The sequence below is a fragment of the Amphibalanus amphitrite genome, unplaced genomic scaffold (genome assembly GCF_019059575.1).
Source record: "Amphibalanus amphitrite isolate SeventyFive unplaced genomic scaffold, NRLGWU_Aamphi_draft 000010F_arrow, whole genome shotgun sequence".
NCBI classification, from domain to species: Eukaryota; Metazoa; Arthropoda; class Thecostraca; order Balanomorpha; family Balanidae; genus Amphibalanus; species Amphibalanus amphitrite.
The window spans coordinates 562,238-706,416 of NW_024881506.1; the positions used below are offsets into that span (position 1 = coordinate 562,238).

At 49.7% G+C, this 144,179-nt stretch overlaps 3 protein-coding genes across 3 annotated transcripts; 2 read left to right on the forward strand and 1 right to left on the reverse strand.

Annotated features, from left to right (window-relative positions):
* Window positions 1-1,198: 1,198 nt before the first annotated feature.
* LOC122381170 (trypsin-1-like) lies at window positions 1,199-22,108 on the forward strand. Its single transcript, XM_043365037.1, has 6 exons — window positions 1,199-1,226; window positions 5,576-5,821; window positions 9,213-9,395; window positions 10,131-10,307; window positions 20,740-20,904; window positions 21,688-22,108. The coding sequence occupies exons 2-6, from the start codon at window positions 5,819-5,821 to the stop codon at window positions 21,865-21,867; spliced, it is 708 nt and encodes a 235-aa protein (XP_043220972.1). The 5' UTR covers window positions 1,199-1,226; window positions 5,576-5,818; the 3' UTR covers window positions 21,868-22,108.
* Window positions 22,109-42,525: 20,417 nt separating this feature from the next.
* LOC122381179 (cell surface glycoprotein 1-like) lies at window positions 42,526-53,036 on the forward strand. The gene is made up of 4 exons (XM_043365050.1): window positions 42,526-42,823; window positions 46,001-46,129; window positions 49,999-50,149; window positions 52,070-53,036. Exons 1-4 carry the CDS (start codon window positions 42,781-42,783, stop codon window positions 52,812-52,814), a joined length of 1,068 nt encoding a protein of 355 aa, XP_043220985.1. The 5' UTR covers window positions 42,526-42,780; the 3' UTR covers window positions 52,815-53,036.
* A 473-nt stretch (window positions 53,037-53,509) lies between these two features.
* Window positions 53,510-72,161, reverse strand: LOC122381183 (putative nuclease HARBI1). The gene is made up of 4 exons (XM_043365066.1): window positions 71,934-72,161; window positions 55,567-55,879; window positions 54,978-55,298; window positions 53,510-54,302 (listed from the first exon to the last, which is right to left on the reverse strand). Exons 2-4 carry the CDS (start codon window positions 55,875-55,877, stop codon window positions 53,681-53,683), a joined length of 1,254 nt encoding a protein of 417 aa, XP_043221001.1. The 5' UTR covers window positions 55,878-55,879; window positions 71,934-72,161; the 3' UTR covers window positions 53,510-53,680.
* Between the last annotated feature and the right edge of the window lie 72,018 nt (window positions 72,162-144,179).

Consider the following 144,179-nt stretch of genomic DNA (forward strand, 5'->3'; position numbering starts at 1 on the left):
CCGCAGCCCGGGGGGGGGGGGCGTTTTTCGCCCCCCTTGTCTAATTCCGTAAATAAGGGGGCTACGGAAACGAAAGCGATACTAAACGAAGGTTCCTTATGAGACGATTCTAAAGCACCTAAAACTTTTGACTTCCGATAAATTTTCAAGGTCAGAGGTTAAGGTCAAAGACAAAAACCGGCACAGGCGTAGTGATCTCATAGTAAGCGTTCTAGAGGACTGCAGAATGCCTAAAACCGGCAAAATTGGGTGTCCAACGAAAGAAGAGAATTTGAGAATTCCGAAAATGTGCTCAAAATGAAAGGTCAAGGTCAAGGTCATGCTCAAAATTGACTTCAACCTTTGCACTTTTTCGTACATCTTGCGTGCTAACTTCCAAGATGTTTTGAAATGTTTTTAGGCTTATCGGGTCCCTATTTGTGGTTCATCTTACGATACAAGGCTGCTCAAAGGTCAAGGTCAAAGAAGAGTATCCTTGTTAGAGGTTTCTATTTCACTTATTCAAGTTAGTACCCAATAATAAATAAGACAATTTTGCCATCCGGAGGCTCTAAATGAAGGCTTAGAGGAAAATAGATGTCAGTTTCGTGATCAACGGGTACGAATGCATCTTTGACGACCTTTCATGTGTCAAGGTCAACCAAAGGTCATTCGAGGTCACATGGGGTCAACATACAACTTTACCTTTTCAAAACAAAATATACATCATGCGACGCGGCTTGACAAAGCGAATGCGATGGTACGACTGCCGTAGCTCTTGGACCATCTTCGTCGAAGTTATTTGCGAAAAACTATAACCACAGATCGGGGTCGTTGACCTAACCTCTGTCCCATGGATGAGATAATAATGGATTGGTGTCTTCGCAGTTTTTGGCGACATTGAGCTCAGGCCTGCCATCTAGCGGGAGAATTGTCGTAAGTTAGGAGCAAGCCGAGTGAACGCCGCTGATTAGCATTGTGACACTCGGGAGTGTGTTGTAGTAGCAGGCTTGTTGTGCAATTTTTCAACAGGTTATGTCCTTATATGTCAGTGAAGGCGAAGAAATTAATAGATTTATGTGCAGGGTCAGTAATAAGATAAGCAGTTCCATGTTATTTCCTCATTAAATCGTGAAACAGGGAGTTATTGGAGACTTCGCTAGCACGTGTCGTTTTCGCTATTTTTCACATGAGTCTTTACTTGGCCTAAATCAAACAAATTGTCCGGATCAAAGAACAAAACGAACGTAAGTACTATCTATAAGTATAATGAAAAGTTAAACGGAATTGCTAACGTCATTGTCGCTCAATATGTAATTCAAAAGACGCTCTATGAAAAGGACCCAACCAGTGCTGCGTAGTCGATGAAATTTCAGTGACTTTGGCTCCAACTCCGATTCCGGTATTCAAATATCGACTCCGACTCCTCCGGGCAGAACTATCGGTTCACACAGACTCCGACTCTGGCTCCGGCTCTGCAGCGCTGGTAAGTCTGTGGAGTCGATGACTTTTCGGTGACCTTCGACTCATACTCAGACTACAGCTTTTAAAAATCAACCGACTCCGGGTCGTAAGAGAACCGCTGGCTCTGACTTCAATTCCGCAGCCCTGGCCCAAGATAGCCGCCTAAAACAACTTTGATGTGTGAACTTCTTCGTACATGGTCATGTTATTTTAAACAAGGAATGGAAAAGGGAGACGAAGCCTTCACAAACAGGGATCTCCTGTTGCGGATCAATCAGCTGCTGAAACAGAAAGGCATAAACACCACGCGGCACGCATCTCATTTCATCGTTTTCCTAATGACTCTGCACCAATGTAAGCACTGATCAATGCAGTGCGAGCATCGATGTGACATTTGTATACCAAGTTTGAGTGTTATCCGCCCAGCCGTTCTTGAGATATGGAAGCGGCAGTCGGCACCCCGCACGTGCGCACGTGCAGTAGCACCCCCATAGTGACACATGGACATGCATTGGCCACTGGGTGCCTAACTATTGAAGTTTTACTGTAATGGGCCCAGCCATTGCGGAGTTACTTTATGTGGAACAATTTCGACAGCCCTAAGTTGGCACGTGGCACGTGCCGTAACATTAACTAAGATGAAGAAAATCGGGCGAAATTCGGAGAAGAAGGAATAAGCCTACCAAATACTTGTATGACATATTGTCAAACTGCTGTACCCTTGTGAGTAAATGACCACATAAAAGGTACAAGCCGATCGGACTGGGCGTTTCAATACACACCGTCTTACGCATTTTATTTTCGTTATTACCTAAAGGCTGCTTGACGTTTTTGGCTTTCAAGCATTTAAGACATTTTTTGTCGTCTCAGGTCAAGTAAGATTACCTCCAACTCGTGGGAATATGCACTTCAAGCCAACTAACACACCACATCCACGTGTGCCATAATGCTGAGAGATGGCGTTCACTCGGCTTGCTCCTAACTTACGATAATTCTCTCGCTAGATGGCAGGCCTGATCCCAATGTCGCGGATCCCAATGTTAATTTCCACGAGACACCAATCCAGTGTTATATCATCCATGTCTGTCCTCAGGTCACCAAAACTATTTTTCTATTTTTCTCTAGGTCAAACGCTACAACCGTTGGTTGCTTCTGCTTACAAAAGTACAGATTAGAAGTGTACCGAACGTGAATGGGTAGCAAGCACTGCTGGGTGGTCCGTCTTACCCCTCGTTTTTCTTGTCGGTGATTTTGACATGCCACCCTCTAAGAGCAGCAACCACCTAGATTACTTTAAGTTGAAATTCAGTCCTTGCGCATATCAGAAAAGGAAGGATTGAGTAATCAGAAGACTATAAACAATATGAGCTATGAGAGCAGTGTAGCAAGATATGCGGCCTCAAACCTTAGCTGGTCCGTCTTACCCCACCTTCCCCTACTTGGTGGAGTACGACAAAATGATTGTTTGGGTCAGCGAGTCTTGTTTATCCAACCAAGGAGAGGCGCTACCCGAAGATGCTTCTGATGATGCTAATAAAGATGCTAAACCAAAACAAACCTAACCTGACCTAACCTAACCTACAACCTGCTACCTACAAACCTACGTATTTACAACCTACGAAGCTTCAACGGGCCAAGACAACTCCGGGTAGCCGGCTGCGAGCCCTCGATCTATCAATTCAAATCAAATCAGCTCATACGAACTAAACTCATTTTTCGTGTCCGTCGGCCCCCGTATTGCTACCGAGATCCGAAACCAAAACACAGGTACCTATACTTACGCACGGCTCCCACGCGTCGGCGCATGCGGTTTCCAGCCCAGGCCTATCTCACTCGGTGAGCTCGAATGCACGGTTTTCAGTATGCGGAACTCAGCCGCCTGCGGAGCGGACGGTGTGTGCATCCGCATGCTAAAAACCAGTTTCTTGGCTATTGGCAGCGTCATACAGCACATCATAAACACCTGCATCTCGAAATCTGACATCCCCGAGCAATGGAAGCATTCCACAGTCCATCCCATTTTCAAATCCGGAAACCCATCTGACCCCAGCAACTTTCGACCCATTTCTCTAGTACCAGTTATCATGAAAGTTGTTGAACGAGTCATCCAGCAGCAGCTACAACACTATCTCTCTCAAAATCACCTTTTGGCACCTAGTCAGCATGGCTTTCGACCCCAACACTCAACTGAAACAGCACTTTTGTCCAAGATTCCTTTACTACTCAGGTTGGTTCACTAGGGAAATAAAGGCGCCGTGGTGACGTAATCAGAGGAAATCCTTCACATTCAAATGAATGGGTCATTTGAGTTGCTGATTTTGGCTCGATATAGTCCTACTTTTTTAGTTTCAGTCCCATTTATCGTAATGAGGCGAATTCATTGTTACATTGGTACATCTTTTGATGACATATAAGCCTTGATTTTTTCTCCAGCTCGCCCGAAAGATGATGAAATTTGCATGCATGCCTATGGGTAAGGGAGATTCTGCCGCCGTGGTGACGTCACGGTAAAGGGATTCTGGAGCTCGTGAACGGGGGCTGCTTTTGTCCGTCACCGACCACATCCTAGCTGCCACGGACAGGGGAGACATATCTTTCCTATGCCTTATCGATCTCAGCAAATGTTTCGATGTCATAGATCATAAACTCCTTCTCGACAAACTCGCACTGTATGGCATCGAAACTCCTTGGTTTAAAGCATATCTAAAAGGTCACACACAAAGCGTTTCAATGACCGATGGACTCCAGCGCAGGGTTCTGTCACGACCACTCCCTAACACTATGGGCGTGTTTCAAGGCTCGGCCCTGGGTCCTCTTTTATTCACGATCTTCTCAAACGATTTGGCGCTTCACGCCGACGACGCATGCGTTTTCCAATATGCAGATGATACCCAGCTTCTAGTGAGTGGCCCAAAAAACAATGTAAGTGGCCTTATCTCGCGCATGGAGGCCTCACTAGAAGCACTGAACAAATGGTTCCACTCTAACGCCCTGAAGGTCAACGCGAGCAAAACGCAACTCATGATATTCGGCAGCCGTCAAAATCTAAAACACTTGCCCCCAGTCGTCGTATCGTTTCGTGACACGGAGCTGGAACCATGTGCGCAGGCAGAAAACCTCGGCGTGGTGTTTGACAGCTGTCTGACCTGGGAAGCCCATGTATCTGAGCTCAGCCGGAGGTGTATGGGTCTGCTCATCGGCCTCTCCCATGTGCGGCACTGTCTTCCCGATGGGGTCATCAAAACCATTGTCACATCTCTAGTTATCTCCCGAGTAAATTACTGCCTCTCAGTTTACGGAAATGGTACAAAAAAGAACCTGAATCGACTCCAAAAGATCTTGAACTTCGCTACTCGAGTTATTTTTGGCCGTCGCAAATTCGACCACGTCACTGACCTGCGCGAGAAACTCAACTGGATGCCGCCCGAATTTATGTACAAACTTCAAACCATGGCCACTGCACGTAAGGCGATACACTACGGCGAACCGGTAGCACTTGCCTCTATGTTTGCCAAAAACCGGGACTCCTCAACCAGGAATAGAAATACACGTCAGGATAACCTTCTCCAGCTCCAGCGTCCCAGACTAGAAACCGGTAAGCGGCGTTTCAGTTACCGTGCCGCCGAGCTCCTAAACGACCTACCTCCCGACCTCTCACAGCTGCCACCCTCTAAATTCGCACGCGCTGTCAAGTCTCTGTGGAAAAACGATAGACCTTCGTGATGGCCTGAATTAGGCACTCGTCTTGTATGTATATAAGTACCTACACGGTATGTTAGAAATCGTAGCTTATAGAGTCTTCCTGTGTGTGCGTGTATGTGTGTGTGTGTGTGTTGTTGTTCGACTGGTCTCTGTTCCTGCATGCTTATACCCGACTCAGACTCTGGGCAGTAATCGCCACGCCATGTGTGGATCGCCCATGATCGTAAATACAAATACAATTACGAGGCGGACGCCCCCTAATCACTTAACCACGTAACCAGCTGGCGGCGATGAGGTCTTAACCGCTTTGTAATGACACAGTGTTGTATTCGCCGGGTACCGCCTCTGCTTGGTTGGAAAACGGAATACCTACGGTTCGGGACACAGAGGCGATGACACTTGACACTATCGCTCTCTGGGTTGTCGACAGCCCTCAGAGGACGTGGGCCCCCAGCGACCGTCTGCGGGAGCCCTGACAGCGCGGCAGCCGCCGCCGGAGCCTCCATCCGACGCGTCGACAGCACAGACCCGGTTCTTCCCGTTCTTTGAGTTCCTGACACCGCGAGGCCGGTTCATCCCGGGCCTGGCCAAACACAGCGAGTGCTGCGGCAAAGAGAACGACGCCGTGAGAATCGTTGGCGGGACGGATGCCGCCGAAAACCAGTACCCATGGATGGTAGGTGACTGACGCTTCGGTGGTAAACGGAATCTCTCTCTCTCTCTCTCCTCTCTCTCCTCTCTCTCTCTCTCTCTCTCTCCTCTCCTCTCTCTCCTCTCTCTCTCTCTCTCTCTTCTCCTCCTCTCTCTCTCTCTCCTCTCTCTCTCTCTCCTCCCTCTCTCTCTCTCTCCTCTCTCTCTCTCTCCTCTCTTCTCCCCTCTCCTCCCTCTCCTCCCCTCTCTCTCTCCTCCTCCCTCTCTCCCCTCTCCTCTCTCTCTCCCTCCTCTCTCCTCTCTCCTCCTCTCTCTCTCTCCTCCCGTCTCCCCCTCTCTCTCTCCTCCTCTCTCTCTCCCCCGCTCCCTCTCCCTCTCTCTCTCCCTCTCTTCTCTCTCTCCTCTCTCTCTCACCTCTCTCTCCTCCTCTCTCTCCCATCTCTCTCTCTCCCTCCTCCTCTCTCCCTCTCTTCTCCTCTCTCCTCCTCTCTCCTCCCTCCTCTCCTCCCTCCCTCCTCTCCTCTCTCCTCACTCTCTCCTCTCTCTCTCTCTCTCTCCCTCCTCTCTCCTCTCCTCGTCCCTCTCCTTTCCCTCTCTCTCTCTCTCTCTCTCTCTCTCTCTCTCTCTCTCTCTCCTCTCTCTCTCTCTCTCTCTCTCTCTCCTCTCTCTCCTCTCTCTCTCTCTCTCTCTCTCTCTCTCTCTCCTCTCTCTCTCTCTCTCTCTCTCTCTCTCTCTCTCTCTCTCTCTCTCTTGGCTGACATTTTTTATATTTTATTTCTTTTGCATGTCCCCTTAGTTAACTCGCGCCCCACTGGAAGGGGGCATCAATAGCCCCCTTTCGTGTTTCCGCAATATCTTTTAACCCGCGAGTTGCTGGGGGGGGGGGGGCGTTAAACGCCCCCACTTTTTTCGCCGGGCCATAGCATAAAAAAACGGCGCGCCAAATTTTGGGTAGCTGTAGGGATTGGGTTGAAGTTTATTGTGACAAAGTTTCAAAAAAATCGGTCGGAAATTTTTTTGAGATATCGAGGTTTTAGTGACGTCATGATTTCTGAGTTTTTGACCAAAAACAGCATATGTTCAAAAAACATATAAAATCACAGAATAGACATACAGACATGCCGTAAACGCCATTAGACTGCCAATGCCATGAACAATCAAATGGTTATCTTCGATTATTGATTATCGTTCCACATTTTCCAAAATCTTGAAATGAATCTTGGCAATTTCTCGTGACTTCTTCACGACCATGATACATGCATTTCTTAAATTGAACTTTTTGAGCCAAACACGTACACATATGATAAAATGAATGTCACCATAGTGTTCTACGCCCCAAATTACTCATAAAACATGTGTCACGGGCTGCGAATATCAGTTTTGATTTTCGGGGATATGTGCCTACCCGGTTGACCTGACCTTGACCCTGACCTATGCTTGACTGACCCCAACATGGAGCTGACATTCTTGTAGGCCTTATATGATGGATTGTGCACCGTTTTGACAGAGTTTATGACGAGAGGCGCCCATTGCGAAGTCCTGAAGTCCATGCTACTGAAAGCCCGATTTCAGGTGTTTGACCTGACCCTGACCCGACCTGTGACCTCAAAATTCAACTTTGAAGTACTCATCTGAAGCGTCTCGTCGCGTTCTTTCGTTTGCCGCCTCGTGCGTTTCGCTGCGCCTATTGGTTCTCGAGTTATCGGCTGGGGGCGTTTAACGCCCCCCCCCCCCCCAGCAAACGGTGGGTGGCGAAATACTCCAGCAACTGCCGGGTAAAACCGCTGGACCCGGTACCGCCTGGACGTATCAACAGGAAACGTGCAGTACATTCGTCTGCATCGATTTGACACGTTGTGATCGAATGAAAGCTTCGTAGCTAGTAGCTACTATACGTCGGCCGGAAATGACGTCAGAGTGACGCCATGCTCGGCCGGTTCTGATGTTAAACATTTAACTGCGGGAATAGCTCTCAAAAGCTCAGTTGTTAAGCTAGATCCAATTTCTTTGCATGAGAGGACTCAGAATACACAGTGAGCGTACACCTGCTCTTAACGCCTGCTCCAATACACCTGCTCTTAAAGTTCCTATCTCGTATTTTCAAACTTTCGACACTGATGAAAATTATAAATATAAAACCCAAATTTTGTATTTTTAATGTTCCCCTCAAGTGAAAAACGGAATATATGTGATTAAACACATCCGATTATCTACTCAGTGAAGTTTTAGTTCTGTATCTTCTAAAACAGCTAAGATATGTATACGCTTTGAATTCAATAATATATATTATGAATGATATTTACTATTATAAAAACAAAAAAATCAAAGCCATTTTCGGGACGTGTTCGACACTGTACACAAAGATAAATGGCACCATCGCGTCCATGCGCTCAAACTGCATTTGATAACCACCTTTTTGGTGAAAAATCTCAACCTTCATATTTGACCTGAAAATTACCTGACCTCAGTTGTATTTAGGTGAAAATATGGCCTCAAATGACACAGATGGCACTGATTTCGAAATTTATGGCCTAAATGGACCATACCACATGTCACGTGACCGATGCATGGTATGAAATTTCCGTGAACCAGGATAACCTGGCCTTTACCTGAAAAACTAAAGTATAAGATTGGTACTCTCAGGATATCTAAAGCGTCTATTCAAGAGTGTGTAAACCTGACTTTTTAGCCGGCGGCCAAGCCCGAATCGTGAACAAGCTAAAACGTTGATAATTTTTACTTTGACCTAGCCTGACGCCATCGATGACCTAAAGGTCAATGAAACAAGGTATCGCACGTCAGCTTTTCCGGGTCAATAAGATGCCCTTTGAATTTTGACAATCACCCCCCCCCCAATCGATTTAGCCCCCTCCTCTCCCCATGTCATCAATGCTCAGCTCACCAGGTCACATGCGGTCGCCGGTCACATGTCACCTCACGAAACAGGAAACACACGCTCTTGCTACCACGACTGAACAATTGCTCGGGTCCCCAAAGGAAACAGTTCAATTTTAACATAGGGTTTTAAACTGAAATAGCAGTTTTGTAGCTTGAGCTGCAAGCACATATCAGGAGCTTTTACGCCCAACAATCACCCTGAGCAAAGATATTCCATTTCTCGTATTCCAAAAATACGACATATTTCAGGCTAGACGAAATAAATATCTACTAGACGTTAACAATGTCTTAATCGTCTAGACGTTTAACAAATCAGTTAAACGGCATCTGACAATTTTCTCTCCTTGCACGTGAAGCAATTGTTAACACTGTCTACGGTGCGGGTTAAAACTTAATATAATATTTTCTCCCATCGACTTACAATTTGTAACTCAATTGGAGAAAATGACATGGTAGGTATATGACGGTGGAGGGGTGCTGACTGCTGGCGCTGCTGAGCTCTCCCTGTCGTCCAACAGGCGGCGCTGTTCCTGGACGGAGACACCGCGCCCTTCTGCGGCGGCTCGCTGCTCAACAACAGATACGTGGTCACTGCGGCGCACTGCGTCTTCTCCCTCGGCCCCTCCGACGTCACAGTCGTATTCGGAAGACACGCGACGTCGTCGGATTCCGGCAACGACCTGCCCCGTGATATCAACATTGTGAGTCTGATAACGTGACAGCGGCGATTTCAGCGATCCAAACACCATCAGCCATGCAGCGATCACACATGTAGGTGAGCGCACTCAATGCATATAGTTTTTTTCCTGATAAAAACTAAGGTTACATGCATTAACCCGTCGCCCGGCAGGGTTTTCAGTATTCAGCATACTTCTATATGGAGATAATGAGGGCGGGGAGCGAGGGCCGAGGGTCGCAAATGGCCGTACCCAATTAACGCTTTTACTTATCTAGAAAAACAAGAGGAGGCCCGCGAAATCGCCGATAATGTGTGTTGTGCATTTTGCATCTCATGCCCTCCTCACACAATGGCCATCGGGTCACTTGGCGTGACTGCTATCGGGTCACTGACGTGACGCGATAGCCAAGTGACCTTCTGCAAGGGCTGACAACACAATTAGCTGATGTGCGGGAGAGATAGGTATGACGGGGTTTGTGAAGTCATGCTCAATTGGGCCTTTATCAGTGAACTATCCAAAAGGATATTTCAGTTATATGTGAAATATCCAAGGCTATAGAACTAATATCCTTTCATCGGCCTGTGTCCCATATATCTTGAAAACCCTAAAACAATGTAAGTTTGGCTAAGTATATTTTTTTAAAGGAGGAAAGGTTATGATTAAATAATTCCTTATGTTATACATCGGTAATGATCCTCCAAGAACCACTTCACTAGATTAATTCTCATCAGCATTGATTTTCGCATCTTTTTACAGATACGGATTCACCCGCAGTATAATGACAACACGCTAGAGTACGACATCGCGCTGTTGCGACTGACGGACGCGCTGGCCGTGCCCGCGATGGGCAACCTGATCGCGCCCATCTGCATGCCCCACCGGTCCCGCTACACCAACAAGGACGTCGTGGCCGTCGGATGGGGCGACACCTCGGTAAGAAGCGGCGCGCACAGGGCGGGAGCTGTCGCTGGTGGGCCCCGTGAAGATATTGAAAGGTCGCCCTGCACGTGGAAACTTGGAGCGCCCTGCCGCTGTCCACAGAGTTCCCGAGCTGGCACCCTACTGTGGCGGGGGACGTGCAGTTGAAAGTGGGTGTCAGGTCAAATCTTCCATTTTTGGAAGGATTTTCCATATATGGGTACGCATCTTCCTAAAATGGGTACGCTAATTACGTAATCGTAGCCAAATATAGAAAATGTTGCGCATATGTTGGGACTTACCTACCGTAGAATCACGTATAACCTTTTTTGTTACGTCTTGATTCCTTTAAAAATGAAGATGTTAGCGGCGTTTGAAATTTTGCCGTTTTTGAGGTGAAAATGGCGAACATGACGTCACTAAAACGTCATTTTCTCAAATATTTTCCGACGGATTTCGCTCAAATTTTCTGGAAATGTCTTTAATTGATGTATGATAAAGTACTGAAAGTTTGACGTCGCTGGCGTAACGCGTTTAGAAGTTATTGGCGAAAAACGGGAGGGGGGCAGATTCTGCCCCGGACGGGTACGTACCGCGCAGAGATCGAGAGCGGACTGACCGCCGCTCCGAGTCCCGATCCCAGGTCAGCTCGGCCGGCGCCTGGGGCGCTAAACGCCCGGCCCGGCCCTCCGATTGGCCGGCGCTACAGCGAGTACGGGGCGGCGGGGCGCCTGCCAACGCTACAAGGCAAGGCACAAGCACACAAGCAACACAGCCTCGTGATACGCAACGTAACAACAAACAACAATCGAGAACAACATGAACACTTTTCCTTCGATGGTACAGACCTAATCACGTCAGGACGGTCCCGGACGGGTCCAGACGGGAAGGGGAGGGGAGAACGCCGCCGCTGCCCGGCACTGACCGCTGCGCCAGAGCTGCCGGTTTTCCTCCGCAGGAGCCCACACTCCACATGCTTCCCACCAAAAAAGTTTTTTTTTCTCACACACGTGTCCACCGAGACGCGTCGAGCGTCGAGAGACGCACCACCCTACACCCGCAGCCATGCGGGGAAAGTGGCGGCTTCGCCACCTTCTCATATCCACTCGGGGAACGGGGGACCCCGTCGGTGAACCACCGCTCCACTCTCCAGATTCCCTGGGCTCGACGACCCATGCGGCGAGTCAGTCGGCGTCCCAGAGCGGCCACCTTCACCCGTTCGCCGTCGCTGAGAGTGAGCAGGGTCCGCTCCATCTTGTTGGCTGCGGTGTGGGACCACTCGGTCCTCAGAAGTTCACCCTGCGGTGTCGGAAGTGGGCCCAGGATGGTCACATCCTCCGCGCCCTGGTCCAGGAGCTGGGCAAGTATGCGCTGAGCAAATCGCACCACCGCTTCAAGGTCAGCCTGCGAGAATGATGCCGTCTGTGTGTATCGGCTATATAGTTCGTAGCCATTTTCCCATAAGATTGCCGTGCCGAGGCGGGCGCCGCTGGCTGTCGCCGCCACTTGCCAGGCCTGGATGTCGGACGTTAAGCTGTCCAGCAGGCTGGTCCACGTCGCGCCACCGCGCGCACGGTTCAGGATCCGGTCAGCCGGCGACCGAGGACGCAGTCCGGAGCGACGGGCGATAGAGTAACCTATCAGCAGGTGGAGTCGGGCTTCTCGGACGTGCACCGTCTCTGGCCCCAACTGCTGTGCCAGCCAGTCTCCGGCTTCGTCATCGATGAGTTCCATCACCTCCATTTTGACCTGTTAATGACACAAACGTAGGTAAATAGACATTCAATAAAACACGTCTGGGGTGGGTAATGCTTTAAGTCGGAGAACCTCCGCACTCAGTTAAAATCTGGGACCAAGAATTTGAAGACTGAGTTTCCCCACGTGCGAGATGAACTACCCCAGGTCGCCTAAACTGAGGTTCATAGAAGTGGACTGGGCGAACCACTCGACCAGCACGAGTGGTTTGATGCGGCTCAGTGCGGATGCTACTGTAGTCCGACTCTGACAACTGGAAACTAGTGGTAGCTGGAGATGGATCTGAAGAGTCTGATGATGCCTTCAGTCGGTGCAGTTTGGGTACGGGTCTTCGAGTTTGCCGACCTCGTAGGGATACGACCGCCGCACTTGGAGTTCCGTCTCGACCCTTGATAAGAGCCTGCACTCGGGCCAGCGGCTAACGGCCGCGGCTTCCTTCTCCCTGCACCAGCAGTCAGCACTACTTCACCAACTTGTGGAACGCGGATGGCCCGTCACCGTGGACTCGGTCCACCTTTGGATGAGGTGCTCGGCAACTCTCTTCCTGTTCCTCCACGCTCGATCCAGCGATGCGGTTGGATTAACCGATGGGGAAATGACTCCTTGCATGTGCGCGACGCCGGTGACGCCGAACAGGAAGTGAGCTGGGGTCAACAGCCCGTCAGTGATATCCTCCGTCAGAAGCCTCAGATTTAGATGCAAGGCGAGCTCATAGAAAAGTGTGACCAGTTCTTCGTGGGCCAGATGACACTGGTGCAGCGTGATCTTCATTGCGGCCCTCACACTTCCAACTAGTCTTTCCCAAAAGCCGCCCCACCGTGGTGAGGCTTCGGGAATGTAGCGCCATCTAACGCTGGTCGGCAACAGTCCCAGGATCTTGTGGAACGACTTTGCGTTGTCGCTCACTATGATGGACGGGGTGCCTCTTATCGCCAAGAAGCGTCTGAGAGCAGATTGCAGATCTTCTGTACTTTGGCTTGTTACGACTTCTATGTGGATGGCTCTTGTAGCGCAAGTGATCAGAAGACCCCATACTTTGCGTGCATCGTCAATGTGAAGAGGGCCGAAGTAATATATTCCGATGTTTTCGAAAGAACGGGATGGCTGTGTCCTGAACGCGGGAAGACCTTATTGCGTCTCAGTATAAGGCAGAGCTCTATACCGGCGACATCTGGTGCATGTCTGTACTATGCGTAGCGCAGATTTCCTTCGTACGAGATACTCTGCAGACAGGAGAGCGAGTGTACTGCGGACACCCTGATGGAAGCAGGGACTGTGGGCTTGGTCGATGATCAGAGAATGATGTGCCGTAGGTCCGGCAAGATGATCACCGGGAACTCACCCGTGCGAGGCGTAGCGCGAAGCAAGCCCTCCTCATCAACGTATGGTCGAAACTTTCTGATCGGTGAAGTGAAGGAGACGGGCTGCTGAGCTCGAATTTCCTCCAAATCCTTAGCGTACGTCTCTTCTTGAGCCAGCCTGATCCACAAAGGCAGAACTTTGCGTCGCTCTTCGGGTCTGAGTGGTCCGATCACTCGCTGCTCTTTTGGAAGGCGCAGGTTATCAATGAACCGCCGCACCCATGATGTCCTGTTGATGGCTTGCTTCAGCTTGGAACATTCCGTCAGAGGGAATGGTCCTCTTGTGTGAGATGTGCGAGTCGAGGCGACCCCCGCACTCACACAGCTCCGTGATGCACTTTTTCGTCCGCTTTGAGTACAGTGAGTACCCAACTCTTGGCCTGGAGAGAGTTGGTTTCCTTCAGTTCCTTCGCCGCAGCCTCTGACTCTTGGATCCTCTGATTTTGATTGTTGGCCCGGGTCAGATCCTGTGTCAGGAATGCTGGACATTTCAGCCACTCTGTTGTGGTTGTGAGGTTCTTGAGTGAGACACCTCTTGTTCCCAGATCTGCTGGGTTCTACTCCGTAGAGACGTGGTACCATTGCTCCGGTAGTGATCGCTTCAGGATGTCCGAGACGCGGTTCTGGACAAAAACTTTCAGGGCTTTGTTGCTCTTAATCCAGTAAAGCACGTCCATGGAGTGTCCAGTACGTGACGTGACTTGGGTTGACTTTAATTGTCTCCTTCACGAAGCACATCAGCTTCACTCCCACCAGCGCGGCCATCAACTCCAGTCGAGAGGGATAGTGAGGCCGGGTTTCAGAGGAGCCAGTCTGGCTTTTGCTATCACCAGCTGACACTCCCCACCGTGGACAGCGTACACAACGGCGCAGTAGGCCTTGCTGGACGCGTCGCAGAAGACGTGGAAGTCTGTGTCTTCACCAAGAGGGCTGATGGATCCCGGGATCTCAACTTCTTTGGTTGTTTAAGCTTCCTGCCACCATCTGTCGACTTGAGTTTTAATCTCGATTGGAAGATCGGAGTCCCGGGTCATGGATTCGGGTGAAAGCCAGGTCTTTTGGAAAAGTACTTTTCCCTTGATCAGCCAGGGACTCAGGACACCGATGGGATCGAATGGCTTGGCGATGACCGAGAGCAGCTGACTCTTTGTTTTGGGTGAAGAACAGGTGGGTATTGTAACCGCAAGGTTGTCCCTCTCGGTGCTCCACTTCATTCCCAGGATCTTGGAGTCTTCAGAAGGCTCTCCGGTCAGTCGCATCTTGTGCATCTTCATACTGGCTTCTCGGAAGATGTTTTGTACCACGTCCATCTGTGTGGAAGCCTCCTCAACTGACGCGAATCCGATCGCGATATCGTCCATGTACAGGCCGGCGGCCAGTTTTCTGCACAACTCTGAGTGAAGTTCTTCATACAGAGAAAGATGCATCTGGATCGACCGCAGAAGCATGTAGGGTGAACATGTCAGACCGAAGGGAACACGCTGGAACCGCAGAGTCTTGTTCTTCAAGATGAGCTGTAGGTATCGTCGGTCCTCCTCCTTCACTGCGATTTGGTGGAAGGCGGCTTGTATGTCGGCTTGACAGGCGATCGGGTACGTGTGGAAGTTGAGGAGCACCTCGACCAACCGGCTCAGGGGGTTTTCTCCAGGTTCCAAGTATTCATTAAGACTGACGCCATTTCCGTCCTCAGCTGATCCGTCGAACACGATCCGGAGCTTGTCGTGACGATACAGTCCTCGGTGAGGGAGGAAGAAGACGTTTCGTCGCTCCCTTGGTCTGGTGGTGAGTCTTCCACCACTCCGTCTAGCTGAAGCTTGATGATGTTGTCTTCGTACCTTTCCAGCTGTCCTTGGCTAAGCTTTCCCATCATCTTGTTGAATATGGTCGAGGAAGGCAGCAGGTTGCTGACGGGCCGCTTCTGGGATGACCACCAGAGCAGTCCCATTTCGTAGCGTTCTTTCAGCGAGTTCCACTCAGGTTCTGGACGGAGCTTCTGAGTCTCAAGTCCAGAGCGATACCAATGGAGTCGAGGTCCCACATCTGCTCCACTTGTCTACAGTGGTACACATGGCGAATGGGCTGTCCTGATGAAGTGCTCTTGCCGTGGATCACGTAGCCGAAGATTGTATCCGGTGCTCTCAGGGATTCGTCTAGAACAGGGGTCGGCAAATGGTGGGGCATGCCCCCTTTGGGGGTAATGGCGCCCTTCGGCAGGGGGTAATGAGGGCCTCTGAGAAAGCCTCATCTTTTTTTTTAGAATTAATGGCTCCCTTGATGGGACAAGCATCGCAACTGTTGTGCCCCAGGATTTAAAGATTAGTCGAGGTCAAACGCACAAGGCATGAACACAAGGCTGGCGCATGCCAATTTTCATGTATCTGCTCACCATTCCGTACAGTCGTGGAAAGTAACTGTCCTGTATACTAGCCGGCGCTCGTCTATTGGCGTTTTCACAGTCACTAACGCAAGGGAGAGGAGTCGTCCATTGCACCCTGACCTGAGCGTCTCGGTCTCTGAGCTGGAGTTTTGCAGAAAAATTGAGCGTGTTGCCCGTGAAGATAAGCAGCCGCTGCTACCCAATTTAAAGGTCGTTGGTCATTGGGTGACCTTCCATAGGTCAATGACAACTGCCGAGTTAATCGGGTCCTGCTGTAACTTCTTGAAGTGAGATTTTGTGGCCTGCCGTGGCCTCAAGAAAGATCTCACAAATCAACGGTTATTCGGGTTAAGGTCATGCCATTTTCAGGACAGATAAAAATGATCGGCTCGATGGTACAGTTTTTTTTCGTGATGATTTTAACGTGATCTATTCTCGAAAAATACCCGCTACCCCTATACGTATGGGGGTTAACCCGCGCCCCGCTGGGGCTCCTGGATTTCCGAGCCCTGCTGGAGATGGAGGTTGAACACCCCCTATTAACTTGGCTCCTGGGTCACTAGCGAAACGCCGTAGTCGGCGATCGAAAGAGCGTAAGAAATGGTGAAGACAAAACTATGGTCACCTTTTAGGTCAAATCAAAGGTCAGGTCACCAGAAGTCATCGAACGTAAAATTTCACCAATTTCCAGGTCAACCTTTGACAATTTTCGACAAACTGGCCTATAGCTCAGGAAAGGATAGAGCTACAGCGCTGCGGAAAAACGCATTCGATAGCTCTCTTAACGTTTTTTTCTTATGCCTGCCCTCAGATTCAACCGAAGATGGTTTAACTTTCACTCAATATACCCTGGGTTTAACCTGCAGGAGACAAAAACTGCCAAAATGTACGATGCTTGCTGATAGTTTTTCTTAAATAACTTTTCACTCAAAACTTGCAAGAGCTCACTTTTATCGGCATCGTGATCCTCCCGTCGAGAAGCATCGAAGGTTTTGTTGCATATCAGTCGATCCGTATCGTCGAGCTGACAACATCTAAGGCATTTTCATCGCTCTGGGATGCCTTTATCAAAAGTTATTAGCGAATAGCTGTTAGATACCATTCATGACCTGAAATGACCTCAGGGACATACAGTGGGGTTACGGGTGCAATTTTCCGGTTCAGCGGTCATGTTTACTTGTAAATAATAAGAGTGTCACAGTGTTAGGAATGACACTGGTCCAAAACAGGCGCCTTTCAATTTTCTACCATTGACTTTGCGCCCTCTCCCATTGATTATGGGAGAGGGCGTGAAATTGACGAACTTTGGTCACCGACATCAAATCTCCGAGATACAAATTTTGTACATGTTGTTACCTTTATCAATTCCTGAAAGTTTGAAAGAGATCTGTCACTCAATGCAGCTAAAGCAGGCGTTGCAGTCTTTACTGAGGTGAGGTCACTTGACGTGATCTGGTGACCTGACCTTGAGTGACTCTGGTCTGAAATATTCACAACATGTGCAGAAACGATGCATGATAAAATGTTCCAAAATGGTGGCGCTCCGTGCCAACGTTTTTGAGATATTTGCGAGAAACTGCAGGGGAGGGGCCTGCGGTTTCTCGCAGATATGATACTAAGGGCAAAGAGTCACGGAAAAGTATGGAATTTCAGTAATCTTGGTTGTATCACCAATGGGGTCTGGTAGGTGGGGGTAATGGCCTGCCTGGCGCCAAAAAAGGGGGCACGACCCCGGAGGACCTGCCGACCACTGGTCTAGAACGACGCAATTCCGCAGCACAACCTTATAGTACTGGTCTGTACCCATCAGAATGTCCACCTGGCCACCGCTGAAATCGTCGGCCAGCTCGATGTTTTCCTCCAAACCCTCTGGTCGCTCTGCCGGTGGTAGAGGTGCGCACAGGCGGTCGCAGCACCACAGCTCGAAGCTCCTCGCTTCACCTCCATGTCAATTTTGTAGGTCGACTGCGACGCCATCGTATGACGTGGCTCCTCCACTCGCTCCTGGAAGCCGACGCAAGCAAGGGTGTCGAAGCCGACGACTTCCAGTCTCATCTCTTCGGCGACGGTCTTCCTGGTGTAAGAAGCGTCGGACCCACCATCCAGAATGGCTCTCAGCATCTCAGGCCCGCCCACGTGGTCCTCTCCCCACCACCAGCGCAGTTTGAATGTAACACTGCGATGTAGTACGCTGAGCTGCGTAGCGCATGCTGAGATGAGCGTGCTGGCCGTGTCTGGAAGTGGAAGGTTCTGGCCGTTGGTTGTTGGAGACTGGTGGATGCGTGGTAACTGTTGGAGGTACCGGCGCGGGAGGTGGTACAGCAGGACTGTAGGGAACAGAGCTGGCGAGAGGAGCAAGTGAAGGCTCTGGTGCCGAGGCTTGGGAACGATGCAGTGAGGTTTGGTGTGGCCGGTGACAGTGTCTGCATGTACCACTCCGGCAGTCTCGAACGTGGTGTGGGCCGAGACACTGAAAACATGCTCCTGCACGTTTAACTGCCACCCATCTGTCGTCAACATGCATCTGCAGATACTGGTCGCATCTGTTGATTCGATGCTGCCCTTCCTTGCAGGTGGGGCAACTCCATCTTCACTTTGGGTTCGAGTTGACACGTTGTGTGTTGAAAACACTGGTTGTCGCCCTGTTGACTGGCTGGCTCGACTCTTCCCCTTCTTCTGGCACAACACCTGGACGGACTCTTCCTGGCATTCTACCTCTTGTAGGAGGAATCTGGGGAATGACTCGAACTCAGTGTTCTCGCCATCAGTGGTCCGCTCGCGTCTCGGTCGTGCCCACTGCAGTCTCCAGGAGGCTGGGATTTGCCTTTGAGGACCGGAAGCAGCACCTCTCCGATGTTGGTGCTATAGAAGGCTCTCAGTGACCGGACTCCTGCTGTCACCTCGTCGATCAACCTCCGCAGGGATTTGATGTTGTCTGCGTCGGTCACTCCAGGTAGGCTGAGCAACTTTGCTACCAGCGTGTCTTTTCGGACGTCGTCCTTGCCGAAGCGGTGTTGCATAATTCGTACTGCCTCTGGGTAGTTTTCAGCCGTCAGTGGCAGGCCCTGGATGGCCCGGGCTGCATCTCCATCGAGGTGTTGCTTCAGGTAAAAGTATTTCTGTACAGGCGAGTACGCCAAGTTCCTGTGCACAGATGCCTCCTATACCTCCCAAAATTCAGGCCAGGCGAGAACTTCGCCGTGGAATTTTGGGAGATTGAAGTCGATCTTGAAGGTCGCCTGGTGTTGAACGTTCGGCGTCACAGGCACTGCGGCTTGCTCCCGCAGGCCCAATAGGAGGCGTTTTCCCAGTCCGACAGCTCGGTGCAGGTCGGCAATGTGAGTGGATTCGGCGTCCTCTATGCCGGCATCCTTCAGCTGGGCTTCGAGAGTCCCCAGCAAAGTCAGGTGACTCGCCGATTTCGATGGCGTAGTCCAGCTCGTACCGGGCGGGGCTCTGGTTGTCCTCATGTACAGTCACCAGCACTTGCTACCCATCGCCCCCGGACGGCGGGGGAGACAGCTACCACCGCCCCTGCGAGACTAGCGCCGCCATGCGCCAAGGAGTGGAAGCACCACGTGACTGAGGCCACGTGAGGGAAGGGTCACGTGATGGAGGGGCGGAGTATAGCAGTCTTTGCACCCAACACTAACTGAAATGCGGCGTTGTGATTGGGCGCCTTAGCATGAATGAAACCCCGGCGTCAGAATCAGCTTTTCGCCTTATATGGAAAGTGAGCCTGTGCGTCCCACTGCTCTGTGTTGGTTTGAGAGCCACGGCACCATAGGAATTGTGAGCCCCTTTGAACGGGTCACCGCCCGAGGCGCTGAGGCGACGGCTGTGCCGAGCAAAGCCTAGCCTGGCTGGAGAGGTGGGTCAGGAGAATTGCGATCGAGCAGCCACTGGGACTTGGATTGGCATTTGGTATTATTATCTAACCGCGACAAACGATGTCAGCAGCCTCTACTCGTGTCATAGACAGACAACGTGGGCAGTGCCCAATCAAAAGCTACTAAACGAATCAGTTAACCCTCGCCCTGGCACGGCATTTTTCATAACATGGCCTGGCAGGGGGGAGGGGGGTTGATGCGATCCACCCCTCGCGATTGGCTCCTATGGCACCTAAAAACACCAAATTTGGTAGGTGGGTGAAATAGAACAACGGGTACACCAACGACGCGGAAAGCGCCCATTTTACCTGGACGAGTTACATGGTAGGTGATATATTTTTTGAATATGAAAAAAATAGAGTATTTCATTCTGACGAGTAAAGCCAAATTCATAAAGCAGTTACTTTTAAATTATATGTACCAGAAATAGCATACTAACCATAGTTTAAAACTTAGTATAAAGTTGGTTGAAATGCGTGTAGTTGATACTAAGATGGAAGGAATCAATGGAAGGCAGAAATGGGGCAGCTGTTTCATTCTTAAACTGTGTTCGCAAGCAGGATTTACGTGATGCTAGCGACATCTATGAATGTGATTTGGGACGCTGATTGGCTGATCGAGTCCGTGAGCAGTATCGCTAATTTACGCTAGTGCAGGGTTGAGGCAATGTGCGCATGCGCAGGAACTTGCGCTCTCGTGGAGAGGCTTTTGGTACCTCGGGCAGCACCCAATGCTTTTTGGACCTGTTACGGCCTCCGCATCGAAAAACGCCAGATAAAAAGGTTGTAGAGGAAGCTTGAGGCTACCTTTCCCCCACAATAATATTGGCTCTTCATTGTTAAGCTTACGTGTGGGGCTCGCCTGAAAAGGGTCGATTTAACATGGAAACCCTATGGGGTAGTAGTTTTTGAGCGCCCATTTGGCCTAATGATACCAACTGTTACTGGCTACCCCTGGGGGGGGGAGGGTCCCTTTAAATGAGCCTGTAGCGTATATCCCGGAGATCCCGCTGGCAGTCGCACCGCGCTCTTTCGGCTGACGGTGTTGTTGCCCTTGCCGAACAGGAGGGCTCCGAGGACGTGCCGGACGTGCTGCAGACGGTTACGGTGCACACCATTTCCAACCGGCGCTGCGCCCGACTGCTGGATCCGCTCGGACCCAACATACGCAAACACATGATCTGCGCCGGCGCCGAGGACCTCGGCGGCGGCGGCAGGGACACGTGCCAGGTGAGCGCCGCCCGCAGCGCAGCTCAGCCCGCCAGCACTCCTTATAACTGGTAATTAGTACTCTGGGGACCAAATAACATCAGGTTGCCGTGGCAACGGGGTGAACCTGACGTGAGAACCCATCTGATATCTCGTTTTTCGAAACTACCAGCACGGTTGTTAATGCATAGCCGGCGGGACGCCTTCTGGTTGACCTAACATGACGTACCTCGAATGCATCATCAATCATCACCTTTGATCGCAACTAATATAGAACTCGAAATCAGAATTCCGAAAACCCCTCAAGAAAGTTATTTGACAAAGTTCTTCAAAAAAGTTCTCCAAAAACTCTATTCACCATAAAAAGTTCAATTTCCCTACTTTTGTGTCATTGACGTGACCTGGGATGTCAACCAATGATCTGGATTAGTATATTAATTAAATTGGGTGTCATCGGCCTCCTCTCGTCACGGGCAGCACGCTCGTTTTTTTTTTCGCGAAGCTGTTTTAGTTCTATTCGCCACAAGTTTAAGATTTTGCCGACTTTTGGGTCATCGACCTGATGTGACTCAACTTTTCTTGACTTTGACTTGCTAGATTTTTATAAAGAAGTATTAATGCGTTTAGTGCTATGCTATGGCGAAGTTTGAAAATGCTGCGCCGCGTTTGAAATATTTGGTGATAGTTTCTTTATAAGATCACGAACACTCGTATAAAGTCAATTTTCTCAAACTGTTGGATGGCTTTGGGTGAAAGCTATTGAACGGCGCGCGATGACGTGCCGAGCGCGTTTTGTGCCTGCAGGGCGACTCGGGCGGACCGCTGAGCGTGCGCACCTGGTACCGGCCGAGCCGGCACTCGCTGATTGGAATCACCAGCTTCGGCATCGGCTGCGCGCGGCCCAACCGGCCGGGCGTCTACACCCGGGTCTACTCCTTCTCCGACTGGCTTATCGACAACATGCCGGACGCCTCGTACTGCTGACGGGCCCGCCAGCCGTGTGGAGGGGCCCGCCCGTCTTCAATGCGATCCTACCCAGTGCCCTCCATCAGGGTTGGTGGGCCCTCGGAAAGGGTGTCATCGTTGCGCTTGAAGAGCACGTACACCACTTACCGAGCGGCGATCTACCTACCTATAAAATATCACATTCCGAAGTGGCTGTTAGCTGCAAAGTTCAGACTCGATTGCCGTGGTACCTATGACTAAATAAAATCAACACTGTTGACGGCCTTGTTTGCACGTTTTTTTCCACACCCATCAAGCCAGCGGTGTCCGAGCTGACACCGGCCGGCAAAAAAAAAAAAAAACTACGGGGAGCCGTCGATTAGAGATGTCAATCAGATACCAACTTTTTGGTATACCGATACCAACTCGACCTGTTGAAAGATGGCCCTGGACATGTTTAACCCTCGCCGGACCTATTGGTTTTCTACATACGCGCCGGCCGAGGGGGGGGGGGGGTGGGAGTACGACCCTCCCCTCGCCGTTTCGCCTCTGATGGAGCTAGCGCGTCGCGGAAAAAACGAGCGTATGCGCCGTTACGAGACGCAGAGATTAGTACCCGATTTTAAGGTCATAGGTCAACCGGTGACCTCTGAGGTCAGGTCAAGTGCACCAAGGTACGGTTCAGTTTTTCGTGAATAACTTCGCAAAAAACGGCCGCAGAGCCACGATTTTAGCAGCATCGTGTTCGCCTCGCTCAGGCGCGTCAAATGATATACTTTCTGTTTGGGTCAGGTCAACTTAGGGTGTTGACCTCAGGTCACGGTCAGGTCAGCACCCCCAGGTCACGAAGTTGGTCGGAAGAGGTCATGTCGCATATCGTTCGATTCGGCAGGTCTTCCTGAGTCCATTGGTGGCTTTCCCGACTCGCTAGCTCAATTAGATCGGGAGTTATTGACGAAAAACTAATATGACCTTGATGACGTCATAAATGACGTCATACAAGGTCAACATTGCAGAAGTAACGCATCTAACCTTGCAAGGAGTGCATCAAATCACGATTCTGTGTGTTTGAGATAGTTGGAAATCGTTCCCGGCGCCAGAATAGCAGTTTTCATTTTTCCCCATTGGCTTATAATGGTGAGGTCACGAAAATGACCTGACCTCATATCACCTTTAGGAAAAATCCGAGATATACAAGTTGTGAGACTTATATTGGATACTAGATCCTGCAGGTTTCATTTCCCTATGACATCTCCTCTGGCAATGAGGGCGTTGCGAAGTTGCGACATCTGAAGACCGTGCAGAGGTTCACTCAGGACGTCATAGGTCAGTGACTTGACCTGACCAAAAAATCCGGTTGGTGTCAAAAGATCCGGCTTGAATCGAAGGTCAGGTATGCCAAGTTTCAGCTCTCTATCGCCAGCGTGTTCGGAGCTATCGCGAAAAACCCCTATGGGGGGCGGCACCCGCCCCACCTCGGCCGGCGAGGGTTAACCCGCGCCCCGCTGGGGGGGGGGGGGGCCTGCTCCCCCTCCCGTTTTTCGCCAATAACTTCTAAACACGCTACGCCAGCGACGTCAAACTTTCAGTACCTTATCATACATCAATTTGACACCTTCCCTGAAAATTAGAGCGAAATCCGTCGGAAAATTTTAAGAAAATGACGTTTTAGTGACGTCATGTTCGCTATTTTCGCCTCAAAAACGGCAAAATTTTAAACGCCGCTAATATCTTCATTTTCAAAGGAATCAAAACGTAACAAAAAAGGTTATAGGCGTGATTTTACTTTGTCTATCAAATGGCTATCTCGGTGTTTTGAAAATTTTGGATTTTGGGCCAAATTTTTCCCAAAAAAACTGACTTTTTGGGGAAATAGTTATCAAATCCAAAATTTTTAGTGTATCGAAAAAGCCGGAATATATGTCAGAGAAGTGGTCTATCTGCACCTACATACCAGTTTTCAAAAGAATCGGTTCAAAAATGTGGGAGTTATTTCAAATTTAAGACGTCACGAAACAAATTTTTTGAAAAAAATGTTGTTTTTTTGGAAGTTCTAGACCTCGTACAGAAACAAAAATAGCACCATTCCAAGGCTATAGAACTCCAGGTAAGGACACCAGCCGTTTGACCTTGAACGCCGCCGGCCGGCCGATGACGTCATTGGAGGCAAGCCGGCTCGGCGGACACAAGGCGAATGCATAACGGAGGGGCGTTGGAACGCTGCGGGAGCGGGGGAGATATTTTAATGTGGTTGCATACCACCATTGTTATGTTGATTGATCTACAGACTGCATTCTTTTAAACCTCGATGCATCCTAGGCCTGGATGGTGCGTACATTCGTAGAAAGATCACCCCGTCCGAACACATGTACTGGGCATATTACCATCAGAGGTAATGCCTGAACGTAGGCAAGCATAATTGGTCTGACATATTGTTAAGTAATATAAAATCTTAATGGAGATTATTGAGGATATGAATTATGATCTCTACATTACGGGAATTCACTAATTCGTATTCGTATTCGTTTATTAGGGCTTTTCCAACAGAGTGGCTATTACGGCCCAGTCAGTACATGTAAATATCACATTGCTAAAAAAAAAACTATGCTAAAAACACATAGGTACACACATATATAGGCACATGCAAAGACATGCAAAGAATAAAAGAGTATAAGTCAAATTTTGCGTCAATCAATGCTGCACTTTATAAAATGCTCCATCAGCTGTCGCCTTGAGGCGGTCGCCGTCACCTCCCGCGGCAAGCCGTTCCAAGCTGCGGCAGCTCGGTAGGGAAACTGCCGCCTGGCCACCGCCAGGCGGACTCGGGGCAACTCGATCACCGCCGGGCCCGCGGCGACGGCGCGCGTTGCCCTCTCGGAGACGGAAGCGCGTGAGGGAAACATAGCTCGCAACGACTCGGGGGCAGCGGCGGCGAACAGAGCACGGTGCACATTGAACGCATCACGACGCGCGATCATCTCCTGCACGCTGGGCCAGCCGAGCGCGGCGAGAGCAGGGGTCACGTGGTCATATTTGCCGTAAGGGCCGTAATTACTACGGCCCATAGGGGCACCGCCGGAGCTGTTGTTTTATCGGTCCCAGGCAACTCCAGGGAGTTGCAGTACCCGGCGGCCAAAGCGGCCACCTCGTCGACTCGCAGGTCCTGTGGGGTTCCGTGATGCTTCAGTGCTTCACCCACAGAAGCACGGGTATAGCAGTAGGATGTGGGGTTAGGTGTCTGTCCACCTCTGAAGCTCGGTATCGACCGTGACTTATTCGCAACTGGCGGATCCAGGAAGCGGTCTGGGACACTGCGGGGGCTTACCCCAAAAAGTTTCTCCGAATTAATTTTAAAAAAAACACGGATTTTGATTCCTTGCATACTGCTGTGCAGTGTGATTAACCAACATTTCCTCAGAAAAGTTGTGAAGTTTTCTTTTATCCTCGAAAAGCGATTTCGGTTTGCCCCAAATGCCTTGCCCTGGATCACCCAGTGGGTTGCCACACCCCGAGCTTAACTAAAAACGTCTTCAAACCCCACCAGAAACCGATGGTAAGGTGAATTTAAATCCAATAACTCATCTCTGTCTGCCCGCCTAAATATACTACACATGGTACGGCACCCGGCCCTGACGGAGCTTCGAGCCGATCGTGACATTTTCGGCTTTCCCCATCCCAAGCTCGATTAGAAACGTTCTCCTTCCCCACCCGATTGCTGATGTCAATTCAAATTCAATACCTCATCTCTGTCTGCCCGCCCATAACCCATTCATTGCACACCGTTCAGCGCCCGGCCCCGCCAGAAGTATCCTAGCGCGCTGAGCAGTTGCCTCCAGTCGCGTCATCGCGAGGCCCCGCGCGGCCCATAACTGAATACATTGCGCGAATAGCCGTGTCGCCCCCCTGCACCATTCGATTCGCCGTGAACAACTACATCAGATTGACACCTTTTTAGGCCTTAACAACCAGCTTCAAAAATTTGAGCTCATTTGACCTGACCTTAACTTGACCTTGACCTGAAATTCATCCAGAGGTGGTCTATATCACTTATTGAGTGTGCCTATTGAATTCTATGAATAAAATGACCCGTAAAACATGTGTCGCACATGCCCTTATCTATATTTTTTTTGGTGACCTGACCTGACCTGACCTTGACTTTGACCTTTGAATGATATTGTATGCAACGAATATTGTCTTGGTAGCCTAAGAACACGTTTTGGGCAATCAGTCTCAGTCTATTCTTCGGCAACTACGGTGCAAGGCCGATAATGTAGAAACTTGCATTTTGTACCCTTGACCTGACCTTGACCTGACCTCTGACCTACTTAAGCAAAAAATGGGCTCTTAAGATCCGCCTTCTTGAGAGCTTTCGATTGCCGTTTTCCCCGTCTTTCTAGAACCATCAGTTCGGAAGTTAGACAGGGGGGCAGAATCTGCCCCCCCCCCCCCAGCAGGGCGCGTATGGCTGAATAGCCCAGCGGGGCGCGGGTTAACAGAAGTTTTCGACTGGAGACGTGATTTGGTGGGCTTCAGCTTTATAGACCTCAGTTACCGATGGATTATTGACTTGGAGACTGGATGACTGTTGGCAATCAGCCTCATTGCCAGTTTTCTTGTGGATTGGCCCGTCTTTAGCACCGCGCTTTGCGATGACGATTTGCGCTACCCGGCTGTCGGAAGTATTCCTGCCGCGACCTAGCTTGTTCCCAGGCGTCTATCCGCTTCTGTCGCGTGACAACCACCGCCAAATCGTGCAGGAACTCATGCCCAGTGCTTCTGTGACCTGGCTGTGGGTCATGCCGCCGGCAACCATGCCGACTGCCCTGCTATGGGACAATTTGCTCTGCAGTTTTGCCATCCTGGACACCTGGTCCGCGCGCGCTGGGTACTGCCCCGGAAATGACCTCCGTATGTAAACCTCTTGACCGGTCAGGCTCATCAAAATTCAAAGGTCACCTGACTTGAACGTAGCAGATATGGTCTGGAAGCCAGTAGCGGCGAAATTATATTGATATTGCGCCGTAGAAGGCAAAATAAAGGTTGTGGGAGGGTGTGACATTAACCCGCGCCCGGCTGGGGGTCCTGGATTTCCACGCCCTGCTGGGGGGTGTTTGAACACCCCCCCCCCCTTGTAACTCGGCTCCTGGGCCACGTAGCGATACGCGGAAGGCGGCGTTCGAAAGAGCGTAAAAAAAGTGATGACGAAATCACTTCGGTCAATTTTTTGGTCAGGTCAAAGGTGAGGTCACCAGTGGTTATTGTAGGCAAAATTTCGCCGATTTCCAGGTCGAATGTCGAAAATGTCCAAGAAGCCAACGCATAACTCGGGAACCAATAGAGCTACAGCGCCGCGGAAAAGTGCATTCGATAGTCCTATTAACGCCCTTTCTAAATAATTCTCTCAGATTTGACCTAACGCCAACGGTTTTGCCTGCAGGGGGCAAAAACTGCAAAAATAGCCGATTTTTTCGGAAACAGTCTTTCTGCAATAACTTTTGACCCAAGCCTTGTACGAGCTTACTTTCACCGGCATCGTGTTCCTCTCGTCAAGACGCATCGAATGAATTATAACTTGACCTTGAAAGGTCAACTTGAAAATTTGACCTCAGGTCCAGGTCATGGCCTGGCCGGAAAGGGTCATGTTGCATATCAGTCGATCCGTATCGTCGAGCTGAACACATATAAGGCGTTTTCATCGCTCTAGCATGCCTTTATCAAAAGTTAATTGCGAAAAACTGTTAAATACCATTCGTGACCTAAGATGACCTCAGGGCACAAACAAGGGTCACGGACACCATTTTCATGTTCAGTGTGTCTAAACCACTTGTAATTCGGTGTTTGGGAGTCTTTATAATGTCTTTCGTCCAAAAGAGGCGCATTTCAATTTTCTCCCATTGACTTTTATAATGGGGAGGTCGCAAAATTGACCTGACCTTAGGTCATCGATATCAAAATTCTGAGATATACATTTTGTACATGCTATTACTCTTAGCAATCGCTGAAAGTCTCAAAGCGATTGGTCACTCGGTTTAGCTATGACAGACATTGAAACTTTTTATGAGGTGAGGTCACTTCAAGTGACCTGGTGACCTGACCTTAAATGACCTTGGTCTGAAATTTTCACAACATGTGTAGAATTGATGTATGATAAGGTGTACCAAAAACCACAAGGGGGGTGTTCAAACACCCCCCCCCCCTAGCAGGGCGCGGGTCAATGTTGGTACACCCTGTAAAATGTGTGGTCTCTGCAAGCTGTTGTCCCACTATGAGACCTTGGGACAGATCTTCAGCCATTGTTGGATATGGTCGCCCCTACAACTGGAGCTTTGGCTCCCTATCGAGGACCTGGGGCGGACAGTCCAGAGCTGCACCTCGTAGGTAATATAGGCTGGGGGGATCCGTGCTATCGTAAGTTATATCGGACGTGGCTGCGAAACTTCTCTCGGTACGAAACTTCTCTTGATCGGAAGAAAATCGGAGGGATGAAAAAGAAAGAGCGGCAAATCGGAGCTACGATGTACGTAAGTTGTTTCGCAGCGTTTAAATGCCAGTTTTACTACGATTTAAATGCCAAGCAGATCAGCTGACCTCGTAGTACCATGTCGATAAGGTCGAATTCCCCATACGTCTATAGTGTAAAAGTGACCCTTATTGCAAATAGGCTGTCAGGGACATCTCCTCCTCTGAAAATTTGGAGGGATCATGTGTCGGCATTCCCATGTTCGTTTCGGAGTCCATCTGTTCCATTTGGAGCCCGTCAGTTGGCGTCAAGAGTTGGCGCAGCGAGCGCCCCGAAGACTGCGTCTGCGCACGAGGCTTCGCGATGGAGGAGTATTTTGACGAAATCGCCCTCGCTGCAGAAGAAATAGAGGAACTTGTTGAGAAAGAGGAGGCCGCAGTGTGCCGACGACTTTAAACTGTACGCCAACGCCAAGACCAAGGCAATCAGGGGGCGCTCAGATGATCGGGAGGTTTCAATTGATCACTGGGACCCACCAGGTGACCAGGGAACCCTCTGATAACCAGGGGTCCTTCCAGTAACCAGGGACTCCTTCAATAACCAGGGGCCCCTCAGTAAACGTGGGCCACTCAGGTTACTGCAAGAGACAGGAGTCCCTTATAACCAGGGACCGGCAAGGTCTCTCAGGTCCGTTTTTGACAAAGCTGTTATTGACGTCATATGCGAGCCCTTTGCCACCAGCAGAGGGCCCTTTCAAGCCTTTTTAGGGCCGTTTAACGTCTTTTGAGTTTCCTTTGAGGCTAAGGGCCTCTTCAGCAGCCGAGGGGGTCTTTGAGGCCTTTTTGAGGGCCTCTTAACGTCAGCTGAGGACCGTTGGACGCCATCTGAGGACCGTTTGGTGCCTTCTGATGACCAGTAGATGTCAACTGAGGGCTCTCTGACACCAGCTGAGGGCACGCTGACACCAACTGGGGGCCTCCTGACACCAGCTAAGGGCGCTTTTATATTTGACACGAGCTCAGGGCCCTTTGACGCCCTTTGAGACCTTCTGAGGTCCGTTTGACGCCAGCAGAGGACCCTTTGGGGTCATATGAGGGCCCTTTGCTGCCTTCTAAGCGGCCTTTGAGGCTTTTTGAGGGCCGCTTGACGCCACCTGAGGACCGTTGCGGTTGGACTCCAGTTACGGACCGTTTGAGGCCTTCTGATGGCCATTTTGCGCCAACTGAGGGCCCTCTGACACTAGCTAGGGGCCCTCTGACACCAGATAAGGGCCCTTTAAGGCCTTCTGAAGTCCGGTTAACGCTAGCGGAGGGCCTTTTGAGGCCAAATGAGGGCCCTTTGAGACCTTATGAGGGCTCCTTGAGACTTTTGAGGGCCGCGTGACGGCATCTGAGGACCGTTGTACTCCAGCTGACGACCGTTTGAGGCCTTCAGATGGACTTTTGGCGCCAGATGAGGAGGGCTCACTGACACCAGCTGGGGGCCCTCTGACACAAGCTAAGGACTCTTTAAGGCCTTCGGAGGGTCGTTTGACGCGAGCTCAGGGCCCTCTGACGCAGGTTTAGGGCCCTTTGACGCCCTTTAAGGTCTTCTGAGGTAGGTTTAACGTTGGCTGAGACCCATTTGAACCCATCTGAGGGCCCTTTGAGGCCATCTTGTGGCCCTTCATTTGGCCATCTGAGGGCCCTTTGACACCAGATGAGGGCCATTTGACGCTAACCGAGGGCCCTTCGAGACCATCTGAGGACCCGGTGACCCCATCTGTGGGCCCTTTGAGGTCTTTTGAGGGCCATTGAAATTTCACCACAATACCCCTGGCTGCGCTACTGGGCATTTATGGACTCGTATGGGCCTGCTGGGGAACGAGATGGGCCCTCCCGGTCTTTTCAATCATTATTTCAGTTCATTTTACATGGTCTTCGGCGGTCTAAAGATTAGGGGCCCCAACTCGAATGGGGGGAGGCCCGTGTGCCCTCTCCTGTGTGCGGCCTTGCCGACACTACACCGCTTCCCCTCCCTCCGCCATAAACGCACCGCTGCACTGTTAGGCGCCGACAAATACGGACCGGCGCCGCAACCGGCTCCCCCGCGGCCTGCCTCGCGTTGACATAGCCCTTCCCGAACACCAGTGTAACCCCCACGCGGCCTAGGTATCGCCGCGCCCACCTGTCCGCGGCGCGGCCTCTGATGGCGTATCGGATCATTGATGGTGCGATACATGCTTTGGTCAGATTTTCGCAATTAACGCGAAAAATTGCCCAAAACACATTTTAAGTTTCAAAATTGAAAAAAGTGATTACAAAAATGACGTGAAAGTGACCGTTTTCAACGTGTAAATTTAAAACGCTCTAGCGCAGCCATTTTTGAAGAAATCGACTTCAAATTTTGCACACGTGTTCATCAACCATATTTGTTTAACATATATTTCGGTTTTGTGAAAATTTTGAAAATTTCTTATATTTTTCTCTTGAGAAAGAGGTAAAGCTTCGCTACGATCGGCCTTCCGATCGACCGAGAAAAGTTAATTCGTATCTTCACCATTTGCGATACAACTTGCGTATCTACTTAGCCTACGATGTGATGGATCCCTCCAATATCTGTTCCGATTCAACTTACGTTTGATCGCAACTGCGAGGTGCCTTGCGATCACATGGATCCCCCCAGCCATAGGCTGGGGGGATCCATGTGATCGCAAGGCACCTCGCAGTTGCGATCAAACGTAAGTTGAATCGGAACAGATATTGGAGGGATCCATCACATCGTAGGCTAAGTAGATACGCAAGTTGTATCGCAAATGGTGAAGATGCGAACTAACTTTACGAATCTTCTCGGTCGATCGGAAGGCCGATCGTAGTGAAGCTTTACCTCTTTCTCAAGAGAAAAATATGAGAAATTTTCAAAATTTTCACAAAACCGAAATATATGTTAAACAAATATGGTTGATGAACACGTGTGCAAAATTTGAAGTCGATTTCTTCCAAAATGGCTGCGCTAGAGCGTTTTAAATTTACACGTTGAAAACGGTCACTTTCACGTCATTTTTGTAATCACTTTTCAATTTTGAAATTTAAAAAGTGTTTTGGGCAATTTTTCGCGTTAATTGCGAAAATCTGACCAAAACATGTATCGCACCATCAATGATCCGATACGCCATCAGAGGCCGCGCCGCGGACAGGTGGGCGCGGCGATACCTAGGCCGCGTGGGGGTTACACTGGTGTTCGGGAAGGGCTATGTCAACGCGAGGCAGGCCGCGGGGGAGCCGGTTGCGGCGCCGGTCCGTATTTGTCGGCGCCTAACAGTGCAGCGGTGCGTTTATGGCGGAGGGAGGGGAAGCGGTGTAGTGTCGGCAAGGTCGCACACAGGAGAGGGCACACGCCCCCCCATTCGAGTTGGGGCCCCTAATCTTTAGACCGCCGAAGACCATGTAAAATGAACTGAAATAATGATTGAAAAGACCGGGAGGGCCCATCTCGTTCCCCAGCAGGCCCATACGAGTCCATAAATGCCCAGTAGCGCAGCCAGGGGTACTGTGGTGAAATTTCAATGGCCCTCAAAAGACCTCAAAGGGCCCACAGATGGGGTCACCGGGTCCTCAGATGGTCTCGAAGGGCCCTCGGTTAGCGTCAAATGGCCCTCATCTGGTGTCAAAGGGCCCTCAGATTAGAGTTGCAAAGTTTTCCCCAAAGGCTGCTACCGGCACCGCCCCGCCCCACAAAAATTTTCTGGGATACCGGCATGCTACCACGCCCCAAGCAAAAAAACCGCCAAATTACCGGCATACTAAAAACCCTGCATTCTTGATTCTAGCTGACCCCTGCAAGAGATGCCACATTTTGGCAGTTTCAGTGCCCCTCCCACCCAACAGCCATCCATTGTCCAACCACAAATACCAGCAGGCTGATTTTGGCTGAGTTGGCCCCACAAATACCCACAATTTTGAAACTCCATTCCAGTCTATACCTGTTAAAATATCACCTGTAATCAAAGAAGTATTGCCTACAAAAAGACTATTACATTCATCAAAAAGGTGAGGACAAAAAGGACTTGAATTACTGAAATGTGTTTTTGAAGACTGGACAGTGAGCAGTAATCACATTTACATTTCACAGGTGTTCTACTTTTCCATATTCTCCTAAAATGTTGCAGGCACCAGCCAAATGTTTAAAATCTAGATGGTCAAAACATAGGTAAACAAGTACAGATTCGGCCATCTTCCTAACTGAGGAAGCGAGATCAACATCTACTTTTTCCTATCAACTATGGCTTGCTGGTTCGTGAATAAGATACGAATCATGTAAAAAAATGTGTTAATAACTCACTGGTCCTGAGAATAGTCACCAAATAATATGTATAAAACGATATCTTCCATCCTCTCCAACCTCAAGCGGGAACAAACACAAGGTTATCGATTTCGAAACAGATGCGCCATAACAGAGGCTTTTAACCAGCTGATTAAAACGATGCAAAAAAATGTTTAACGACTGCAAGCCACTGCCTCGTGAATGATTATATTGATAAAAATTATCCAACACAATATTAAATTATAATGAAATCAACATTGTAGTGTAATTCACTGCAAAGAAATTCATTTCTCTTCAGTTATTCAACCAAAAGGGAATATGAATAAATATTACGTCATCAGATTACATCCATTCATTAGGGGAGAGAGAATCTTAAAAGTAAATCCTTGGTTGTCTAATGATTTGCGCCACTTTTTGTCAATTTTGCCTGGATGATGTGTTTTCTTGTAAAGATAAGACAAAATGCTAGTTCAAATCCATTTTCATTTAATTATGGGACCTAAGTCAGGCTCAGGGCTACCTAACACCTGCCTTTTCAGCTGGATTTTCAGTGTCAAATTCTTTGTAGAGTTTCTCAGACCACATCTCAAGATCTCAGGACTCAAGGCCAGTTTCCAAACATTGTGTTTTTGGGAGTTTTGATTCTGCCTTTTCCCCTAGGGAATGTTGTCATTAACATTTATTTATTTTATTGTGCTATACGTATTACCTACCATTAGACTTACTAGATTATCGTGCTTTTGCAACATGAATGAGTATTCTTCCTTTTATAGACCACAGTAGATTCTTGACAATTCTAATTATAACCAACCTTGTGAATTTAGTGTGAAATGCTGAGGTCCATGTGTTACCCCTACACTTAGCAATGGAACTTCTACCACAAAATGTATCTTGCAGTGGCTAATATTGCTGTTACTACAATTTGAGAGCCTCTTAGTGTCCAAAGTTTGAATTGTTTGCTGATTTTTTTTTGCACAAAATCAAAAATACCGGCATGCTACCGGCAAGACATGCCAGATACCACGAATAAACCTGCGGTAGTGAAAAATTACCGGCATGCCGGTAGTGCGGTAGGGAAATTTTGCAACTCTACCTCAGATGGCCAAATGAAGGGCCACAAGATGGCCTGAAAGGGCCCTCAGATGGGTTCAAAGGGCTCTCAGCCAACGTTAAACCTACCTCAGAAGACCTTAAAGGGCGTCAAAGGGCCCTAAACCTGCGTCAGAGGGCCCTGAGCTCGCGTCAAACGACCCTCCGAAGGCCTTAAAGAGTCCTTAGCTTGTGTCAGAGGGCCCCCAGCTGGTGTCAGTGAGCCCTCCTCAGCTGGCGCCAAAAGTCCATCTGAAGGCCTCAAACGGTCGTCAGCTGGAGTACAACGGTCCTCAGATGCCGTCACGCGGCCCTCAAAAGTCTCAAGGAGCCCTTATAAGGTCTCAAAGGGCCCTCATTTGGCCTCAAAAGGCCCTCCGCTATAGTTAACCGGACTTCAGAAGGCCTTAAAGGGCCCTTATCTGGTGTCAGAGGGCCCCCAGCTAGTGTCAGAGGGCCCTCAGTTGGCGCAAAATGGCCATCAGAAGGCCTCAAACGGTCCGTAACTGGAGTCCAACCGCAACGGTCCTCAGGTGGCGTCAAGCGGCCCTCAAAAAGCCTCAAAGGCCGCTTAGAAGGCAGCAAAGGGCCCTCATATGACCCCAAAGGGTCCTCTGCTGGCGTCAAACGGACCTCAGAAGGTCTCAAAGGGCGTCAAAGGGCCCTGAGCTCGTGTCAAATATAAAAGCGCCCTTAGCTGGTGTCAGGAGGCCCCCAGTTGGTGTCAGCGTGCCCTCAGCTGGTGTCAGAGAGCCCTCAGTTGGCATCTACTGGCCATCAGAAGGCACCAAACGGTCCACAGATGGCGTCCAACGGTCCTCAGCTGACGTTAAGAGGCCCTCAAAAAGGCCTCAAAGACCCCTCGGCTGCTGAAGAGGCCCTTAGCCTCAAAAGAAACTCAAGAGACGTTAAACGGCCCTAAAAAGGCTTGAAAGGGCCCTCTGCTGGTGGCAAAGGGCTCGCATATGACGTCAATAACAGCTTTGTCAAAAACGGACCTGAGAGACCTTGCCGGTCCCTGGTTATAAGGGACTCCTGTCTCTTGCAATAACCTGAGTGGCCCACGTTTACTGAGGGGCCCCTGGTTATTGAAGGAGTCCCTGGTTACTGGAAGGACCCCTGGTTATCAGAGGGTTCCCTGGTCACCTGGTGGGTCCCTGATCAATTGAAACCTCCCGATCATCTAAGCGCCCCCTGATTGCCTTGGTCTTGACGTTGGCGTACAGTTTAAAGTCGTCGGCACACTGCGGCCTCCTCTTTCTCAACAAGTCCCTCTATTTCTTCTGCAGCGAGGGCGATTTCGTAAAAATACTCCTCCATCGCGAAGCCTCGTGCGCAGACGCAGTCTTCGGGGCGCTCGCTGCGCCAACTCTTGACGCCAACTGACGGGCTCCAAATGGAACAGATGGACTCCGAAACGAACATGGGAATGCCGACACATGATCCCTCCAAATTTACAGAGGAGGAGATGTCCCTGACAGCCTATTTGCAATAAGGGTCACTTTTACACTATAGACGTATGGGGAATTCGACCTTATCGACATGGTACTACGAGGTCAGCTGATCTGCTTGGCATTTAAATCGTAGTAAAACTGGCATTTAAACGCTGCGAAACAACTTACGTACAACGTAGCTCCGATTTGCCGCTCTTTCTTTTTCATCCCTCCGATTTTCTTCCGATCAAGAGAAGTTTCGTACCGAGAGAAGTTTCGCAGCCACGTCCGATATAACTTACGATAGCACGGATCCCCCCAGCCATAATCTTTTAAGGTGCCAAGAAACGTTCAGAGACAAAAGCATCACATCACAAGTTTTTTTTTCTTCACTCGGATGCGGGGCGAGGGATGCCGTGGTCGGAGATGGGGTGGGGACTCCGAATATTTTTTTTAAGCCGGAGTCGGAGTTACTAATATCAATCTATTCCGCAGCCCTGTAAGCAAGGGTACAGTGCCAGCAATTCGCATGATTCAATTTGTATGACGAGTAGGTATCCGCTATTTCATCCAATTTCATAGGTCACTTTTTAAATCATTCATGGGGATATTTTTTTGCGGGGGACGTTCGCCCTCTCGGATTCCTCGGTTTCGACGCCCATGCATTTGGTATTTTGTTGGTATTGTGAATCCTCGCCAGTGTAAAAGAGGCTGTGAATTTGGTAATAAGTTGGTATTTCCGTGATACTGCCAAGCCGGTTCGGTCTCGGTATTTGCCCACGGTTCCTGTTGGTATTTGGTTTGGTATCGGTATCACGATTTTCCGAAATTGACATCACTACCGTCGATCATCTGAGCAGCCGAGCCCACAGATCAAGGCTATAGAACTCCCATAGAGCCGCCAAGCTCCAGCAACAGTGGGCTACCAAGACCGGTAAACATCCGTGGGTCGCCTCGCCGTGCTCGGAATCTGTTGAAGGTAATAGTATAAGGAAATAGTATCAATAAGAAATAGCATATATTACTCTTATGTAGCTCATTAAATTTCGTGCAGTAGGTTTACATTCATTATTAGTTTCTATCCCGTCTCCTGTGGCTCCAGAGTCTAGCCTACATGGCATTTTCCGATCTGTTCGACACCACGCTCTTGCATTTTAATTCTGGCATTTTATTCGCTGGCTTTAGTGCTGTTTACTTTACTAGACAGTATTTCTTATCAAAGTGGGTAACTCAAGGCTCTAAGCAATGTGAGGTCTCGTAGCCCGTAGGTAGGGCCTATGACGCTCTCATAAAGCATTGTCACTGTGTAAGTCGGATAGTTATCCTGAGGTCATAACAAAACGTTATTCAGGCATTGTTACAGTATTGGAACATTTCATGCAAGTGTGTTTTAAGAAACTTATGAATTATTCCATTTACGCAGATACCAAATCTCAAAACAGGCGCATCTTGAACTGGTTGCTATGTTGAGAAAAGTTGATAGTTTCGCTTTTAAAAGGCGCAAAGACGCGCACTATGGACGCGCTAAGCTATTTGAAGGCGCTTAAAATTATTTTCAACAATTATTACTTTTAATATAACAAAAACAATCAGCACACCGTACGCAATTTGCAACACTATAACTATAGCCCTCCCACCTTCAAAAGTTTATGAATTAGCATAAAAGAGATGTCCCGTGGTTCGGAAAGACCTAAAATGAATATCTACCAAATTTCACCGAAAAATATTAATTGGTTTCCAAGACATTTGACATAACTTTTGTCTACTTTTTGGGACCTCCGCTGTTCCTACGATGTCATTTGGAAGCAATAACTTGGCATCCTTGAAGTGCGGCAGTTGTTGCGCTTAAAGGGACTATCCCACCTTCACTGAACTCTATAATGTGGAAGGCGCATCGGCCGCCAGATGGTGTCCAACGGTGCCGCCATATTGCGCAGACCAGGAAACGGCCGCCGCCTGTGTTGGGGAATAGGGAATTCGGGACCTCGATTTACGTTTGCGGTCGATGCATCCGTTACGTTCAAGCTATGTGGACACGGAACCCGGAATCTTACGCAGAATTGAGTGGAGAACAAGATGCAATCCTAAAAAATCCTTAGATGCAAGGAACTAATACGTTAAACCCTTATAAGTCAATGGGGAAATATGAAAATTGTTATTTTGGCGCCGAGAATGATCTGAAACTATCTCAAGCATATAGAATCATGATTTCATGCACTCCTTGCAAGGTTCTATGCTTCATATTTGCATTGTTGCCCTTGCGTGACGTCATTTGTGACGTCACAAGGGTCACAATTTTTCTTCAATAACTCCCGATCAAATTGAGCTAGCGAGTCGGGAAAGCCCCCAATGGACTCAGGAAGACCTGCCGAATCGAATGATATGCGACATGACCTCTTTCGACCAGCTTCGTGACCTGGGGGTGCTGACCTGACCTTGACCTGAGGTCAACACCCTACGTTGACCTGACCCGAACAAAAAGTATATCACTCGATGCGCCTGAGCTAGCTGAACACGATGATGCCAAAATCGCGGCTCTACGGCCATTTCTGGCGAAGTTATTTACCAAAAACCGAACCCGTACCTTAGATCACTTGACCTGACCTCAGAGGTCACAGGTTGACCTGAGACCTTTAAAGCGGGTTCCTCCCAGTCACTCTACATTATACTTTGCCGCATACGACCACTTTACCGCTTAATTCTAGTTTAATTAGCGGCGCATTAGCGAGGTGGGTTCAATCAACCCCTCGGCCGGGGCAAATGTAGGTCCGGCGAGTGAATTTAAGGAATTCTGAAGATACGATCGTGTTTCCCACTTAATTCTGCATTAGATTCCGGGATCCGTATCTACGTAACTTGATCGTAACGGATACGGCGGCCGCAAACGTAAATCGAGGTCCCGAATTCCCTATTCCTCCACACAGGCGGCAGCCGGTTCCTGGTCTGCGCAATATGGCCGCCACCGTTAGACACTACGGCCAATAGGGTTGAAGCGGCAGTGCTCCCCTGTGCCCACCTTCAAAAAAGTACCATTTAGGATTCGGAAATGTTACTTATGATATTGTGATGAATTCTGCAAGTTTTTACGCGTTTTCATTGTATACTTTTTTAGATATTGCGACTTTTATATTTCATCGTGACGTCATTTAGATCGGATCTGTGACGTAATGAAGGATTTACTTCATGTCAATGTGGGGGAAATTTGGCAGCAAATATAGGTATTTGCTCTCAAATATGACGCGGCTCATACAATAACAAGTGTCTCTGATTAGTGATTAGCTTATTTGTAAATCAAGTGAAAACTAGATGGCCATGTTTGCACGATAACTGTATGGTATTTAATTGATTTTATGGGTTCTGTAGTGTGTACCAAGTTTGAGAGAAATTGGCCCAGCCGTTCTTGAGATAGGAAACTGCTCCTTTCCAGGTGTGCACGTGCATTAGCATTTAGCACCCTACATATGGTAATGTGTCGTTCGATATGTGCCCGTTGACAGTCCCAAAATTCAGCACAATCGGCCCGGTAGCGGCTGAGTTATTGCAAGAATAAATTTATTTTATTTACTGGCGAATTCCCCTGGCGAGAGGTGCCTTCCGCTACCGATTGTTGTCGAAGGTTCAATGGCCTGCCTGGGCCTGCCGGCCGTAAGCCATCGATCGGATTTTGTCGAAAAATACCCGTAACGTTAACAAAACACGGTCGGATGTTTGAGTCATTTTCACAAAAGTTTATTGACTTTTCGATAATATTTTGGGTGGATATTGGTCAGAAAAGAATGCTCTTTCCGAATATGTAGGTTTCATAGCGATTGATCATCGTTTTCAATAAGTTTTGGTGTTGTAAAGGACATCGCGCTCCGTGCAAATCAAATTTTCAAATTAATTTTTCATTATTAAAGAAATGGTACGGATCGTCACTTTTTATTTGCTTTCCTACTATTACACGTACATTTGTCTGCAAAATGATGCAACACCGATTTCATTCCGTCAAGCCGTTTTCCAGCGGCATCGGTTTTCTTCCCACAATGCATGAAATTGGTCATTTTTTCACAACCAGGGGTGCTGTCTTGCACGTGTCGCGTGCTATACCATGAAACCATATCAATACGCTAGTTCCATCTCTCCTCTATCCAGTGGTGAAAACCGCTTCTCGCTGCGCCCACCCGTTGCCGACTTATACAGCCGGGAAGCAGGCGCCGCAGGCCGGTTTTCGTCCGATGTTCGTTTTGACCGTTTCCTGTGTTAACCCTATGGCGCACGCGAGCGCGTGCTGACGGCGCACCCCTGGGCCAATCCGTCCCAAATTTTAATACAGAGGTCGCCTCAACCCAGAGATTCGACATGCCAAATTTCACGTCGATACGCGGCGCCTTTCAGGCGCAATAAGACACATAAGGCATGACACACGTACAGACATGTTATAAATCATAATATAGATTCACATGCGTGACAGGCGTTCAAAATGCAAATGACGTCATCAAATGGCCGTTACTAGTTAAGAGATAGGGCCTTAGCTAAGGCCCACTTTTCAAATGAAGGGAACGAATCTCTTTAAGACCACGAAACTGAGTATATTGCGACCAGGATATATAGTGGTTTCTGAACCTGGCCGCCAACTTGGCTATCTCAACTCAGAACTAATGCAAAGGTGGGTCAGTCCCTTTAAAGCAGCATATTTTTACCACCACGTTTTAACCCTCGCCCGCACATGCCATTTTCCCATCCTAGAACGCACATGGGGGGGGGGTTGCCACCCTCGCGCCATTTCGTTCCTGCTGGAGATAGAGCTCCGAGGCAAAGACCAACAGATTCTTTGGGAAGAGATAAAACCAATGGTACCCAATTTTACCTCAATAGGTCAATCATTGACCATCCAGGTCAGGTCAAACTAAAAAATGATGCTGTTTGGGGCCAACGTTGGAATATCATGTGCGGTGCCATCATATAACGATGGCACTGCCGTTTGTGGTACCAAGCCAGCTAGAACAGCTCTTTTTCACACTATCAGACTAGGTTTTTACTGGCTGTGGTCATCTCAGGTCTAGCTAGGTCAGTGTCAATGCTATGTGTTAGTATGTCTGTGTGTATACTGAATGCTGATGTGTTCACCGATTAGTTTGTGTGTCCCTATTACATGAGATCATGATTTGAGAAGCTTTTACCAAAAATGCAGTCAAAAATCTTCACGAAAAGTAAATTCAGCAAGCCTAAAATGGAATGTTTTTAGATGGCCTAGGATGAACTTGACCCTACCCTGACATCTGCACATCGTCGAATAACATGTTCCATGATAGGTGGGAGGTAAGACTAGCAAACACATACCGAAATCGGTCGTCAGGTGTGCCAGGATCACGCTTCCAACCTCGACAGGGCCGAGCGGGCGCGGGCGGAATACGCCCGAGACCGGTCAAGGCCGCGGACGGCAGACGAGATGATGGTGTCCGCGGACATGATGAGGATTGCCGTTCTCCCAATCCTGCCCCACAAGACGTGTTTTCACATCCCGCCTCATAGCGTACAATGAAACTTGCGTCTCACTTGGCGGCGGCAAGGGTCAGGGCGTGTGCATCGTGTGGCACGAGGGTGTGGCAGGGAGGGACGCGCCCGACGTGGCCTCCACATTTATGAAATTCGCGGAACTCCATCGGCACGCGGTCAGCCTCACCTTCTGGGTCGACAACTGTTCGGCACAGAATAAGAATTGGACATTTCTGACGGCCCTTCAAAACATGGTGAATAGGACTGATGTGGCACTCAACAGTAACACAGTCACAGTAAAATATTTGGAGAAAGGACATACTAGTATGCAGGGCTGCGGAGTCGGAGTCGGAGTCGGAGTCGGAGTCGGTCGGAGTCGACAGTTGTGACCGGAGTCGGAGTCGGAGTCGGAGTCGATTTTAGAAACCCGAGCCGGAGTCGGAGTCGGAGTCACCGAAAATCTGTCGACTCCGCAGCCCTGCTAGGTCTGTGGAGTCGGAGTCGGGAGTTGGAGTCGGTCGGAGTCGACAATTCTGCCCGGAGTCGGAGTCGGAGTCGGAGCTGGTTTTTGAAAGCCGGAGTCGGAGTCGGAGTCGCCGAAAATCCATCGACTCCGCAGCCCTGCTAGTATGTCAGCGGACGCCATTCACCAGGTCGTGAACAAATCTCTTTCAAAAGCTGTAGTGGAGGATTTTTCTGATTTTGTTAAAAGTTAAAATCTGTGAACGGTCTGGACGAGTAGTGGAAATGTTGCCAGGCGATTTCCGAGACCTGGTGAATGGCGTCAGTACCGCCAAGCTGACGCGGCTTGCCGGTGGTGACATGAGGCCTATGTTGAGAGACATTAAGGTGGTCCAGGCTCGACGTGGAGACGATCGACTCGACTATTTCTAAAAACACGACATGGCAGCCCCAGCTGGGCCGCTTATGACCTGTTCAAGACCACGTACGACCCAATCACGCAGCCCAATAGGCGAGCGGTCGCTCGTGGAGTAAATAAGGATAAGCTGGACACTGGACAGAATCCAGAAAGTACTGGCACCGTTGATGACGCCTTACAAGCGCGAGTTCTGGGAATCTCTGCAAGGAAAGAAGGTGCGCGATTTGGCAGGCTGAGGCTGCATCAGCCTGGCAGCCTCAGCCTCAGCCAAAGCTATAGAACTGCCTCAGCAGTCTCAGCCTGTCTCAGCCATCTGCGCAGCCGCTGCGCAGATGCTAGGATATGTCGGCGAAGATGCCGTTGTGTCATGTGTGTGTTGGATGGGACAGGGGGCGGTCGCCGTGACCCCCGGCGCCGGAGATACCGCCCTCCCGCTTCCAGGCGATTTCTGTCTGTATACTGGCGTTGTGTGTATTGGATGGGTGGTGTTTATACAGTGTTATGTTGTCTTCAGCAACCGAAATATACCCCATTGTTCCCTTCTGTTTTGAATGTCAGGCTGCTGAGTTGATAGCCTTTTGTTGACCCAGCCTTTTGGATGGGTGGTGTTTATACAGTGTTATGTTGTCTTCAGCAACCGAAATATACCCCATTGTTCCCTTCTGTTTTGAATGTAAGGCTGCTGAGTTGATAGCCTTTTGTTGACCCAGCCTTTTGGATGGGTGGTGTTTATACAGTGTTATGTTGTCTTCAGCAACCGAAATATACCCCATTGTTCCCTTGTGTTTTGAATGTCAGGCTGCTGAGTTGATAGCCTTTTGTTGACTATATCTCAATGATTCCAGTATATTCTATAAGGTAAGACGCGCTGAGTTAATTTAAAATATCTGCACATACCAGAGTTAAATGCACTCATATACACATACAGACGTAGAGGGACAGTTATACAGTTAAACATCGAAATTATTCAGTTAAACAGTCAAGATTCGAAGCGGTTTAGATCTCACACGCCAGGCATTAATTCATCCGTTCGTTCATTAAGCCCGTTGTACACGGGCAACTCCCGTCGGCAATTCCCAGCAATCGGTTGCTCGGCAACAGCCTTTTCTGTTGCTCTGGGTTGCTGAAGTGCTGCCAAATGCTATTCAGGGTTGTTCAAAAATTGCCCAATATGTCGGCAACATCCGACGATCGCCGACGGTCGCGGAGCGTGACGTCACGATAATTATAACCAATGAACGAGCTGTTGCTCTCGATCGCCGAGAAGTTGAATATTTTGAACTTTCTGGCTGTCGCTGAGGTGTTGCTGGATGGTACTGCATTACGAGCATGCAGCTATGGAGCAGCAAATAGGTAAGATATTTACAAAATACCGTCCTCTTTGCCGATTACTAGTCAGGATATATGAAAGAGATTTTTACTGGTTGGATATTGGTCTCAATTTTGATTTATTGGTGGGGATCAGTGCCGGAGAAGCCGTGCGGGACCGTCCCCCCCCCCCCCAGGCCCCATAATTCCATTTCCTGGGGGGACCTGGGGGGCCTGATATATAACAAAAGTGGGCCCTTGTGACTTATGTTTTAAAGAAAATTAACCACTTGGGCATGTATTGGTGTAAACTTGGTGACTCTGTAAATTTTCAGCCCTGCTGCGGCTCAGTGAGCCCAATAAGGGCCTCCGCAAGTCGTACCAGGGCCCCTCTGTTATTGTCTATTTTGTCACCAAGTTCTTCATCACACATTAAAATTTGACAGAAAGGTGTTTGCTAGGCATAATTTCCTTCCAGACCAGACTGGAAAACATCCATACACTACACCGGACGCCGGTGAGACCCTCTTGCGCCGAAATTCGGGGCAAGCGATTTTGCGCTGAAATTTCTGTGTGATTTTTGCCAAAAATTATGTGCCTATTTGTGCGAAAATTAAGCCCTTTTTATATAAAGCGCATGCCCACATCTGTCCGATCAAGGCTATATAAAGGCTATGGCGTCCGCCGCCATGCGCCGAATTCGGCGCATGCGAAGTTACGCAGGACGTGCTCTGAAATTTTCGCCGGACATATTCGGCACAATGTGTATTATTTCCAGTCTGGTTTCCAGACACCTATCTCCTATGTACAGCAAGTCATGGATAATGAAGGTAATATGATTTTGGGCCTTTTGAGACACTTGGGGGGCCCTTTTCCTTCAAGGCCCCTGAAGGCCTAGTCCCCCCCCCCCGCCCACCTCTGAAATCATTTATCTAGCCATGGTAGGGAAGTGTGCTAGATCTGAAGCCCGTGAAGGATCTTACATTTTGCCAAGAAGCCTTTCAAACATTGATACATATTATTTGAATATGGATAATAAGTAGGTGGCAATTTTTGTTATGAATCATTCCTGATCAGTCTTGTGCCTGGCTTCTAGACAAACAAAAGCTGAAATCATGTTGACAGTGAAAACCGAAAGTAATTACCTTCAAGTGCTAAATTTCTGTGGAAGCAGTTATGCTTATGAATGCCTCCAAAGCATCTAAAAATTGTCTCATTTTGTCAGAGTCAAATAATCCAAGCTCTGCTCGGTCGCTGTTTTTACCAGCATGTCGTCGGTTTTTCCCATATGAGGAAGTTATTGCTGGCGCTTCTTGGCCTCTCATTGGTCAAATGAATAGGCCACGTGAATTCGATTAATGAGGATCCAAGAACCAGCAGCATGCTTGCAGCCTGCTGATAAAAAACTGATTGAACAGCGCCCTGGAAAATTGCTCAGAATCTAGTCTGGATCCTGAGACCCTCCATGGTGGTCCATCCTGATTCTGGATTGTGTAGGATCTTCATCCATTTTTGCAATGTTTCCGAAAATTGGGTGAGCAGAAATGCTTGTGCATTGGTTTGATTGCTTGCATTGCATTGGTTTGGAATGGTTATAGCTTGTAACATACCTATCACAGCTATCTTTGTTGAAGGACAAAACCACCGTACGGCAGGGACCACATCTACACCCAATACATAGCTCCATCTGTGTGCAACATTTGGAATATTTCATATGCAACTTTGGTATCTGCAAAAGTTGGTAGGCCCCATTTAATAAGTTTAAATGTAGCATTAAACCTCCATATATTACCCATATATTAACTTGGAACTGAATGAGAGTTCCTATTAGTACTTGGTTCAAAAATGATGTGGAGCTTAACCTACAACAAAAGCACTTAATTTGGCAATGGGATCTGAAAGCAGGCTGTCATAGGCAATAGCGGATCCAGGGGGCCGTGGGGGCCACATCTGGGTCAGGGTGCCCCCTGGGCCTCCTGGGGCACCATCCCGGAGGTCACCTCAACCTATAGGAGCTTTATTACAGAGGTAATGGGGCATCATCTAGAAGGTGTGTTAGAATATAGGGCACCATTTTAGGTCTGCTGGAGGCACTATTTCTGTCCCTCAGGAGGTAGGGTGGGGTGGGGGGTACTATTTCCAAGGTCTCCAGGGTCCCCGGTCCAGGGTCTCCACATTCTAAAGTTATCCTGGGGCACTATCCTGAGTTCTCTGAGGGCACCATCCTGAGGTCTGAGGGGGTACCATCTCAAGGGTCTGAGACACCATCCTGAGTCAGGGCGCACCATCACAAAGTCTGCCGGACATTATCCTGAGGTCTGAGGGGTAACCATCCCAAAGTCTCCAGGCTCACCATCTTGAGTTATCTGTGAGCAAGAACACTCAGATTGTTCACAAAATCTGTTTATTATGTACACACATGACCTAGGATATGACATAATGTGGTGACCTGACATGACATGACCCCAAAATTTTCAGAGTAGTTGGAAAAGGATGGACGCATAGGTATACTTAATTTCAGCCAAATGTCTTTATGCCTTTGTGGGATGTGTGGAAAACATGAGGGTGCTTGCATCCTTGCATCCCCCACTTTGCCGGCGAGGGTTAAGCCACTTTGCGTCTGAGTACATATCACCTCAAGTGGGAGCCTGTTTTGACTGCCAATGGATTATGTATGCTGATTGTAATTTGATTGTACAGCTCGTTTCTGAAGTTTTTCTAATTCAGCTAGGACCTTAGCTGAATAATCTAATTCAGCCACTTCTCTTCATGCAGTCACTTCTGAGCGTTTCCCACTGCTACCTACTGACCCGCGCTCCCGGTCCACCCCCCAGGCGAATACAGCTTGGATTATGTATGCTGATTGTAATTTGATTGTACTTTTGCATGTGCAGTAAACCTTATTTTGTTATTGGGTAAGCTCTTGAACAACTAAAGCAAATGCATGTAGTTTACAACGATTGGTAATGGTGGGTGATGTCATTACCTACTGCATTTCTGCCTTCACCAAGTGACAAACTGACAGAATGTTAAAACAAATTTCATGTTTTATCTACTGTAGTCCATCAAACTGGTTGTCAATGTCATCAGATTGTCATGCTCAAAATTATGTCGTAAATTGCATCTAGATATTACATCAGTCATAACTCAGAAGAGATGCGCCCCTAACCCCAATAAACAAGCACTGATGTAAGCATTGACCTGCATGTGCTTTGCCCACAGATACCCAGCAACTGATAGAGGAGGTGGAGCGGCGCCCTCTACTGTGGGATCTCAGTGTTCCACAGTACTCAAATAAAACAGTAAAAGATGGTGCTTGGCGTGCTGTCGGAGAGGCCTGTGGCTGTTCAGGTAGGCCCATGTTGCAATGGTCTAACAAGTATGTATTGCTGAGCTCTTTTTTAAGCAGTGAGTAAAGAAAATAGCCAACTTTACAACTGCGATATGGAAATCAAAACAATATTAATGCACTTGCAATGTAAATGTATGCATATCTAGTTCCTTGATATCGTGGCTATTTAAACCAGCAAAGACAAGTGTATTGTGGATGGGCAAGGAAATGCATTGCACAAACTGAAAACTGATAAAAACGTATTAACCCGCGCACCGACGGGGGTCTGCGCCAACTTCGCACCGACGGGGGGGGGGGCGGATGACCGCCCCCCCCCTGAGATCTCGAGAACGAAGCAAGATAGCGACAAGCGGTAAACGGCATCGGATACGCACGGCCAAGATCTACAATTTTTACTAAGGTCATTTTCAGGTCAGGTCAAAGGTGACGTCACAGGGGTCGAAAAAGTCAAAATGGCGGCGCTAGATATGGAGAGAGTTTTTCTCGAATAACTTTCGAATTAGTCAAGATAGGAACAAACTAAGGGCATCATCGTGATCCTCTCGTCAATCCGCATCGAATGATATATATGTTGACCTCGAAAGGTCAAGGTCAAAGGTTGACCTCAGGTCACGTGACCACGAGGTCATCATGTAGGTATATCATTCGATGCGTCTTGACGAGCTGAACACAATGAGACCATCCACGCGTCTGTATCTTGTTCCTGTACGGAGTTATTGGCCAAAAACCTTTGGTGACCTTTGATGACGTCACATGACCTCACAGCTGCCCAACAGCAAAACAGACCTCAAGGTAGTGAAGGTTGATCGTATATGAAGTCATGTATGGTATATGGGGCCATTCCGACCCGTTTTAGTGGTAAAAACAGGGAGTTGATTTTTCCCCCATTGACTTATAATGGGGAGGTCGCGAAATTGACCTGACCTTAGGTCACCGGTATGAAAATTCCGAGATATACAAATTGTAGCTACTAATGACCTAATAATATCCTGTGACTTTCAAAGGCCTCCGACATCTACTGTAGCTCTGGCACGGTGATTAAGTTGCAAAAAAGTGACTTGAGGTTGGGTCATTCAAAGTGACCTGGTGACCTGACCTTAACCCTATTCCTGGCGGGGGGGCCTCAGGAGCCCCCCCTGAGGTTTTTTGGTTATTTCTCCCAAACGCGTTGAGCTAGGAAGCTCAAATTTTCTGACTTTTCCTAAAAGGCTTCTACGCAACATGTCTGAAAATTTTGAGTTGATCTGACCTCAGGTCAGGTCACCAGAGGCGGTTTGGTGACCCTATCTCAGAAAAGTTTGCAATCACGCCAGAGCTAGAGTTTTTGACCGATCAATTTCTTCTCTTCAGGCTTTAGTTAGGGTACCAGTATGTGCAATTTGTATATATCGGAATTTTGATATCGGTGACCTAAGGTCAGGTCAGTTTCGCGACCTCCCCATTATAAGTCAATGGGGGAAAAATCAACTCCCTGTTTTTACCACTAAAACGGGTCGGAATGGCCCCATATACCATACATGACTTCATATACGATCAACCTTCACTACCTTGAGGTCTGTTTTGCTGTTGGGCAGCTGTGAGGTCATGTGACGTCATCAAAGGTCACCAAAGGTTTTTGGCCAATAACTCCGTACAGGAACAAGATACAGACGCGTGGATGGTCTCATTGTGTTCAGCTCGTCAAGACGCATCGAATGATATACATGATGACCTCGAGGTCACGTGACCTGAGGTCAACCTTTGACCTTGACCTTGCGAGGTCAACATATATATCATTCGATGCGGATTGCCGAGAGGATCACGATGATGCCCTTAGTTTGTTCCTATCTTGACTAATTCGAAAGTTATTCGAGAAAAACTCTCTCCATATCTAGCGCCGCCATTTAGACTTTTTCGACCCCTGTGACGTCATCTTTGACCTGACCTGAAAATGACCTTTGTAAAAATTGTAGATCTTGACCGTGCGTATCCGATGCCGTTTACCGTTTGTCGCTATCTTGCTTCGTTCTCGAGATCTCAGGGGGGGGCCGAATCGGCCCCCCCCCCCGCCAGTTTCTTGTCCCGGCGGAGCCCGCCAGGAATAGAGTTAAAAGGTAGGAGGTTCAAACTAGCACACCATGTGTAAAATTGATGAGGTTATAGTCACACCAAATTTCGCGGCGCTACGCGCCGCGGTTTTCCCGCTATTTGCGAAAAACCTCAGGGGGGGGGGCGGATATCCGCCCCCCGTCGGTGCGCGGGTTAAGTTCGGCTACTTATCTTGTTAGTTGTCTACTGTGGAGATAACATTAATATATCTCCTTCGCTGATATGTTGTATGAAAGGTTCAAACAATATTCAAATTAGAGTTGGGCACTCAGAAGTCATACCTACTGGAAAATCAGTTATCAGTTGATTGAATCTGTTTCTGTTGTACCGGGAGTTCCTAAATAAACAGTCGTATGTAAAAGCTGTATATTATCAGCATGGAAGGCATGACAAAAACGAATCACTTTCTAACATACACAATAGTCGATGCCATTTCACGTGATACCATCTTCTTTTTGCTGTCTCTTCATTTGCGGCCACAGAGGACGTGTTCCAGATGAGCCCCCTCTCGCTCCACACACAGCTCTGCGCGTCGCCGAGCGGACTCCACCGCAGCCCGGCAGATCTCCGGCCGCACTCGGCGCACCGCGGACGACACGGCCCTCTTGAGGTCATCTGTGGTTCTGGGGTTGCTTTTGTAGACCTGTGACTTCAGGTGACCCCAGAGAAAGAAGTCAAGTGGGGTCAGATCCGGAGAGTGCGGGGGCCAGGTCCGCACCTCTCTGCGGGAGATAACCCGCGAACCGAATCGGTTCCGCAGCCATTCTCGAGTCGCAACGGCCGTGTGCGCCGAGGCTCCGTCTTGTTGGAACCATTGTTGGTCCATCAGCTGCCTGTCTCCACCCAGCCGCCTGTTCAGCGCAGTCCAGAACTTGGCTAGGACTTGCCGGTAGCGCTGAGCGTTGACGGTGACAGACTCCCCAGCGTCGTTCTCAAACCAGAAAGGTCCGATTATGCCACCGCTGCTCATTGCACACCAGGCTGTGCACTTCACACTGTGCAGAGGGGCTTCCGCGACCAAATCGGGTGGCTCCGTCGACCAGAATCGAAAATTCTGGGAGTTCACGCGGCCATCCATATGAAAATGGGCTTCGTCGCTGAACCAGATTCGGTGAAGGAACTCATTGTCCTGCTCGCAATTTCTCAAAAACCCGCCGCTGTAAAGAAGCCGTGACTGTTTGTCGACTTTCGACAGTGCTTGGTGAACGGAGACCTTATACGGGAACAGCTGAACGTCGTTTCTGGCCAAACGGTGAGCGGTGGTTTTGCTACAGCCCAGTTCCTGGCCCAGCCGTCTGAGCGACTTTTGTGGGCTCCTCTGGAGGGCTTCTCGTGCCTTTTGGGCGTTTAAAGGCGTCCTCTTGGTTCTTTTTCGGCCACATTTACCTTTTTTTACGTTCTCCACACTACCTCTTGCCAAAAACTTCTCAACTATACTTAAAATGACGGTTCTTGATGGCACTTGGGTCCTTTTTAAGTGTCGGCGTAGCTTACGTTGTGTTGCAACGATTGACTTTGTCTCAAAATAGAAATGTACTATTTTTGTTTTTATGTCTGTACTATACGGCTGCATGATAGAAAGTGATTGATTTTGGTATGAAATAAAATGGCATTGCACGTGCTATCATCACGTGCAATTTGATTGTTGTGATTTTGTTAGTTGACGCCACTAGAAGCAAAAATAATTCGACTGTTTATTTAGGAACTCCCGGTAAAACTGTGCTCGTACTTACCAGTTTGCACAATGATCTATAATGTGATTTGTTTTACACTGTTGCAGGCGCCGCGGCGCAGGCGAGGTTCAAAAACCTGAGAACGGCGTACCAGAGGAGGAAGCAAAAGCTCCCTAGCGGGTCCGGGGCCCAGCAGACTCCCAGGAGGCCGCACCCGTACGACCTACCGTTTTTGGACAGGGTCAGGCGGCGCGCGGAGTAAGTTACATTACACTGTATTGTCATTAACAAATTGGCGACCTATGAGTATTTACCTAGCGTTCCGCGATGCTCATTGATTTAACCCGCGCATGACTGGGGTATTTTCCATAACGCGAGTGACTGACGAGGGGGGCTCTCCAGAGCCCCCCCCCTCCTATCTCCGAAACTAGGCGGGGCCGATCGTCAAAATTCAAACGCCATCTGATAGCCCTGCAAAAATTGTCGAGCGAAACCTATTTTCATTGACCTCAAGGTCACTGATGACCTCACAGGTCAGGTCAAAATAAAAATTATCGGCATTATTGCTTGCTCACAATTTAGGCTCTGGCCGCCGGCTGACAAGTCCGATCAGAATCATTTCTGGTTTACGCACTCCTTGATATATGCCTTAGATACCCTGAGGGTACCGAACCTTAACTGTGAATTTTCGGGTCAAGACCAGGTCATCCTAGGCAGGGCTGCGGAGTCGGAGTCGGAGTTGGAGTCGGTCGGAGTCGACAGTTCTGCCCGGAGTTGGAGTCGGAGTCGGAGTTAACGCTGCATGGCTCAGCATCATGCACTGCATCTGTTTAATTGACGATACTGCGCTCGAAATTAGATTTTGTCGAAAAAAAGGCCATTTTGCTGTTTTGGACGAACGTTTTCAGCGAAAGAAGCAGCAGACGGTGAATTCCCCGGAACCTGCTTTTTTAATTCTGCATGCTATTTTTAACGCTTATTTGCAACGCAAAGCCTTGGAACGCGCAGGAGATCGTTTCAGGCAAGATAAAAACATCTCTTTTATGAACTTCAATATCATGATATGTATTTTAATGGAACCGCCCGGAGTTGGAGTCGGAGTTGGAGTCGGAGTCGGAGTCGGAGTCGGAGTCGATTTTCGAAGCCGGAGTCGGAGTCGGAGTCACACTAAAATCCATCGACTCCGCAGCCCTGATCCTAGGTCACGAAATTTTTTTATCATGCATCGGTCACGTAACGCATGTTTTATGGTCCATTTTACTCGTAGATTTCGAAAATACTGTCGTCTGTGTCATTTGAGGTCATTTTCAGCTGAATTTACCGGAGATCAGGTCACTTTTAGAGTCCCTCCCCCAAGTCATGCGCGGGTTAATGACCACTGTGGTGAATAAACAATAAAGGCCGGTTCGTTATCGAGAAAAATTGATTGATTTTACTTTATATTATCTCTTCGGCGGCGACGACTATCAACAACCCGTGGCGGCGATACAAACACGGCGGCAGTCAGGGCGGAACTCAACCGCGATGATTTTTTTTGCATCCCGGTTGCACTGAGGCATACCGGGGAACCGCGAGGACGAGACGGGGGTGAAATCAACTCGGTTTATCCAGCGCAATGTGAAGGATCCAGGACGGGCTACCAGACAGAGGATACTTTAAAAGTCGGAAAGGAATCTAGTGTAGGCACGGGGAGGATAAAGGAAAGGGGCTGGAACACACGACAACCACGTTTCATTCACAATGACACCCAAATAATGCACTCTCTGCGCCGCAGGTGAACTGAAATGCATGTCGGATCTCTGACGTCGTTCTAAAAACTGCATTGCCTCCGCCTCCCTCCCCCCGCTCAACAAAATTTCGTGCCGCCGCGAAGCATTTCGAAGTAACTTCGGTTTCCTCAACACCGATGCTGCCCCCCCCCCACACACACACACACACGCTCCTACGCCTATGGTTATGTCGTCATATGTCAGGTCATGTTCATCATCATCATCATCATCATAATAGCCAAGTTTATTAAACAAACTTGGTTCCCCCCGTTCGGCCGGAATCGGCGGATTTTGCGATCTAGCTGAGTTTTTGCGATCTAGCGAGCTGACTAAACATGACGATACGTAAAGACCTTTAGAAATTGATACGTAATTTACTTAATTATGCCAACCTTTTACATGTCCTCAGGACCTCATCCAACCTGGAGCTACCAGATCCTTCTCCGCGTCCTGTTCCCCCCTGTGAGAGGTCGCAGTCCGCGGGAGACGCTGGACCCAGCCGGCAGCCAGGACCGAGCCGTCCGCGTCAACTCGATGCACCAAACCCGCTCGAGACGGATGTTCTGTTTCTGGACGACTGCTCCTCGGTCCCCTCGCCGGCGGCGCTGGTAGAGGTTTCATATGGATATGAATCAGAGACACAGTACACACCGCCGTCACCACACGCCTCTCACGCACCCACCTCATGCGACCCACGCACGGCGGCCACAACCACGACAGAAACACCTACAACACCTTCACCCACGTTCACGACAGCTACACCCACACCCACGACAGCCACACGTACGACAGCAGCACCCACACCCACGACAGCCACACGTACGACAGCAGCACCCACGCCCACGACAGCCACACGTACGGCAGCAGCACCCACGCCCACGACAGCCACACTCACGACAGCCACACGCACGACAGCAACACCCACAACCAGCCAGCGTGCCGGTGGGAGGCGCCGACGAGCGACCGACGACGTCGACGCGCAGCTGGTCACCGAACTGGATGAGATGCGGCGTGGGCGCACCCAGTTTGACCCCGAGTGTGTCCACTGGGGCAACATCATAATGAGCGAGATGCAGGCACTGGAGCGTGGGGGCGATGCCCGTCGGGAATTCCGCGGCAAGCTGGCGCGCCTTGCCGCCGAGCTTTACCAGTAGCTCTTGTGATCTGTGATGATGTGATGTAGACGCGCGTTTTTTATGTGATTGTTTTGTAGCTGTTTTGTTTTGTAGTTTTGCCATGAGCCTACTGCAGTCGGCTCATGGCAGTCATTGGTGCCACTGGTTACCTGTTGGTATTGTTACAACACCTGTTGTAAGGGTTACCTGTTGTTACAATACCTGTTGGTATTGTAAATGTAATAAAGTTCGCAAAATGTATGCTGTTGTTTTTGCCAGACGTTTTTGTCCACGACCACAAAAGAAAGCTCAGTGGTGATAAGTATGTAATGACCAATTTTTTTAACATCAGTTCATCGTTCACATAATAGAATGAGCACATAACATAAATAAATCGCCAGTAGCTGGAGGCGTTGGTAGATGTGTGTCACGAATCGGACACCCGGTAAACCAGGGTATATTGAATCGGTAAAACGAACAGTCAGCTCGACGCTCAGCCAGGATCGAGCCGTCAGCGTCAACTCGACGCACAGCCAGATCCGCTCGAATAAGACGTTCAGTTCTTCGACATCTTCCGCGCAATCACGTGACACACCGCGACCAATGGGCGGGCGCGCCGAGTGCGCCTACCACACAATCGTCTGGACGGTAGGCTTTGGCCCGGCGGGCCCGCTGGCCGGCCGGAGAGCCGCCAGCGCGGCACAACGCGTAACAGCAAAAAACAAGGAACAAATCATAACAGGTAGAGCTTGCGTATGAACTGGGCCCACAGTGCACACCGCCGTCACCACACGCCTCTCCATGCGACCCACGCACGGCGGCCACACCCACGACAGAAACACCCACGCCCGCGACAGCAGCACCCACAACAGATACACGCACGACAGTCACGCCCACCTCCAGCTTCACTGGTCAAGGCCAGCTGCAGCTCTCTGCCACGGGACGCTGCCGACGCCGTTCACATACGCGGTCAGGGCCTGGCGGACGCGGGCCGTCTCCCGCGAGTGATTGTTGGCGCCCATCCTACCGATGCCCCGCAGGGTGGGTGCGGCGTCACGCTCGGCGGGGACGGCTGCGTAGCTGCGGCTGACACTGTCGGCATCCACGTCTCGCTGGCGCAGGAGATTGTGCAAAGCACACGTTGCTTTCACCAGCAAGGCGGCTTTTTCTGGCGTGCAGCCCAAGCTCCCACGGTAGATTCGCCACTGTTGAGCCAGGATCCCAAAGGCGTTCTCGACGCAGCGGCGCGCACGACTCAGACGGTAGTTGAAGATGCGCCGCTGGTCCGCCTCCGATCCCACCAGCGACGCCCTCGCGTACGGCCGCATGAGGTGGCGCTGTAGCGGGAACGCCTCGTCTCCGACTAGGAAGTGGGGCAGCTCCTCGTCGGTGTTCGGCAGCGCCTTCGGTGGCGGCAGAACGTCGCCCACCTCCTGGTGTCGACGCAGCAGTGCGGCCAGATCGGAGTTGGCGAAAATGCCGCCATCACTTTTGCTGCCCTGGCTGCCGACACTGATGTAGGTGAACCTGTAGAACGAAAGTATTGTTAGCACGAGATTGACGCGGTGTCCAGTAGCATCGAGTAGGCTAATCAAAATGATCAGATTTGAAAACGGAGGCAGTGGGTGTTGTATGATAGAATATATCACCGTAATGATTCGCGAACAGGGCGCACGCAATCTTATAGGACCGTTATTGCTAGAAGATTCAGATTCAGATGTGTTCGAATAAGGTCCACAATAAACGTGGCTTTTCACTCATTCACGGAAGCGGCGGATATACGAGTATTATTCATGCTATCGTTACCTTACACCAATTATTTACGTAATTGAATTCGAGATGGGTAGAGGCAACAATGCCAATACATGCAATTAGTTTGACATGATCGACCGGGTGGTCGTTAGACAGGGTCAGACTCAAAAGTCCAACGGGCGAGGGGGCGGATGTCACCGACAAGCATTCCCACAAAATCTTATAAACTTATTCAAACAAGCATTCCCACAAAATCTCGGAAACTTATTCAAAAAAGCATTCCCACAAAATATCGGAAACATTGCGACAAGGGTACGTGAGGTTTACAAGGCAACAAGTACGGTTTTCGTCCTTAGTCGAATTTCAGATGTAAGGATGATGGCAATGCGACGTAAAATAATACGAGGTAAAATAATCCACTTCGAGATGCTAGCCTTCTGTCGGGCTCACCTGTATCTGGCGTCAGCTACGGCCATGAGCACGACGCTGCAAAAGCCCTTATAGTTGAAGTAGATTGAACCGGTGCCAGCTGGTTTCTGCAAGGCAACATGCTTGCCATCGAGCGCCCCGATGCAGTTTGGCAGTTGCCACAATTCCAAGAAGTCGTCAGCTGATGCATGCCAGTCGTTCAGCGTCGGGGAGCGCAGGCAGAGAGGGGCGAGCCGTTGGTATATGGCCTCGCACACCTCATATATTATCCCTGTCGCTGTGCGTGGGGCGATGCGATACGACTCCGCAATCGTTTTCATGGCGCCTCCAGCTGCCAGGTATCTGCAACGACAGGAATAGGTAGCTCAACAGTCAGCCGTTTCTAGTTTGATCGGCAACAAACGTCCCACCATTACCTGGTTCGGTTCAGGGCTTGACACTTTGACAGGTGTCAGTAGTTGACCTTAACCCGGCAGGCGGTGGGCCTCACGGTGAAAAAAATAATGACCTGCTTCAAGTCCTCGCCATGGAACACTTTAAATGAAGCATTAAATATGCAAATGACCATTTTTGGTACGACAAATCAGCCTGAAACAGCAAAATTGCTTACCGCAAGGTTAGGGCCAGTCGCTCGTCAGGTGGGATGGGACGTCGCATGTTGGTGACTTCTTTAGCGATGTCGTCCCGCACGAGGCCCAGCAGATCATCAAACTCGGCTGGCGTCAGGCGCAGGTACTGCTGGTGGGCAGCTGGGTCACTACGCAGCTGGCTGACGAGGTGGCTGAACTCCCCGAGCTCGTCGCGAGCAGCCAGCACCGGCCGCACCCACATGCGGCGTCTTCTGCGCTGACGGAGCTTGATAAGCCGCAGAATCCTGATGCGCTGCAGACGAGCTTCAATGGCATCGTTATCTCCGTCCATGGCTGAAAGCAGACAGCAACTATTATGCAATGGACAAAAGGGCATGCTCATACTTGCAAGGTGGTCATAATGTTTGGATGTGTTTGGATGAGGTGGATCTTGATTTTTTCTTAATTTCAGAATTGTGCTACCGTAAAGTGGGGCTATTTGAGACAGTGGGGCTATTTGAGACAGTGGGGCTATTTGAGACAGTACGGCAGTGGCTTCGTAAAATTGTTGTAAAATTAAAACCGTTTGATATTTTTGATCAATTTTTGCTCAGGTTAATGTGGAACTTTACAATGAATTCCATGTTTAGGGTTTTTTGAAAATTTTGAAAAGTTTTGAAAGAAATTTGGCATTAAATGAGAAATACAGAAAAACCCCAATTTAAGTTATACGAAAAGCACCCCTACCTGCAGCTTAACATGGTTGAAGTTTTAAAAACTTTGCTACCGAATCTATCGTAACTATCGTTTTACTTATGGGTTAAGCACATTTTACATGAAGACATTATATATTGTTAGCGGTAGTGACAATTGTGTAACCCAATGTCTCAGAATCCCGATGATACCCACCTCGTCAAACCTCAACGTATACCAAATACAGCTGATGATTGTGATGCCAAGGCCCTAAACACAGGTGATATGATACATCCTAAAGACTTACCGCCATCTGCCTAAGGTGTATCAAACGTTCGACCTAAGGAACACCGGTGAATCGGCCATGGGTTCATGGCACTTTCAGCAGCAAGCAATATTTACACATTGCCAACTTAATACGACAATCCAGTTTGTGACGATATTAATGTAACATTATGAATGCGTGCATAGAATGTGATTCATCAGTCACTGACGTGGCCGGTAATCGACCCATGTCTACTCTGGTTGACCAGAAGCACCATTGAAGGTTATTGATCATACACACTTACTGTTAGGTGAGCATTCAGCATACGTACTTGATGCAGTGCGGTGACCGGCCATTCGATACAACATGCAGTGATCTAGGAAAATCGGTATAAAATCAAAACCGTTTGACCTTTTTCTGTTATTTCTTCACAGGTTGATGTGCAATGGAACAATCGATCATGCATATTATTCATTCAACCATTTTGAAAACTGCTTTCCCTTTTTTAATGCATTACGGTACGTTTAATGCAGTAGCGAGACTGTCTCAAATAGCCCCACCAACTTTCGACCTATATGTTTTACGCCGCCAGAAATAAACACAACAACTTTATTTGAAAATTTCACTGTCGTTGACTAAGAAATAATCCTAGATAATCATCCTGTGCTTTTTAAAGCTAAGGATCACATTATATTATGACAGCCCTAGCATAAAGCAATGCAATTATTTAGCAGATCGAAATGCTATGCTCAACGAAAAACGAAAAGTTTGATTATAAGGGTTATATAACTGTAGTTGAAAGAAATGATTTTTTACTAGAGGTATCAAAATTGAATTTCCAATCGCATGGCATTAAAAGAATTATCCCAAGCTTGACCAATTTTCTTCAATTTCCTTGCAACCAAAACTGTCTCAAATAGCCCCACACTATGGGGCTATTTGAGACAGGCTTCAAGCATAAAAATAACTTTATTTATGGTTACTAGCTGAACCAAAATTGGCCTATCTGAAAACGGTTACAGAGAACAACGTTTTTGTAATTTACATGCTATAGGAAATATCAACCGTTTCGAAGGGAGAGGCCAAAAACTGTAAAATCCGTTTCAAATAGCCCCACTTTACGGTATCATAAATTAACACATTCATATCAAATATGAAATCCAAAGAAATGCAATCACATGCATAGTTGCAGTTTAACTCTTTGACAATGTGATTTTATCCTTGTGTAAAATGATGTAAAGCCAACCATGTCTGATCTGCTCCAGTTTGTAAAACTGGTGCACCTTCTGATGCAGTTTTTCCCGGCCCCCGGTCATTGTCATTGGCAGCTTCCTCCTCACGTGACGTCACCAGAGCTTGAAGTTTTTCCTTCACTAATGTTGAGCTATGGGAAAATCCCTGATTTTAGTCATTTTTCTAGCCGCATTATCTCATGAACTATGAAACTCAAATCAAAACTTCTAATGTCATTTGAAAGCTAAATGGATTATCTTATGCATCCCGGGTCAGTTTTACTGAAGAAAAGTAGAGAAGTATGCAAAATATGCCACCGAAAGAAGTTCTACATCCCATTGACTAGCGTTGCTGTGTTGCTATCATTGAAATGAATGTCTGGCAATAACGTTTTTGGTTACCGGTGATAATAACTGTTGATTTCCATGAAAAGTCGCGGTATTCATGTGCATCGAATTAGCAAACACTTGTGGTTCCAGGGCAAATAAGTTATATTTTGGCTGATGGTCGCTGGTGTTTCGTCGGATCACTTCGGTTGTAGAAGTGCATAACAATACTGTACATAGATTCGATGCTGCTGATTTGCGGTTGCATAGCTGATCATCAATTAATTCTATTTTGATTGTATTTCCGATGCATGACATGCGAAAACAATCCCTTAAACGAAGACATCTATGACATCTGGCTTCCTCTATTACAATTCAAAACTGACTGAATGGGTGGAAGCAGCATTAGGCAAGAACACAGCCTTACAGATGAACATCAGTGATACGACGGAGTACATCTGGCTAGACAAACACCGGTCCGACTACCTCCAGACTGCAGGACGGATCCTGATCTGTAACGTTGTGCCGATCAGATGCGCCCCGCCGCTGTCGCCGGCAACCCAGGCAGCGGCACAGCGGCATAGGTCGATTCAATTTCAGATAACACGATATGTGAAAGTGCACACATGTACAAACGGGAAGTTCGATGAATGTCACAGCAGCATAGCACTCCATTCTGTCCGACGGTACGCTATGTTATACGAAAACATACTCAGCATACCAGGGTAATCAAGTTGATTTCCATCTGAACAGTCGACTGGAAAATTCGGTGAATTCAAAGCCTACCTCAGGGTAGCTTGTGTGCTACATTATTTGAGCACGATATGGATGTAGACTGCATTTACATATCATCAGCTATATTAACTGCAACGCGTTTCACAGTACTTGTACTGCATCATCAGGCAAATCACGAATGGCACACATTTAAGCATTTTCAAGACACTTCAGCGAACACGTGAAACATATATGAACTCCGCCTCGAGCTGATTAAACAGGTCTAAGCAGGGCTGGGAGGGGATCGTGAGTCCGCCGGCCGCGCTGCGCAGTCGAGTCCAGAGCGTCTGAACTGGCGCGTCCTCAGATGCCATCGCCAGCGCGCCGAAGCTGGGGCCGCATTTTCTGGCGATGTAGCCGGCCAGATGCGCCATTGCACCTTCGGTGGCCGGCACACCAATCTCAGCGTCCAGCGCCGCTGAGGGCGCAGGCGGTATATGCGCTGTCTCGGCCTCCCGCAGTAGCTGCGCCCTCTCCTGCTCCGCCTCCTCCTCTGCGTCCGGGGCTGGCTCGTCAGGAACGGGCTCCAGGCTCTCCGTCCCCTCAGGAACTTCTTGGGGCGGCTCAGGGCATACCGCCTCCAGCACACCATCTGCGCCTGGTCGGCTTGGTCCTCGTCTGCCTCCGGCTCTGCCCCCGCCTCCGCCTCCGCCGCTGGTACCGGGAGCGCCGCGGGTGAGCGACTCTTAATCTGCACGCCGTGGGCCCGTGACGCGCAAGCTGGATCAGAGTGAACAGGCGGAGGCGCCCCTTCACCTCTGTCGTCGTGGGGTTGGGGCTTCCGCCGCCAGAGCCGCGGATGTGGCTGAACGAGCCCTAAAGCCGGTTCTGGGTGACGTGGCGGAGCAGCAGTTAGCAGCCCGGGCCAAAACGCTGCTGCACGTCAGCGAGCAGACCCCGCTCTACCTTCACTGTCACTACTAGACCCTTCTGGAACGGGAGGAGGTGACCAGCTGAGCCGAAGCGCAGTCCCTCCACCTCTTCCACCAGCTTAGAGAGGGCGTCCTCCTGCCCGAGAGTGCCGGAGCAGCCTCTCCGCAGTGTTTTGGCGTCCCTCGGATGGCCGCTGTTGAGGACGTCCATGCCGCTGTCAATGGTGAAGAGGAAGGCTGTCTCTTTCTCCTTTCCGGGCATGCACCGAGTACGTCTGTGCGGCCAGACCGCACGAAGCAGACAGCAGCTCGTAGGCGGGTCGGACTTTCTGTCGTGCCATTCCGGAGACCTGACAACAAATAGGGAAAAAATGTGTCGGAGTTTCTCGATGTTGTGGCCTTTCACGTCACGCTCACGCTTAAATTATTGTCTTTAAAGGATACGATGAGAGACAATTAGGACGGCATAACATAATGCGTTTTTATGCGGCGCAGCATGACACGGCACACTCCATACATGTAGAGGTTCAGCCGCAGAGCGTGTAGTTACAAAAAGAAACAAACAAATAAATCCCACCCTTTATCCAGCAAAAACACTTAATTTATACTTTTTCTTGCAGAACAATATTGTCAATGGCGTGGACAAGGCTATAGAACTCCAGGTAAGGACACCAGCCGTTTGACCTTGAACGCCGCCGGCCGGCCGATGACGTCATTGGAGGCAAGCCGGCTCGGTGGACACATCAAACGAATGCATAACGGAGGGGTGTTGAAACGTTGCGGGAGCCAAGCGGGAGCCGGGAAGAGATTTTAATGCGGTTGCATACCACCATTGTTATGTTGATTGATCTACAGACAGCATTCTTATAAATATTGATGCCTCCTAGGCCTTGATGGTGCGTACATTAGTAGAACGATCACCCTGATCGACGTCCGTGGTCGAAGCTGTCTATGCACCTAAGGACGCTAAGACGGGTGCAATAACGGCGACCCGATCCGGTCTCTGGCGAATCTGTAGGGGTCGTTAGGACCCAGGCCGAATCTGACAGGTTATTTTTAGGGAGACGGGGTGGGTGAATGACCGGGATAACATCGTCGATGGTTGTTGACAGCCAACACAAGCTGTACTGGGCGGATAACCATCAGAGATAATGCCTGAACATAGGCAAGCATAGTTGGTCTGTCATTTTGTTTAGGAATAGGGGCACCGCAGGAGCTGTTGTTTTACCATCGGTCCCGGGAAACTCCGGGGAGCTGCAGTACCCGGCAGCGATTTCGGACAGTGCCCCGGTTGTAGGGGAACGGAAGACAATAGCCTCAAATGCCTTCCCCTGGATCCGTCAGTGGGCTGCCCCACCCCGATCTTTACTAAAAACGTCTTCAAATCCCACCAGACACCCGATGGTGAATTCAAATCCGATAGCTCATCTCTGTCTGCCCGCCTAAATATACTATACACCGCACGGAGCCCGGCCCCGTCGGAGTCCTGAGCCGACCCGACCGTGACATTTTCGGCTTTCCCCATCCCAAGCTCGATTAGAACCCCACCCGATTGCTGATGTTGATTCAAATTCAATACCTCGTCTATGCCTGCCCGCCAAAAACCCTTTCATCGCACATCGTACAGCGCCCGACCCCGCCAGAAGTATCCTAGCGCGCTGAGTAGTTGCCTCCAGCCGCGTCATCGCAAGGCCCCACGAGGCGCACAAATGAATACATTGCGCGAATAGCCGTGTCGCCCCCCTGGGCGTGGACAAAGGGCATAATAAAAGGGTAGTGAGTATCATGAGCCTGTTGACGCTGCAGCACCCCTATAAAACAAATAATCGAGAACAACAGGCATCATGATACCCATCTTTCTTTCAGAAACTGTGCAATCACTGAGCAACTCTAAATTTAATAAATAAAATGGTATTTGCTTATGTGTAACTGACAACTGTACATATTTTTATTCAAGTTGCATTGAATCAATTCTTCAAAAAAAAAGGTTTATGGACAAGAAAGCAACATGCATATTGGTCACTACTCACTAGCACAATTTTAATGCAGGTAAAATGTTTTGCCTAATGGTCTAGTCATCCTGTGTACAAAGCATGCAAGATTTATTAGTCTTCCAAACAATCACAGCATTATTAAGGCAGAGCTAAGTCTGGAAAGGTAAATGTACATACTTACACATTGATTCTGGGACCTGGTGTTTGAAAGCTGGCATCTTGGCATCCATCGCCAGACCACCTCTGGTGAGGCGAGACGCTCACCACCACAGGACCTTGGAGCGCAGAGCTGCTCTGGCTGCGCCACGCCCAGACTGAAAAAAATACACATGCCAAATATGTTCGGAGTAATGGCAGAATTGCGCCGAAAATTTCAGCACAAGTCTCAGCCTGGCGTAATTTCGCATGCGCCAAATTCAGCGCATGGTGGCCGCTGAATTTTTCGGCGCACAGTTGCAGCAGAATTTTACTGTGAATGGTGGTCACCAAATTTTTCAGCACGCTGGTAAATCTAGCAGCAGACTCATCCTGCGAGCGGGTCTGAAGAGGGTCTGAACTTCCGGCCAGGGGCTTGTTTTATTGGGGCTTACATTTGCGCCTCTATGTTGTACTCTTAAAGGCAGGGAACCCCAAACAGGTGAGTCGAAAAGGTGAGTTCTTTGATGTTTCACAGCACGACCCCAGCTTTCAGCGCAAATGATGCAGAAATTTCAGCTCAAAATTGCTTGCATTGAATTTCAGCGGGTGGTTAATTTACATATCATACCTACTGAACCAAAACTCCACCACAATTCAAAGAAATAACTAGCTTTTACCAGCACAGAGACTGATATGATGTTTACATCACAGTGTATGTTTACATTACATTTTTCCCATTACCAACAAGGTCAAGTTTACGTGAAAGTAGTCAATTGTTTCACTCAATCTTTGATGACGTCAATTCTTTTTTAAAGATATCAACAGCATTGACAACAACAAAGATTATTTTAAAATAAAAAATAAAAAATATATAAAGGTTAAAATTAAAAAAAAATCATCATAAAACTGTAATAAAATAATAAATACGTCATATATTATAAAAAGAATCATCATGCTAAAAGCATGCGCCAGAGATGTCTTTGCTGCGCATTATCCGTCACAAATCCTGGGCTGCCAAATGACCATACCCTGTAAGTCAATATACCCTGGTTTTTCCTACCCTTTACCACCCCAAGAGCCAAAAGATCTATCATTCCTGTTGTTGCCAAGTTGTGTGAGCGCGTGGTATGTTCCCAGTTGACGTCGTACCCAAGGCCCTAAATACAAGGTTGCACGGACTTATTTCTACTAAACCTACCAGAATATAATTTCACGGTTGATTATTTAAATAATTATTCAATCAAAATTTCTTTATTATTATCTCGTAATCATTTATAAGCAATTTTATAAATCAACTCTCAATTTGCTTGCCTTTTACTAGCAAAATAGCTTTTCTAGTATTGGGTCAACATAGTGGTGTAGCAGTAGGAACCACATCTGGCAAAACCCCAATGCCTACATACAGCAGAAAAGCAGCCACCAGGTGTCGCCACAGTCGCCACTTGGTCGCCACACAGATGTCGCGCGCGTCGCCAATCGCCACACTACCGATTCCCATAAGGACGCATATGTACGGATATGTATAGGAAAGTCGCCCTTAAGGATTACGCTTACATCCTTTGCTTATGAGGTCGGTGGTTGGAAATTGGGAGGGGCTCAGCTATTTTCGACCACGGATATGCCTTTATCACATGATGAGGAACATGCTGATAAGCGTTTTATGCGTCATAACAGCACAAAAGTATTTTTAATCATTTTTCAAAAATAGCCGTTCTGCCGTATCTTTCAGTGCAAGGTGCCGTCGGTCATCCCCGACGTGACGTCACGCAGGGAATTTGCCAGATTTTCCTACTAGACTTCGACACCCCCTGGTCGTACCTAGACCGCAACGCTCTGCTCTGCCCGCAGCAGTATGGCTTCAGGCCCGGCATGTCCACGGGGGCGGCTATGCTTGACGTTGTCACCTATGTCACTGACAATATCGACAAAGGCCTCGTGACGTCACTCGTGACAGCCGATACGTCCAAGGCGTTCGACAGCGTCGAGCATGGCCGCCTCCTGGACAAGCTGGGCTGGTACGGGATTCGAACTGACTGGTTTTCTGACTGGTTGAGTGGGCGCAGTCAGGCTATCGGGTCGTGTCCGCTGAGCGTGACGCACGGCGTGATACAGGGGTCCATTTTGGGACCGAGCCTGTATTTGCTTTTCACCAACGACCTGGCCCAACATCTGTCAAATGTCAAACTAGTGATGTACGCTGATGATGTCCAGATCCTTGACGCTGACACTCCCAGTAACGTCTTGGCTATCAAAAACCGCATCGAAAGTGACCTATCTGTACTCGTGCAGTGGTTCACTCAGAACCGGCTGAAAATTAACCCATCCAAAACTGAAATGACCATTTTGAAATCCAATCGTCAAAAAACTAACACCAGTTTCTCGATCCACTTTGGCGGTGACATAGTTTCACCTTCACCGAGCGTCAAGGTTCTGGGCATCACCATCGACTCTCACCTGACGTGGGATTCACATGTCACGTCTGTCGTCCAGCGCTGCAACATGATACTTGTTAGCCTAGCGAGAATGCGGAACAGGCTGCCGACGGAGACTAAGCGCCTGCTTATCGAAGCGTTAGTGTTTCCGCACATACAATACTGTATTAGCGTATGGGGTGCCTGCTGCATCGCTCAGAGGAAACGCATCCAAAAGGTGCTGAATTTCGGCGCACGTGTCGTGTCTGGCCTCAGCCGAAGAGATCACGTGACTCCTGTGCTTAACGAGCTGGGTTGGAAGTGTGTGGACGACTTGATTCGTGACAGTGACGTAGCTGTGGTTAGTCGCCTACTTACTTCGGACAGTGCACCACAAATCCTGCGGAGCAAGTTGGTGCTCAGCTCCGACGAGTCAGCTCGCACCACGCGTGCGACCGAGCGGGGACAGCTGCGTCTGCCCCGGGTCCGAACCGAGTTCGGCCGTCGTGGATTTTTGTTTCGCGCCAGCCAGCACTGGAACGAGTCCTCAGGAGCGCGTCAACAGTAGGTGTGGTCGACTGGTTAGTGTACCGGAAGATGTCTTAGATGTGTATTTTACGGACGCCATTTAATTGCGTCCCAGAAAAGCTATTTCTGGCACCTAAAAGCTGACTCGCCCCAAAATTGGTCCTCAGCACCTATTTGGTGGATACCAGCACCAATCATGGAAAATGACCTTAATTAGCTGTTTCTGGCACCTATTCATCGGTACGCCTTACTCTTTTTTCTGAATCTGGCACCTAAATGCTGAGCGTAGCACCAATCTAGTAGAAAAATGAACTACTGGCTGGTAGAATCATGTTGTTCTGGTATAATGACCCCTGGAGTCTAGCCTAAAGGTTGCCAGTGCAGCTACACTCTAAGACAGCCCCGTAGTGATCTCAGCATTGTATATGACGTTTAAGTAAGCAAATAATATTAATTTGTTTGAAAAAAACAATGTCATTTAAATATTTTAAAGTATTTATTTGTAATGCTTAAAGGGAAACATTTTTGTGAGTAATTATCTCGATTTTGACCATTAAAACGGGTATTGTATTTTTTGACGTCATCAAATAGCTCCAAAAAAGAAATGTAATGTTTTCATTCCGTTCAAGGCCGCTGAAGAAACGCGGGATCTTGCGTGGGATATTGTCCGTTGTTTGCCGCGCAGAGTTGTGCCGTGGTTGTGCCTTTTTCATCCGTTTCTTACGTATGGCATATGTGTGCATGAAGCTTTGATTTTGTTTTTGGTTATTGTGTGGCCGGTGAGTCAAACGCCCCTGTAGAAACCGGATGCTGCCTTTGATCGAGATGGAGTCAGACGATGATTGCAGAAAGCTAATAATATTGAAAAGAGGGCCGGTTGCGTGGCATGTCTGTTCAGAGTTGACATTTTGCTTTACTCCAGTTTATGACCTGAGAGCCTGGCTGGAAGTGACGGATCCAAACTTTTCACGTTAAAATGGCTGAGGGTGCAATAATCTCTTAGTCTCTACATAGCGGGCTGGTATAGGAGCGTCTTGCTACGCTGCACCATAGCTGGCTAGTGATTCTCTTTTGGCTAGAAATGGCATTAATCATTATCTCCACTGGCGAAAATGGCACTTGACATCACCGAATGCAACGTTCATGTTGTTAGGATACATAAAATCAGGAAAATTACGCGAATTAGGTAGGCAAACGTGGAATAAAATAGGTGCTGGATGTTTTGGTTTTGGTGCTGAATCAGCAAACAGCAAATACGGAGTTCAACTAGACGATCTGGCAACTTTAGGCTGTGTGGAAGCAATTAGGTGCCAGATTCAGATATTAGGGTCGAATAAGCATTTTGGGGCTGATCAGCAATTAGGTGCCAGAAGCAGCTTTTTAGGGACCAGAAACAAATATTCCCCGTATTTTACTCTGTGGTTTCACTTCTATCCGGTTTTACTGCAGTGTTTTATCCAGATGTGTTTTCGCATGTATACGACGTGGTCACCACAAAACCCATGTAATGGAGGGACCTAATAAAATTGTATTGTACTGTATTGTATAATTCCTACCATTTGCCTACTGACTGCTGTAGTGGATGAGGCTGACAAGGTTATTCATGAGTTGGAAAGATGCCAGTGCAAAAAAGTATCCATTGAATAATTGCTTATCTACAAATCTACAAATGCAAAACAATAGGAAGGAACATTGTCTCCAAGCCATGGCTCTATACACAAAGGACGTTAGGGTGCTGGAAACAGTGCAACGCAGGGCAACAAAGTTGGTTCAAGGCAAGAAGCAGGTGAGCTATGAGGAGAGACTGAACACTCTTAGACCATGCTGAGTGTGGAGGAGAGCATGCAGCGAGGCGACCTGATTGAAACTTTGGAGCTGCTGTCAGGGAAGCTGGATGTAGAACCAGGTCAGTTTTTTGTCAGAAGTCAAAAGAAGAGGACACCAAAGCAAGCTGCAGGTTAAAGGCACAAAAAAACAGTTTTTCTCACAAAGGCTGGTAAAGGCGTGGAACAAGCCCCCTGCAGACATAGTTAAGGCACAGTCCACTGTCTTTCAAGAACAGACTGGATAAGTTCATGAAAACTTAAGTGCTATCCACTCTTTTCCAAATTATCCAGTGATGTAGAATGAGATGTGGACACTGAATAGACTGTTTACCCACAGTCCGCAATGCTATACGTATATCTATCAAACACGGAACAAAATCAAAGATGAACATGTTTTCGTAAATATATCACCATGGCGTCATCAGCATCTCTAAATAAAAACAAGATATGCCAAGATAAAAAGATCAGAAGATCAATCAGAAAAACAAAATTTGACAACAGTAATGCATAGTAATATCCTTATCTGGTTTAAATTAACAATATCTTGATCATCTAAAAACAATATATGGTAACAAGATAACAATTTCATATCATGTTTTAATCAGACATGACAATGACAGTAAATTTGCAGAAATATGTTCATCTTTGACTTTGTTCCATGTCTACCATGTGTGGTTTAACGTCTGTTGGAAATGATTGTGCATCAACTGTTCTTACGTATCTACATTAGCCAAGGCCAATGAAGGGAGCTGTATGACCCCTGGGGCATTCCACGTCAAATCAAACACCGAAATCCGTCATCCCCTTCGATTTTTCTGAAAATTTGTAGGCAGACTGGGCATGGTTCAAAACTGAGTTACGTGTAATATTTTCGAAATTTGATAACGTATCGCCGAGATATAGGTCATCGAATATAGCCAAAAATGCCACACATCATTCTTTTAAATGCTTATAACGGGTCCGTATCAAAGCGTCCAAAACCGCAGCACCCAAAGTACGCAACATCCAAAACCGCAGCGTCCAAAGTACGTAACGTCCAAAATACGTCCAAAATCGGGTTTATAGGGGGCATTCACAAAGTCCAAAACCGAAACATCCAAAACCGCAACGTCCAAAAACGTATCATCCAAAAAACGCAACAACCAAAGACGCAACATCCAAAGTACGTAACCTCCAAAACCACAACGTCCAAGACCACGACATCCAAGGCACGCAACATCCAAAACCAACCTAATCTAACCTAACCTAACCTAACCTAACCTACCTAACCTAACCTAACCTAACCTAACCTAACCTACTGATTTATGCCTACCGGGGATAAGGAAACCTAACCTAACCTAACCTAGCCTAACCTAACCTAACCTAACGGTTTTGGATGTTGCGTACTTTGGATGTTGCGTACTTTGGAGGTTGCGTACTTTGGAGGTTGCGTACTTTGGATGATGCGTCCTTGGATGTTGCGTTTTTGGATGATACGTTTTGGATGTTGCGGTTTTGGATGTTTCGGTTTTGGACGTTGTGAATGCTCCCTATATACCCGATTTTGGACGTATTTTGGACGTTGCGTACTTTGGACGCTGCGGTTTTGGATGTTGCGTACCTTGGATGCTGCGGTTTTGGATGCTTTGATGGTCCCCCGCTTATAACTCTGGTTCCTTTTCTGCTATCAAAATGATATTAACAGGGTCTTGTAGGCAATTGATAAGGCTTTGATTTTTAATTATAAAATTAAATTGAAGTGACCTTGAAATGCATTTGACCTTGAATTAAAACAGAAAAATTTAAATAGCAAAAAACACGCCACCTTCGATTTGAGTAATTTTTACATATTATGTCCGTCACAATGTTCCTAACCATCTGTGAAAAATTTGGAGTGGGCCATTCATAACTTTCGCGGCAAACGCCGTTTTCATGCATCAACATCACGCAACCGCGCGTGACCTTGAAAGACAGAGTCAAGACATGCTTGCTTGTGTACACTTTCTGAAATGAATGATTGCTGATTAGTGATATCCCAAACTCTGCGAGAATGGAAATGCATAGTCATCGTGGTCAAGCATTCACGTTCCATTGTAAAAGTGTCTCAGGCAAACGGTATTTTGCGGTGAATTTTGAGCCGTGTGGAAATGCATCATGAAATAAATTCAACGAAAACATTATCACGCAACGATATCTTCACGTCTTTTGATCTTCACTATACGAAAGAACATACATTTTTGAGTATGCATGGGGAATTTCTAGTTAATCCGATAATAAATATGGCAGTAAGGCTGGAGACTTCCACACGCGGGTAAGTCGCGTGTAAGTGATTTGCGGGTAAGTTGGCGTTTATCTCGCGTTTAAGTCGGCGGGTAACTTTGCCCGGAGACTTCCATCTGCGGGTAAATAGTTTGTTCGCTAAGTTAGCGAACGAACTTACGCGCGAGCCACCCCATGTATTAAGTTCGCGGGTATCTTTTCGGTGGTGCTTTTTTGGGTTCTTAGGGGGTTTTAAAAGTTTATTTCTGTGCAAATTTTATGTGCAAGTGATAGACAATAGTGCAATCATCTAGTTCTGGCTTTTTCAGCCAGTTCGGCCTAGCCGTTCGGCTGCTAAGATTAGACGAATTTGAGGTCACCTTTTCATACTCGTACATAGTACTGAGGCCAGTTTTACCAACAGCAAAAAAGCCGCCTGGCGGAATTTTTCGCCTAAAGGCCGATTCACATACGGATCGAGAGCGGTAAAGCCCTATCCGCTTACGTGCTTATCGCGTTTACACTCCGTATGTGAAACGGTCTTAAAGTAAAAAATTCCGCCAGGCGGCTATTTTTCTGTTGGTTAAACTGACCTCTGTGCTTGTTGAGGGGTTACAAATTACGTATTTCATCACTGCAAGTATCCAGATGTTTTCAACAAGTCATACATGAGTAATCAGAGCAATATTTGAGTTGACAGAATTGAGGATGTAGGACTCAAATTTTCAAATACGGAGGTATTAGTCTATTTCCATCGCACCTATCTCCTTGCCACCAGCTGCTATTTCGTAATCTTCGGGATAGTGAGATGGGATTCGTATCGCATCCGAAATAATGTGATCGTCGAGCCAGCCGGCTAGTGTCGGGCCCCTGTCGTCGCACTTCGCGTTACGTGTCAGTGGGGCGAGGACCAGCTCAGTGGAAGCAATACGAGTGTCCGGTCAACAACCATGGACAGGAAGAAGAGGAGCAGAAATTTCAGTAGTAGAGACATGCATTTGTTAGCCGATGTCATGAAGACTGAAGTAAAAGTCATCGAAAATAAGCGACACGATGGAAGGAGTAATGAAGAACGAAAACGGTCTTGGAAAAACATTGTTACAGCCTGTAATGCAAGGTCAGAAGAAAAATGGGACTAGAAACAGCTGACACGGCTCTGGAGAGATATGAAAAGGACGGCCAAAAAGAACCATTAGCGGTTTTAACGGCAGCAAATGGGCACTGGTGGTAGACCGGATCCTGCGCTGTTGGAACGTCAGCCACCCCCGCGACACGCACATATTAAACTGATCACTCGGTGATAATCGTCATTTGTGTGGCATTGAATTGGACACCGACGACGCCTCACCGGTGAAGTGACGGGGCGGGGGTGAGGACGGGGGGTGACGGAGACGAACCGACGAGGGCAGACGAGTAATCTGAGATACGGCTGTTGCAAGATCATGCAGTAGACTGGCGGTCGGCCATACAGAGTGAAATAACACAAGGCGATTTGCATTATTGATGCTGATTGGCACGGCTTCAAACGCTGTTCTGGTTAGGTTAATGCATCACCACATCCCATTGTTACGGCTGTACTCATTGCATGTGTAAAAACGCTGATTGGGGGCCACCGGTCCCATAAATAACGGAATTACGCACTTGTTCATTGGACCAGCTGATCGCCGCATCCCGATCAGCTGATCGGGAAGCCCTTTAAACTGGCGTGTAAGTCGGCATTTAAATATTTACACGCGTGTAGCTACCCACCAGTTAACCGCGGATGGAAGTCCCCGGGTAAAAGTTGGTGGGCAGCTACACGCGTGTAAGGAAGTTAGCCACCAAAATAAACGCGAGTTAACCGCAAACTGGAAGTCTCCAGCCTTAGAGTCCTGCTAAGAGTAACATGTCGCCGGCTGAGGCGGGATCGGCCGACGCGGGAAACGCAGCAGTCACAATTTTGTGTTTACACGTTCATATTTCAATTGTTTACCAACCTATTTTCAGAATTCTTTCACCATAAGATTGCCTGTACATTTCTTAGTCTTCTCACAAAATTTGACGCGAATCGAACGTAATCAGCGGTAAGGAGCGCGATGTAAAGACGGAACCGTTCCGTTCCGTCCCGGCACAGTCTACAATTCAGGCGGCGCGTAGCGGTCGGCGCCGGCTGCCGAGTCGCCGCGTCGCCGCGGCGACAGGATGTTCACTTTACACCGCTATTACTAGAACAGTTGTGAACCGATTTTCTTATTGCTTGCACGATGAGATGTGCAATTCAATTCTGGATAGATAGCCATAAGTAATTTCGCATCAATATTATGAGATATTGGCGAAAAACAGGAGGGGTGGGGCGAAATTCACTCTTCCCCCTCCACTGCGCGTGCTAACATACGTTTGCATATGTGCCATTTTCTTCAAAACTTATGAATGGCCCACTCTAATTTTTTCACAGGTTGTTAAGAATATGGTAGGCAATAAAATATATGAAAATGAGCCAAATCGAAGGTGGCGTGTTTTTTGCTATTTCAATTTTTGTGCTTAAGAACAGAGTTAAGCAAATTTCAAGGTCATATATTTAAGTCCATGCAATTCTAAACAAATGCTTAAGAAATTACCTAAACAGTAAGTTTTATTTCATTCAAATCAAACAAGTACGACCAAAGTTATGGTCGTTCAAAAATATAAAGATGCAACATTTTGTAAAAATTTGATGCCCTATATTTAGAAGACCTGTGGTCAGAATGTGCAAAAAACATCAATGTAATGTCCGGGGCGACACAGGAACTCGCTCACAAATTTATAATGAAATCGCTGATGGTAAGGTGCAAAACAGCCGATTTTTGTTCGATTTGACGTGGAATGCCCCGGGCCCCTGAAAGTGAAAGCACCCATTCAATAAAGCAATAGCTTTGGACTAATTATCATTTTAGTAATTATCAACCCACCACAGATAAAACAACATGCAATTGCGTACTCCAACCTTTGATATTTGTTTTAACCTTTAATACCACGTTTTGGCGTTAAAAAGATAGTGGCATCACTAGCGAACGATGGCACAGGCAAGCTATCATTAATACATATCGATACATATATAATATGCAGAAAACTTAATATCAAACGCCACAAACCTCAAAACACATCTGCGTCCGGTTGCCGGTGGGCTGGAATGCCGGTTGTCGAGAGTCGCCCAGTTCCTCGGCGTGACGTAATTATGACGTCAGCAATGTGAAAGCAAATTCATCGGTGTTGCTAGGAGTTGCTCGCGTGCTGCCACCGGTTGCCCGGCGATCGGTTGCCCAGAGTCGCCGAGCAACCGATTGCTGAGAGTTGCCGGCGGAAGTTGCCCGTGTACAACGGCCTTTACTGTGTCTGCCCTTTTTTCCACAACGTCGATGTAGCGCGTGCGCCGAAATCCCAATGGAAGAAACGCGTAGCTCCAGATAACCGATTCACGCGTTTCTTCCATTGGGATTTCGATTGATGTGACTCAACAGCTGCAAAGGAAGAAAAGTATAGACGTATTTCTTGCATGCGACATAATTTAAAATAAAAATATTGGTATCACTGACAAGAGCGGACAGTGGAGATTCCAATGGTATTATTTGTGCTGTATTTGTTTTGAATATTCAGACCACAGGAGCCGTGAAAGGTCCGAACATGTTTTTTGGCTCTCCTGGAAAGTTCGGATTTGGGAGTTACGCGTTTCTTCCTTTGGCCGGCAGGACTGTCGCCGCCCAGCCACGGTGAGCAACAATTAGGCCCTAATTGTGCGCCTGTTCGGAACAGGCGCGCGCACCCTCCCCCCCCCCCCCCCCAGTACCAATCCTCATGGTCCGGGGGAGGGCCAGCGCCCTCTCCAATAATGAGAAGACTCCTCACCTCCTCCTTCTCCCTCACGCCGTATCGTCCGGACTCCAGAGCATCCGCCTCAGCTCCGCCATCCAAAGGTGTCGCTGCTCTGAAGACGAGTCGACCGCCTCCGCCTTGACCTCGGCTACCGCCGGCTCGGATTCCGTGTGCAGCTGGGCCAGCACTGCGTCCACGATGGCCTGGATGTCCAATGTCCATCCCTCCGTCGGCACCGGCCTCCTTCGCCGCTGTCGAAGACGAACGAAGCCGCCGCAGAGACGCCATCCCCCCGGTAGTCAGCTCACTGAGTCCGGAGAGAGGTTGTATAAGTGCTGTATTGCTCAGCGGGCGAGAGGCGCGACTCGTTAGATCTCAAAGCACGGACGAGGTGAAACTGGCGCTCAGGTGTTTTTTTCGCTCTTCGTGACACGCCTTCCCTCATTTTTAGCGACAACGCCAAGACATTTCGCGCTCTTTTACATCACATTCCCCGACACGTCAAATGGAGTTTCATTCCCGAGGCTGCCCCATGGTGGGGAGGATTTTGGGAACGCCTCGTGGGACTGACGAAAAAGTGTCTCAAAATAACTCTTCATGTGTGCAATCTTTCCCACGACGAGCTCTCTCCTTCCATCTGAATGTAAGGCCTCTCACCACCGTGGATGGGGAACTCATTTCACCCGCACATCTACTGTTTGGAGTGACCTCAATCAGAGGAGTGCTCTTCCCACCGGCTCAGTATTATAATTTGTGACAGCCTTACTCGTGCCTGGCGGCACCAGCCGCCTTACTCGTCAGTGAGCACTTAGTACGCAGATGGACGGCCGAATACGTTGCCACGCTTAGGTGTTGGACGGTCTCGCCTCGTGGTCGCCCCGGACGGCTCCCCGCCCAAGATTCTTCCAGATAAGGTTGGGACACCAGTCACGTGACCCTTTTTCCTGCTTTTCCCAACCCTCCTCACGATTTTCATAAGCCTTGATTTATTCTTTGAAACACTTTGCGCAGAGGCGTTTGTATGTAATTTATTTACAAAAACTAATTCAATGATATTTGAAATTAACAAACACATATTTACTCGCAATCTCAAACAAAAGTTGAATTTATTCGCGTTTCATTAGATTAATCGGCTGGCACCCATCATCCATCGTCCTTGATGTAGTCGAACTTGGCGCACTCGGATAGTGTTCGAAATTTGTGACGCTTACTAGTTGCTATGGCGACCGGGCAGTACCTAGGCTTTTCATTCGTCAACAAGTGCTCGCGGTCACACTTTTGAACACAGTCTTTATGCGTCAGTTTGTGTGACGCGTCATATCTGAAACATAATTCGTGAGGCCCCAAAACCATTCAATTCATCTCCTTCAAAAGAAGTGTTTTGTATTATTTTCTATATCTTTTTTGGGCTTAAAGGGACCCTCCCACCTTCAAAAAAGTTAATGAATTGGCATAAAAGTGATGTAGCGTGAATCACAAAGAGCGAAAATGAACATCTACCAAATTTTACCGGAAAATATTCACCCGTTTTCGAGATATAAGACTTTTATTTTTGTTTACTTTTTGGGAAATCCGCTGTTTCTATGACGTCACATAAAGGTTTTCTTTACGTCGGCATTTGGAAGCAATAGTTCGGTATCAAAGTGCGACAAATATTGCGCGAATGATGCGTTTATCTTATCAAGGTCAATATATGATGGCCAATAAAGGATTCCAGGACAATTCTTATGGCATTTCTTCGTATCGCAATTCTTCGTCTGCAAATCTTCGTCAGGGCATTTATTCGTACCTATCGCATTACTTTGTCTCGCACCAGGGTATATGAAAATCGGCTCGCATTTCTTCTTCAACGCAAATATATGCAAGAGTAAGCATTGAGGGACAAATAAATGCACCGACGAAGATTTGTAGACGAAGAAATGCGGACGAAAAATTGTGCTACGAAGAAATGTCATGCGAGGATTCGTTCGGGTACCATAACATTTATGTGATTTCAAAGTCAAGGTTCACAGCTGATCTGCTAAATCAAGCCAAGAATCCAAACTATCAAAAAACTATAAATATTTGTTTGTCTGTCACAGAGGTCTCAAGCAATATAAGGTTGACATATGTTGAATCAAAAATCTACTGCCACAACTCACATCTCCTGCCTTAGTTTATCATTGTTGTTTTAACTTGCTTTCAAGAGAAACAGAAGCCAGTATCTGATATCACTTCAGATGATTGTTTCAAGATCTGAGTTCAAATGGAAATAAAAGCAAGATCAAGATGAAACAGGGATTATTGCTGTTAAAGTAGTTTGGCCATGATACAACAAGCACATAAATCATTATCCAAATCAAATACTGGTTGGTTTGTCAAGATGTTTGTTGTCTGTCGTCTGTCGAGCTGCTATGAACACTGAACGCTCTCACTCTTACTTTAAAGAGAGTAGTTTAAGTTGAATGGTAGTGAGCTGTAATTAGACAAAGCAGCTATTCAGTGCTCACATCAAGCCAGGCTAGGAAATGGCATCAACTGTGGTGGGAGGAAGCAGGTTCGGCAGCCCTATGTTGTAAACTTCTGTTATGTCTTGTGTTTGATCAACTCATGTTTTCTGCTCTGTTTTGTGCAGTGATAGTAGCAGGTAACTGCATGCTTGTCAAATTATGTGAATAAACGAATTCATAACATTGCATTTTTCTCTCCATGCAAGGAACAAGTAAGATGTTGTAGAAAATGTAATAGAGGGCTGCATTGCTGATTTTGCACTTTATCAGAGCTTTATTTAGAATTGCTTTCCTGAAAGCTACACACAGGCCACAGTGCTGAAATTCACAATGTCATAGCTTTTGGCAGAAAAAAGAAAAGACTTACCTAGGTAAAATTGGCTGAAAGTATGGCAGAGCAGGTCTTGATGCGTATGCCCATCCGTGTGCTTGCCGAAGCCGAACTGACTGCAACACATTTAACTCTGACCCACCATGGTGGCTGGCATATCCTGAACTTTCACCACTCTAAACAAGACAACTTTCAGCCCTCAGCATTGTATTAAAACACTGCACAAAACACTCAAAATTTGTTTCAGTGCCATCCACGGACAACATCAGTCGCCATTCACCAGGCCAGTAAAAACAGAATAGATAATAGCTTCAAACCCATGTAGTCAGAGTTACTAGGTCTGCACCTCAAAACAAAATCCAGGTGACATTCACCACGCCAGTAAAAAACAGGTACTTAGGTAACGTAACAGCTTCAAATCTGGTAACATGTTGGTCGGACTTTACACTACCATATTTACATGGAATAATATGATACCAAACAATAGTGCAACCATTCTGGACAACAAAATTGTATGATAAAATTAATTTAGAATTAATTTTATACATGCCGTTGTCCGCCGGCATGTACCGGCGGACAACGGTGCTGAAAACCGGCGTGCGCCGGCGGGCGGCGGTGCCGGGAGCCGGCGTGTGCCGGCGGGCGGCGGTGCTGGAAACCGGCGTGTGCCGTCGGACAGCGATGCTGGAAACCGGCGTGTGCCGGCGGACAGCGATGCTGGCGGCCGGCGTGTGCCGTCGGAGAGCGATGCTGGCAGCCGGCGTGTGCCGGCGGACAGCGATGATGGCGGCCGGCGTGTGCCGGCGGACGGCGGCGCTGGGGACCGGCGTGTGCTAGCTGACGGCGAAACCGCTGCCACCGACGGCGATCGGCAAACGCAAGGGATATGACAATCACGTGGGAAACGAGCACTGTCGATCCTGTACACCAACGCCGACCAGTATTTAAACAAGCGTGATGATCTTTGTGCGCGGATAGCTGGGACGGAGCCTGACATCATGCTCATCGCAGAAGTTTTACCCAAAGTCCAGGTCTCCGCGGTGTCTCCTGTACGCCTTGCCATTCCTGGTTACAAAGTTTACTTAAGTTTCATTCCTGATGTTCTATGTTTAAGTACTGTAAGGCCCCGTGGCATCTGCATTTATGTTCGTGACTCCTTGCCCTGTTCCGAAGTTAAGTTTCTTGCCAGTCCTTTCCGCGAACAACTGTGGGTGAACATCCGTCTGGCAGGCAGCGACATTCTGTTGATTGGGTGCATATATAGGAGCCCATCCAGCCCACTGGAATCAACCAGCCAGCTGAGCCATCTGTTGGATCTCGTCGCCGCCTCACGACCTACACACCTGCTGATTACCGGCGACTTCAACGCTCCCGACATCGACTGGGCGGCTGAGGTTTCAAGGGCACCAACTGGGCATTGGTCGCACGAGCTTCTAGAACTCTTTAGGGACCACTACCTCACTCAACACGTGCTGTCCCCAACGAGATACCGCCCCGGACAGACGCCGCACGTCCTGGACCTCGTGCTGACCAACGAGGAAGGCATGGTCCTCGACCTCCGCAGCCATCCGCCACTCGGCAGTAGCGACCACGTCGTCCTGACGTTCACCCTGCGGTGTTACGCTGAAGTCGAGCAAGTGACAACACTGAAACCGGCACTCCACCGCGGCGACTATGGGGCGATGGTCCAAATGGCGCGAGAGGCGACCTGGCCTGTCTCTGATGGCTGCACCGTTGACCAACACTACCGAGCGTTTCAAGAAGTCCTGGACGGCATCTGCGAGCGCGGCATCCCTAGGCAGCACCCAGGTGGCAGGAAGCGAAACCTGTACATGACGCGCGAGGCCCTGACGCTGCAGAACCGTAAGAAGAGAATGTGGAAGAGATACCTACTAACCCAAGATACCCTGGACTACTGCCGATTCTCTCGAACCAGGAACCAGTTGAAGGGACTGGTTAGACGTCTCCGCAGGAATTTTGAGCGGCAACTGGTGGAGAACCTGCCGGAAAACCCGAAGGCATTTTGGCGTTATGTGCACTCCCGCCTGACCACCAGAACAAGAGTGGACGACCTCGTCACTGAGAATGGGGATATGGCGTGCACGGACGCAGCTAAAGCTAGGGCTCTGGCGGAAGCTTACAGCAGTGTGTACTGCTGGGATGAAGACCCGGCTGACGTTCCAGCAATGAATCCCCAGTATGGAGGCCCAACGTTGGAGGAGCTGCGGGTGACGCCGGGGCAAGTGGAGGGTAAACTCCGCGACCTACGCCCGGCAGCATCACCAGGCCCTGACGCAGTCCATCCTAGGGTGTTGCGCGAGCTGGCTGCCCCCCTGTGTGGTCCCTTGACAGACCTCTTCAACCACTCCTTGGCAGACGGAAGAGTCCCAAGAGATTGGAAGCTAGGTCAAGTTGTCCCCATTTATAAAAAGGGACCTCGTAGCGATCCTTCCAATTACCGTCCCGTCAGCCTGACGTCCGTGACGGCGAAAGTGTTGGAGTCGCTCGTGCGTGACGCCCTGTTCGAGCACATGACAGTGACAGGCCAGCTAACTGAATGCCAGCACGGGTTCCGCCCGGGGCGCTCCTGCGCAACGCAGCTTCTCAGCACACTCGAGGAGTGGACTTGGCTGATGGAGGAGGGCGAGCCGGTTGACGTCGCCTACTTGGACTTCCGACGCGCCTTCGATTCGGTGCCTCACCTGCGTCTTCTCCAGAAGCTCCACGACATGGGCGTTAGGGGACGCCTCCTCGAGTGGCTTCGCTCTTTCCTGACAGAGAGAAAGCAAAGGGTCACTGTCAACGGCAGCTTCTCGGACTGGGTCGCAGTCGGCAGCGGTATCCCGCAGGGCACAGTTTTGGGACCAGTGCTCTTCATCGCTTTTGTCAACGACCTACCTGGCTGCGTAGAGAGCGCATGCAAGCTCTTCGCTGATGACACGAAGGTGTACGTCGGAGCGGGCACCGAGATCGGCCGCAGAAGGCTCCAGCAGGATTTGGACGCCCTGGCGGCCTGGTCTCGGAAGTGGAAGCTGCCGTTCAACCCATCCAAGTGCACAGTGCTTCACCTGGGCAGCCAAAACGTGCGGGCGAAGTACACGATCGAAGGTGCTGCATTGAAGACTGTTGACACGGAAAGAGACTTGGGGGTCCAGATGGACAGACTGCTTAAATTCAGGGAGCAGGCGGCGACCGCCATTGGCAAGGCCAACAGAACCCTCGGCCTGATCAAGCACAGCTTCGTCCACATCGATTCCAAGACACTTCCTCTGCTGTATAAGACAATGGTTCGCCCGCACCTAGAGTACTGCAATCAAGTATGGGGCCCGTTCAACACGACCGACGTGAGGCTGGTGGAGCGGGTTCAGCGACGGGCTACGCGCCTTGTCCCTGGACTTCGGCATCTGCCTTACGAAGACCGACTGAAGAGTCTTAAACTTCCCTCCCTCCAGTACCGCCGTCGACGCGGAGATATGATCACGATGTTCAACATCATGCACGGACGCTCCGGCCTGGACAAGGACGACTTCTTCTCGCCCGCCCCAAGTACACGCACCCGCGGCCACCGACTGAAGGTCGCCAAGAAGCCAGCGGTCAGCCGCGTCCGGCGCAACCACTTCGCCACCCGGGTTGTGTCGGACTGGAACGCTCTACCAGAGGAAATCGTCTGCTCGCCATCGACCAATGTTTTCAAGAACCGGCTGGACAAGCACTGGACGAACTATGCCTTCGTCGTTCCACAATAGTGAAGACTGTTGACGCTACCCGAGCTCTTTACGACGGATCCACCGGGCAATCCTAGTGCCTTCAATGATCCCCAAATATCAGGTATCAGGTATCAGGTAGAATACTCTGGCAGCATGATTTACGAGCACAGGCAGGTGTTACCTACCAGCCTTCTCAATGCTCGTAAAACCAACATTGTAGTTTTGATTTTACCTTACATGATAACACACTTGGCTGCAATGGCACATTTAATTTAATACTGTGAAAAGTCCAGTTATAACCACTTCACAAGCACAATTGCACCTCATGCCGACATCCTTTTCCAAAGACAGTCAGCAGCGTCTTTCGTCAAAACTGGAAGATCAATCCCCTTTCAACTGTTAACATCAAAAATATTTCTTCATGGTGTGATCTCCTATGGAAACCTTGCGGGAAAAGAATTAATGTCAATTGTCAGCTCTTCAAATTTCTTTGGACTTTAACTTGCAGTACCATATCCAGTTTGCTTTGATATTTTGTTTTTTATTCCATGTTGAAGTTGAACACCAAGCTCCAGATATAGCAGGCAGCTTGATCATCTTCGGCCTTGGTATAATATCAGTCCAAGTTCCAGTGGTGGGTATCTTCTAATATTCAAATTAAAATGAAAAGCAATAGGCTTTCTCATCGCCGACGACGGATTTCACGTTGATAAGAAAGGGAGCTCAAGGTCAGCAAAACTCGGGTTCAAGGAATGGCGGGCGTTGAAATGACTGCTGACGTCATCAAAAAACCGCTAATGGTTAAGAGATAGGGACTAAGCTGGTCCCACCCTGCAAGTAAAGGGAAGAAATTTCTTGAACACCATAAAGCTGCGGGGGTTGCGACCAGGATAAATGGTGGTTTCTGAGCCTGGCCGCAAACTTGGCTATCTCAACTCAAAACTAATGTTAAGGTGGGATGGTCCCTTTAATTGCTAGCTCCATTCATCGTATCTTGCGTGAGGATAGTCGTCACTCGGGGGCCAGTCGTTGAAAGCAAGAAACAACGACGAGGAGAAGGTCTTGTAAAAACTCGCAGCGATTGCATTGAGCATTAAATGACGAAAATATTTCTACCCCCCACTGCCTCAGGCGATCACGTGCCGTCAACCACCTGTCCCCGCCGTGGGTGACGTCATCTTGGTCCATGGCGAGGGACCGCGAGGACATTGGCCGCTAGCGCGGGTCATTTCACTGATCCCAGGCTTGGATGGTCAGCCCCGAGCAGCTTACATTTTCATGAGGGGCGTGAAAACACGCCGACCTGTAAATAAACTACCGGCGTGAGGCGGTGCCCCGAGGAAGCACGAGTGGGTTCATGAAGTTGGTGTAGTAGAGTTAAGCTAGGTTAAGATTAAGTGGATAGGAGGAGGCTTGTGATGGTAAAATTCAGTCTGATAGCTGAATCTGTGTGCCGCTTGGTAGCGGCCCAGTTGGCCACGACACATTGCCTGATGTCCACGATAGGTTAAGGTGAGCTGGGTAGGAGGGGACTTGTGGCGGCAAAAATTCAGTCTGTGACTGAATCTGTGTGCCGTTTGGCAGCGGCCCTGTTAGCCCGCGTCATATTGTTTGCTGTCTGACCATAATTCATGTGTACTTACGGATGTTTGTTTCTTCCTTCAGTTGGTCATCAGCTCATCGGCCGCTCAGCATGGACGTGCTCGAGGTCAGCGACCCAGAGGCACACCGATGGCTCTCGCGGCACCTCCGACGCTCAGCGCCCCCGCTGCACCTCCTAATAGTCGGTGGAGCGGGATGCCGGCCTGAGATCTAGACTGGGCCGGCACCAGTTCCTCAACCTGGCGAGAGGCGGCGCAACATGGGCTTCGACTGCCGATGAGCTCCACACCATCCTGGACCGCTGGACGTCGGAGGCGGAGAGACGGGGGAGGCGGCTGGGCGAGGTGGTCGTTTGGCTCTCTGGCAACGACGTGTATAGCTGATTAACCAGGCTCGCCAGCTTCAACGACGAGACCCTGTCCGAATCGGACCGGCTCGCCAAGGGCGTCTGCCGACACCTACAGAGCCTGGCCCGGGTGACAATGGTCGGCCCGTTGCCCCGGCCGTCGGGTGAGGTGCACGGCGGCCGGTGGGAAACGACAGCCGCCTACCACCTCGAGAGGCGCCTCAAGCACTGCCCGCCGCCCGGCGTGCGCCTGATCCCGCTGGGCCGCCAGCTGATGCGCCGCTCGGCGGGACGCTACCGCGTCGTCCCCGCCGCGTGCGCCTCCTTCCGGGGTGACGGCGTGCACCTGTCGGCCGAGGGGTGCGGCCGGGTGGCCGACGCCCTTCAGCTGCCCATCAGGCTGGCCATGACGGCGGCCTTCCCGGACCGCTGAGCAGTGAGTTGTGAGTGAGCGCGCCGGTGCGAAAAGTGGACTTTAGTTATGAAAATGAGTATGTTAGAACTCAGTCAATTTAGTTATCGTCTTTTCGCCCGCTTGTGTCGGCTCGGCCGCCCGTGTTTCTCCTCGGCCGACGCGCGGCCGCTGTATTGCGGCACAGCATCTCTCGCTGGAGCGGGGCTGTGCGGCGCGGACTCGTGCAGTGATTGGTCGGCTGCTGACCACGTGATTGTGAGGCGAGGTCGGGTGAGGGCGCGCCGGCGGAGGGCAGTCGGGCAATGTCTATTGTCGCGGCTGGTGCGTTGGGACCTCGAATGTTACATGAGTTTGCCGGGTCGTCGGCAGTCTCGTCTGAGAGACATTATGTCGGCTTACTCGGCGACGCATATGCATTCGAGGGTCTAAATCTGGGGCTACGTCTGTCTGGCTAGGTTCCACATACACTTTTTGGACCCAACCACCGATAGCACAGCGCCGTGAACATGTTAGCCTCACCAGTCTGAGCGGCTGTTCGGTGAGCATATTCACGGAGCTGTTCGTATTATTTGAGCGTGCCTTGCAAGGTCGCTATTTCACACGGCTGTCAGCCTATTTCAAGGACGGTATTTTCTTGGGTTTCCTCGAGCGTCTTTCGAGATTAACTAGCATATTTCTCCGCCAGTTGCGATTGGTCGCTGATCATCTCGAGTCCCTCATAGCCGGGGTTTTTGGCAAGTGATTATCTTGTTTGTCTGGAATCTGGATTCTGTTGACAATCAAAAATACATCCGCCTGGTGTACCTTCTGTAACATGTATACAATATATCCTCTGTATACATGTATGGACATGTATACAATATATCCTCTGTATCCTTGGGGGATCTTGCTGCGAAGTTGAGGTACGATGACTGAACTTCAGGATTGATCAACCTTTTCTTAGCCACTGCTTATAAATGAGAAAGACCAAATGCTTGTTTGTAAACTGCGTTGAAAATTTAATGATCCACCTTCAATTCTGACATGAAGGCACAAATGAAATAGTTCCCTCTCCTTTTGGAATACACAAAGCAAAATATTTAATAAATTTTAGTGGATGGACAAGAGCAATTAGTATAGCTCTCCCTCAAGTTAACTTCTGGCACTGTTGATGAATTACACTGACGCTTATTCGCTTCATATTTTGTAACAAACGCGCTAAAACTGCAATATCACAGCACTATATGCTTCTTGACAAAATGCAATAATATTGAAAATTTAGCCCTGATGGCATTCATTCTTGGTGGAAACGTAATAACAAAATATTTTGTAGTAACTATTAAATTCCGGCCGAAAACAGTGCACGGTTTGAAAAAGAATCATTCCAATGACGGTCCATTCTTGCGGTCCTGAAATCGCCACTATTTCCGGCCTCTCCAACGCAACTCGCTGTCCAGACGTAAATATGCGCCTCTGCAACCATGTTTTCTTTGCAAAACCAGCTCACGTGGTTTGCGATCAAGTGGTTAATCCGTAACTGACGCTAGTTGAGAAGTAAGTCATAACACAGACAACACTGTACATGTTTTTGCTAAGCCTCTTCTGTCCTGTGTTAAGCCTATGGGGAAAAGGCATTGCTCGCTCTCTTGCACGTTGCAAAGAAAACCCGATTACTTCTGATGCAAGTACTTACATCAGTTGAAGCGCAATGAAACTAGGCACAAAATGAGGGGTTTGAAGATGACTGGTTTTGAGTCTAACTTAAGATATCCTCTTGAGTCCCGCCAATTCGCCCATGAATGGAGAGCAACGAAACTTTTTTGGCTGAGAGCTTTGGTGCCAATAATGACCAGATTGGTGACATTTCAGCCGTGAAGGTCATCGCGCATGCGCAGTGACATGTATACTGGGATATACAAAAATACTCAAAGCCTATAAAATCTGACTGAAATGCAATGAGCAATCCATGAAAACTTCCATACAAACACCAAAGTGTACAAACACCAATATCACCACGAGACAAAGTGTGAAATGGAGGGAATAGACAAGGCTTTAATTTGAGGATAACAATTTTGACGCAATTAACTAATTAGTGTACTTAATTAAAATTCAAAAAATAAATTTTGATTTTCTGAAAAATGGGTACCCTTCGATTTTGCTGATTTTTACATATTTTATTATCCTATACATTAGCTATATCATATAAAAAATCCAGAATGGGCCGACGTCTACGTAACTGTCTTTTGGACTTCGTAATGTCTGGCACTCGCGTGTTTCGTTTTAGCAACCAAGGCGAGGCGCTACCCGAAGATGCTTCTTTCTACCCAAACCAAAGCAAACCTAACCTGAACCGACGTGACCTGACCTTATCTAGCACGCGTCAATATTTACAGCCCTCGCGGCAGTTGCCGACTGGCCAAATGCTACTTAGATACGAACATTAGCCCTCACGACATTTGCCGGCTGGCCAGATGCTACTTAAAAAACGAATGCGTGTAAAAAAAAAAAAAACACTTAAGGTTGACCGGCTGCGAGGCAGCGACCTTTAGATTACGAGGTGGGTACACTCGGCACACTAACTACTAAACCATGAATATAGGTGGTCATCGCCGGCCCCCGGTCAACAGACATGGTAGCCCAAATCTAGTCGGATATGAAAATTCTTCTAAATCCATAGACTTTAATGCTAAATTGACTATATTTGAGAGGGTTTCATGAAGATACATGACCAGATGCAGAAAAAGGCGAGATGCTATCTTGTAGATTAAATCGTCTACTATCTGCGACTTTTGAAATGTTTTTCAATCTGAGGTACGGAAATCGTGTTCCCAAGAGACTGAAAGTAGCCATGCTTTACATTAGACCCAATGGCAAAAATTCGGAAACTGACGAAACTGGCCATTTTTACGTCTAATTTATGGAAATTCTAGACAGGATATATAAAAACCCGAGATGCTATCAGGTGGGAAATTTAATTGTCTATTACCGCTTTTTGAAGTGTTTTTCGATCTGAGACCGGCAAATCGTGTTCCCAAGAGACTGAAAGTAACCCTGTTCTACAGCAAGACAATGGCAGAATTATAATATTTGATGGAAGATATCTTAGGTGATAATAACATTACTACTAATTGCAATGCTTCGTTGGAAAGCTCAACACTGGCACTATCATCGGTCTTTGCATTGGTATTTCACAGAACAACAAGAAATAACGTTTTGAAGCCATTGAATATTGACTTACTTTTCATCGACGGGCTCGATCCCCATCACCACCAACAATTTTCCGGGAAGTCAGGGTTTTGCAGATATTTAAGCAGAATTGCAGAGCTGTGTTAATACTACGGCACTTAAATACACATTTTAAGAAAACTGCTTTTTTTCTTAGCATGAGTTAGGTCTCAGAAACAGCAACATGTCGATATAATGAGGAAAAATAAGTGCAAACGATCGCGCAAGAGAGTATCCTTAGCTCCCTAGCAACCACCTAGCAACGTATGGCAAAATAGTAAACAACTCCTGTTGATATCAGGTACTCAACCTTGGAAGCACACAATATACTGGGTCAATATACTGGGCTTCATACTGAGTTTTGCATACCAGAATGGATGTTTCCCCCTAGAATTATTTTTTCGCGAAATTTATCTTTGTTGCCCTACTATTTGTCGTAAAACCGAGATATACAAACTTCACGATATCAAAAATAATATTGTGATAATGAAAACCGCCATATAAAACAAGATAATTGCTGAGATCATGCCTACTAAACTTGGTCCTACCCCCTAATTCAATATACCCTGGTCATCGCGGAGATGTAAGCCAGTTTTTTTTTTTTAGTGATGCCATTGGGCATTCTCCGGGCAGCGCCTCTCTTTGGTTGCAAAAAGGAAATACGCCTGACTCTCCCAGCGTTAGGGGAGAAAGACCCGGTTTAGCCAAAAAAGGTATAAAAAAGGAATTTGAATTGTAAGTGGGGTGGTGGGAAACTTTATCGTGTGACAATTTCATGGCCCTAGATCAATATCTTCAAGATCAAATGAGTTTAAACGTGATCAAATTTGTTATAGTGACTATTTTGCGTTTATACGCCCATAGCTCTAAGAGTTACTGGCCGATTTTCCTATTTCTTCCTTTATACCACATTTGTAGTGTTATGAGAATCTCTAGTTAATCTAACCATAAATTTGGTAGTTAGTGGCCTGATATGAGTAACATGTCGCCGGCAGAGGCGGGGATCGGCCGACGCGGGAAACGTTTCAGTCAAAGATTGTGTTTGCACCCTAATAATTCAATTTTTACCAGTTGATTTTCGCATTCATTTGACCTTTAGATTGCGTGTACATTTTTAAGCCTTCACACAAAATTTGACACGAATCGCATCATAATCAGCGGTAAGAACCGCAGTGCAAAGATGGAACAGTCCCCGCCGGCACAGTCTACCATTCAGGCGGCAACGGCCGGCGCCGGCCGTTGCGCCGCTCCGGCAAGATGTTTGACTTTACACCGCTATTACTAGAAAAGTTGTGGACCGATTTACCTATTGCTTGCACGGAAGGATTTGCAATTCAGTTCTGGACATAAATTCAAAATCACCACAAAATGTAAAAATTGCCAAATTTAACTAGCATATATGTACGTGTACGCGTTTCAGTTTGTTTGAAATTAATAGCTTCAAAAATGTTGAAGCTATAGATCTTTCAAGATTGCAATACACGTCCAATTCTGCTAAAAAAGCAGAAGTTAAGTGGCTTGTATCTCTGTAGCCCGAGGGCATATGACAAAATCCTTTCACCCTCAGAGGTTTCACCCAATAGCAAATAAGTATACCAAGTTTGAACTAAATCGCAGAGGTGGCCGATTTTGGCTGTCCCGGTTGACATGGAATGCCCCGAGAACAGCAAGTATCTAGCACTGTTCATATGGATTTTACGAGGCCAGTCTCAAAACTTCTGGAGTGGACGACGTATCTAGGTTGCAACCCCCGCGGCCTCTAGCCAGGTATGGACATCGGCCAATCGGGGCGAATCACGGCCGGCGGGAGGATGACGTCATCGGCCCACGCTCCGCCGACTCCGCCCACCCACGGCAGCGAAACTGAATGGCGTTTGCGCCAATTGTTTCGTGATCGATTTTATCCAACTGGAATGCAATAAACGTTCAGCGGCCTCTTAACCGTTTGACTCAATATCCTTGCAACCTTTCAACAGCAAAAAAATTGCAGCCGACTTTCTCTATTTTGCAGTCGGTGCCGACGGTGCCGACTGCTGTATACCTAAGCCGTGGGCCCGCCCGTAGCAAACGGGTAGACAGAAACTAGGTGACCAAAACACAAAACCAGCTGTTTTCGTACACGTCCATTAGCATGTCATAGGTTGATATAAATGCCAAGCTATGCACAATGCACATTCGTGGCTAGACAGCATAGAAGTTAGAACCCAAAATACTGTCAACAAAATACTGTCAACTACTGAGTTCAAGCGCGGATCCAGCTTTGGAGTTTGGGAAGGGGAGGGGGCAATTCTGTTCATCGACGGCGGACATAGGGACTGTGTGGAACTCATTGTAGTTTTGGTTATCGGCTCGGGAACGGTCGACGGCACTGTGCTGCTGCTGGGTGCCTCCTCTGTCGTTGGACGGGGCTCTGGAGCACCTGCTAAGGACTCATCGGAGCCGCCTGCCCGTGGCGAGTCCGCGCACCAATCTGGTGGCGAAGTGCTCCGATCTTCCAGTCGTCTCCACCAAAGTCTACAACCTGTCTGCAACCTGCGACCTGCTGCGTCCCTGGGCTGGGCCCAGGGACGCTGAACGATGATTAACCGGGCAGGCCGCGCCGCGCCGACCGGCCCATGCGGCGGGGAAGTCGCACCCGACCGCAACGGGGCCCAGCGAGCGCGGCCTCCCACCCGGCGACATCACCCCCGAGACGGACAGCCCGGACCTCACAGACCGGACCCACCTGCCATCCCAAGCCGCGAACCTCGATCGACCAGACAGCGACCAACCGGATCACCGAAACAAGACCTCACCATCTTCCAACTGAACTGCAATGGACTGCGGGCGAGGGCAACGGAGTTGGCAAAAAGGATCGCTGACGAGAGGCCACACGTGGTCGCCCTCCAGGAGACAACCCTACCGCCGGACCTTCCGTTCCCGGCGGAGCTCCTGAGACTCGGCTACACGGTCGCTGTCCGGGCGGACGAGCCGGTGCAGCCCGAGCGCAACCTGGACCCCCCAGACCTGGGGCCGCCTATCTCTCCGGTGACCGACCGGACGACGCGCGCGCCGGCCGTCCGGGACGGGCAAGCTCGGGACCCGGCGGAGGCCTCGAACCCCCCTCGGCCCGGCGGACCGCGACCCAGGACCTGTCGCGCCAGGGGCGAGCCGCCGGAACGCCGCTGCCGGGGTTGCCGGAACAAGAGAGCCTGCACCGACAAACGAACGCCCGGGACCCCCGACCGTGATGGGGAGCCCCCGGGGACGGAGCGAAGGAGTGTGACCTCTCCGAGCCGCGAGCGCAACACGGGAACCACTCCCCCGCCGCCCCTGCTCGGCCCGTACCGTGACGGTACGCGCCTGGAGCGGGCCAAGGGGGGCGTGGCGATCCTGACCCGGAACGACCTCGCCTTCGACCCACTACCGGCACCATACCGACCCGAGAGAGACTGCTCGACCTACATCGGAGCCGTAGCCATACACACATCAGACAGGACCATAAACATCGTGAACATATACAGCCCACCGGCCAGATGGACGGAAGGACAAGGAACCCAAGAACAGTCACTCGAGCTCACCAGACTCTCGCCCCCAGCCAGCAGCATCATCATGGGAGACGTAAACGCCCACAGCGACTCGTGGGATCACCACCAGCGTCCCTCACATCTTGGCCTCCAGATCGAGGAGTGGACCACGGACTCTGGCTTGCTGATTCTCAACGACGGCTCTCACACCCGCGTCAACCCAGCCACGGGCGGACTCTCCACTCCCGACATCACTCTGGCCACCGCTGATGTCGGAGCGACGGCGGAGTGGAGCACGCAACCGAACCTCGGGTCCGACCACCTTCCGATCAGGACCACCCTGACCGCCGACCTGCCGCCGACCCGCCGAGGCAGGGGGAAGTTCTCCTTCCGTAAAGCAGATTGGACGGGATTCAGGGAGTCCCTGGAAAAGAAGATGTCTGTGATCAACGTGGACACCCCCATCAACCAGCTCAACCAACAAATCACGAAAGCCATCACGTCGAGTGCACGGAAACACATACCGTTTGGTAACGGCAGAAGCGCGAAGGGCCCCTTCTGGAGCGATAAATGCGAAGAGGCAGTGAAGGCGAGAGATGCAGCCCTCCGGACGGCCACGCAACCATCCCGCACCAGGGCCGACATGGAGGCATACCAGCAGGCGCGAGCCGAAGCCGACAAGGTGATCACCGCCGAGAAGAGAGCCCACCTGGACGAGACGCTGAAAAACCTCAGACCGGACGCTGACCTGTGGAGAATCATTCGAAACCTAGACGGAAGACGGATCCCCAAGCCTAAGGAGTCCATCCAACGAGAGCAGAGGGGCCCAACCCCGCCCTCGGGCCCAGCCGTTACCGACAAACAAAAGGCGAACCTCTTCATCAAGGAATACGCCGCGGTCTCCCGGATCAAACTGGACAAACACGCTGACCGACAAATCAACAAAGAGGCTAGACGCGCCACCGGCCCCTGCCAATGCAATGGTCTGAAGACAGGACTGTGCTCCCCTTTCTCCAGGAGAGAGCTACAGAACGCCATAGGCAAGCTGAAGCTCGGCAGCGCTCCCGGCCAGGACGAGGTGTCCAACGAGATGCTGAGACAACTGGGCCCGACGGCGGAGAGGATGCTACTCCACCTCCTGAACACGTCATGGCGCTCCGGCGAAACCCCAGCATCCTGGAGGCGAGCCACTATCGTACCAATCCTCAAGAAGGGGAAGCCCGCCAGCGCCCCCGGTAGCTACCGGCCCGTCTCCCTGCTCTCCTGCATCGGGAAACTCGCGGAGCGACTGGCCCAACGGCGACTCCAAGCTTGGCTGGAAGCCCACCACAAGATGGACCCTAACCAAGCCGGCTTCCGCAAGGGGCACAACACTAACGACCAACTGATCAAGATGACTCAAAGCATCTTCGACGGCTTCGAGGCCAAGAGCCCCAACCGATCCGCCCTGGTGCTGCTGGACTTCCAGCGTGCCTATGACCGCGTGTGGCACGCAGGACTGGCCGCCAAGCTGGCCCGTCTGGGTACGCCCGCTTGTGTAACCAGGTGGATCATGGCCACACTCCGCGACAGACGGGGACGGGTGCGGTGGGAGACATCCTTCTCGGACAGCCGCCTGTTCCCCCAGGGTCTGGCCCAGGGCTCCGTGCTGGCCCCCCTGCTCTGGAACATCTACGCCAGCGACATCCTCCCGCGGGCCCCACCCGGAGTACACATCTCTGTGTACGCGGATGATGTGGCCCTGTGGGCCACCGAACGGAAGTTGTCGCAGTGCGAGGCGACCCTCCAGCCAGCACTGGACGAAATCTCCGACTGGTGTACTCGGTGGAAAGTGCAGCTGTCGGCATCGAAGTGCTCGGCCACCCCGTTCTCTCTGGACCCCCGCGAAGCCGGAGGAAAGGTACACCTCAAGCTGAGTCTCCAGAACCGACCTGTCAACCATGTCACCTACCCAACCTTTCTGGGACTCAAGATGGACGGCGGCCTCACCTTCAGTGAGCACATCAAGCAACTGAAGAAGTCGATGGCCAGACGCAGAAACTGCCTAGCCGCCCTCGCCGGACGCAGCTACGGCTGCAGCCGCCGCACACTCCGAGCAGCCTATATAGGTTATATTAGGTCTCTGGCGGACTACGGTGCGGCAGTCTACATGACCCATGCCGCCCCGGCCTCTAGACAAGCCCTGGAAGCGGAGCAAAACGCATGCGCCCGTATCATCACGGGCTGCATCCGCCCGACCAGACGAGACGCACTGCTCGCCGAGGCACAGCTGGAACCCCTCACGGTACGAGCCAAGAAACTCTCCTCGAACGAAGCCCAGAGACTGAAGAGGCTCCCTCCCGACGACCCGGCAAAGGAGGTGATCGATCGGGAGGTCCCACCGAGACTGAAGTACAGAGCCCATGAAGCCTGGATTCGAGAGGTTCAGCAAGCCGGCACAAACTCCGGCCCTCCCCTGCCGTGCGATGAGGACGTCGTGCTGGATGCAAAACCCTGCGTGCGGCGAGTTGCTGCCTGGATGGCGAGCGAGGCGGGCCTAGCGGAGCTCCCAGCGGAGCCGCTGGCCCTGACACCGCCTGTCCTTCTACCGGACTCCACAAGTCTGACTACATCGACCTCTCTGACGGTGCCCACCTCGCGCACAGACCCACCGGAAGCGAGAAGAGCTGCAGCGGAGACGACGCTGGCGTCTCTCCCGCAGCCTGACGTGTCCATCTGGACCGACGGTTCGGCTGGGGGCGGCACGCACGATGGCGGAGGGGGAGCCCTGCTGATCTTCCACCAGGAGTCCCGCACCGTTCAGCTAACGGTAGCGGCCGGGAAGGTATGCAGCAGCACCCGGGCCGAACTCGTGGCCATCCGCGAGGCGCTGGCCGAGGCCGCGGGCGATCTGCCTGACCGGCCGGGTATGCTCCTCCTCTGCTGCGACTCGCGCGTAGCCATCCAGTCGCTACAAGACACGGCGGACTCCCAGTCGGCTCTGGTAGCGGAGATCAGGGACCTGCTAGACACCATAACTCGTTCAGGCCACAGACTCCACTTGCAGTGGGTGCCCGGCCACGCGGGCCTGCCGGAGAACGAGGAGGCGGACCGTCTGGCAGCGATCGGGAGCTCGCGCAGACAGGACCAGATCCCCGTGGACCTGTGGTCGGCGAGAGCCGCGGTGGCCCGCCGGGCGCGGGCGATGTGTGATGCGCGCGCCAGACGCAGCCACCCGCACCCCGACCCGACGCCCGGGCACGACGGACTGGACCGCCGAGCGTCGGTAACCGTGGCGCAGCTCCGGGTGGGATGCTCGCCCCTGACATGAGACACCCGGCACCGACTCGGGCTGGCCGAGTCCGACGCGTGCGTCGACTGCGGCGAGCCGGACTCGGTCCCGCACCTGCTGATGGACTGCCCCGCACACCAGGTGGGGCCCGGCCTAAGCTGGCAAGAAAGAAAGAAAGCACCTGCTAAGCTTCGGCTAACCGCTGCGGCTCCGGTGCCATCGGCTCAGAGACCAACAGGCTGTAACGGCCGGAACTGATCGGCGATTCTGATTCTGTTAGGCTGATTCTGTTAGTGCGGGAGAGGCAGATGGAGCCTGGCCGGTGGGTTCTGCCTCAACGCGGGGCTGATGGGGTAAGGTGCAGCCCATATAAAAAAAATGTAAAAGCGTTGGAAATATCGCTTCACAAAGTCAGAGCATTTAGCATGGAAACGCTATGGCCTGATAGGAACTGAATGTCGTGGCGAATTTCGATGCTACCAAATTTCGGCGGGGCTTGCATCCACCTGTCGCTGGTCAGCCGTGCCACGGACGCTCTGGATTTGTCGCTGCCGGTGCTGGCCGAGCCTGCCGCGCTCTGGGCCGACTGCGCCGAGCCGCTGCGGCCATGGTGCCCGACCTGAACCAGTAGGTAGCTGACGCCGGAGCGGCGCTCGGCGAGGTCGGTGCTGGTCGGAGATGGGGCCGCTGCCGGCTGCGGTGTCGCGCGGTGCAGCTGCTCGGCACGCTGGCCACGCCGCCGCCACCGGCTTGATGGCAGACAGCTTGCAGGCGCAGCTGGCCGCTTGGAGTCAGCGGCCTGTGCTTGAGCTGGCCATGCCATTCGGCAATCGCTGACATGAAGACCAGCCAGTGACCGTATACATTCCTGCCGCGTGTCGTCTAGCTGGTGCTCAGCTCCGGCAACGGCGTTCACTCTAGGTGAACCGCTTGCTACGCGGCGCTATCACGAATAAGGCATTTACGCGATAATAACCAGTTCGAGTAGTAAAGGTTTCACGTTAGAGTGACATCTAGAAGTCTAAATGTACTTACGCGAAAAGGTGAACGAAGGGGTCCAAATGGGTGAATTCCGGATAAAAAGGTCAAATTAGGTCACGCTGGGTCATTTCAGGTCACAAAGGTCACCTCAGGTCACCATAGGTCAGGTCAGGTCACAGAGGTCACCCAGGGTCACGATGGGTCAGGCCAAGTCACAGAGGTCACCTAAAGTCGCAATGGGTTGGACCACATTGGTCAGGGCTATCATGGGCCGATGACGTCATTCCTGCTCATCTCCTGCCTACAACATCGGCCTATGGCACAGCATTACGGTGTCACCCCCCTGGGTGTTAAAGAAATTCGTTCCTGAAAATGGGCCTTGCACAAGGCCCTATCTTCAACATGGAGCGACTGTTAGTGTGACGTCACCTCGTTTAGTCATTCTGATTTAAATGGGTTTGTTCTTGATAAATCGCTTAAAACTTGGTCTGAACTTTGTTGTGGTGCCTACAGAGTAAAAAGAATCAGCTTTATGACAGTAATGTGGCCTGGGGAAGGAGGTAATTTTGGGCTGTGACGTCACATATTTGAATGTTTGTGTTTGGAATATGGGAAGCCTAAGATGTTTAATGAAAAATAAATGCCAGAACCGTGTTCCTGGTCATCCAATCTATAAAGTCGGGCACAATTTAACTGGTTTTAACCACATTTTAGAAGGTGGGATAGTTCCTTTCACTCAATATACCCTGGGCCTGATTCGCCTTCCAACAGATCCTTCGGTCCGGTGACATGTCCCGAGGGCACGGCCTCGCTTCATGTCCCGGAGCAGCCCTCTGACCTGCCGGGCCCGAGAAATCGGGATAGCCCCAGCGTGCGGACCAGTGCGGTGCCACCCGGGGTGCGTGACAGGAAGCCCACGGTCAAGGCTGTCCCGTTTCGCGGGTGCCGAAAACGCTTCGTACCACTGCCGTGTATATAGTGTACTACTAGGGTGACCCGCGTGCTCCGCAACGCGAAAAGGGGGTATTTACGATCGGCGGGTGTTTGGTTGTTCTTGTGTCGGTTGGGTTATCTATCCATTTCGGTCGATTGTTTTTTGATGGCTAAACGTTTTGGTTTGGAAAAAAGATATCCATCGGATCGAGGTGCCTGTGTCTGATAAGCATGCTTTCTACTTCAGAACCTGTCAATAGTTCAGTGAACCTGTCAAATGTGTTTTATAATTCAGGTGCGTAGTTTTTTGACAAATGAAAGGCGTAGATAATTTTCGCTAAAAATGGATTTGCAGAGGTTTGAAACATTTATATTTTTAAGAATACTGTTGCTTGTCATGCAAACGTGATGATTGGATCTTGGAGAGAATTGAATGCTCTTTCTAATGATAGCATTTTCAATTGTCAAGCGTATCAGGTTAAGCAGCAAATCCCGTGTATCTTTTTAGTGGCACATTATGGACAAATACCATTTTAATTCAGCGATTTTTCCACATTGTTTTTGATCAATTAGCTGTCCACAATTTTTCCATGAGAGGCGGTACATTTCTCTTGGCAATTGACGTTGTTTCAACTCTCTCAGTCTGATGGTCACGGGAAAATAAAATAAAATCCAAAATCCGTTTGAAATGGCACTTTTTGAAATGAAATTGCCCTCACACTTGCACGTGGCGCGTGCCACCCCTGCACCGCACACTATTCGATTGCCCGTTCGATTCTCTACACGATGCTGTTTTCCCCGTGCCGATCGGGCGCACGGCTACCGAGATATTGCACGGGGAACGGACCCGTGTCGGGCAAATTTAGCCATTTTCGCCCGTTTTTGCCAGCCGATTTATACATGTAAAGTCTATGACGCGAATTTGCACTTTTTGGGCACGCGCCACGCGCTCGCTATCGATCCGATCGAGCCGAGACCGCTCAAAGGCACGTTGTCCATCCTTGTTCTATAACTTGCGCAAATTTCAGCGCGGTAGGTGCAACGGTGTGACCTGTAACCCGCGCTACGTAGCACCATGTCGCGACCTTCGTAATAGACAGAAACTACGCCTTCCTCAAATAGTAATATAGAAGTGTACGCGGGTTAGTACTACTAACCCAGTATCAATGTGTGCTACTAACGACAAAAGCCCGGGTCGGGCACCAAAAATATCTATTAAATAAAGGTTACTATAAGGCTCGCGTTTTCCGAGCAGGATCCGGCGTGATTTCGCGACGTAAAGGCGAAACGACCTGCGTGTTGGGAGCTGAAAATATGCCATGTATTGCAAATGGAGAAGCGGGACGCGATTTGCGAGCTGAAAAGCTGTGTTCCGGCCTTTAATGTCTAGCCTCTCTCTCTATAAGGTATGGGTCGGATATGAATAAGGTGCCCTCTCTCTCTCTATACTCAACGTAACAATTTAGTCAAGCGGTAAATATGATAAGATGTGACGAAAGCTCCGTGACAAAAAAAGAACAAGACATAGTAGGCAAATACCTGAAGCACGAATGCGCGCAAAAGCATATAATTTTACCACATAATATTAATATCCAGGCTACATCTACACTGAACTGTTATTTACAGAAACTTAAAGATATCATTTTCTACCTTCTAACGTAGATGTTTGAACTTGAATCCGAGGAAAATGTCTTCTCGTCTGAGAATTTCACTGCCATCCAAAACTCCTCTTCACGGTTAACTATGTTCTCGGCATAGGCAAGACGTTGCTGCCTGTGTCGTTCGGTGGTGTCGATTTTTCTTGCGGCGACCCGCAACAAATGCCCTTTTCTGCGAGGCGCCGGCGCACAGTGTGCCGGGGGATTGGCCCTCCGGGTCGGTCGCCAGCTGCGGCTGCCGCAGCGCCTACTTCGTAGACCGGCAGAAAGGGCTGCTGCTCGGCCACCTGAAAAAAAAACAGCCACCATAATAACCATAGCAATCGCTCAGTCGATATAACTATGCGCATTCAAATATTTTCTGAAGTAAGTTTTGTGACGTGGCCTGACCTTAACGATCCGGTCTGAAAATTTTCACATGTGCTAAAACGATGCATGACTAGGTGTGCTAAAAACGGCGAGGCTTTTTTACGCGAGTTATTCGCGAAAACCGAGGGGGGTCCTTTCGACCCTCCCTATACGGGCGAGGGTTATATTGTGAATATTCGAGCCTTTATGAAGACATGTCATGTATATGAAGCCACAGAAACCTCCATGACCATCTTTCTTGGACCTATGACGTCACAGGAAGGCAAATAAGGTCAAATTGTACCGGTTTACGACGAAAAGCAATTGCTTTCGTAAAAGTGACTTAATTCACGTAAAGGGTCATATTCATTCAGAAAGAGGTTGATAAGTATCATAAATATTACTCCTGACTGATTTCAAGCACAAATACCGAAAATATTGTAACGTCATAAGAGCAGTCGCTACTTTTCCTGTCATTCAAATGGCTATATCTCTTGCAGTTTTAGAGATATTTTGTTAGTGTTCGGCATGTGTAAGGTCCGTAAGGGGTTCTCTGACACGTATTCCGGTTTTTGAAAATTTCCGAAAATTTGAAAAATATCCCAATAAATCTAAATTTTGAGTTAGAAAATCCCTACGTCTAGAGATTTTTATATTTTGGAAATTTCGAAATAGCTATTTTGTTTGCCATGCGTTTTTATACCTAGGTACGGTCCATTTTTTTTGAGTCGCTAAGTTGAAACTGATTTATGCGATTTTTCTCCGTGAACAACTTTTGCAACGAAAAATCGCGGAACATGACTTCAGTGTGACCTCTATAGCTCGTGACCTGAGGTGAACTGGGACCTAATTTTTTTCAGGAGTTGTGTAAAATTGATGTCCGGGAAGGTACTGAAAGTTTCAAGTCGAAATTCGCGGCCCTTTCTGGGTTATCTGCAAAAAACAGGGGGCCTTTTGCCCCCCCCCCCCCAATGGGTCGCGGGCTTTTAAGGACGGGAACAGAAGGTCCTCTTTCATGTCATTGGGTCTTTCTGTCGCAAACATGCCTATCTGTCGCAAATGTGTTGCCACTAGTGATGTCAATTACGGAAAATCGTGATACCGATACCAAACCAAATACCAACTATGTATACCCCTGGAAAATTACCGATACCGTCCGAACTGACATGGAAATATGAGGAAAATGTCTACTGTTTACCAAATTCTCAGCCTCTTTTACATTAGCGAGGATTCATAATACCAACAATATACCGAATGCATTCGCCTTGAAATACCAAATACCAAGTTGGTATCGGTTTGATATCGGTATACCGTAAAGTGGGGCTATTTGAGACAGTGGGGCTATTTGAGACAATAAGGTAGTGGTTTAGTAAAATCGCTGTAAAATGAATACATTTTGACCCCCCCCCCAAAAAAAAAATAACCTTAAATATTGACCTAGAGTCACCAAATTTGCACAGGGGCAGGAACGAAAATTCCGGGGAACCCACCTACCTACAAAATTTTTATAGGTGCCAATCAGCCAATCGCGAGGGGGTCGCATCGACCACCCCCTGCCAGGCCGCGTTATGAAAAATGTTATGCCAGGGCGAGGGTTAAGCAGCCTTGTAACAAAAGCCACTTGATTTTGTAGCTTAGAGATGTGAGATGTAGGCTTCAATGGGCTACAGGCTGCTCGATAGGGACTATAGCAAGATTTGCGCGGGGCTCACGAGGTCGCGTATTTGGAAATTCCGACCTCGACGAGCATCTGTGGTAGAAAACCACCACTTTGGTAGGAGAAACTAGTGCTGTCCGCTACCATTTGCACTGCATGTGTCACTATAGCTGCGACCATATAAACCGCGACATCTCATGTGCGCTGATTCTATTTAGCGATTAGCTAGGGCACCAGGGTGGATCCAGACTTTCAGTTTGAGGCAGGGCCGGGGTGCGGAGCCGGAGCCAGAGCTGGAGCCGGAGCCGGCATATTTTGCTCGGAGCCGGAGCCGAAGCCGTGAAACAATCTAGCCCGTAGCCGGAGTCGGAGCCGGAGCTGTTAAAAAAAAGGGGCGACTCCGGCTCCTTTTTTTGAAGAGGAAAAATTATTGACCGGTTGATTGATTATAGTTCGGTTTGTCAAACCGAACTGCCTGCCGAACTTGCAGTTCCAGGCAGTAAAACATGCGGTACCTATTCAAAATATGAAAATAGCCTTGTTATGCAAATACAGAAGCAGCTTGCACCAATCCCATCTTCTTTTTTCTGCCAACCGTATTTTATATGCACTGAGTAATGGAGCCGGAGCCGCCGGAGCCGGACCATTTTACTCGGAGCCGGAGCCGGAGCCGCCATGGCATTTCACCCGGAGCCGGAGCCGTCTGAAATTTCCACGGCTCCGCATCCCTGGTTAAGGGAAGGGAACTCATGGCCGGCCCGATCCCCTCCAGTCCGGCTGCTGAGCAGGGGGGGGGGAGGAGAAATGACAAATATGATACCACGCCAGTATTGCCTATAGGTACGAGGTACGTATGTATTGGTACGTATTGGTATTGGTAAAGTTAAAGCTAAAAGTTATCAAATAAATAAGTTTAAAAAACACGGACGCCGAGCGCTGCCGTTTTTAAGATATCCGCGAAAAACAAATCGTCAACTTGAGGAATCGATAAATTTAAATAACATCTCAGAAGGCACACTGCTGAGTGCTGATGCATAGATGTCGCAGCTATAGCAGCACATGCAGTGCAAATGGTAGCAGACAGCAGTAATTTCCCCCACCAAAGTGGTGGTTTTCTACCACAGATGCTCGTCGAGGTCGGAATTTCCAAACACGCCACGCTGACGAGGTCCACGAGCCCCTCCTATTTTTCGGCCAAGGGACTCGTTATGCATTTGAGACCCTCCCCCAGCTCGACACATCTAAATCTAGCATCACCCAGGTCTACTTATTCTTCTCGGAATGAAAACGATCATAAAACCGGTGATGCCGATGGACTTCTTCCGTAGACCCGGGCCGGTGCCATACGGTGTGGATATGATGTGCCGCTAACAATAAGCCAAGTGACACAGTCTACCAGTACCAGGTGGCTGCACTGTCAGTGCTAAGGCGTAGATAACCGGTGGATAAAGAGTCCCTAGCGATAAAGCTGTAACCGACCGTGCAAAAAAGTTTTCGTTGTCTTTGTGCTTGTCAAAACACTCATCGTTTGTGTGCATAAACGTACCTGTCATCGTGCGCCTGTGCATATATGCATGTATGTGTATAATATGTATGTATGTATGTATGGGTGGGTGGGTGTGGGGGGGGGGGGGGGGTTGCGTGTGCGTGTGCGTGTGTGTGTGTGTGTTTTACAAAACAGATTTAGGGACAATTCTTAAGAAAATCCTGTATAACTAGTTCTTACTCTTAAGTTGTTTGGCCTAACAAAAACATGTTATACTTGAGTGTAAAAAAAGATCATGATGCAACACTGTCGAAAACGGAAATACTTTTTCATTACTCAGAGTGCTCTCAGGTCACTTGATAGCAAAACCGGCTATCCGGACCCATAAATATTCTATTTTATTTAGACGTATTTCAAGAAATTAAGTTAAAAGTCATTTGACATTGTCAATATAGCAATGCTTACATGCATTTTTACAGCAAGATTATTTGTTAAGTAATATTTTCCCTCTTATCCCGCGAGTTGCTGGGGGGGGGGGGGGCGTTAAACGCCCCCACTTTTTTCGCCGGGCCATAGCATAAATTTTGGGTACTTCTAGGGAATTGATTGAAGTGTATTGTGACAAAGTTTCAAAAAAATCGGTCAGAAAATTTTTGAGATATCGAGGTTTTAGTGACGTCATGATTTGAGTTTTCGACCAAAAACGACATATTTTCAAAAAATCATATAAAATCACAGAATAGACATACAGACATGCCGTAAACGCCATTAGACTGCCAATACCATGAACAATCAAATGGCTATCTTCGATTATTGATTATCGTTCCGTATATTCCAAAATCTTGAACTGAATCTTGGCAATTTCTCGTGACTACTTTATGACCATGATACATGCATTTCTTAAATTGAACTTTTTGAGCCAAACACGTACACATATGATAAAATGAATGTCACCATCGTGTTCTACGCCCCAAATTACCCATAAAACATGTGTCACAGGCTGCGAATATCAGTTTTGATTTTCGGGGATATTTGCCTACCCGGTTGACCTGACCTTGACCCTGACCTATGCTTGACTGACCCCTATATGGAGCTGACACTCTTGTAGACCTTATATGATGGATTGTGCACCGTTTTGACGGAGTTTATGACGAGAGGCGCCCATTACGAAGTCCTGAAGACCATGCTACTGAAAGCCCGATTTCAGGTGTTTGACCTGACCTTGACCCGACCTGTGACCTCAAAATTCAACTTTAAAGTACTCATCTGAAGCGTCTCGTCGCGTTCTTTCGTTTGCCGCCTCGTGCGTTTCGCTGCGCCTATTGGTTCTCGAGTTATCGGCTGGGGGCGTTTAACGCCCCCCCCCCCCCCAGCAAACGGTGGGTGGCGAAATACCCCAGCAACTGCCGGGTTATCTCTTATTCAAGATTATTTGTTAAGTAATATTTTCCCTCTTATCTCTTTTCTGTAATATGTAATATATAAAATCTCTTATCTCCCATCTTAAAAGTGCTAAAAGCTTGTAACAAAAATGTGTTTCAGTCAGTATTATTCTTTTTAGACGACGTGGAGAACGCTACCGAGAGCGGTATGTGACACGAGAAAGACGATCGGACCACATCACCCTGAACATCTGGGGGTGGATCGACGGACGAGGAAACGGCGGAATTTGCAGAATTGAAGGTCGCAACACGTCTGCACGATACTGCAAGACGCTCGAGACCGTAAGACAACTATTGGCTAATTATTGAGGGTCCTCTATGCCTGTATTTTCCCGATTATGGTGCATACTTGATTTATATAGTTATGCCCAGACATCCCATGTACGGGCTCGGTATAATCTGAATATTGCACTTAGTGGCTGCACAATTACGCCACATATTAAAAACTCATGACATGGGTAACGTTTGGTAGAACGCTGACCACTGGGCGCACTGGTAAAATAACACGGATAACAATTAGAGTTGCAAAGTTTTCCCTATGGGCTGCTACCGGCACCGCCCCGCCCCACAAAAATTTTCTGGGATACCGGCATGCTACCACGCCCCAAGCAAAAACACCGCCAAATTACCGGCATACTAAAAAACCTGCATTCTTGATTCTGGCTTACCCCTACATGAGATGCCACATTTTGGCAATTTCAGTTACCGCCCCACCCAGCAGCCACCCATTGTCCAACCAAAACTCCAGCAGCCTGATTTTGGCTGAGTTGCCCCCACAAATACCACAATTTTGAAACTCAATTCCAGTTTACAGCTGTTAAAATATCACCTGTAATCAAAGAGGTATTGCCTACAAAAAGCCTACACACATTCATCAAAAAAGCAAGGTCAAAAAGAACTTGAATTACTGAAATGTGTTCCTGAAGACTGCACAGTGAGCAGCAATCACATTTACCACAAGCGTTCTTATTTTCCACATTACCCTAAAATGAACTATAGCTAGTCATAAATCACAATATAAAAAAACTACAGATTTGGCCACGTTCCTAACTGAGGAAGCGAGATCAACATCTGCTTTTTCCTATCCGCCATGGCTTGGCTCGTGAGTAAGATACGAATCATGTAAAAATATGTGTTAATAACTCACTTGTCTTGAGAAGTCACCAAATAATATGTATAAAAACGATATAATATCCTCTCCCATCTCAAACGCGGGAACAAACACAAGGTTATCAAGGATCGAAACAGATGCGCCATAACACAGTTTTTAACCAGCTGATTAAAACACTGCAAAAAAAGTTTTAGGACTGCAAACTACTGCCTCGTGAATGATTTTTTTGATAAAAATCATCCAACACGATATTAAAATCCAATAAAATCAACACTGTGAGTGTTATTCACTACAAGAAAATCCACTTCTCTTGAGTAATTCAACCAAAAGGGCATATGAATAAATATTACGTCATCAGCTTACATCTTTTTTTTAGGGGACAGAGGATCTTAAAAGTCAATCCTTGGTTGCTTGATCAGCTGAATCTGATCATATTGCGCCACTTTGTATTCATTTGGTCTGCATGTTGTGTTTTCTTGTAAAGATAAGACAAAATGCCAGTTTAATTCACTTTCATTTCATTTTGGGACTGAAGTTAGGATCAGGGCTTCCGAACACCTGCCTTTTCAGCTGGATTTTCAGTGTCAAATTATTTGTAGAGTATCTCAGACCACATCTCAGGACTCAAGGCCAGTTCCCAAACAATGTGTTTTGTGTTGTTTTGATTCTGCCTTTTGCCTAGGGAATGTTGCCATTAACATTAATTATTTTTTTTTGTATTATACCTATTACCTACCATTAGACTTACTAATTGGTTGTGCTTTTGCAACATGAATGAGTGTTCTTCCTTTGATAGACCAAAGTAGATTCTTGGCAATTCTTATTAGAGCCAAACCTGTGAAATGCTGAGGTTCATGTATTGTGTACAATTACCCTTACCAATGGAACTTCTACCACTAAATGTATTTTGCAGTGGCTAAGATTGCTGTTATTACAATTCAATAGCCTCTTAGTGTCCAAAGTTTGAATCATATGCTGATAATTTTTTTTGTGCAAAATAAAAAATACCGGCATGCTACCGGCAGGATATGCCAAATACCACGAAAAAACCTGCGGTAGTGAAAAATTACCGGCATGCCGGTAGTGCGGTAGGGAAATTTTGCAACTCTAATAACAATGTCATTTCGATTTCACCTGTGTGTGCTGTGCAGTTGCATGCTGTGCAGCCTCGCCATTAAAATCGCTCGATTTGCTGCGCTGGAGATCACGTTTTAGCCTCATTCAATGCACCATTGGCGAAAGCAAATCAAAGTCATCGGTGAATTTCAACCGTGCTCTATGGTCATTTATCCATGAATTTATTTAACCAATGTATTGACACCAGGTGCTCCTGCCCGCCTTGGAGGAGCTACGTCCGGAGGAGCTGCCGCCTCACCTCCTCCTACACCTCCTACAGGACAACGCACCCGCACACACGGGCCTCGCCACAAGAGCGTGGTTCCAGGCGCACCCGCAGGTATTTGAAGCTGCTTGCGAACGGGCATCAAACATGAGGTATTGATGAAAACCCATTAACAAACACTTTTACCTCGGTTAAAGGAATATATATGTTTTTAAATATAACCTTATGTTCAATGATTGCGAAGTGCAAAAGGTTCCAAAATTAATTACAAAATGAATATATTTCGGACACTGTCCTTCTTCGGTTCAGAATTGCAAATTCTGAACTGAAGAAGCATTTGCAATTCTGAACTGAAGAAGGACAGTGTCCGAAATATACTCATTTTGTAATTAATTTTGGAACCATTTGCATTTCGCAATCATTGAACATAAGGTTATATTTAAAGACATGTATACAGGGTGGCGCCGGTAAATAACCACAAATGTCAAACCTGTGTTACGAGGAAACTGTTTTGTGCAGAGCAATATTTTTTTTGCATTCATGTTCCATGTTTTATGTAAATTGTTGTCCATAGCAAAAGGGAACGTTGCAGCTGAAGATGATAACGGAAGAAATGAAAAGGCACGCGGTCATTGTGGCGCTTCACGCCGGCAGCGAGGCACCCGAGGTCGCCAACTTCTTCAAGGTCGACAGAAGCCATGATTATAAAGTCGAGCGGAGCTTGGATGAGTCTGTGGGCGACGTCCCGTCTGTGGCAAAGCGGAAGAAACATCCCCGACGATCTGATGCCGTCAGAGACGACGATTTCATAGCCAAAGTCGAGAACATCGTCGACGATGACACGACGTCGACGGCACCGTCGATGACGGTGACGTCGTGAAGCCCTGGATCGACCGAGTGGCTGAGGAAGGCCCTATGTGTTCCAACAAGACTCTGTAACCGCCCAAAAGGCCAGGGTGACGCAGGAGTGGATGAGCGGCAACGTGCACAGCCACATCACGCCCGAGTTCTGGCCGCCAAACTCCCCGGACCTGAACCCGCTCGACTAAAACGTCTGGGGCGTAGTCGAGAGGGACACTAACAAACACCCACACAACAATATTGACTCTCTGAAGTCAGCCATCAAGCAGATGATGGTCAAGATGGACAAGACCATGCTGACCAAGGCCTGCGCCCGGTTCAGGCCGCGCATCGAGGCCGTCATCGACGCGGAGGGGGATTCATCGAAGTGTGCTCGACAGGTCGTTATCAGTCACCCTAGTTCCAAGCTTTCGTGAAGTCGTGAAGCCCTGGATCGACCGAGTGGCTGAGGAAGGCCCTATGTGTTCCAACAAGACTCTGTAACCGCCCAAAAGGCCAGGGTGACGCAGGAGTGGATGAGCGGCAACGTGCACAGCCACATCACGCCCGAGTTCTGGCCGCCAAACTCCCCGGACCTGAACCCGCTCGACTAAAACGTCTGGGGCGTAGTCGAGAGGGACACTAACAAACACCCAACAAACACCGAACGTAATCGCCGTGGGCAGTAATCGCCACGCCATGTGTGGATCGCCCATGATCGTAAATACATACATACATACATACATACTTTCATCCAACGTACTGACTTTTGCCAAAAAAAATAATGTTTTGTGTGGAGCACATATTGTCTTCATTTATCGGCGCCACCCTGTAGGTATGTCATAATGCTGTTCATACAAGTACTTCGCCATTTACTCGGTTAAAGGAAAACTAATTTAGACAGCTTTACGCTTCGCAAACGACAACTTGTTTTGTCATTGTAGTGTCGTCCTGCCGTCCTCGTCCGCCACTCACAATCAGTCTGCTAACAGAGACGATGGTATTAAACTCAAAGACAAAAGCACATAACACATAAGAAATGCAGGACAGCGTGCTCCGCGCCTCTCAGCCCCCGGCCGGCGACTCCCGCCCAGCCGCCCCTGCTGGCCAGTCTGCCCCTGTGGCATGCTGTGCCGCCGCGAGCGCGCGCACGGACGGGCCGCGCGCCAGTTTGGGTGAGTATTGAAGCATCCAAGAGCGCAGCATCCAAGGGACGCAACATCCAAAACCTTAGCATCCAGCGATCAAAACGTCCAAATAACATCCAAAACCGACCCCTTAGGGATGATTCAGAGCATCCAAGAGCGAAACATCCAAAACTGCAACATCCAGGACCACAGCATCCAAAATCGTATCATCCAAATTGGCAGCAACCAAGGACGAGGAATTGCAGCATCCAAGAGTGAAACATCCAAGGGTGCAGCATCCAAAACCGTATCATCCAAAAAACATTTTTGGCACCGCAGCATCCAAGACCGTATCATCCAAAATAGTGACATCTGTTGTACAAGCTGTAAACTATTAGTTCAATGGCTGTCCGATAGGTGGTGGCACGTACGGTTCATAAGTGACGGAATTGTATGACATCACTGAGTCTCTATACAGTGGCATCCCTGTAATGACCTTACATCCTCAAGACGGAGGTGCGTAGCTGCTGGTAGCGACATCGCTGCGATACCACTACAAACCTGGCATATGACATGAAGACGCATTGCAGCGTATCCAAGCGCGGCACGTATGTAGGTAGGCTGAAGTGTCGATAATGGAGATTGGAGACCGATACCGAAAGTGGGTTTATTAATTGCCCTTTGTTTTCACACCAGAAGTGCCTAATAAATCGTGAAGTGTCCACTATCCCCGTAACCAAGCCTCCGCAAGGATCTTCATCTCACCGTCAGATCGCGCTTATCATCGTCAGCTCGTCCCGTTCCTTCACAGTTAACCTTTTTCCTGTCCTATGTGATATATTCCATGTTCCAGAGAGCAAAAAATATAAAAATAGCCGTTTATACCAGGGGTGCGGAGCCGGAGCCGGAGCAGCCGGAGCCGGCATATTTTGCCCAGAGCCGGAGCCGGAGCCGTAAAACAATATAGCCCGGAGCCGGAACCGGAGCCGGAGCCGTCAAAAAAGGGGGTGACTCCGGCTCTTTTTTAAGAAGAAAAAATTATTGACCTAGTTCGGTTTGACAGTACATACAAGGCCATGTGGTATTCACTATTCAAATTAGCCTTGTTATGCAAATACAGAGGCAACGTGTACCAATCCAATTTCAATCGCCCTTTCTCTTCCACCCGTAGGTATTTAATTAATCGCATAGGGGATGCACCTACTGAGAAGGAGCCGCTCGGAGGAGCCGCTCCTCCGAGCTGTGTCTGCCCTTTTTTCCACAACGTCGATGTAGCGCGTGCGCCGAAATCCCAATGGAAGAAACGCGTAGCTCCAGATAACCGATTCACGCGTTTCTTCCATTGGGATTTCGATTGATGTGACTCAACAGCTGCAAAGGAAGAAAAGTATAGACGTATTTCTTGCATGCGACATAATTTAAAATAAAAATATTGGTATCACTGACAAGAGCGGACAGTGGAGATTCCAATGGTATTATTTGTGCTGTATTTGTTTTGAATATTCAGACCACAGGAGCCGTGAAAGGTCCGAACATGTTTTTTGGCTCTCCTGGAAAGTTCGGATTTGGGAGTTACGCGTTTCTTCCTTTGGCCGGCAGGACTGTCGCCGCCCAGCCACGGTGAGCAACAATTAGGCCCTAATTGTGCGCCTGTTCGGAACAGGCGCACCCTCCCCCCCCCCCCCCAGTACCAATCCTCATGGTCCGGGGGAGGGCCAGCGCCCTCTCCAATAATGAGAAGACTCCTCACCTCCTCCTTCTCCCTCACGCCGTATCGTCCGGACTCCAGAGCATCCGCCTCAGCTCCGCCATCCAAAGGTGCCGCTGCTCTGAAGACGAGTCGACCGCCTCCGCCTTGACCTCGGCTACCGCCGGCTCGGATTCCGTGTGCATCTGGGCCAGCACTGCGTCCACGATGGCCTGGATGTCCAATGTCCATCCCTCCGTCGGCACCGGCCTCCTTCGCCGCTGTCGAAGACGAACGAAGCCGCCGCAGAGACGCCATCCCCCCGGTAGTCAGCTCACTGAGTCCGGAGAGAGGTTGTATAAGTGCTGTATTGCGGGAGTGTCTAAAAAGCAGACGAGATTAGCAGACGAGCCCATGCTCAGTAACTACTGGACCGATTTTGATAATTCTTTCACCATTCAATAGCAAGGAACTTATATAGGTGCCGTTTTTCGTTTTTTGGCGATTGGTTCACTCTGACTGGACCAATCGGACCAAAATGGTCCAGAACCATACACCCCCTTAAAAGCAGACGAGCCCATGCTCCGAAACTACTGAACCGATTTCGATGAAACCTTCACCATTAGACGCGCCGTGGTCTGAAACGGTGCCGTTTTTGATAATTTTTTGATTGGTCCACCCTAAGTGGTCCAAATCGGTCCAAAACCGCTAAAATCTGTTGCAGACGAGCCCATGCTCCGAAACTACTGGACCAATTTCGATGAAACCTTCACCATTAGACGCGCCGTGGTCTGAAACGGTGCCGTTTTTGATAATTTTTTTGATTGGTCCACTCTAAGTGGTCCAAATCGGTCCAAACCCGCTAAAATCTGTTGCAGACGAGCCCATGCTCCGAAACTACTGGACCGATTTCGATGAAACCTTCACCAGTAGACGCGCCGTGGTCTGAAACGGTGCCGTTTTTGATAATTTTTTGATTGGTCCACCCTAAGTGGTCCAAATCGGTCCAAAACCGCTAAAATCTGTTGCAGACGAGCCCATGCTCCGAAACTACTGGACCGATTTCGATGAAACCTTCACCATTAGACGCGCCGTGGTCTGAAACGGTGCCGTTTTTGATAATTTTTTGATTGGTCCACCCTAAGTGGTCCAAATCGGTCCAAAACCACTAAAATCTGTTGCAGACGAGCCCATGCTCCGAAACTACTGGACCGATTTCGATGAAACCTTCACCATTAGACGCGCCGTGGTCTGAAACGTTGCCGTTTTTGATAATTTTTTATTGGTCCAACCTAAGTGGTCCAAATCGGTCCAAAACTGCTAAAATCTGTTGCAGACGAGCCCATGCTCCGAAACTACTGGACCGATTTCGATGAAACCTTCACCAGTAGACGCGCCGTGGTCTGAAACGGTGCCGTTATTGATAAATTTTTGATTGGTCCACCCTCAGTGGTCCAAATCGGTCCAAAACCGCAAAAACTGTTGCAGACGAGCCCATGCTCCGAAACTACTGGACCGATTTCGATGAAACCTTCACCATTAGACGCGCCGTGGTCTGAAACGGTGCCGTTTTTGACAGTTTTTTTATTGGTCCACCCTAAGTGGTCCAAATCAGTCCAAAACCCCTAAAATATGTTGCAGACGAGCCCATGCTCCGAAATTACTGGGCCGATTTCGATGAAACCTTCACCATTCGACGCGCCGTAGTGTAAAACGGTGCCGTTTTCGATAATTGTTTATTGGTTCACCCTTAGTGGTCCAAATCGGTCCAAAACCCCTAAAAACTGTTGCAGACGAGCCCATGCTCCGAAACTACTGGACCGATTTGGATGAAACCTTCACCATTCGACGCGCTGTGGTCTGTAACGGTGCCGCTTTTGAATAATTTTTTGGTTGGTCCACTCTAAGTGGTCCAAATCGGTTCAAGTACAGCCCAAAAATACGTTTTCATGTAGTCAACCGATGAGCTGGTTTTCGCAGCGCGGAGGTGCCCCAGGCCCAATTAGCATGCATTTTTGCTCTAGTTTGGAAAGCAAAATGCATGACAATGGGTTTGGGGCACCTCTGTGCTGCAGAAATCTATCCGGACTCTGACAAAGTACAAACGGGTTTTAGGCATTTTGGACTGATTGTCTGATTTGGACCACTTAGGGTGGACCAACCAAAACATTATCATAAACGGCACCGTTTCAGACCACGGCGCGTCTAATGGTGAAGGTTTCATCGAAATCGGTCCAGTAGTTTCGGAGCATGGGCTCGTCTGCAACAGATTTTAGGGGTTTTGGACCGATTTGGACCACTTAGGGTGGACCAATCAAAAAATTGTCGGAAACGGCACCGTTTCAGACCACTGCGCGTCTAATGGTGAAGGTTTCATCGAAATCGGTCCAGTAGTTTCGGAGCTTGGGCTCGTCTGCAACAGATTTTAGCGGTTTTTGACCGATTTGGACCACTTAGGGTGGACCAATCAAAAAATTGTCAAGAACGGCACCGTTTCAGACCACGGCGTGTCTAATGGTGAAGGTTTCATCAAAATCGGTCCAGTAGATTCGGAGCATGGGCTCATCTGCAACAGATTTTAGCGGTTTTGGACCGATTTGGACCACTTAGGGTGGACCAATCAAGAAATTATCAAAAACGGCACCGTTTCAGACCACGGCGCGTCTACTGGTGAAGGTTTCATCGAAATCAGTCCAGTAGTTTCGGAGCATGGGCTCGTCTGCAACAGATTTTAGCGGTTTTGGACCGATTTGGACCACTGAGGGTGGACCAATCAAAATATTATCAAAAACGGCACCGTTTGAGACCACGGCGCGTCTAATGGTGAAGGTTTCATCGAAATCGGTCCAGTAGTTTCGGAGCATGGGCTCGTCTGCAACAGATTTTAACGGTTTTGGACCGATTTGGACCACTTAGGGCGGACCAATCAAAACATTATCAAAAACGGCACCGTTTCAGACCACGGCGCGTCTACTGGTGAAGGTTTCATCGAAATCGGTCCAGTAGTTTCGGAGCATGGGCTCGTCTGCAACAGATTTTAGCGGGTTTGGACCGATTTGGACCACTTAGGGTGGACCAATCAAAAAATTATCAAAAACGGCACCGTTTCAGACCACGGCACGTCTAATGGTGAAAGTTTCATCGAAATCGGTCCAGTAGTTTCGGAGCATGGGCTCGTCTGCAACAGATTTTAGCGGTTTTGGACCGATTTGGACCACTTAGGGTGGACCAATCAAAAAATTATCAAAAACGGCACCGTTTCAGACCACGGCGCGTCTAATGGTGAAGGTTTCATCGAAATCGGTCCAGTAGTTTCGGAGCATGGGCTCGTCTGCTTTTAAGGGGGTGTATGGTTCTGGACCATTTTGGTCCGATTGGTCCAGTCAGAGTGAACCAATCGCCAAAAAACGAAAAACGGCACCTATATAAGTTCCCTGCTATTGAATGGTGAAAGAATTATCAAAATCGGTCCAGTAGTTACTGAGCATGGGCTCGTCTGCTAATCTCGTCTGCTTTTTAGACACTCCCTGTATTGCTCAGCGGGCGAGAGGTGCGACTCGTTAGATCTCAAAGCACGGACGAGGTGAAACTGGCGCTCAGGTGTTTTTTCGCTCTTCGTGACACGCCTTCCCTCATTTTTAGCGACAACGCCAAGACATTTCGCGCTCTTTTACATCACATTCCCCGACACGTCAAATGGAGTTTCATTCCCGAGGCTGCCCCATGGTGGGGAGGATTTTGGGAACGCCTCGTGGGACTGACGAAAAAGTGTCTCAAAATAACTCTTCATGTGTGCAATCTTTCCCACGACGAGCTCTCTCCTTCCATCTGAATGTAAGGCCTCTCACCACCGTGGATGGGGAACTCATTTCACCCGCACATCTACTGTTTGGAGTGACCTCAATCAGAGGAGTGCTCTTCCCACCGGCTCAGTATTATAATTTGTGACAGCCTTACTCAGGGGGGTGACACGGCTATTCGCGCAATGTATTAATTTATGGGCCGCGCGGGGCCTCGCGATGACGCGGCTGGAGGCAAATGCTCAGCGCGCTAGGATACTTCTGGCGGGGCCGGGCGCTGAACGGTGTGCAATGAATGGGTTATGGACTATGGTCGGGCCGACAGAGATGAGGTATTGAATTTGAATTGACATCAGCAATCGGGTGGAGAAGGAGAACGTTTCTAATCGAGCTTGGGATGGGGAAAGCCGAAAATATCGCGATCGGCTCATAGCTCAGACAGAGCCGGGTGCCGTACCATGTGTTGTATATTTAGGCTGGCAGACAGAGATGAGTTATTGGATTTAAATTCACCTTACCATCGGTTTCTGGTGGGGTTTGAAGACGTTTTTAGTCAAGCTCGGAGTGGGGCAACCCACTGGCGGATCCAGGGGAAGGCATTTGGGGCAAATGTCTTCCCCCACATTGGCAGCGCCCGAAATCGCTTTTCGAGAATCAGAGAAAACTTCACAACTTTTCTGAGGAAATGTTGGTTAATCACACTGCACAGCAGTGCGCAAGGAATCGAAATCCGAGTTTTTTTTAAAATTAATTCCGAGAAACCTTTTTGGGGTAAGCCCCCGCAGTGTCCAAGACCGCTTCCTGGATCCGCCAGTTGTGAATAAGTCACGGTCGATACCGAGCTTCGGTGGGACCAGGCGCTGTATACGTTGTTCTTTCAATGAAGAGGTGGACAGACACCTAGCCCCACATCCTACTGCTATGCCCGTGCTTCTGTGGGTGAAGCACTAAAGCATCACGGAATCCCACAGGACCTGCGAGTCGACGAGGTGGCCGCTTTGGCCGCCGGGTACTGCAGCTCCCTGGAGTTGCCTGGGACCGATGGCAAAACAACAGCTCCGGCGGTGCCCCCATGGGCCGTAGTAATTAGTGAATTCAGTGGCGGCGGAAGGTAATTTTGGATGGGGGTGCAAAGTTTTCTCAAGGGGCCCCTCGGGAAGTTTTGGGCCCCCCTTCTTTTTTTTGGGGTGATTATTATTGATTTATGAAAAACGAAGATTTTGGAAAACTATCCCCATACACACAAGTTATGTAAAAGGTTTGAAATTGCAGTGTACATACCTAGTGTTTAGGAGCCCCTTGGAAACCGAACACATAAAGACTCCTCCAGAGACCTACATGACTCCTCTGAGTGAATGAGCCCTCCGATCAGGGTCGGTCCCTTGAAAGCTGCTGAAAGGTTTCAGAAGGCAGTATAGGCTCGAAAGTCTTTTGAGGGCTCTCAGAAACCAGCATCGGACCCCCACCAAAAAAAAAAAAAAACTATAAAGCCGGGATGGAGGCCACAGGAGACGATGTTTAGCCTAAAGAGCCGGTATGGAGGACTGAATAGAGGAAAGGGGTCTCAGTGGGGTCTTCAGGGACAAGCGTTTGAGCCCCAGAAGTATGTGTGGGGTCTTAGAGGCAGGTAGACCCCTGGGGTATGCACGGGGTCCCAGGAGCTCGCGTGTGAGCCCAGATATTCGGCTGGCAGCTACTAGAACCAGCATGGGGATTCTTAGAAGCCGCTTAGACCCACATTTCATGGGTCATGAGTCCCAAGAGTCGATGTAGGGGCCATAAAAGCCGGTGTAGGGCCCATGGTCCCATAAGTTCCAACATTAAGCCTCTCAGAGGCCGGCGACGGGGCACCGAGAGCAGATAAAGTGCCTCAACAAGCCGACATGGGGCCTGAGAATCAGTGTCGAATTTCAGGAGCCTGCGTGAGCTCTCGGAGACCTTCGTATTTCGTAAGGTCCACAAAGGTCGTTGGGTCCTCTGAATCTGAACTCTGCGAGGCCCTCACAGGCCAGCATGTCTCCTGGCACCTGCCTGCGTTGAGTTGAGACCCTCCGAGGCCGTCGTAGGGTTTTTCAGATGCCAGCGTTGGTCCTTGAAGCCTTCGTTAGGCCCTAGAAGCCGTCAAAAGGGCCCTCAGAGGTCAGCATGGCGGCATGGCCCCTGGAGCCTGACTGCGTCGAGGCCCTCAGAGGCCATCGTGGGGCCCTCATACGCCAGCGTGGGCCTTTGGAGCTTGCGTTGGGTCTTAGAGACCATCGTGAGGGCCCAGAGGGGTCGTCGTCAGGGCCCTCAGCCCCTCAGGGACCGTCCTGGGGTTCTCAGCAGTTGTGAGGGCCTTTAGAAGCCTTCGAGAGGATCATCAGAGGTCGTCATGAGGGTCCTTGGCCATAGTGAGGGTCTTCATGGGCCCTCAGATACCTTTGCAGGGCTCTCAGAGGCCTTGGTAAGACCGCTAGAGGCTATCGTTAGGGCCCTCAATAGACCGTTGCAGGGCCCTCAAATGCCAGCATAGCCCCTGCCTGCAGCCTGGTTGGGTGGGGGCCCTCAGAGGCCGTCGCTGGGCCGTCTGAAGCCAAATGGGCCCTCAGACTTGAGTTAGGTCTAGGTCCGTCACGAGGGCCCTCATAGACCGTCGTAGAGGCCCTCAGAGGCCAGCGGGCCCCTGGAATCCTGTGGGACCCTCAGCGGTCGTCATGAGGGCCCTTAGTGGTCGTTATAGGGCCCCAGAGGACAGAGGTCGCGAGAGCCCTCAGAGATCATCGTAAGGGCCCTCAGAGGCTGTCATAGGGGCCCTCAGAGGCCAGCGTGACCCCTGAGTCTCATAAGGGCCCCGGAGTCTCTGTGGGACCCTCAGCGGTCGTCATGAGGGCCCTTAGTGGCCATTGTAGGGCCCCAGGGCACAGAGGTAGTCGTGGGAGCCCTCAGAGATCGTCATAAAAGGGCCCTCTGAGGCCGTCGTGGGGGCCCTCATATGCCGCATGGAGCACCAAACGCGGCTCGGGACACTTCTAGCCGGTGTGGGGGCCCCAAAGACTAGCATGGGACACTCCTGACCATAATTGGACATCCCGGATGATTCCACATCAGTGTTCGGTTCCCGATCACTGGTTTTCAGGAGAAAATGTATTGGATGGTGCGACGGGCCCCTTGTACGGATTTTGGGGGTGCAAAAAGATATGTTTGCACCCCCATGTTTTTCGATGGGGGTGCAGCTGCACCCGCTGCACCCCCTATTCCGCCGCCACTGAGTGAATTCCTGTAATGTAGAGATCATATCCTCAATAATCTCCATTACCATTCTATATTCCTAAACAGTATGACAGAACAATTATGCTTGCCTACGTTCAGGCATTACCTCTGATGGTCATACGCCCAGTACAACATGTGTTGTCTGTCAAACAACAATCGACGACGGGATCCCTTCTCATCATCTCTTAAGCCATCGGTTGTCAATTCACCCACCCCGTTTCCCTAAAAATAGACGGTCAGATTCGGCCTTTACGACCCCTCTAGATTCGCCAGAGACGGGATCAGATCGCCGTTATTGCACCCGTCGGCCGTCTTAGTGTCTTTAATACTATATGACAGCTTCGACCACGGACGTCGGACGGGGTGATCGTTCCACGAATGTACGCACCATCCAGGCCTAGGATGCATCGAGGTTTAAAAGATTGCAGTCTGTAGATCAATCAACATAACAATGGTGGTATGCAACCACATTAAAATATCTCCCCGGCTCCCGCAACGTTCCAACGCCCCTCCGTTATGCATTCGCCTTGTGTGTCCGCCGAGCCGGCTTGCCTCCAATGACGTCATCGGCCGGCCGGCGGCGTTCAAGGTCAAACGGCTGGTGTCCTTACCTGGTATATAGGGCCTTGCTTACTAGTGCCTGGCGGCACCAGCCGCCTTACTCGTCAGTGAGCACTTAGTACGCAGATGGACGGCCGAATACGTTGCCACGCTTATAGGTGTTGGACGGTCTCGCCTCGTGGTCGCCCCGGACGGCTCCCCGCCCAAGATTCTTCCAGATAAGGTTGGGACACCAGTCACGTGACCCTTTTTCCTGCTTTTCCCAACCCTCCTCACGATTTTCATAAGCCTTGATTTATTCTTTGAAACACTTTGCGCAGAGGCGTTTGTATGTAATTTATTTACAAAAACTAATTCAATGATATTTGAAATTAACAAACACATATTTACTCGCAATCTCAAACAAAAGTTGAATTTATTCGCGTTTCATTAGATTAATCGGCTGGCACCCATCATCCATCGTCCTTGATGTAGTCGAACTTGGCGCACTCGGATAGTGTTCGAAATTTGTGACGCTTACTAGTTGCTATGGCGACCGGGCAGTACCTAGGCTTTTCATTCGTCAACAAGTGCTCGCGGTCACACTTTTGAACACAGTCTTTATGCGTCAGTTTGTGTGACGCGTCATATCTGAAACATAATCCGTGAGGCCCCAAAACCATTCAATTCATCTCCTTCAAAAGAAGTGTTTTGTATTATTTTCTATATCTTTTTTGGGCTTAATTGCTAGCTCCATTCATCGTATCTTGCGTGAGGATAGTCGTCACTCGGGGGCCAGTCGTTGAAAGCAAGAAACAACGACGAGGAGAAGGTCTTGTAAAAACTCGCAGCGATTGCATTGAGCATTAAATGACGAAAATATTTCTACCCCCCACTGCCTCAGGCGATCACGTGCCGTCAACCACCTGTCCCCGCCGTGGGTGACGTCATCTTGGTCCATGGCGAGGGACCGCGAGGACATTGGCCGCTAGCGCGGGTCATTTCACTGATCCCAGGCTTGGATGGTCAGCCCCGAGCAGCTTACATTTTCATGAGGGGCGTGAAAACACGCCGACCTGTAAATAAACTACCGGCGTGAGGCGGTGCCCCGAGGAAGCACGAGTGGGTTCATGAAGTTGGTGTAGTAGAGTTAAGCTAGGTTAAGATTAAGTGGATAGGAGGAGGCTTGTGATGGTAAAATTCAGTCTGATAGCTGAATCTGTGTGCCGCTTGGTAGCGGCCCAGTTGGCCACGACACATTGCCTGATGTCCACGATAGGTTAAGGTGAGCTGGGTAGGAGGGGACTTGTGGCGGCAAAAATTCAGTCTGTGACTGAATCTGTGTGCCGTTTGGCAGCGGCCCTGTTAGCCCGCGTCATATTGTTTGCTGTCTGACCATAATTCATGTGTACTTACGGATGTTTGTTTCTTCCTTCAGTTGGTCATCAGCTCATCGGCCGCTCAGCATGGACGTGCTCGAGGTCAGCGACCCAGAGGCACACCGATGGCTCTCGCGGCACCTCCGACGCTCAGCGCCCCCGCTGCACCTCCTAATAGGAGACTCGGTGGAGCGGGATGCCGGCCTGAGATCTAGACTGGGCCGGCACCAGTTCCTCAACCTGGCGAGAGGCGGCGCAACATGGGCTTCGACTGCCGATGAGCTCCACACCATCCTGGACCGCTGGACGTCGGAGGCGGAGAGACGGGGGAGGCGGCTGGGCGAGGTGGTCGTTTGGCTCTCTGGCAACAACGTGTATAGCTGATTAACCAGGCTCGCCAGCTTCAACGACGAGACCCTGTCCGAATCGGACCGGCTCGCCAAGGGCGTCTGCCGACACCTACAGAGCCTGGCCCGGGTGACAGTGGTCGGCCCGTTGCCCCGGCCGTCGGGTGAGGTGCACGGCGGCCGGTGGGAAACGACGGCCGGGCCGCCTACCACCTCGAGAGGCGCCTCAAACACTGCCTGCCGCCCGGCGTGCGCCTGATCCCGCTGGGCCGCCAGCTGATACGCCGCTCGGCGGGACGCTACCGCGTCGTCCCCGCGTGCGCTTCCTTCTTCCGGGGTGACGGCGTGCACCTGTTGGCCGAGGGGTGCGGCCGGGTGGCCGACGCCCTTCAGCTGCCCAATGCCCATCTCATCTGGCTGGCCATGACGGCGGCCTTCCCGGACCGCTGAGCAGTGAGTTGTGAGTGAGCGCGCCGGTGCAAGAAGTGGACTTTAGTTATGAAAATGAGGCAAGCCCCATTTTGGTGGGGAGTATCTTAGAACTCAGTCAATTTAGTTATCGTCTTTACGCCCGCTTGTGTCGGCTCGGCCGCCCGTGTTTCTCCTCGGCCGACGCGCGGCCGCTGTATTGCGGCACAGCATCTCTCGCTGGAACGGGGCTGTGCGGCGCGGACTCGTGCAGTGATTGGTCGGCTGCTGACCACGTGATTGTTAGGCGAGGTCGGGTGAGGGCGCGCCGGCGGAGGGCAGTCGGGCAATGTCTATTGTCGCGGCTGGTGCGTTGGGACCTCGAATGTTACATGAGCTTGCCGGGGACGTCGGCAGTCTCGTCTGAGAGACATTCTGTCGGCTTACTCGGCGACGCATATGCATTCGAGGGTCTAAATCTGGGGCTACGTCTGTCTGGCTAGGTTCCACATACACTTTTTGGACCCAACCACCGATAGCACAGCGCCGTGAATATGTTAGCCTCACCAGTCTTAGCGGCTGTTCGGTGAGCATATTCACGGAGCTGTTCGTATTATTTGAGCGTGGCTTGCAAGGTCGCTATTTCCACAGTGTATGCTATTTCACACGGCTGTCAGCCTATTTCAAGGACGGTATTTTCTTGGGTTTCCTCGAGCGTCTCTCGAGATTAACTAGCATATTTCTCCGCCAGTTGCGATTGGTCGCTGATCATCTCGAGTCCCTCATAGCCGGGGTTTTTGGCAAGTGATTATCTTGTTTGTCTGGAATCTGGATTCTGTTGACAATCAAAAATACATCCGCCTGGTGTACCTTCTGTAACTTGGAATCGCAACAATAGGTATATGAATTAACGGTTTCTTCTGCCTTCTGGTCAAAAAGTTTGGATGTCCGTTGCAAAAACAAACCTCACATTTCATCAAACATGGTCCCAGGTACTTACGTTATTGTATTGATAGTATCGGACCTTGCCAAGTAAAAACAAACCTCTCAAACTACAACATACCTGCATCCAGGGGGATGTCGTCCCGGTTCTTCCCATGTATTATTCGCCAATCAGCTTAACACTACCGGTGACGTCACTGGAGGACCGCCAATCGGGGCCGGCGCGGCCGGCCGGCCGGCCGGCCGGGCCCGCAGAAGGCCAAACGCAGACGTTTTCAGAAAAGCGTAAGCCGTATAGATACAGTCGTGGGTGGATTTTTGCTGTGATTCGGCTCTCCAGGAGAGCGTCAGGGTACCAGGACCCGGACAAAGGTCATGGTGAACCGGCATCTGATAAAATCCGCACACCACTTAGCAGCCGACTTCGACCCTTCACCCTCGTAAAACACAAAAGCTTGCCGGTCATCAATCCACCTGCATCTCTGCATCTGCTTACTACCTATATCGACTAGTTACTGCAGCCGTTTTGGAGCGGCTCACGGCCGATAACACACCGGGCGTGCGCTAGCCGTCGGTGCTAAGCGCTAACCATTGAGTGCGCATGGCCGACTGCCGCCCCGATGGACTATGGTTGGAAACGGCCTCACGGATGGCCGTGGGCAATTTCGGAATATATGTATATTTGGGGTGTCATTCTGTTGGAAATTGATTAAATGTTTTGAATTGGGCAGAGAAAATTATTTGGTTGCGCATTTAGTCTCCATTATTGTACGTGGAATCGGGAGTTTCTGATAGTGACTTTTTTGGTGCGCCGTCAAAGGTTTAAACAACCGCGCTGGTGATAGCATGTGGAGTACCTCCATGACGTTGTAAAACTGGATTATTATATATCAAAATAATCCTTGTTATGTTGGCTATCGAGTGGAGTGACTCTTTTTCCCATGCGTGTTCAAAATCAGGAACGGCATTGCATTCTGTTTGCAGTGTCACCACAGCAATATTTGCAAAATTACGTTTATGTTTCATTGGACATACAAAAAGTTCTCCATCGACCTCCATTGAGCTTTTTGGCAGAATAAATCTCTGTTCAATTCTGCGTAAGGGGAACGTAAAAGCAGACTGCGCACTTGTGCGCAAAATCGTCCGTGAAGCTTCATCTCCCGAGGCGTACCTACCCGTCGCTTCGTTAGCACCAGGTCGGCTCGTCAGTCTTGCAATCGCTTATCCTTATAAATGATGGTAAGAAGCAGGGTTGCGAGTCGTGGTGGCGCCAAATCCGACTCCGACTACGACTCCGACTCCTGACTCGTTGCCATGACTCCGGTCGACTCTGTCTCCGACTCCGGACCCCTGCCAGTGTTTCGGAGTCGTGATGGAACTGTTCCGATTCGGACCGACTCCGACTTCCACTGCGGGCTCCTGACCGACCCCGACTCCGACTCCGACTCCTGGCTCGTTGCCACGACTCTGGGCGACTCTGACTCCGACTCCGACTCTGACTCTGACTTCGACTCCGCACCCCTCGTAAGAAGTAACTGCTCGCCCCTGCACCTGGAGTATGGATATCGTGCAAACGTGTATGGATATCCTGGAGTATGGATATGGATATCCACCGACAGAGCAGACATACAGACATGCTGTAAACGCCATTACACTGCCAATACCATGGCAAATCAAATGGCTATCTATGGTTTTTGATCATCGTTCTACATTTTCCAAAATCTTGAACTGAATGTTGGCGATTTCTCGTGACTACTTCACGACCATGACGCATGCATTTCTGAAATTGATCTTTTTTCAACCAGCCACGTACTTGTATGATAAAATGAATGTCACCATCGTGTTCTACGCCCAAAAGTACCCATAAAACATGTGTCATGCATGGGCTGCGAATAGGTACCAGTTTTAATTTTCGGGGTTACCTATGTGCTTAACTGATTGACCTGACTTTGACCCCGGCCAGTGGCCTATGTTTGACTGACCCCTACATTGATCTGACACTCTTTTAGCACTTATATGAAGGGTTGTGACAGTTGTGACAGATTGTTTAGGACCAACTGATGACTGAATTTATTTAGGACCAACTGATGACGATATAATCGAAACGCGAAACGCGAGGCACCGATTGCGAGGTTCTAAAGTCCATGCTACTGAAAGCCCGATTTCAAGTGTTTGACCTGACCTTGACCCGACCTGTGACCTCGAAATTCAGCTTTAAAGTATTCATGTGAATCGTCTCGTCGCGTTCTTCTTTCGTTTGCCGCGCCTCGTGCGTTTCGCTGCGCCTATTTGTTCGCAAGTTATCGGCTGGGGGCGTTGAACGCCCCCCCGGGCAAACGGCGGATGGGGAAATACCCCAGCAACTGCCGGGTTAATCTGACGCATGTTTTGTCATTTGATCGTCATTTTATTTCTTACCTTTTTGCCCAATCTAAAAAAAAATCATAAATACTCTTTCTCCAATTTTTTGACCCTTTATGACCAATAGTAAGACACTGTGCGTCACTACGTTGATATTTCTCGCCCTAAAGCATAACAACAATATCCATTCAGTAATAGCAGTATTCAAAACATGTTCAAAATGCCTCGCGATATCGATAACATAACGAAAGACATAGGCGACTTATAACATACTTGCAATGATGACGTCACACACGCGTGACGTGACGTGACCTCGTCATTTCTGAGTTACTGTATGATGCACGAAAGACACTGGTATACCTATGCAAAGTTTCATCGCAATTGGTCTACGCATTAACAAGTTATGGGCAAAACATTTTTTCGCGTTGACCCCCGGCCATCCGTGAGGCCGTTTCCAACCATAGTGCGATGGCGCTGGCCCCCGGCACCGGCGCGGCGCTGCTGACCCATGGGGGGCGGGGCTGCTAATTAGTTGAGCCGGCATTGGGATAGAAGCCGGTATGGGATTGGGATAGAAGCCCAGCGAGACTAAGGGATTGTGTGATGCCTTCGGTAGGCCCCTCAAAATCACCTGTGTAGGGCCCTCAGGGCCGCCGGTTATGAAGCCTTTGGAGGCACTGGTGTGGGCCCTCACAGGTACCGGTGTGAGGCTCTCAGATGCATTGGTGCGGGGCCCTCAGAGGCGCCGGTGAGGGTCCTCACAGTTGCCGTGTTGGGCCCTCAGAGACACTGCAGTGTGGGATTGTCACAGTCGGGTGTGGGACCCACAGCTGCTCGTCATCGGAACAGGTCGAAATCTCCGCTCGATGCCTCCGACACGGGTTCAGTTTATGGGGGCTACGATTACCGGTTCCGTCACTGTCAAAAACCTTGGCGTAGTTTTCGATAGAAATATGACTTTTTCGGCACATGTGGACGACGTTGTGAGACGATGCACCGGCTTACTAAGCGGACTTAGCCACAGTAGGCACGCGCTTCCACCGGATACGCTGGCTACCATTGTACAGGCACTCGTCATCTCATCGGTGCGCTACTGTATTAGTGTATATGGTGTGTGCGGCACCACACAAATGGCGAGACTGCAGAAACTGCTCAACTTCGGCGCACGCGTTATTTCAGGCCGTCGCAAATACGACCACATCAGTGACGTGTTGAGAACGCTGAAGTGGCTGTCAGCAAAAAATCTGCACCTCTACCACTCTCTGACCATGTTAAAACAGATTTTGTCAGCTTGCCAGCCTGAAACCCTGTACAGTAGCCTCGTGACCCGGGGTAGCATTCACCGCCGTGTGACCAGACAGGCTGACATGCTGGAGAGACCTGTAATACGGACGGAATCGGGACGCCGACGATTTCTGTTTTCTGCCGTCACGGGCTACAATGAATTGCCGCCGAGTTTCCACAACATGGGAACGCGAGAGTTCAGGCTAAAACTCCGCAAACATCTTCTGGCAAAACAACAAAACGAGTAGCGCGATGTACAAATGTGATGTGAGCTGAGTGTGTGTGCGTGAGTGTGTGTGTTAGTTGTGCAACTGAATCCCGATGTTCCGTTTTAATGACATGTCAATCATAATAGCCATGTGTTCATGGACCGATTGCACGATGTGAATACATACATACATACCCTTAGAGCTGCTGGCTCGAACCCTTTACAGGCCGACAGGGGCTCTCAAGAGGTGTGCGGTGCCTTCGGGAGCCCTGTGGAGTCCTTAGAGACCAGCAAGATACATTCAAACGCCAGTGGGGCCCTCAGGGCTCAGAGTCGATGCGCAGGTCCCGTCTGAGGCCGTCAGAGGCTCCGGCGTTGAGCCCCCAGAGCCGCCGATATGAAGTACTGGTTTCGGGACCTCATTCAGGGGTGCCGGTCGCACTCAGAGGTGGCAATGTGGGGACCTCAGCTAGGCACCGGTGTGAGGCCTTCACAGCCGCCGGTGAGGGCCCTCGCAGGCGCCGTTGTGGGGGTCTCCAACCATTGGTTTAGGGGGTCATCGCAGGCGTGTGTGGAACCCTTAGAGCTGCTGGTCCCTGAAAGGCCGGTAAGGGCCCTCAGAGGCCGGCAGGTAGCCCTCAGAGGTCGCCAATATGCCCTGAGAAGCCGGCAAGGGGCCCTCAAAGGCCGACAAGGGACACTAAAAAGCCGGTGTTGGGCTCTTATGGAGAGAAGTGTGGCTCTTCGGAGCACATAAGGTGTTCTTCAGAGCCCTGTGGGGCCCTTCTGAGTCGAAAGATGCCAGCGTGGACCCTCAGCCGCCAATTGGCGTCGCAAGGCCCCTCGGGCCCGAGAGGCCCCCTGATCCGATGGGGACACGTGCCCCCTGCTTCACCCCCCCCCCCCGATGTAGATAGAGAATGCAATCGGCGGTGCGGGCACAACAATTGCAATTGTTCCTTCTCCCGTCGCGAGGTCGCCCATCCGACCCATATCCCATTATTGTTAACCCTGGGGCTCGGGTCGGCAATGTACCGGCAAGGAAGTCAGCTTTAGGTGAGTAAAAAAGTTATTAAGAGTCATTAGTTGTCGTTACATTCAGTAATAACAAGTGTAACAACTATACGGTGCCAAATGTACCCGACGTACAGCTTGGAGCCGGGCGCCGCCCGGTCTCCACCAGTGACGTCACGCTAATGCTTAGCGACCGGTCCATTGGAAATCGCGGGATGATTCTACCTCTCTTATACGGCCTTGGCCATGAGGTGGTTCCAGCTCACCACGGTTCCCTCAACAGTCACATCATAGTTCAGAAGAGCGTTTCTAAGGCACTTGAACAGGTGGGGCACATCGAACAACGCTACCACTTCCTGTCCGCCCACTTCAAACTCAAAGCGCCCTTCACTGGCTCCCAGGAGCTTGTACGTTTGTTGATTGGTCGGACCCATGTCACATACAGTTGCGACCACAGTCAGCCCGACTTCTTGCAGCTTGGTGATGCAGTTCACCAGGAGCTGCTTTTGGATGGCCGCCTTGGTAGGCCCAGCAGAGAGAAAGTAGCCAATACTTTGCTTCCACTTTTTCGTTAGTCCTCTCACCATGAACACTAAGGCGTGGTCAGCATGGTCTCTTTTGACATTCCTAGCTCCCCAAAATCCTCTGTGCCCTCGATCATGTCCTCACCACGCACTACGCAGGTAGGTCATCTTTGTTTTTACAGACATCTCGTCGAAGCTGACCACACACAGCCTTTCTGTCTCGCTGGCTGACTTAAACTTCTCCTTCAGCACACAGAGCACAGTGTCATGGAAGCCAGGGAGAAGTCGAACTCTCTGCATGTTCTTGCGCAGGATGCGCGTACTTGGTAGCACAAAGTGCTTCACCAGGAACCTGTATGCTCTTGGGCCTTGAAAATAAATGGCCAGAGCCCAGAGCGTACATCAGCTCTTCATCTGTGTACCTTCTTCCATGAGGGTCTTTCCCGACTGTCCTCACCTGCAGCTTGAAGAAACACTTGGCCTGTTTGGACATGTTCTTGCACACATCTTCCAGGACTTTTTCAGCAGAGTTCTTCTCACGCTCCACTCTCAGTTGTTCCTTCAAGTGACAAATCTTCTGCCTTTGCCTCCAGGTAGTGCTCTTCAAGCGATTACCTCTGCGCTGGAGCCTTTCAACAGAGTTCTCCTGATTTTCAACTTCAGGATCATCACCCTGAGGACTGACCCAGCACGGCTTTGGAATGACTCCAGTCGACTTGTCCAGGGGGATGTCGTCCCGGTTTTCCCCATGTATTATTCGCCAATCAGCTTAGCACTACCAGTGACGTCACTGGTGGATCGCCAATCGGGGCCGTCCCGCCGGCCGGGCCCGTAGAAGGCCAAACGCAGACGTTTTCAGAAAAGCGTAAGCCGACAGTCGAGTCGCGGATGGAGTTTTGCTGTGATTCGGCTCTCCAAGAGTGCGTCAGCGGACCAGGACCCGGATAAAGGTCATAGTGAACCGGCATCTGATAAAATCCGCTCGCGGCTTAGCAGCTGACTTCGACCCTTCGCCCTCGTAAAGCACAAAAGCTTGCCGGTCATCAATCCACCTGCAACTCCTCATCTGCTTAATGCCTATATCGACCAGTTACTGCAGCCGCTTTGGAGCGGCTCACGGCCGATAACACGCCGGGCGTGCGCTAGCCGCCGGTGCTAAGCGCTAACCATTGAGTGCGCGTGGCCGACTGCCGCCCCGATGGCGCTGGCTCCCGGCACCGACACCGGCGCGGCGCCGCTGACCCATGGGGGCGGGGCTGCTTATTAGTTGAGCCGGAATTGGGATAGAAGCCGGTATGGGATTGGGATAGAAACTCAGCGAGACTAAGGGATTGTGTTGTGCCTTCGGTAGGCCCCCCAAAATCACCGATGTAGTGCCCTCAGGGCCGCCGGTTATGAAGCCTTTGGAGGCACTGGTGTGGGCCCTCACAGGTATGAGGTAGGTACCGGTGTGAGGCCCTCGGAGGCATTGGTGCGGGGCCCCAGAGGTACCGCTGTAGGCCCTCTGAGGTGCTAGTGTGTGGCCCTCAGAGGCGCTGGTGAGGGTCCTCACTCCTCACAGTTGCCATTGTGGGCCCTCAGAGACACTGCAGTGTGGGGTCATCACAGTCGGGTGTGGGACCCTTAGAGCTGCTGGCTCGAACCCTTTATAAGCCGACAGGGGCTCTCAGAGACCGACAAGGGGCCCTCAAGAGGTCTGCGGTGTCTTCAGGAGCCCTGTGGAGTCCTCCGAGACCAGCAAGGCCTCTCAGACGCCGGTGGTGGCCCTCAGAGTCGTCGGTGTGGGGCTCTCAAAAGTCACCGCCGTGAGTGGCCGTCCGATGCGAAGGTCCCGTCTTAGGCCGTCAGAGGCTCCGGCGTTGAGCCCTCAGAGCCGCCGATATATGGCCTTAAGAAGCACTGGTTTGGGCCTTTGGAACTTCATTCAGGGGTGCCGGTTGAACTCAGAGGTGGCAGTGTGGGGCCCTCAGGCCTCAGCTGGGCACCGGTTTGGGGCTTTCACAGCCACCGGTGAGGGCCCTCGCAGGCGCCGTTGTGGGGGCCTTCAACCATTGGTTTAGGGGGTTATCACAGGCGTGTGTGGAACCCTTAGAGCTGCTGGTCCCTGATAGGCCGGTAAGGGCCCTCAGAGGCCGGCAAGTAGCCCTCAGAGGTCGCCAATGGGCCCTCAGAGGCCGGTAAAGAGCCCTCAAATGCCGACAAGGAACAATAAAAACCCGGTGTGTGGCTCTTATGGGGAGAAGTGTGGCTATTCGGAGCACATAAGGTGTTCTTTCGAGCCCTGTGGGGCCTTTCTGAGTCGAAAATGCCAGCGTGGACCCTCAGCCGCCAATTGGCGTTGCAGGGCCCCTGGGGCCCGAGAGGCCCCTGATCCGATGGGGGCACGTGCCCCCTGCCCCCCCCCCCCTTCGGGTACAGATAGAGAATGCAATCGGCGGTGCGGGACACAACAATTGCAATCGTTCCTTCTCCCGTCGCGAGGTCGCCAATCCGACCCATATCCCAAGATTGTCAACCCTGGGGCTCGGGTCGGCAATGTATCGGCAAGGAAATCAGCTTTAGGTGGGTAAAAAAGTTATTAAGAGTCATTAGTTGTCGTTACGTTCAGTAATAACAACGATAACGTGCCAAATGTACCCGACGTACGGCTTGGAGCCGGGCGCCGCGCGGTCTCCACCAGTGACGTCACGCTAATGCTTAGCGACCGGTCCATTGGAAATTGCGGGATGATTCTACCTCTCTTATACGGCCTTGCCTGCATCCGATAGTTTTCCAGATAACCCTGTTGACAGGATGTGCCCCGTGACAGAATCTGCCCCACTCCCCTACCTGGTGCGGGGGGTTGGGGGTTCTACACCATGCGTATTGCAGTCATATCGCTGAATCCCGCTCGCCCCCTAAGCTGCATCCCACCAGCCATCCGTAGGCCTTGATCTGTAGGTAGTGGTTGGCAAGGCCCTATATACAAGGTTGCACGGACTTATTTCTACTAAACCTACCAGAATATAGTTTCACGGTTAATTTTTAAATAATTATTCAATCAAAATTTATTTATTAATATCTCGTTATCATTTATATAAAGCAATTTTATAAATCAACTTTCAATTTGCAAAAAACAAAAAAAACAAAAGCAGATCACCAGTTTTTTTCAGAAAGTCGGCAATGTATCTGTGGGTAACCATACATGTATTTCATCTGCCGGTGAAAGTACCAGAGACGTAGAAAGTTGTCAACTTTCTGAATCTGGGATTGATGCCTTATCTTTACCTCCATTAGAATCGCCACAGACAAGAGAGCGGATGTTTGACGTTAGTGAAAGTGCTGAACATTTGGAAGTTTTCTCACCATCAGATGATGAGCAAAATAGGCAAATTCTTAGCGATCTGTTTGATAGCTCTGAATGCATAGAGTACTTGTATGCCTCTACTGATGAGTATACTTCTACTGACGAATTTCAACCCGCTATTCACTCTCCTACCGCATTGACGTCAGTTTGTCTCAGACAAACGATAGGTCGTCGAATGGTTCGACACCAACGCAAACTATATCAACAACGTGCCTCTTTCCTCTCCCCGCTGAACCAAAGGGATACGTAAACGAGGGCAACGATTGTTATATGATTGTTCACGGTTCGTCGGAAGGTCATCTCAGGCTAAAAAAAAGTCCACCTACACGGCCTGAACTACCGCACCATCCGGGCGGCCGTGGAGGAGACAGCCATGGCGGGGACGCTGTTGAGCACCGGCCGCCCCCCCTGCCCCGGAGTTTGTGGTCCACCCTCGGGGCGTGGTGTCGGCGGGGGGGGGGGGGGGGGTGCCGGTGCTGCCACGGCGGCCAGAGCCAGGCTCAGCCGCAGGAGGACCGAAGCGGCCCCCGGCAGCGTGTGACATACCCGTGACTCGTCATCGTGAGCGCAGAGCGGGTGTAGCGGGTAAAATATGTGATTAGGGATGTGATTCAACCTGTGATTCAACCTGTGATTTGAGCATTGATCTTACCTGTGTGACAATTTTTATAACCGCGAACCTAAGAATCTCTACTGGCTGTGTTAGATATGACTGTTCAAGGTAGTTATAGGAATGTTCAAGGTAGTTTGTGTGCTACCATTCACTTGTGCTGTGCATGTTGTCACTGCTGGGATGGGAAAGTACAAATCGAAAAGATATTATTTAATCAGTTACGAGGGACTTTTTTACGTTGGAGTTTTAGGAGACTGATTCATAACTGAAACGGCTGTCAATGGTTTGAGGCCGGGAGTACCGGCAAACAGGTGGGTTTATGTCGGCGCGAGCGATGACCGTTACGGGGCCTTGCCGAGGACTACCGTCTCCGACGATAACGTCTGCTTGAAGTGATCATAGTGCTTGCAACGATTGTTATGCTGCGGGGAATATGGGGAACATCTGCTCGTTGGTGTTGGCCGTTGTGTGATCACAAGGTCTATGGCTGGCCTACCGACAGTTCGGACGAGAATGCGGTTCAGTTCAGATGCCGGAATCCAGATGCAGCTCTCAAGACTTGCTCACAAAAAAAAAACGTAGCGCAAATGTACGCCAGCAAAAGTGCATCATAGGGCAAATATGTCGTGTCGTTACTGTCGTACTACTGCTCAAAAGGTGTCAAATGCGTACGGTCAAAGGCAGGGGGTACGCTCCGGCTTTTTAGCATTACAAAAAAGTGTGACAGACGTTTGTGGTGGATTGTCGACAATTTCTGTTCAGGTGGTGTTTTCGCAAGCAGCATTGATAGATGAGCGAGAATTGACCAATCAGCGCTCGGCAATGCCAGACGCTGATTGGTTCGAAGCTCGTGACGAAATTGTGGGGGACTGCAGTTGAGACACCAATGCTTCCTGCTTGTTATGAGTGTGCTGTCTTCGTAGTTGGGTCAGTTTTCGCAGTATTTTGATCAGTTTCGAGCTGTTTTGACTCCAGATTCATTCTAAATCGACTGATGAATCATTTGAACCTAATAACTATGTGTTTTTAGCATAAGTGTGCATAAAGAGAGTGACCAAAGTTAGAGGCCATGCTGCTTACTGCTGCTATGGCCGTGTGCTAAGACGATTTAAGGGTGTAATTTCGCTTGTTTTCAGTGGATTTGCTAAGGATGTAACGTTAATCGATTTCTTAATTATCTCAGATCAACAACTCTTTGTAGTGTCGCATTGGTATCTGCTTTTTTCATGATTAAAACATCCAACTTCAGTGTGCCTTTGACATTGAAATTTTTACAACTCACTGCTGAACTTCTAATATGGTTGCGGTTTTTGTTACTTTAAAACGCATAGATACTTAAATGTTTGTTTTACTTTGCTTTTATTTTCCAGATAATGCAGAACCTTGTGAGTGCCTGACCAGTTCAAGATGCCTTATTGTGCTGTTTGGGGGTGCAGCAATGACACCCATAAAAGGGCTCAAGAGGATGTTCTTTCATTTCACCGTTTCCCAAAAGATGACTCTGTGAGGAAGATTTGGGTTCACAAGTGTGGAGGGAAGGACAAGTTCAACCCAGACAATGCCAGCGTTTGCTCGGACCACTTTGAGCCGTCAGATTTCAATAAATTCCAACAGTTTTCATTTGAGCAGTCCCTTGTCTCCAAGACAAGGCGATTGAATAAAGGTGCTATTCCATCATTGAAGCTCCCAGGATCTAGCACAGGGTAAGTAATTCTATTTGTTATATTTTGCATACACTTATAGTTAATAAATAGGCATGTGACAATGTCCCACATACTGCATGCTTACCTACCTTGCCAAAAGCTTTATAAACCACCTGGCCAAGCACCTGGCCTAGCATGTAGGATAATAGGCGAGGTTTGTTTATCAACATGTTATGTTTTATCTGCAAAAGCTTATTCACCGGTCAAGAACACCTATTAACAAGACGCACTCTTTTTCAATTTTAGACGTGCCAGCGATACCAGAAGTGAGCGACTTCAAAGAAGAGAAGCGAAAGGTGTCCTACATGATTCAGTAATAGGGTCCACCTATTGTCGATTAGGGGCTCGAAGGTCAGTGAGCGGCCGGCAGCAGGCACGAGGAAGGAGGGGAGGGGCAGGGGGGGGGGGGGGGGGCGCGAAGACGGTAGAGACGTGTGTCTGTGGAAGAGGAGAGGGGAAACACGACCCGAGGCAGAGGGGAGGAGGCTGACCCGAGATAAGGCACGCGCAGTAAACAGAGGGAGGAAGGGGTGGTGGGACAGGACCGGGGAAGAAGCAAACACCACGTGGTCGAACAGTCCGAGACGCGCGCTCAGAGGCGACGGACGGTGCATGACGAGTGGGGATTGAGTGACAGGCTGCGAAAAATGAGCGAGCAGGATAAGTGAGAAACGAGAGACGACAGTGAGTGTGGCGCGACGGAGTACCTGGTCCGCAGCGCAGAGGCACATACATAAGGGGACTGTCATGGCCGGTAAGTCAAGTAACGTGCTAGCAACAGTAGAGATCAGGACGCCCGCCCGACAGTTTAAATTGTTACAATACATGACACATGTAGACATGACGATGTGCGCGACTCGGCTCATGAGACAAGTAGCATCCTTTTTTGTTTGCGCGTGCAATCGTACATGCTCGAATACACGACACATAACAGTCGCTCCAGTCTGATTACAATCTGTAATTCGGACTCGACTGGCATGAGAAAGTATAAAGCCGCTCCAGTCTGTCTGGGCTTGAACGCCTCACCGACTCGGCTAATCGCATACCGAATACACGACAACGTAACAGTCGCTCCAGTCTGATTACAATCTGTAATTCGGACTCGACTGGCATGAGAAAGTATAAAGCCGCTCCAGTCTGTCTGGGCTTGAACGCTCACCGACTCGGCTAATAGCATACCGAATACACGACAACGTAACAGTCGCTCCAGTTTGATTACAATCTGTAATTCGGACTCGACTGGCATGAGAAAGTATAAAGCCGCTCCAGTCTGTCTGGGCTTGAACGCTCACCGACTCGGCTAATCGCATACCGAATACACGACAACGTAACAGTCGCTCCAGTCTGATTACAATATGTAATTCGGACTCGACTGGCATGAGAAAGTATAAAGCCGCTCCAGTCTGTCTGGGCTTGAACGCTCACCGACTCGGCTAATCGCATACCGAATACACGACAACGTAACAGTCGCTCCAGTCTGATTACAATCTGTAATTCGGACTCGACTGGCATGAGAAAGTATAAAGCCGCTCCAGTCTGTCTGGGCTTGAACGCTCACCGACTCGGCTAATAGCATACCGAATACACGACAACGTAACAGTCGCTCCAGTTTGATTACAATCTGTAATTCGGACTCGACTGGCATGAGAAAGTATAAAGCCGCTCCAGTCTGTCTGGGCTTGAACGCTCACCGACTCGGCTAATCGCATACCGAATACACGACAACGTAACAGTCGCTCCAGTCTGATTACAATATGTAATTCGGACTCGACTGGCATGAGAAAGTATAAAGCCGCTCCAGTCTGTCTGGGCTTGAACGCTCACCGACTCGGCTAATCGCATACCGAATACACGACAACGTAACAGTCGCTCCAGTCTGATTACAATCTGTAATTCGGACTCGACTGGCATGAGAAAGTATAAAGCCGCTCCAGTCTGTCTGGGCTTGAACGCTCACCGACTCGGCTAATCGCATACCGAATACACGACAACGTAACAGTCGCTCCAGTCTGATTACAATCTGCAATTCGGACTCGACTGGCATGAGAAAGTATAAAGCCGCCCCAGTCTGTCTGGGCTTGAACGCCTCACCGACTCGGCTAATCGCGTACCAGCCGCTCCAGTCGGAGTAAGAACCACATTCCGACTCGGCAATTGCATACATAACAGCCGCTCCAGTCCAGGTGTGAATATCTCACCGACTCGGCTTATGTGATATTAATACCGTACCAGCCGCTCCCGTCGAATTACGTAACTAATACCGACTCGGCTCATGAGACCAGTAGGAGTCGTGCATACATAGCAGCCGCTCCAGTCCAGGTGTGAATATCTCACCGACTCGGCTTATGTGATATTTATACCGTACCAGCCGCTCCCGTCGGATTATGTAACTAATACCGACTCGGCTCATGAGACCAGTAACACTTTTTTTGTTTTTTGCGCGTACATTTGTACCTACATGCTCGAATACCACGACAACGTAACAGTCGCTCCAGTCTGATTACAATCTGTAATTCGGACTCGACTGGCATGAGAAAGAAAAAAGCCGCTCCAGTTTGGGCTTGAATGCCTTATCGACTCGGCTAATCGCAGTACCAGCCGCTCCAGTCGGAGTGAGAACTACAGCCCGACTCGGCAATTGCATACATAGCAGCCGCTCCAGTCCAGGTGTGAATATCTCACTGACTCGGCTTATGTGACATTAATACCGTAACAGCCGCTCCCGTCGGATTATGTAAATAATACCGACTCGGCTCATGAGAACAGTAGCATCTTTGTTGTTTTTTTTTGCGCGTGCATTTGTACCTACATGCTCGAATAACATGACAACGTAACAGTCGCTCCAGTCTGATTACAATCTGTAATTCGGATCGACTGGCACGAGAAAGTATAAAGCCGCTCCAGTCTGGGCTTGAATGCCTTATCGACTCGGCTAATCGCAGTACCAGCCGCTCCAGTCGGAGTGAGAACCACATCCCGACTCGGCTATTGCATACCTACATAGCAGCCGCTCCAGTCCAGGTGTGAATATCTCACCGACTCGGCTTATGTGATATTAATACCGTAACAGCCGCTCCCGTCGGATTATGTAACTAATACCGACTCGGCTCATGAGAACAGTAGCATCTTTTTTGTTTTTGCGCGTGCACTCGCACATGCTCGAATACCACGACAACGTAACAGTCGCTCCAGTCTGATTACAATCTGTAATTCGGACTCGACTGGCATGAGAAAGTATAAAGCCGCTCCAGTCTGGGCTTGAACGCCTTATCGACTCGGCTAATCGCAGTACCAGCCGCTCCAGTCGGAGTGAGAACCACATCCCGACTCGGCAATTGCATACATAACAGCCGCTCCAGTCCAGGTGTGAATATCTCACCGACTCGGCTTATGTGATATTTATACCGTACCAGCCGCTCCAGTCGGATTACGTAACTGATACCGACTCGGCTCATGAGACCAGTAGCATCTTTTTTTGTTTGTGCGCGTGCACTCGTACATGCTCGAATACCACGACAACGTAACAGTCGCTCCAGTCTGATTACAAACTGTAATCTAGACTCGGCTGGCATGAGAACGTAAGCCGCTCCAGTCTGGGCTTGAACACCTTATAGACTCGGCTAATCGCAGTACCAGACGCTCCAGTCGGAGTAAGAACCACATCCCGACTCGGCAATTGCATACATAGCAGCCGCTCCAGTCCAGGTGTGAACATCTCACCGACTCGGCTTATGTGATACAGTGCATTTGCGTGCGAACATCATACGTACGAGAATGGTATAACAACGTAACAGCAGATGTAATCTGATCATCTAAGTCATACAGACTCGGTCGGCAGGACCTCGGCATGAACGTTATACCGACTCGGCTAATCGCAGTACCAGCCGACCCAGTCTACGTATAAACCATACCGCCACGGCAAGGAACGTCAACAGCAGCCGCTCCTGTCTAGGTGTGCCTACTTCACCGACTCGGCTAATGAGATACGCCAGGTACCGGGCTAACCGCGCATATGATCCTCGGGGCGGCTACGGCACCGCGTCATATTCGCCGTTTTTCACGACCGACATCTGGTCCATTTGGTGCACATCTGGTGCAGGTTGGGTGCAGATTTGGTCAGTTAGTGTCCGTGTGGATCTTAGAAGCTATCAGCTGGGGCTGCAATAATTGTTGCTATGCCTGCTTTGTCATTTGTCATATGTCAGAGAGTATCACCGATTAACTCACTGAAGTAACCTCATGAGAAAGATTTTGCTGTAAAGAGATTGGGTACAAATTTGGTCCTATACTCGCCGGATAGCCCGTCGTGAAACGGTCAACGGTGATTCGCTGCAGGCGGCGGCCTGTGTGGGGGAGAGGGGCACAGCTGCGTGAAACAGGGCACCGGCAATTAGACCGGGCGAGTGGGCACCATGGGGAGAGGGTCCAGCTGCGTGAAACAGAGCGTCGGGAAGTCAACCGAAGCGGATATGTCAACAGGCGCTGAGCGGGCCCATGGCCCCATTAGCCGGGTCCGATGACCCGTGGACGTCGACAAACGAGGGTGTCGGGGACGGGAGGGTGGGGGCCGTGCTCGCTGCTGGCCAAAAGCTGATACGGAAATTGCGTCAATATGGTAAGATGACACGGAATACAATCTGATGACAGCCTCAACAAGGTTTGGCACGATGACTTGGGAAGGTCTGTGACGATGCCTTGGGTCGTCAAGACCCAAGGCAACGCGATATGGTACGGTGACCTTGGCTGAGGTCTTATATCACGAATCTACAAAGGTCTGATGATGACTTGGAACGGTCTAAGACGATTATCTTGGATGGATCTGATACGATGATCTGGGCTAAGGCCCTCTATCACGACTTTCACAAGGTCTGCCCAGATTGCATGGGAAAGGTTTGTGACGACGATTTTGGCTAACTATTACACAATATCCAGAACGCGGTATTATATTCTGACCTGGGTTGATCCGACACACTGATCTGAGATATTGTCTTATATTACGACCACCACAAAGGTCTCGCACCGTGCCCTGTGAATAGTTCTGATTAGATGACTTTGTTGACTTGTGCTACAATTCCTGGACAAGTTCCATTACGGGATCTGAGGTAACTACGGTCAATGACCAAGGCTATTGTCTGATGACGACCTTCATTAAGGTCTGATATGATGACCAAGAAAAGATCTGCGATGATGACTATGGTAAAGCATTATTATTATACAATCACCTGGGCAAAGGTCCAATAAGATGGCCTGGCATCGATCCCACACGATGACCTGGGGTAAAATCGTTATACCTATGACTATGACGGCCGACATTCGGAGTCTAAACGGTTCTTCGTTTCAGTGTGACAAAACACCCTAGACCAAGTCTGACACATGATCAGAGTTCAATATGATCCGCTGACCTGGACTGAGGCATGACATGACGACTGACGACCTCCACAAGGTCTCACATGAATCATGATGACCTGAGAAAAGTCTGCGATGATGTCTTTGGTAAGGTATATTATTACACAATCGACTGTTCACAGGTCTCCTACGATGATCTGGGGAAGATCTGATATGGATAGGATGACCTATCCATATAAGATATGATGGATATGATATGGATCTGATATGATGAATATGATGGATATGATGTGGATCTGATATGGATATGGATATGATATGATTTTAGAGCTTGACATCGATAATGTAGTACTGCCTAAATCTGGTTCTGCGATCAATGGCGTTGCTCAGAGAGTATTCTCAAAATGTGTCGTCTGTTTTGAATAGGGGACATTAGCCCGAAAACTGGTCTCCGAGACCGAATATGGAGAAACTGTTTTCTCAGTGCTGTAAAGCGATGGGCCAGCCGAGACGGGGCAGGACGGACGGGGGGGGGGGACTGCGCGGCCATGGGCCAGCCGGCGCGGCGGGGGAGGGGTGTCTGTGGCTCACATGTCTAGTTGCAGGTGTCATGGATTGGATTCGAGCCAGCGCCGGCCGGAGCGAGGCGGGCTAGCAGTGAGTGTCCTCCGTCAGGTGAGAAACGACGGGTGTATGACGATTGCCCATATATCTGCCCACTTTTGTATTGTACATTCTGCTCCGTTGGCGTGTTTGGCGTCTTGTTATCGATCATGATATGAACGATAACACGATTTGGGTGCAGACGGCCAACAACAGCCAACTCTGTGTAACAGATCGGAGGAGCGAACGGTATGAGAAGCCCTAATCAGTAATAGGGTCCACCTATTGTCGATTAGGGGCTCGAAGGTCAGTGAGCGGCCGGCAGCAGGCACGAGGAAGGAGGGGAGGGGCAGGGGGGGGGGGGGCGCGAAGACGGTAGAGACGTGTGTCTGTGGAAGAGGAGAGGGGAAACACGACCCGAGGCAGAGGGGAGGAGGCTGACCCGAGATAAGGCACGCGCAGTAAACAGAGGGAGGAAGGGGTGGTGGGACAGGACCGGGGAAGAAGCAAACACCACGTGGTCGAACAGTCCGAGACGCGCGCTCAGAGGCGACGGACGGTGCATGACGAGTGGGGATTGAGTGACAGGCTGCGAAAAATGACCCCACCCCCCCCCCCCCCGGCCCCTCACTACAACCTTCAGTCCTTAACACCATCGAGACACTCGTCGTCGGCCCGTCTTGTTATCGATCATGATATGAACGATAACACGATTTGGGTGCAGACGGGATGTAAGTTGACCAGTGGGCAGTGAGCACCTACCAAAGTATGAATGTACAGACTGTTCTATATTTACAAATTAATGGTATCGTGGTTTATATGGTGAGATCATGCTTTTGTGATGTAGGTATGTATGCAGTATGCGCCTGTGTGTGAGTAATCATGAGTGATCCACTAACCAAATGGCAGCTGGTGCCAGCTCAGCTGCCACTCACCGAATCTGAGTAGGATGTTTTGCATTTAGGAACTGACGTCAGTCAGGTATATTTCTATCCAACAAAATGTGTTTGGTAATTTACAGGGCTCACAGCTATAGCAGTTGTCATCTTTTCTCTCCCTCCCTCCCTGCCTCCCTCCCTCGACCCTCTTTCTTTCTTTCTTTCTTTCTTTCTCTCTCTCTCTCTCTCTCTCTCTCTCTCTCTCTCTCTCTCTCTCTCTCTCTCTCTCTCTCTCTCTCTCTCTCTCTCTCTCTCTCTCTCTCTCTCTCCCCCTCTCCTCCCTTTTTGCCCTTGCTCTTAATCATCTTACTATTGTTTGCTCCTGCTCACTGCTTCATTAGTCACGCCCCTCAAAAATTTTAAACAGGATTTTGCTGCCTACTCTGCATTAGAATTGGGTATTGATTTTATTGCAGTACTGATACTAAAATTGTGGTTGATTGTCACAGGTCGAAAGAGTCTTCCCCAGTGGAGGGCCTGACCGGCGCCGGCCCACCGCTTGAGGGCCTGACCGGCGCCGGCCCACCGCTGGAGGGCCTGACCGGCGCCGGCCCACCGCTGGAGGGCCTGACCGGCGCCGCCCCACCGCTGGAGGGCCTGACCGGCGCCGGCCCACCGCTTGAGGGCCTGACCGGCGCCGGCCCACCGCTGGAGGGCCTGACCGGCGCCGGCCCACCGCTGGAGGGCCTGACCGGCGCCGACCCACCGCTGGAGGGCCTGACCGGCGCCGGCCCACCGCTGGAGGGCCTGACCGGCGCCGGCCCACCGCTGGAGGGCCTGACCGGCGCCGCCCCACCGCTGGAGGGCCTGACCGGCGCCGCCCCACCGCTGGAGGGCCTGACCGGCGCCGGCCCATCGCTGGAGGGCCTGACCGGCGCCGGCCCACCGCTGGAGGGCCTGACCGGCGCCGGCCCACCGCTGGAGGGCCTGACCGGCGCCGGCCCACCGCTGGAGGGCCTGACCGGCGCCGGCCCACCGCTGGAGGGCCTGACCGGCGCCGGCCCACCGCTGGAGGGCCTGACCGGCGCCGGCCCACCGCTGGAGGGCCTGACCGGCGCCGCCCCACCGCTGGAGGGCCTGACCGGCGCCGGTCCACCGCTGGAGGGCCTGACCGGCGCCGCCCCACCGCTGGAGGGCCTGACCGGCGCCGGCCCACCGCTGGAGGGCCTGACCGGCGCCGCCCCACCGCTGGAGGGCCTGACCGGCGCCGGCCCACCGCTGGAGGGCCTGACCGGCGCCGCCCCACCGCTGGAGGGCCTGACCGGCGCCGCCCCACCGCTGGAGGGCCTGACCGGCGCCGGCCCACCGCTGGAGGGCCTGACCGGCGCCGCCCCACCGCTGGAGGGCCTGACCGGCGCCGCCCCACCGCTGGAGGGCCTGACCGGCGCCGCCCCACCGCTTGAGGGCCTGACCGGCGCCGCCCCACCGCTGGAGGGCCTGACCGGCGCCGACCCACCGCTGGAGGGCCTGACCGGCGCCGCCCCACCGCTGGAGGGCCTGACCGGCGCCGGCCCACCGCTGGAGGGCCTGACCGGCGCCGGCCCACCGCTGGAGGGCCTGACCGGCGCCGACCCACCGCTGGAGGGCCTGACCGGCGCCGGCCCACCGCTGGAGGGCCTGACCGGCGCCGGCCCACCGCTGGAGGGCCTGACCGGCGCCGGCCCACCGCTGGAGGGCCTGACCGGCGCCGACCCACCGCTGGAGGGCCTGACCGGCGCTGGCCCACCGCTGGAGGGCCTGACCGGCGCCGGCCCACCGCTGGAGGGCCTGACCGGCGCCGGCCCATCGCTGGCGGGCCTGACCGGCGCCGGCCCACCGCTGGAGGGCCTGACCGGCGCCGGCCCATCGCTGGCGGGCCTGACCGGCGCCGGCCCACCGCTGGAGGGCCTGACCGGCGCCGGCCCACCGCTGGAGGGCCTGACCGGCGCCGGCCCACCGCTGGAGGGCCGGAGTAGGATGGGATTCGGAAGGTATTATTACATTTTCCTTTCCTACATTTTTCGAAGACCTTAAAGTGCAAATTATGTGTGACTCTTCATTGCCAAACGCATTTAATATGTTGCTGTGAAACTCTTCACCACAATATGAAGTGTGTTTTTTGATACTTTCCATGCATGAATCATAATTCATAACGGGTTTGCAGTTATGCCTTCTATTTATGTTAATGCTTACATATCTGTCATTCCCACTATATAATTTCTTACAATCTTATGCTGGGGCGCGGGTTAAGTATGAAATGCAGGCGATGTGTCAAATGTCTATAGTTAGGTACAATATTTCTGTCAACTTGTATTTTAAAGGCTATGTAGTCGGCTGTCATTTCGCCAAATATGCTGCAAACTTTGACACGTTGCTGGTAAAGCATCTTTTTGTTCATTAAATTGACCTGACTATATTCTTTAAAGGTTAGGCGAATGATGCATAGCATTTACGAATCCTCATTTGATGAGTCATTGTCAACTTAGCCGATGCTGGTACCAACGGATTTTGAGTTGAAAAGTTGCATAGCTCGTCATTTATCCTGATCCCATTCCAATTAATCCATTTAGCGCTACATGTGCCTGACTATGGCTCCGACTTGGACGTTTTTTTGCTGTCCATCGGTGACATAGATTGGAACGTGTTAGTTGCACATCAACGTGACTATCCTTTGACCTTTCCCAGCTCCGGTTGGGGGTTCTACACCATGCGTATTGCAGTCATATCGCTGAATCCCGCTCGCCCCCTAAGCTGCATCCCACCAGCCATCCGTAGGCCTTGATCTGTAGGTAGTGGTTGGCAAGGCCCTATATACAAGGTTGCACGGACTTATTTCTACTAAACCTACCAGAATATAGTTTCACGGTTGATTTTTTAAATAATTATTCAATCAAAATTTATTTATTAATATCTCGTTATCATTTATATAAAGCAATTTTATAAATCAACTTTCAATTTGCAAAAAACAAAAAAACAAAAGCAGATCACCAGTTTTTTCAGAAAGTCGGCAATGTATCTGTGGGTAACCATACATGTATTTCATCTGCCGGTGAAAGTACCAGAGACGTAGAAAGTTGTCAACTTTCTGAATCTGGGATTGATGCCTTATCTTTACCTCCATTAGAATCGCCACAGACAAGAAAGCGGATGTTTGACGTTAGTGAAAGTGCTGAACATTTGGAAGTTTTCTCACCATCAGATGATGAGCAAAATAGGCAAATTCTTAGCGATCTGTTTGATAGCTCTGAATGCATAGAGTACTTGTATGCCTCTACTGATGAGTATACTTCTACTGACGAATTTCAACCCGCTATTCACTCTCCTACCGCATTGACGTCAGTTTGTCTCAGACAAACGATAGGTCGTCGAATGGTTCGACACCAACGCAAACTATATCAACAACGTGCCTCTTTCCTCTCCCCGCTGAACCAAAGGGATACGTAAACGAGGGCAACGATTGTTATATGATTGTTCACGGTTCGTCGGAAGGTCATCTCAGGCTCAAAAAAAGTCCACCTACACGGCCTGAACTACCGCACCATCCGGGCGGCCGTGGAGGAGACAGCCATGGCGGGGACGCTGTTGAGCACCGGCCGCCCCCCCTGCCCCGGAGTTTGTGGTCCACCCTCGGGGCGTGGTGTCGGCGGGGGGGGGGGGGGTGCCGGTGCTGCCACGGCGGCCAGAGCCAGGCTCAGCCGCAGGAGGACCGAAGCGGCCCCCGGCAGCGTGTGACATACCCGTGACTCGTCATCGTGAGCGCAGAGCGGGTGTAGCGGGTAAAACATGTGATTAGGGATGTGATTCAACCTGTGATTCAACCTGTGATTTGAGCATTGATCTTACCTGTGTGACAATTTTATAACCGCGAACCCAAGAATCTCTACTGGCTGTGTTAGATGACTGTTCAAGGTAGTTATAGGAATGTTCAAGGTAGTTTGTGTGCTACCATTCACTTGTGCTGTGCATGTTGTCACTGCTGGGATGGGAAAGTACAAATCGAACAATATATTATTTAATCAGTTACGAGGGACTTTTTTACGTTGGAGTTTTAGGAGACTGATTCATAACTGAAACGGCTGTCAATGGTTTGAGGCCGGGAGCACCGGCAAACAGGCGGGTTTATGTCGGCGCGAGCGATGACCGTTACGGGGCCTTGCCGAGGGCCTCGTTGCCGAGGACTAACGTCTCCGACGACAACGTCTGCTTGAAGTGATCACAGTGCTTACAACGATTGTTATGCTGCAGGTATAGGGAACATCTGCTCGTTGGTGTTGGACGTTGGGTGATCACAAGGTCTATGGCTGGCCTACAGACAGTTCGGACGAGAATGCGGTTCAGTTCAGATCAAGGCTATAGAACTCCAGGTAAGGACACCAGCCGTTTGACCTTGAACGCCGCCGGCCGGCCGATGACGTCATTGGAGGCAAGCCGGCTCGGCGGACACACAAGGCGAATGCATAACGGAGGGGCGTTGGAACGTTGCGGGAGCCGGGGAGATATTTTAATGTGGTTGTATACCACCATTGTTATGTTTATTGATCTACAGACTGCATTCTTTTAAACCTCAATGCACTCTAGGCCTGGATGGTTCGTACATTCGTGGAACGATCACCCCGTCCGAAGTCCGTGGTCGAAGCTGTCATAGTATTAAAGACACTAAGACGGGTGCAATAACGGCGATCCGATCCCGTCTCTGGCGAATCTAGAGGGGTCGTAAGGACCCAGGCCGAATCTGACCGTCTATTTTTAGGGAAACGGGGTGGGTGAATTGACAACCGATGGCTTAAGAGATAATGAGAAGAGATCCCGTCGTCGATTGTTGTTTGACAGACAACACATGTTGTACTGGACGTATGACCATCAGAGGTAATGCCTGAACGTAGGCAAGCATAATTGTTCTGTCATACTGTTTAGGAATATAAAATGGTAATGGAGATTATTTAGGATATGATCTCTACATTACAGGAATTCGCTAATTACTACGGCCCATAGGGGCACCGCCGGAGCTGTTGTTTTGCCATCGGTCCCAGGCAACCCCAGGGAGCTGCAGTACCCGGCGGCCAAAGCGGCCCACTTCGTCGACTCGCAGGTCCTGTGGGATTCCGTGATGCTTTAGTGCTTCACCCACAGAAGCACGGGCATAGCAGTAGGATGTGGGGCTAGGTGTCTGTCCACCTCTTCATTGAAAGAACAACGTATACAGCGCCTGGTCCCGCCGAAGCTCGGTATCGACCGTGACTTATTCACAACTGGCGGATCCAGGAAGCGGTCTTGGACACTGCGGGGGCTTACCCCAAAAAGGTTTCTCGGAATTAATTTAAAAAAAAACTCTGATTTCGATTCCTTGCGCACTGCTGTGCAGTGTGATTAACCAACATTTCCTTAGAAAAGTTGTGAAGTTTTCTTTGATTCTCGAAAAGCGATTTCGGGCGCTGCCAATGTGGGGGAAGACATTTGCCCCAAATGCCTTCCCCTGGATCCGCCAGTGGGTTGCCCCACTCCGAGCTTGACTAAAACCATTTTCAAACCCCACCAGAAACCGATGGTAAGGTGAATTTAAATCCAATAACTCATCTCTGTCTGCCCGCCTAAATATGTATACAACACATGGTACGGCACCCGGCCCTGTCTGAGCTATGAGCCGATCGCGATATTTTCGGCTTTCCCCAACCCAAGCTCGATTAGGAACGTTCTCCTTCCCCACCCGATTGCTGATGTCAATTCAAATTCAATACCTCATCTCTGTCGGCCCGACCATAACCCATTCATTGCACACCGTTCAGCGCCCCGCCCCGCCAGAAGTATCCTAGCGCGCTGAGCAGTTGCCTCCAGCCGCGTCATCGCGAGGCCCCGCGCGGCCCATAAATTAATACATTGCGCGAATAGCCGTGTCGCCCCCCTGGTTCAGATGCCGGAATCCAGATGCAGCTCTCAAGACTTGCTCACAAAAAAAAACGTAGCGCAAATGTACGCCAGCAAAAGTGCATCATAGGGCAAATATGTCGTGTCGTTACTGTCGTACTACTGCTCAAAAGGTGTCAAATGCGTACGGTCAAAGGTGCATGTTAGGCTGGATTGGGGTTTGTTGGGATGTGTTTGGTTGTTTTTTTTTTGCAATGCGTACTAGCGCCCTTGCGGGTTACGTACCTTATCGCCCACTACATTACGTTTGCGTAACAGTTGTACTTTTGTCCTAAGCAGAGGCTCGGCCAACTCTCATGGTGGGGGTTGAATCCTTTATGCATACCCCTTTACATAAGAACGCATTACGGAAACGATTGCACCGACCTCATAAGCAAAGGATGTAAGCGTAATCCTTAAAGGAAGACTGCCACCTTCAAAAAGTTTTCTCAGATCGGCCTATGATTTAAGGCTGAAACAGACTCTTTCCGCGTTCAGGAAATCTCATGCGAGAGCCTATTCAAATACATTAGTTTCCTCTCGCATCGATCGCACGCATCTCTCGCACTACCCGCATCAGGAAATCGTATCTCCCTGACAGTCTTCTCGCGTCGTCCTGACGCCTCGCTCGCATCGCCCGCATCACCCGCAAGCATCGCCCGCACCTCTCGCTCGCATCGCCCGCAGCGACATCTTTTCGGGATGCGAGAGAGTTGAAGTTCAGTCAACTTTTCCGTGCGGGCGATGCGATTTTGCAGAGGGCAGCACGTCCGCCATCTTGGAATGTAAACAAGCTTGACCTTGGCAATTTACATTGGTGGATGCGATTGATGCTAGTGCGTATTTTCCATGTCTTAGGGTCTAATTAGCACTTAATTGGGCATAGGTTAATGCTATTTTCTAAAGACATTCGTAATTCTATAAATTTAGCCGTTATTCGTGCGTCAACATCTGCAAAATGATTGAAAGAAGATCTGCCTGACGGAATCAAGTACCAGCTACCTACCTACCTCCTCAACCTAGCCAAAAGTAGGTAAGTACCAAAGTAACCCTAGCTATTGATTATCTTCGTGATTAATACAGTTAATAATTACTTGATCTTTTTGATTGCAGGATGAAGTTTCCGTTGCTTTTAGCTACGGAAACACCTTCTAGAAAGGGTTTTGCATAGCCTTTGCTGCCTTTTCCGATAAATTCCGCCAAAATGATAATAGAATTGGCCTCAAATTAAGCCATGATTGCACATTAAAGAGCTCTCTTAGTCTCTTGAATCAAAGGCAGGATTCAGGAAACTCATTTCATGTAGGAAGATACGGAGACAATTGACATGAAAACTGGGCTTCTGTCAAAAGAATGGGACGGGTGCTGAATCTATATTCTATGTCCATCTTCCACCTGCTCCTTCTGGCTTCTTCCCATCCCCTTCTCCCCAAGGTCAGCACCATTTCTTTGTTTTTCTGTCCCCTCTTTCCTCTTTTTGTTTTTTTCTCTTATAGCCATAGCAATATTTTCTTTCTTAATCTCATAAGTTTATGAGTTATTAATACGATTTTTCAGAACGAACATTGTTTCTATTACCGACAAACCTTTCAGATCATGCTGATTGCTGCCTATACTCAAACGCACTTTACCGTGAATGCCATTTCATTGGCGAGTGACCAAACTTTGCTTGATGGGGCAATCGTCTATACTGTCTAGCTAGGTACTTATTCGTGATCTTATCAACCTGTGGGGTTCCATTGTTCCAGCACGTTCCAGCACTCGGATCAGCCCACAACCGCTGTCCACAACAGCCCGACTGTCACCACACCGCCAGTTCCGGACGAGTCGGTGGACGGTGGTGACTGCCCAGTGCCCACCAGTGCCCACGACCCACGTTACTCAGGGACTAACGAGTAGAGAAGCATCCTGGAATCGGAGGGAGGGGCAGTATTCCGCTGGCGATGCTTCTGCGACTGACCCCACGGGGAACGACCAGACTACCTTGACGACCGTCAACGCAGACAACGCGAACATCACTACTAGACGCACCTCCTTCATCCAAGCAAACATCACTGCAGCCTAGCAGCAGCCGTTAACCCGCGCCGAGCCGGTGCTCGGCGCCAACCGCGCCGTGCCCGGGGATCTGTGGACGGACACCCACCCCTTCTAGCTCGGCTCTTGGGTAGCATAGGGAAATGTGGTTAGTGGCTTTCAAAGGAGCGTCCAATACCAAGACGATAATATATCGGTCATTTTTTAAAGTCAAGTCGAAGTTCAGGTCACCAGAGGTTATCAAAGGTAATATGTTGCATATTTCGACATTTTCGAAACACTGCACTGGTGCAAAACTTGGGAACCAAGAGAACTTCAGCGCAACGGAAAAGCGCATTCGATCATAGCCATTTTGGCATTGTTTTGTGATAAGCTCTCAAATCTGACGCAGGATGAAGGATTTAGATCATAGAGGACAAATCTTGACTTAGCCGTTTTAAGGAAAAACCCTTTTCTGTAACTTCTCCTGACTCGATAAAATTTGTAATGACAGCATCGCACTCCTCTCGTCGAGACGCGTCGAATCAACTGTAATTTGACCTCAGGTAAAGGTCATAACCTAACCGGAAGAGGTCATCATCTGACTAATACCTGACAGCTCATGACCTTAAACTGAGGCCAACTTTTCAAAATGACAAAAATGACACAAAAAGCTATTTTAGGAGTTCTGGCCTCTGTAGGCTAAGCTAATGATCGGAAGTTGACCTTGGTCATTACCGCATACCGGAGCAAGCGCTGAAAGTGCTATCAAATAGGCAGTGCGCTTTTCCATCGTGCTGTAGCTCTATTGGTTTCCGAGTGATGCGTTGTTTTCTAATGTTGAAATAGGCAACATTTTATCTTTGATGACCTCTCGTGACCCCGATTGATCTATTTAACCTAAAAAATGGCTGCAATGACTTCATGATTTTTGACGTTATTTGGAATGCCACTTACCGCTTCGTAGGCCAGGAATCAAGTAAGACGGGCCATGTTCGGTCCCCCAGGGCCCGGCGCTGTTGGTGCCGAGCAACGGCCCGGCGCAAGATGTCAGATCTTGTGCGGTTGAATTTGGACTACAATAAACCGACACATAGTACGATATACGTTTGTAGTTTGCCGTCAAAAGGTGAGGCGTCTGTCTTAACCCTAGAACGCCTAGGGGGGGGGGGGTTGTATCAACCCCCCCCTGAGGTTTTTTCGAAGTACACGCTAAAAGGCTTGTCGTAGCGGGCTGAAATTTTCAATGCCCTCTGGGGCAACCTTTGCGCATCTTTTGCCGAAAAAAATTGATCGGGTCATGTCAGGTCACGGAGTTATGACGTCATAAGAGGTACAGCCTCCGGCCGGATTTTCACAAACTGAGTGCCAACGCCCGAGGTTTCCTGCCGGTGGTACGGACATCGGTTGATGGATCGTGATGAAACTTCCCATGCATGTTGGGGCAAGTATTGGCTATCATATGGTATAAGAAATTTGACCGGGTCAGGTCAGGTCACGGAGCTATGACGTCACAAGAGGAACAGCGTCCGGTACTATTTTTGAAA

Excerpts from the sequence above, each read along its gene's own strand:
- LOC122381179 (XM_043365050.1), top strand. The coding sequence starts at position 42,781 with ATGGTACTGCATTACGAGCATGCAGCTATGGAGCAGCAAATAG. Across the intron at positions 42,824-46,000 it reads AGCTATGGAGCAGCAAATAG|ATACCCAGCAACTGATAGAG; the intron begins GTAAGATATTTA and ends CTTTGCCCACAG. Across the intron at positions 50,150-52,069 it reads AGGGTCAGGCGGCGCGCGGA|GACCTCATCCAACCTGGAGC; the intron begins GTAAGTTACATT and ends ACATGTCCTCAG.
- LOC122381170 (XM_043365037.1), top strand. Across the intron at positions 9,396-10,130 it reads TGCCCCGTGATATCAACATT|ATACGGATTCACCCGCAGTA; the intron begins GTGAGTCTGATA and ends ATCTTTTTACAG. Across the intron at positions 10,308-20,739 it reads TCGGATGGGGCGACACCTCG|GAGGGCTCCGAGGACGTGCC; the intron begins GTAAGAAGCGGC and ends CTTGCCGAACAG.
- LOC122381183 (XM_043365066.1), bottom strand. The coding sequence starts at position 55,877 with ATGGACGGAGATAACGATGCCATTGAAGCTCGTCTGCAGCGCATCAGG. Across the intron at positions 55,299-55,566 it reads CGACTGGCCCTAACCTTGCG|ATACCTGGCAGCTGGAGGCG; the intron begins GTAAGCAATTTT and ends CTGTCGTTGCAG. Across the intron at positions 54,303-54,977 it reads GTAGCTGACGCCAGATACAG|GTTCACCTACATCAGTGTCG; the intron begins GTGAGCCCGACA and ends TTCGTTCTACAG.